At 43.1% G+C, this 144,179-nt stretch overlaps 1 protein-coding gene and 1 pseudogene across 2 annotated transcripts; both read right to left on the bottom strand.

The window, feature by feature from the left end:
• Positions 1-26,551: 26,551 nt before the first annotated feature.
• On the bottom strand, positions 26,552-50,549 carry LOC149450466 (uncharacterized; annotated as a pseudogene). Its single transcript, XR_016315257.1, has 5 exons — positions 50,388-50,549; positions 40,092-40,433; positions 38,218-38,349; positions 32,506-32,540; positions 26,552-26,728 (listed from the first exon to the last, which is right to left on the bottom strand). The product of XR_016315257.1 is annotated as an uncharacterized LOC149450466 (transcript).
• Positions 50,550-60,257: 9,708 nt separating this feature from the next.
• LOC149450465 (cell surface glycoprotein CD200 receptor 1-A-like) lies at positions 60,258-130,076 on the bottom strand. The gene is made up of 6 exons (XM_089691875.1): positions 129,976-130,076; positions 86,844-87,176; positions 77,841-78,116; positions 74,696-74,802; positions 68,055-68,168; positions 60,258-61,990 (listed from the first exon to the last, which is right to left on the bottom strand). The coding sequence occupies exons 1-6, from the start codon at positions 130,040-130,042 to the stop codon at positions 61,943-61,945; spliced, it is 945 nt and encodes a 314-aa protein (XP_089548001.1). The 5' UTR covers positions 130,043-130,076; the 3' UTR covers positions 60,258-61,942.
• Between the last annotated feature and the right edge of the window lie 14,103 nt (positions 130,077-144,179).

The following is a 144,179-nucleotide window of genomic DNA, read 5'->3' as shown; positions in this document are numbered from 1 at the left end:
GTTGAGCGTGGAATATTTAGCAGCAAAGAAATTTCACAGATGGACTTATTGCACAGGTGACAACCTATCACAGGACCACGCTTGAATTCACTGAGCTCCTTAGAGTGACCCATTCTTTCACAAATGTTTCTAGTCTTCATGCCTAGGTGCTTGATTGTATACACCTGTGACCATGGAGGTGATTGGAACTCCTGAATCCAATGATTTGGAGGGGTGTCCCAATACTTTTGGCAATATAGTGTATCTTTATGGTTCCAGGAAAGAGTCAAAGAGAATTTGATTCCTCTTCCTGTTACATATGGTCCTTCAGAACTTGATATTTAAGCTCTCCCACTGCCAACCAGGCCCTTCAAGCAGCCTGTCAGCGCATCTTACTAATGCATCTTTTAATCTCTACCGTCTCTGGTTCTTCCTGTCAGTCATTATAGTTTCCGGGTATCTTTCAATATGGCTCCTCTCTGCTCTGTCACCTCCCATTTCTGTTGCCTTTATCGCCAAGGGGCATGTATGGAAATGAGTCCCACTAATTCTCCAATTGAACCTATCTCTTTGTTAAAGTGTATCTAAATTATTGTAATGTATTGTAGCTTACCAGCCCTAAGATGTGGTAGTTGCGTTAGTCACCTTTCATGCTCTTTCTTTTCTTTTTGTTTTTCTGATCCTGCTAGCAACACATTTTTCTATCCTTGGTTGGCTACAATCACTCACTGTACTTGTGGGGAAGTGCAGCGTGGGGGTTGTACAAATAGAACTTGCATTAGTGTTCAAACAAGCCTGGCAGGGAAGGCACCCAACTGGGAACACTCACAAGATGTAACAAAGATGTGTAGCAGAGCAGGTCTCAGAAGTGCAGACGGTGTCTGTCTTGAGGGGGGGAATGTGGTCTGGCTGGTGCGTACCTAAATGGGGAAGATTCTAGGAGGGATGGCAAGTCCCTATACTTTCCCTATTCATCTGGAACCTCTCCCTACCACTATACACTGTCCCTGGCAGATGGGTAACCTGTCCCTACACTACCCACATGCGAAGTGCGCAGCAAGCCCGGGAGGTAAGTCTCAAAAAGACTCTGCCTGACCCAAGATGGCTGCTAGAGTCACATGGAATGGCAGCATCCAACTAGAAATCTTCCCCAGTGACCCAGAAAACCATAGAGGAACCGTGCTCCTCTTGACTTCCTCTCCCTCTGCAATGTTACTGAGTTTGAGCACTACCTGCAGTAGAGAAAGTAGACTGCACCTGCCTACATACTAAACAAAATGTAGTTTTCCCAATACACATATTCCTACAAGTGGCTGTAAATGGTATTTGGGTGCTCTAGTGGCCACAGGCTGGGAACCACAAAAAATCCAGAAAGAAAAATGTCATCAGCACACCGAGGAATCCTCAAAAGGGTCTGAAGCTTTATTTAGTGGTCACCTGATATTAACAGCGGCAACATTTTGGAGCCACGCGGGGCCCTTTTCGTCACTTGCCAGCCCCTCTCAACCTTTTTAACAGAGGAATTTTTGAACTAACTATCTGGTCTTAAGGAACCCCTGCTAATAAATACTGTATCTACAGCTCATAGTACATTAGTGCTATGGTAATTAGGAGGAATGTTCCTTACATTGGTGATCAGTGAGAAGAATGCTCCTTACATTGGTGGTCAGTGAGAAGAATGCTCCTTACATTGGGGGTCAGTGGGACGAATGTCCCTTACATTGGTGGTCAATAGGAAGAATGCTCCTTACATTGGTGGTTAGTGGGAAGAATGCTCCTTACATTGGGGGTCAGTGGGAAGAATGCTCCTTACATTGGTGGTCAATAGGAAGAATGCTCCTTACATTTGTTGTGCTATCCTACTAATGGTTAGCTGACAGCTAGCTAACATAACAGATAGAAGCAGCGTTGTGTTTCATTCCAAAACTGAATTTACTTCTGTGAATAGTTCTGTAAAACTGTAATACAATCACATAACCTGAAGTTACAATATGCTTGTAAATATGTCTCTCACAAATGCTTACAATGAACACATTTCTTGCAAACAGCTACCTACAAATCACATTAAATACATAAATGCAATCTGGACATTTATGACTTTAACAAACACAACAAATGAACTTACAGGCAATTGTGTATCAAAGGGAGAATAAAGGAAACCTTCACTTGTGTTCTTCAGATAGCTAACATTACTTTGCATTGACAGATGGGAAATCTTTATTACAGTGGAACTGTACTGCAACTGGATACCACAAACAAAAAATGCTATATAATTCATTTTTCATATTTAAAAAAAACTCATCCATCCATATCTCCATGATTTATTTTTCTGAGAAATCATTTGGAAAAACACCTCCTGGCATTTCTGACAGTTGCCATTTTGAGTAAGGGCAGATTATTCATGTAGCAGTTACTTTCTGGAATCCATCTGTCCATAGCCTAGGCATTCACTGAGCTGAGAACCCTCCCTTCTCTCCTGGGATGCATGACATAATTTGCCTAGGCATGGAAACTAGGAAGTAAATGAAGGAATGAAAACAAAAGGTTAAAATAAGGAACTATGATATGCTTTCCTATCTATTTACTAATGCTAGAAACATAAGGATTAGAAATCCATGTTGATTGAGAGAGTGAAGTTCTGCTTTAACAAGACACTTCCTATTCTTGTTGAAAGGAATAATAAAAACAATTACAGTAAACAACCAATAAGTGCTTAACACAATGATGATATCAGGAAAAATGTGTGGTTATCAGGAAGCTAAAATTACTTTGCAGTGGCAGATGGGAAATCTTTATTAAAAAGACACTCCCTATTGCTGAAAGGAATAATAAAAACAGGTGTCGTTTCAGTGAACACTCAACAGATGGCTCCCTGCTCAACAAAATGATGATGTATAGAACATTTGTGATTTGTGGGAAGAATCCCTATCTTACTGATAGTCAAAAAGATTATTGGTGTTAGTAGGAACTTAGCTGAGAGACAGAAATTGCTCCTTGCTCGAGGAACCCATAGCAACTTTTGGAGGAACTTTAGGGTTCCACAGAACCTGGGTTGAGATAGGCTGCATTAGAGAATGTAAGATCCAACCACTGACATAGTGAAAAGTATACCTTAAGGTGCTGCTCCAAGCTATGGATGGAAAAGGATCACCCCAGCGGCAAGTGAGAAGAGGGGAGAATGAGTCAGAGCGATTCCAGTGTCATCCAATACAAGTGAAGGGATGGATGCCACTTAACCAATCCCAGGAGTCCAATGTTGAGGAATGGCCTCATCCGCCATTCTGGCCAAACCCTCTAATGTGTTTTGCCCAGCCCACCAGGGCTTGGTCACAGAGGTCTCTAGTGACCAAGCCCCGGTGGGCAGGCCAAAACACGTCAGCAGCACGGTCAGAATGGTGGCTGTGGCCATTCCTCAACATTGGACTCCTGGGGTCGTTTGAGCAACGTCCATCCCTTCATTGGCAGGGGACGCCATACTCCTGAAGGCCTTTCCTGATAACTGAGGCAGGGTGGAATGGGGCTCTCAGTAAATCAACCCCATTTTGTTTTGTAAAGTGTCAGAGATAAAAACCAGTGGCCAAATATAAACATGACCTCTGAGCATTTTTCATTCCCCTTGGTGAGAATAGATGATTTCCTACTATTGAAATCCCGTAGCCAGAATCTAATTTGTTGATATTTTCTCAGTGCTGTTTGTATTGGAAATGGGTTTTGGAAGATTCAGCCATGAAATGAGGATATTTTAGGACTTTAGAAAAATTCCCATCAAGCTATTTAAGAGAGAGGATTAACTGGGGAATCCACAGTCCAAGCGGAATGTAAATAAGATTAGAAAATGGTTTTATTTGTTTTATAATAGCCTTCCCTAGAGACAGCGCATAAATACAAAGCGACAAACAAGCACACACTATAACACTTCTTTTTTTAAACTGAAATATAATTAAAGTGTTACTAAACCCACAACAGTACAATCAGTCTGTATATGCAGTAAAGAATGCTTGTTATACTCACTGTGGAACCTAAGGGGTTTATCCTCTGTACTGTGTAAAAAGGCTGTTTGATCCTTTCTTCTCAGTTCCTCCCCTTTTTCAAGCGACCACCTCTTATCTCCTGATAAGACAGACTGAATAAGACATGCACATGCTCAGTTGGGTTTGTATTGCTAGAGAGGTTTTTTTTTTTTTTTCTTGGGAGAGTGCATGTGATCAGCACAAGGCCAATCAGCACTGGTCAGACAGAGGTCAGGGGTTTTGCATCCTTCTAGAGCAGAAAGAAAAGTCCTTCTACGAACTTTAACCAGTGCTCTGCTGGACACTGATAGAAGTCACAAGACTGCTCTAACTGCTGATGAGAAAAGGAATTTAGCAGTTTATATTTACTAAAATAATTGCATTTCCGCTCCTTTTTGAATACCATTTTTCCCTCACCTCCCTCGTATAGACAGAAATGGGAGGTTGATTGAGGTATTACATTCTCAGATGAGGACTGGGATTCTATGGTGGATAATATACGTAGGGGCTCTAGATCTCACTCAGTCCATGAGACGGCCCTTAAGGTTTTAACCCATTGGTACTATACCCCCTCCAGACTACATGTCATGTTTCCGGGAACGTTGCACCTCTGTTTTAGGAGCTGTGGCCTTGTGTATGTGTTTTGGGCTTGTCCTGGTCTTTCCTTGATCTGGCGTAGGATTTCAGAGTTGGCTTCTGCCCTGGTGGGTTCTCCAGTGGATTTGTCTCTGCAAATTTGCTTATTGGGTGCATCCATTTCGGGGATCCCAGTCTACCTAATGAGGCTAATTCACACTATCTGCGTCTTTACCCTATGGGCCATTGCCCTTCATTGGAAGTCACCAGTGGTCTCTTTGGCCTCTGTTTTGCGGAGAATTGATATGGTTATGCTCATGGAACGTATTCAGTATACATTGTTGGATAGGATGCCTTTTTTCAACAGAAACGCCTTAGGTCTAGTTCACACTGGCAGTGCAAGCAGGTGTATAGCAGGCCATACATGAGTTGAATTTCGAACTATTTTTCGATCGAAAACGTTGTTTGATCTGTAATCGGATGGTGCCATCAATGATTTAGAAAATCAGTCGTTTTTCACAAATTTTCCAACATGCCCGATAAACGAAATAGGTAGGAACCATGAAAATCGGCCGGTGCCATTGCCCCACTAACAGAGCAAACTTCAGTCGATTATTCTTAGGTCCAATTTTCAAATGAAAAATTTGTTCGGAAATTGACCCATGTATGGCCAGCATTTTTAACCACTTCAATACCGGGCAATTTTATCCCCTTCCTGTCCAAGCCAATTTTCAGGTTTCAGCGCTCTCACACTTTGAATGACAACTGCGCGATCATGCAACACTGTACCCAAACTATATTTTTATCCTTTTGTTCACACAAATAAGGCTTTCTTTTGGTGGTATTTAATCACCGCCGGGGTTTTTATTTTTTGCTAAATAAACAAAAAAAGACCGAACATTTTGAAAAAAAAAACATGTTTTTCTTTGTTTCTGTTATAAAAGTTTGCAAATAAATAATTGTTCTTCATAAATTTAGGCCGAGGTGTATTCTGCTACATGTCTTTGGTGAAAATAACCCAAATTAGTATTTATTATTTAGTCTGTAGGAAAGTTATAGAGTTCACAAATTATGGGATAGATCTGAAAATTGATCAATCCTGAAGTACTGACAGCCAATCTAATTTCTTGAGGCCAAAAATGTCAGAACAGTACAGATATCCCCCAAATGACCCCTTTTTGCAACGTAGACAGTCCCATGTATTTCATAAGAGGCATGGTGAGTTTTTTGAAGTTATAATTTTGTTAGTCATAATTTTTTGGAAAATGAAGAAATTAAAAAAATGTTCATAAATGTTTTTTTACATACTGTCACCAGTGCAGTACAGCATCATAATATAACTGGTGTGGCGGTGATCAGGGACACTGACTGGTGACCGTACAAAAAAAATTGATAATTTTTTTAAATAATTTTTTACATTTTATTATTTTATAAATTATTTTATTAATTTTTTTCTCTTTTTTAAGATTCTCTTTTCATATAACACTATGACCAAAGTAGTATAATGTTACCTTAGTAACATTGTACTAGTTTCGGGAAGTGATCTTTTTTTTTTTTTTTTTTTTTTTGCCTATAGCAAATAATTTATTTGTATAAGCAAGCATTTAACTGAATGAAATTGATTAATTCATGTTTTTTTGTTGTGATTAGCTGTGATTAGCCATGGGTAATCACATAACACAGATAGGCTGTGATTGGCCCAGTCTGTGCATGTGATCACTGTGACCATTCACAGCTAGACACACTTGTATACACACTTGATGGCATGAAAGGAAGCCATCCATTGTATACAACTGTCATGTGACCTGCTGTGATTGGTCACAGCAGGTCACATGGTACTGGAAATGGGGTCAGTGCACAGATCTGTCATCAGCCGTGTCCGAGGTACACAGCCGGTGACAGATTTGGTACTGCGCAACTTTAACTAACAATTGTGCTGTCATACAACACTGTACCCAAATGAAATTTCTATAAATTATTTTCACACAAATAGAGCTTTCTAATACAGTGATCGGTGCTAATAAAAAGCACTGACACTGTACTAATGGCACTGGGCAGGAAGCGGTTAACATCTGGGGCGATCAAAGGGTTAACTGTGTGCTGTGAGAGTTTTAGAAACATGCTGTGCAGAGAAATACACAGCAGCATGTTACTGCTTGCATGAGAGATACCTCTGTTGTTTACACGCTGGACTCTCCCCTCTCAGTGATACTCAGCGATCACCGGGTGCTGGAGGGGAATCTCCAGCCAGGACCCGCCAATCCTGTAGCTGCCAATGATGGCACAGGTAGAGCGCGTGCCCCCTACCTGGGAGTGCAAACCACACATATATATATAGCCCTGCTGCCCTGTAGCAGTAGTTCTGTCGGGAAATGGTTAACATGTTACCTATTTCTATTAAAATGTGTATTTGCCATAAGTATAGAGATAAGAGTGGCAGGGAGGAAATGCCATCATATTTTATTACAACAGCTCACCACTTCTTCTTTTTTGTAATTAAAATGTCATATATTCTTCTTTTTTATTACTATTTAACATACAATATTAACCCCTTAATGGCCAGCCAGTGCAGCTGTACACCCATATTTGTATTTACGTATCTACAAAAGCATAGATAAATGCAAATTTCATTGTTCACAGTACATGTACATACTATATAGGTTATATAAACACCCCTCCAAATTCTGAGTTCAGCCGTCTCCTTGGAAGGGTAATGTTAGTCGAGCCAAGCCAAGACTTGTTAAACCAACCATTCTCATCTAGGGTTCCTCCAGAGGTGCTGTGGCTGTTTGACGTCCAGTTGGATGTTGCCTGCATAGTTCTGGGACCAGTGCCACTTGGTGCTCCCAGAGCTCCCAATGAACTTTCTAGCTATCTGTAAGGGGACATTCTGACCATCACTATAAGGGGGCTTTCTTTCCATTGGCCTCCAATATAAAAGGCATTTTTCACACAGACCCTGTGTGAGTTAGTTTTAGCAGGGCTACCTGAGACCTAAAATTACTTCAAGGGTTCTTCTGGGGAAGAAATTGAAAGTTGTAGAACCCTATTAGGTAGCTAACGGGAGCTAGAGTTCTAATTTTTAGTTAGAAGGGCTGAGTAGCAGCCCAGGTGTAATAGTCAGGGGGTGAAATGTCAGTCTGAAGCTGAGAGGCTGTGCAGATCAGCTCTCTGGGACTTCCCCGCTCTAGAGTTTTGGAGAAAATTCTAGAAGCAGTGGGAGGGAGGGAGGAGTGGCTGGTTTGCACCCTCAAGAGACCCTGGCCGGTCCCCAACTAGAGGCTTGGCTTGGGGCCAGGACAGCCCTTAAGATTGAGAGAGCCTGCTCAGTGGAGGGAAGAGAGTTCGGGTGGAAGATGGGGAAGTGAGAGGCTGGAGAGCAGGAGCCTGGGAGAGGGCCCAGATGGGATGGGCTCACCTACAGGCAGGGAAGCTTGGAAGAAGGAAAGCTCAGGACCTCATCAGCCCCCAAAGTGAGGGCCATCTGTGCAGCAGGAAAGGAGCTGCCCAGAAGAAGGCCTGAGAGCAGCCACTGACCCATCAACTCACAGACAGAGGACTGAGTGAGTAAACTTGCTTGAATTACATGAATTATTTATACATTAATTATTTATACAATTGTTGGAGATCTGACATGCAGTGACAAAGGGAAGTCTGCCCCTAAGCTGTGGATGTGACCGTGGGAGAACCCTCCCTTGACCCTGCACATAAATGAGCCAGATGCAGGATTTGTATATGAAAGAGCCACTATAGCGGGTTCATATGCAAACTGTGCCATCAGATCATGCATGTGCAAATTACAAGATGATCATATTCCTACACAAAGTGTGTGTGATTGGCATACTAATACACTGTGGATACAATGTATAGAGAAGGAGTATTCTGCACTCTGTAAACTGTGCTGTACCCATGACTCAAACATTATGCTATGTTGTACATTCTCCTGACCAAGGTATTAATTGTCTCAACAGTTGCTTGTTGCTATCTAGTCCTTACCTTCTTGACATCCCCCAATACCCCATTCCGTCACCAGGAGTTATTCTAGGGCAGGGGTGTCAAACTGGTGGCCCTCCAACTGTTGCAAAACTACAAGTCCCATCATGCCTCTGCCTTTAGTAGTCATGCTTGTAACTGTCATTCTTGCAATGCCTCATGGGACTTGTAGTTTGGCAACAGCTGGAGGGCCGCCAGTTTGACACCCGTGTTCTAGGGCAACAGTCTCCAATCTTTCCAAACAAAGGGCCAGTTTACTGTCCTTCAGACTTTAGGAGGGCTGGACTTTGCCCATTGGGAGTAGAAAATAGCCTGGTGTCAGTGAATGTAACCAATGCCCCATTATTGGTATCAGTAGGAGGAATAGTGGCCCATTATTGGTATCAGTAGGAGGAATAGTGGCCCATCTTTGGCATCAATGGGAAGAATATAGCCCCTTTGCTGGTACCTGTGGGAGGAAGAATTCAAACTGCTGGTTTCAGTTTGAGGAATAGTTCTCCTGTATCAGTGTGAGAAATAGTGCCCCATTGTTGGTGTCAGTGAAGAATGCCCCATCGTTGGTGTCAGTGGGAGAAATAGTTCCCCATTGTTGGTGTCAGTGGGAGAAATAGTGCCCCATCGTTGGTGTCAGTGGGAGAAATAGTGCCCCATCGTTGGTGTCAGTGGGAGAAATAGTGCCCCATTGTTGGTGTCAGTGGAAGAAATATTGCCCCATTGTTGTTGTCAGTGAAAGAATGCCCCATCGTTGGTGTCAGTGGGAGAAATAGTGCCCTATCGTTGGTGTCAGTGGGAGAAATATTGCCCCATTGTTGTTGTCAGTGGAAGAATTCCCCATCGTTGGTGTCAGTGGGAGAAATAGTGCCCTATCGTTGGTGTCAGTGGAAGGAAGAATGCCCTATCGTTGGTGTCAGTGGAAGGAAGAATGCCCTATCATTGGTGTCAGTGGAAGAAATAGTGCCCCGAGGCCAGATATTGACAAGCAAAAGGCCACATTAGACCCTTGGGCCGTAGTTTGGAGACCACTGTTCTTTGGGAACAGGTACAGGAAGCAAGACAAAATCTTCCCATTGGGGTCACAGACAGAAGTAAAAAAAAAAAATAGACATTTTGGCTATTTCACACTCTCTCCAAAACTACTGAAACAGGCGTTTGCTGGACTTAGCCTTTAATAGCTACAGTGAGAGGTTTGCTTCAAAGCAATAAAGGATATCCTGCAGCTGTGTGTCTTGGACCGTTGATGTGTCTATGGTGGAATATCTGGATCTTAGTCAAGGTCTTTGGTTATGGTTAAATGCAATAACTAATGGCAAACTTTTTTATGCTTTCTGATTTTGGTTTCTCAATGGGCCTTTGTCTCTTTCTTGAGCTTGAAAAGCACTGAGAACAAAAAGAACAGAACTCATTTGTGGTTTGTTAGGTGATTTTTTTCCGCATCAAAGTCAAAAATAAAGTTTTTTCGGGTGTAACCAGAAGAGGAAGGTAAACGAACACGTCACTCAGCTGATGCAGAGGTGCTATGCGTAGGAAGGTTGTGACCACTTCATCTTTCAGTGTAAATTGTTTTCTTGTATACATGCAGAGAGACCCACAAAATACAGACAAACAGAGATCCACAAACCATCCTAGAATTAAAGTGGTATTAACCTCCCTGGCGGTATGATTCTTTCCGATTTTTTGTGCTGAAAGCGGTACCATTATTTTGCATGGAAATATGTAGTTTTTTATTGTAGGCTGTAATTTTTAGGAATAACTCACTGAAATCTGTCCGAACAAGAGTCTAGTAAACATCCCGGGTATGATAAAACTTGAAACACGAAATCATAAATTATAATTTAATAAATAATCATAAAAAATAATAATATAATAATAATAAATTTAATTCAATAATATAATCAAACCAAAAACACTGAAATTTGAAATACAGAGGCAAATTCGCACATCGCTGAGCAAAGTCGCAAAATCGTTTTCAGTGTCTGATGACGAATTTCCCCCACGAATCATTATCACTCAATTCTGCAAGTGGTTCTGATTTACTATCGCTGTTCTCTAGCCGGTCTAAACCCGCTTTGGACATAAAGGGACGCTTTTTGGACACCATGGACGTTTCTCAGTTTCAAGGCAGAAAGAACAGTAAAAATGCAGGCAGGGCGCCGGACAAAGCACTCGGGACAAAATGTATGTGAAATGCATTGAAACAGCAATGTTTTACTATGTAATAATCGTTTTTAAAAAAATGACATTTTTTAAAAATTTCAAATTTGCCGCCGGTTCCGGCGCCTGTACGTCCCAACGTCACAGGGACCGGAACATGGAAGCCGGATGCCGGCATCGGCCAGAAGAGATGGCCGGGGATGCTGCAGGGGACACATCGTGGGAGCGAAGGACAAGGTAAGTGCTGCAGGGACTCCCTGAGCAACGCCGCATAGTAAGCCCGAGTGTAGATCGGGGATACCGCTTGTGGTGCTGAAATTTTACCCCGAGCTACACTCGGGAATACCGCTAAGGAGGTTAAACCCAAAACCAAAAATGTAATATATCACATCTTACCATTCCTCAGATGTGGTGGCTGCATTCGTTTTCTTTATTTTTCTCTCCCTCTGTTTTCAACTGGTGATCTGGCCAGTAACAAACCTCTTGTAGTAGAGCACCCCAACTCTGGATGAAGGAGCACAGGAGGCACATTTGGCCAGCAGCAGCATCTGGAGAGTGTTAGATGGACTAGCAGAATTAAAGCGGGCTCCACCCAAAAGGGGAAGTTCTGCTATAAGGACCATGGCGAATTGACACCTTTAAGAAGTGTATGTGTGTGTGTGTGTGGGGGGGGGGGTACCCGATTTTGACAGGTACCCACTCCCACTTCTGCTCCAATCGCCTAGTAGATTGGAAGCAGAAGTTGTCCTCCCCCCTCCCTCTTGGACATGTGACAGGTCCTAGAAGACTGCGGGACCATTGACATATGCGCTGGGCATCCGACTGCGAAGCCGCAATTTGTCACAACCGGGTGTCCACAGTTAAGATGCTGGCTCCGGGGACAGAGGACAGCCGGAGAACCCGGCTGGGGTGAGTACACTTCTGGATCGAGGAACATAAATAAAAACTGATCATTGTAAATACCCCTGTCAGTGTTAAATGGTTTGTCTCTTTGATGTGACTGCTACGTCTGTAGAACAGCTTGTTCTGTTGAAAAACAACAGACTTACTGGCCAGATCACCAGATGAAATTAAAGGAAAGAAAGTCTAAAAAAGAAAACTAACGCAGCCATCACATCTAAGAATTGGTAAGCCACAATATAAGAAATGTTTGCTTTTAGGTTTAATACTGCTTTATAGGGATACATATTGGATTGAGTCTAGAGAAGAGGGAATACAAGACTGCATTGAAGCATTAAAGCCCAATTCCTGAGTCATTGTTTTATATTGTACTCACCAGTGAAAAAAAAGAAAACAACTCTCGCTACTTAGGTCTTGGGTCACGGGCTTTTGTTCAAGTCAGAACTGCTTCTCTTCCCATAGAAGTCAATGGTAATACAAAGGCAGCTGAAAGCAGGTCAGAAGAAGAAGAGATCCCTTTGACAACGTGCATGCGCACAAAACGCGTCAGAAAGGAGCCTTGCCATATTGACGTCACGCCGCAAAGGCTGCATGCAAGGCCAGCAGCCATCTTTTTCTCTGTACGTTTGTGCTGACAGCTGTTTGTGGATTGATCCTTTTTCATACCAATAAAATACTACACTATCAGCACTTTATTGTTTCTGGTTTGTGTTTAATGAGCCTTTTAAGGTGGAAACATCATTTTTTGAGCTATTATTGTCCGGTGGTGAAGAAGTATTGAGGATCTGTTCCTGTATACTAAGAGGGTCCTGTGAGTGAGGTCTGGAGTTATGCCTTATATGCTGTCTATGTTCCAGATGATTCCTGTTCCTTACCTGAACCCAGATGGCCACAGAGGATAATATATACACATGCGCAGGGGTGGACTGGCAATTCATGGGGTCCCCGGGCAATAGGGGATCATGGGGCCCCTGTGTCCTTGCCCAAACTCAAAAATCCTATGAAAAAGGTACCAGGGGCATCTCATGGGGCCCCCTACTGACCCCAGGCCCTCGGGCAGTGCCCGAGTTTCCAAATGGTCAGTCCGCCCCTGCACATGCGCAATAATATTGAACTTCTGGTGAGTGCAATCACACTACTGATCCTTATCACGGAAGTCACGCGCACGGATTTCACGGAAAAATTAGACTGTTACATGTTTTTTACAGATTTTATTGATTATATTTCATAATTTCAGTAATTATACACTGAAGTCCCGATGGTTTTATAAGTCGCTATTTATTACGTCAGTTCATGACAGTACACTTGATTTATATTGTTATCACTTTAGCGTAATATAGCGTTCACACTTGATGCATTAATCACTTTATGAATTTTCAGCGCTGCATTATTTATTTATCAAGGTCAGAAGAAATGTCGAGGGCAGGCCAAATGCACCTGTCAGTGAATGCTAAATGATTTCAAAAGCATCTCAAACAGATATCATCGACACAGCCCACAACCTTCAACAATGGCCCTTACCAATTTTTCTTCATTAACCTCCCTAGCGGTATGATTCTTTCCGATTTTTTGTGCTGAAAGCGGTACCATTTTTTTGCATGGAAATATGTAGTTTTTTATTGTAGGCTGTAATTTTTAGGAATAACTCACTGAAATCTGTCCGAACAAGAGTCTAGTAAACATTCCAGATATGATAAAGTTTGAAACACGAAATCATAAATTATAATTTAATAAATAATCATAAAAAATAATAATATAATAATAATAAATTTAATTCAATAATATAATCAAACCAAAAACACTGAAATTTGAAATACAGAGGCAAATTCGCACATCGCTGAGCAAAGTCGCAAAATTGTTTTCAGTGTCTGATGAGGAATTTCCCCCACGAATCATTATCACTCAATTCTGCAAGTGGTTCTGATTTACTATCGCTGCTCTAAAACCGCTTTTGACGTAAAGGGACGCTTTTTGGACGCCGTGGACTTTTCTAAGTTTCCAGGCAGAAAGAACATTCAAAATGCAGGCAGGGCGCCGGACAAAGCACTCGGGACAAAATATATGTGAAATGCATTGAAATAGCAATGACAGCAAAAATGACATTTTTTTAAAAATTCAAATTTCCCGCTGGTTCCAGCGCCCGTACGTCCTGGCGTCACAGGGACCGGAACACGGAGGCCAGATGCCGGCATCGGCCGGAGGAGATGGACGGGGACACTGCAGGGGACACATCGCGGGAGCGAAGGACAAGGTAAGTGCTGCAGGGAATCCCTGAGCAACGCCGCATGGTAAGCCCGAGTGTAGCTCGGGGTTACCACTTTTGGTATAGAAATTTTACCCCGAGCTACACTCGGGAATACCGCTAAGGAGGTTAAAAGTCTTGCAATCAAACATACAATACATATACAGAATATACATAAATAAATAATGATATACATCAGGGCGGACTGACCATTTGGAAACTCAGGCACTGCTTGAGGGCCCGGGGTCAGTAGGGGGCCCCGTGAGATGCCCCTGGTACCTTTTTTATAGGCTTTTTGAAATTGGGCAAGGACACAGGGGCCCCATGATCCCCTATTGCCCGGGGGCCCCATGAGTTGTCAGTCCGCCCCGATATACATATTTACACAAAAAAGAAAAATGTAGCAAAATTTGCTGTCGGTACCAGGGGAATTAAATCTTACTAAGGCTCCATGTACACAAGCCTACCCTGACCTCCGTCCACGGAGGTCAGGGTAGCGTTTGACACCTTTTGGTTTGCGTTTTTTGCCTAAAGCTTCATGTACATGAGCAGCTCCTAAACTCGAGTTTAGGAGCTTTTGGCTGCCGCGTTTTAGGCGAGGTTAAAACTCCCTCTCCTGAAAGCGGAAGAATCCTGTTCAGGATAGGAAAGTTTTGACCACCAAAAACACAAAACGAGGCAAAATCACAGTACTGTGGTTGCCACGTTTTGCGTTTTCCCACGGGCGGTGGTCAGGGTAGGCTCCTGTACATGGAGCCTAAGACTCACATCACTGCAGGAGACATCAAACCTGGGAGGTGAAGAAACAACCCCACACCCGTTATGCATGCAGCCTTTCAAAAATAAGGTTTTAACCAACAAAAACAAAGGGAATGAAAAGAAAAGCATAACAAAAGAGCCCCTCACCCAGAGATAGACAGTTCACCAAAGGCAGGTCTGATATTCCTCCACGCCCTTATCCAGGCCACCCGAGGCTCCCTGCCCTTCTCAAGACCCCAAAACAATGGCCCTTACCACCAACCCCCAAAAGACTCATCCTTCTGAGGTCCAGCTCTGCTCTTCTTCTTGAATGAGAAATAGGCATAGGGATTTGTTTTTTTTTAAAAATCAGTTTTGCCTTCTCATTTGTGTATTCTGTTTGTTTTAAGTTTAGATGGTTGTAATTTGATGTTTTTTAGACAACATGAAAAATGGAGTTAAAAACAGCAATTGAAAGGACAATTGCTTCTTTTTGTTTCTTATTTTCTGGTGTATTTATTTTGCTGTTTTTGCATTAAGAAAAAAAAATCAAATAGCAGGAAAATATGCAAAATATAAAAAACAGCAAAAACAGTGGACTATCGCTTTATGTATCTTTATGTATTTCATCTTTTTACACCTATTGTCTAAAGTTTATTTACTAATTTCAAGGTTCTAGTTTCACACCAAGTGCTGCAACCACGTGTTTTACTGGAAACATTCACCATGCACAGTATGTGCTGTAACACTTCTGTAATATATGTAATAGAAGCTATCATGCCAGACAGGGATATAACAGTGGTTAAAATATGATAATGTTCCTCAAAGAGTAATGATTCTTTTAGTTCGTATTTAGAGCATTTAGAGATAAGACTTAATGAATAAAAAACATTGTTTTATGAAGGAAAAATGGTACAAGCAAAATATTTACAGAAAAACATATTACAAAACAGACAATAATAGCAACAGTAAAATAAATGGGAATATAAGTGAGAAGTACTTAATACAAAACTTTACCCAAAAGGGGAAGTTCTGCTTTTACTTCTCCCCTCTCCCTCCTCTCCCATATTTAGAATGTTTTTTTGGGAGAGGGGGAAGCAGACAACAGCCTGTCTGGCAGCCCTCTAAAAGGTCAAAAATGGTCCATTCAGACTTTAATGCAATTTGAATATCAATTGGAAAAATCTAATTGAATTTGAACTCTGAAATCTGAATTTAACCCAAATTCAAGTCACTAAAAGGAAGTAATTATCACCAAATGTTCCTAATTTATTTTTTCCATTGTATATTACATCAATACATTTACAAAAACATTAATAGATTTCTCAAATTAAAGAAAATGTCTGAAATACAATCTTTTTAAAGAAAAATAATGCATCAAGTCCTTCAAAATGGCCTTAGAATTACATATATACTGTAAGACACAAATTAAGTTTGGTTTGATACACTGAATGGAGTAAAGGAAGAGAGATGTCTTATCCTTGTTAAAACCTAAATATAAAGACTTTGTTATGAAACCAATTAATAAGATGATGATGATGATGACGATTATTATTGTTTTTTAATGTAACACCCTCCAGGTTTGCTAGCTAGGGTTTTTTGTTAGATAGAGGTAGCAGCCTGAGTAGCAGCCTGGGATGAGTCAGCCTAGGAGTGAGGTAGTGAGGTCACCTCAGGACAGGCTGGGAGGTTCTACAGGTCAGGGCTTCTGAACCCCTCCCTCCCTTCCAGAAACACTGCGAAATTTCTGGAACAGAGGAGGAGGAGAGGAGGAGGCCCTGATCTGCATGTTTGAGGCACCATGGCCAATCCCCTGGCAGGAGGCTAAGCATGGTGACCAGGACAACCCTCAAATATCACGGAGCTTGGGGAGCAAGGTGCAGTGTTGGGTGGAGATATACTATGAGGAAAGCTAAAATAAAAATGTAATTGGCGCAAGAGAATTTGTAGTGGATATAATGTTCACTCAGTAAATCTTAAGCAAAATAATCTTAAACAAAATAATCCAATAAACAGAAATTGAGGTATATAATTATATATGCTAGTAATAAAAGTACAACAAGTAAATAATGCAGCTTTAGTGGTGAGGAAAGGGAAGTGGGGGGGGGGAAGGGAAAGGAGGGGAAAAAGACTTGTAATGCAAACAGTACTGGATTGAGATAGATGGTATATATATATATACAGTGGGGCAAAAAAGTATTTAGTCACCACCAATTGTGCAAGTTCTCCCACTTAAAAAGATGAGAGAGGCCTGTAATTGGCATCATAGGTAGACCTCAACTATGAGAGACAAAATGAGAAAACAAATCCAGACAATCACATTGGCTGATTTGGAAAGAATTTATTTGCAAATTATGGTGGAAAATAAGTATTTGGTCAATATGAAAAGTTCATCTCAATACTTTATTATATTTCCTTTGTTGGCAATGACAGAGGTCAGACGTTTCCTGTAAGTCTTCACAAGGTTGGCACACACTGTTGGCGGTATGTTGGCCCATTCCTCCATGCAGATCTCCTCTAGAGCAGTGATGTTTTGGGGATGTCACTGGGCAACACGGACTTTCAACTGCCTCCAAAGGTTTTCTATGGGGTTGAGATCTGGAGACTGGCTAGGCCACTCCAGAACCTTGAAATGCTTCTTACGAAGCCACTCCTTGTATGGTATGTTTGGGATCATTGTCATGTTGGAAGACCCAGCCACGTTTCATCTTCAATTCCCTTGCTGATGGAAGGAGGTTTGCACTCAATATCTCACGATACATGGCCCTATTCATTCTGTCCTGTACATGGATCAGTCATCCTGGTCCCTTTGCGGAGAAACAGCCCCAAATCATGATGTTGCCACCCCCATGCTTCACAGTAGGTATGGTGTTCTTTGGATGCAACTCAGCATTCTCTCTCCTCCAAACACGATGAGTTGTGTTTCTACCAAACAGTTCTATTTTGGTTTCATCTGACCATATGACATTCTCCCAATCCTCTTTTGGATCATCCAAAAGCTCTCTAGCAAACTTCAGATGGGCCCGGACATGTACTGGCTTAAGCAGGGGGACACGTCTGACACTGCAGGATCTGAGTCCCTGGCGGCGTAGTGTGTTACTGATGGTAGCCTTTGTTACGTTGGTCCCAGCTCTCTGCAGGTCATTCACTAGGTCCCCCGTGTGGTCCTGGGATTTTTGCTCACCGTTCTTGTGATCATTTTGACCCCACGGGGTGAGATCTTATGTGGAGCCCCAGATCGAGGGAGATTATCAGTGGTCTTGTATGTCTTCCATTTTCTAATTATTGCTCCCACAGTTGATTTGTTCACACCAAGCTGCTTGCCTATTGCAGATTCAGTCTTCCCAGCCTGGTGCAGATCTACAATTTTGTTTCTGGTGTCCTTCGACAGCTCTTTGGTCTTCACCATAGTGGAGTTTGGAGTGTGACTGTTTGAGGTTGTGGACAGGTGTCTTTTATACTGATAACAAGTTCAAACAGGTGCCATTGATACAGGTAATGAGTGCAGGACAGAGGAGCCTCTTAAAGAAGAAGGTACAGGTCTGTGAGAGCCAGAAATCTTGCTTGTTTGTAGGTGACCAAATACTTATTTTCCACCATAATTTGCAAATAAATTCTTTCCAAATCAGCCAATGTGATTGTCTGGATTTTTTTTCTCATTTTGTCTCTCATAGTTGAGGTCTACCTATGATGCCAATTACAGGCCTCTCTCATCTTTTTAAGTGGGAGAACTTGCACAATTGGTGGCTGAATAAATACTTTTTTGCCCCACTGTATATGTATGCATATATATACAAAGCTGCAATGTAGACACCGTCGTGAGGCTTGCACTTTCTAGAGTAAACCGGACTCTGTGGTAAATAAATAGAGAAAAAAGAGAAGTGTGCCAGACTAAGTGCAGTAGGAATATAACAGTTTATTGCACACAAGATTATAAAAACTCACAAGAAGTGGGTAGATATCAGGCATCAATATATGAGGAGGAGGATGTCATCTGTGCAGCACCTCACAAATGGATGCTGAATGCCAAGGTGTTGCGCGGCTGGTGCTCTAGGCGGGTCCCACAGGAGGAAGCCAGGGTGGCAGGTGCAGTAACCGGGAGTCGCGGCGCAGATAAGAACCGGGATCCAGGGCGGGCACTGCCGATCTCTCACATCAGCGTGGGTACAGGAGCCAGCTTGAGGCACATCCAAGATGGCCGCCGGGCAGGAAATGACATCAGGACGTTGCTGGGAATTCTCCAAGGGGGCGGTGACGCGTTTCTAGGCAACCTGCCTTTTCATCAGACCTGATTGGCTAGTGGGATGAGCCAATAAATAAGGAGAGGAGGAAGGGGTGGGGCAACTGAGGGGCAGGGTAGTGAATTCATAAAAAAAAAAATGTATAATGCATACGGGCTTAACAAGCAGTGGTGGAAAACATAAGAAATGAACAGTGAGCAGCTGCTTTCTGTAGACCATGTGAAAAATAAAAGTAAAGAAGAAGAAGAAAGGAAGGAGATGGACTAAAAAAAAACAATGTTGGGCAAGATAAATAAATACTTGGGCAAATTAATATGTATGAATAAAAGTATATATGATGTACATAAATACATAGACAGTGAAAGGAAATAATTGTAAATATATAATAAATAATTGGAAGGAATTTATTATACATTTACAATTATTTCCTTTCACTGTCTATGTATTTATGTACATCATGTATACTTTTATTCATACATATTAATTTGCCCAAGTATTTATTTATCTTGCCCAACATTGTTTTTTTTTTTTTTAGTCCATCTCCTTCCTTTCTTCTCCTTCTTTTCCTTTTATTTTTCACATGTTCACAGATGACATCCTCCTCCTTACCTACAGACAGGATGCTGGACGACAGAATCTCTACTGCCTCAATGTTTCCTTGGAAGGACAACCTGTTAGCAGGGTAGGAGACAGCCCACCATAAGGCCTGAAGGCAGCCACCAAACCCACCACTCTAGCAGGTGAGGACAATGTGAGTACTCCTACACCCCCTGGGCCGGATAAGGGGAGAGGGCGGTCTGGTGAAATGCCGAACTAGTCTTCATCCAGGACTGCTTAAGTGCAAGCTCTTGGGACCCCCTTACTCAGGGATACTCTCAGTACAACTGGTTGGAGAGGAGGATTCATCTGTGGTCTGAGGAGGTACACCAAAAAGGACTACAGCATTCCTTAACAAGGACTATTGCTATTGTTGCTAGTCCATGCTTTGTACAAAGTTGCTATTAAGTTCATCCTCAAGTTTCACAGTTCCTTGGGCATCCCATATACCCCTTGACCCCAAAATAAAAACAATGAAAACAAGCTCATGGACTGTTTACTGACTCTGAACGTACAAGTGTGGAAAATGCATGTTGCCTGGCTGTGCAGAGCCTAGGGGGACCCAATCAAATCCAGCGGCCCTTATGAGGTTAGTGCTCCATTATTATTATAGCATCATCATATCACATTGTGCTTTACAATTTAGTACAACAGTAAAGAGCAGTAAAAACAAAGAACAAGGTACAAAAAGTATAGGGTCTTGTTCATGTTTTCTGGTGATCTCTAGAAATTCATGTCTGTAGGTCTGTCTATCTTATCAGAAGTTATTTTCTGCCAATAACACATCTATAGTTTAGGACTGATCTTCAGTTCCCTCCTTGCTGGTCTGCAATGTGCCATCGGTCAATGTTTCTTCTTTGTCAGATAACACAGCATTCGGGGCGGAGCCTGAGTATGGCGGCGGAGGAGAGCTTAATGTAGGAGCTCTCGGACGGAGCTCCGTGTCCTGACCTCCCTAGGTCCCCTGTGATCCCCCCGAGACATGTGGATAGTCTGGTGACTTGCCTCTTACCCTGGCCTGGCGGCTCCCCGGGACGGAAAGTGGAGGTGTGCGGGGGGAGTGAGGAGAGTGGCTGGTGAATAGCGGTGAGAGAGCGGTTGGATGCTGGGAAGTCGGCGCGAGCACGTGACCGGCCGCAAAGCACTCCTGGGAGTTCGGGAAGCCGGCCGGCGTTCTGCGGTGAGAGAGCAGAACGGATCTGTCGGCTGGGGATCGGTGCATTCTCCCTCTATTCCCCTGAGACCCCCAGGGCATAAAGCAAGCTAAGAAGATATCCACTGAGCCCTGGTCAATAGAAGATTAAAGAGATTCTGAAGGGTCCCCCCCCCCCCCCTCCCTCCTTGAACAAAGACCCTATGTGACCTGAAGGAGAGAGCACTCAGCGGGGCCACTGGATGAAATAAACGAGGAGGGTGAGTGACTTTAAGTTGAAACCTTCTATACCCTAACTGTGATGCATTACATGGCTCCCTAAAGGGTAGCAGGGGGTAAGTGAAAGGGGGGACCCCCGGCGACTGCAAAAAAGGTGGAAAAGATTTGAGGACAGAACAGCCCAAAAAGATCAGCCGGGGAATAGTGCAGAGACTAGTATACAAGAACTTTGATTCTCTCCCCCCCAAATCCATGAACTTTATAATAGAAGAACAAAGAATAAAAGTTACAGAGAAAATGAAAAATAAAAGTGTAAAAGGAAGTGGGCTTAAAGGGTCCCAGACTGGTACAATTAAAAAATATACCTCCCAAGGAAACGTAACCCCAGAAAGATCCCAGAATAGGTCTGAAAGAGGAGAAGTTAATCTCAGCATGGAAAATAGCCCAAGAGTATCACTAGGCCTGGACACCAGCAATCAGCAAGCATTAGGAAATACAGAGACGGAAAAAGATTTACAAATACCTAATAAAAAAGAAATGGCAGAAATGTTTAAAGAACTGGAGAAAACAATAAAACAAGAAATGGTAAATATCCGAAGTGACCTGGGACACCTGCTGGTGAGAGTTGAGGAAACGGAGGAGAAAGTTAAAAATCAGACCCAGGCTATCTCTGAGCTTGAAAAAGTAATAATTAGCATAGGGAAAGCCCAAGAAAAATTGAAATATAAAGCTGAGATACAAGAAAATAGAGACAGGAGGAGAAACGTCATGATACGTGGGGTCCCAGAGAACTCTAAGGGAGAAAACCTGCAAGAAGTGGTTTGTAAAATATTAAATATTATAACAGACAGCACTGAAATGGAAAAGACTAAAATAGAAGGAATTTTCAGAAAAGGAAACATCCAGAGATATCTGGGGAAAGAAAGCCCGAGAGACATCATAGTTAAATTTTATGAGTTTCGAGATAAAGAAAAAATTTGGAAGAAGATAAAAGGGAAACCAGCTATTAAGTATGAAGGTGGCGATATACAGATATATGCGGACTTGGCCCCAGAGACTCTGTGGAGAAGGAGAACTTTGAGGCCCCTATTGGAAAGGTTAAAAGAATATAATGTGCAATACAGATGGGGGTCTCCTGAATGTTTAATAGGATGGAAAAATGGGGTTACGGCGCACCTCAGGTTCCCAGAAGATCTGAAACATTTTTGTGACAGTTTAAAAATACAAAGAATGGAGATTCCAGGCTGGGAAGAAGATCAATGGGAATTTAGAATGAAGAGAAAAGAGGATTGGCAACTTGTGGGGGGGAGGGGGCGGGGGGAGAGGGGGAGGGGGAGAGAGGTGGTGGAGGAAAGATAAGGCTGTTTTTTTTTTTTTGTTTTTTTTTTTTTTTTGCTCTTTCCTCTACACTGGTCAGCCCTCACCCTACTGCCCCTGCCTTATGGTGCTGGAGATGAACTTAGGAGGGACCAGGGGAGCTATGAGGAGGCCGGACAAGGGGAAGGTCGTCCATGCCCAGAGTTTTTAGCCCAAGGACTAGATCAAAAGTGGAAGTTTCTTCCATAAATGATCAATAGGCAAAAGATGGGCCTAAAAAGAGGGGGGGGGGGGTGGGGGGGAGGGGGAAAGCTGGGGGGGGTGGGCAAGTGGGGAGGGGGGGTATTTTTCCTGCAAAAAAAAAAAAAAAAAAAAGATACAAAAGCAAGTGAGAAGGGAGAAGAAGGGGAAGAGAAGATTTATGGAAGATGGAGGAGATTCAGTTTATAACATATAACGTAAATGGGTTGAACTCCCCTGGGAAAAGATTTAGACTGTTTAAAGAATTACATCATAGAGCAGCCTCAGTAGTATTCCTACAGGAGACACATCTTGAGATAGAATCGAACGTTAGGCTGAGATCCAGAAATCACCCAACATGGTATTATGCTGATTCCCCGGTTAAGAGAGCGAAGGGTGTTGCAATAGGTATGGCAAAGAATACTAGGTTTGAGCTGGAAGATAGAATGACAGACCCAGAGGGGAGATTCTTGTTCTTAAAGGGAAAACTACAGGAGATCGAATGTACACTGGCCAATATTTATTGTCCTAATAAAAGTCCAGAGATATATCTGAAAAAAGTGCTGAGGAAGTTGATGGACTTTAAAAAAGGCTGTTTGATTCTCGCAGGGGATTTTAATTTTTGTATGGACCCACAAAAAGATGCTACCTCCCATGTACAGAGAGAAGGAAGTAGGGCTCTGAAACTCTTGAAGAAAGAACTACATATAAGTCAATTAGTAGATGCCTGGAGAATTACACACATGCAAGATAGAGATTATACCTTTTTTTCAAACATGCATAAGAGGTATTCAAGATTAGACCACATATTAATAGAACATCAATTAATTGACCACCTAGTTCAAATTGAAATAGAGACAATCTCTTTATCGGATCACGCCCCAGTTAGAATGAAATTGGAATGGGGGAAGGGGAAAACAGGAGGGCTGGGTTGGAAACTGAATGAGACACTATTAGTAGAAAACGAAATAGCCCAGAAAATAGGGGAAGAGATTGAACGGTATTTCCAGGAAAACGAGACAGGTGATGTGTCCATAGCTACAGTGTGGGAATCTCATAAGGCATACATAAGAGGAATATTGATAGCGATTGGGGCAAGAAAGAAAAAAGAAAGAAGAGAGAAAATGAGCAGACTCTTAGAAGAAATAAGTATGCTAGAACAACAACATAAGAATAGAATAATAAAGGAAATAGAGTTGAAGTTAAAAAAAAAGAAAGAAGAATTGGAAGGTGTAATAGAAGAGGAGAGGAGAAAAGCATATAATAGGGTTTTGAGTGAGAGATATAGATGGGGAGAAAGACCGGGAAAATACTTTATGAGGGCCCTAAGGAAAAAGAAAAATAGAAATTATATAGAAAAAATAAAAGATGTTAAGGGGAACCTGAAACACTCAAATAGAGAAATCACCAAAGTTTTTATGGAATATTATAGAGATCTGTATAATATAAATCCCCTGCGGGAATCTGAAAACATAGAAAGTGAGAAGAATCAAAAGAGAAAGAAATATCTAGAGAAGGCTGGGTTACTAAAATTAAGCGAAGCCCAAATGAACTCCCTGGATGCAGATATCTCACAAGAGGAAATAAAATTAGCTCTGAAGGGTACAGTGTCTGGGAAAAGTCCAGGACCAGATGGTTATACTGTGAGATATTATAAAAAATATAGTGAAATCTTAGTACCAAAACTTAGAAAATATATGAATGCATTAGGTGGAGAGATGGAAATAAGAAAAGAATCGCTACAAGCTCAAATGGTGCTTATCCAAAAAGAGGGAAAAGATGCTACACAGTGTTCGAACTATAGACCTATTTCATTATTAAACACTGACACTAAGCTATATGCAAAGGTCTTGGCAAATAGATTGAAAGAGCTAATGCCGGAATGGATACATCAGGACCAGGTGGGCTTCGTTCCCGGGAGGGAGGGTAGAGATAATGGGTTACGATCATTGATGCTGACCCAAAAAAGTAAAAAGGGAAAAGAACCGGTGATTCTACTCTCTATAGACGCTGAAAAAGCGTTTGATAGAGTGAACTGGAGATTCATGATGGATACGTTGGAAGTCATGGGAATCGGGCCCAGGATGAGAGAGTGGATAGGAAAGTTGTATAGATACCCCTCTGCAGTTGTTGTGGTGAACGGTGAGAGGTCAGAACCCATTGAGATGTCAAACGGTACAAGACAGGGATGTCCACTGTCCCCATTGTTGTATGTTGTATTACTAGAACCACTTCTGTCAACACTACGGCTAAATAGAGATATAAAGGGAATTCAGATAGGGGACACGGAACATAAAGTCGCCGCTTTTGCTGACGACTTGCTGTTCTATGTGAGAAACCCCAGGATGACACTGCCAAACCTAATGAAGCTATTGAAGGAATATGGAGAATTGTCAAATTTGAAGATTAATCCAACAAAAACGGAGATTCTAAATATAAATATTTCAAAAAATGAAAAAGAAAAAATACAAAAGGAATTTCCCTTTAAATGGAAAGATAGAGATATAAAATACTTAGGAGTAAATCTCACAGCTTCATATAAACACCTTTACAAATTAAACTATATTTCACTGATTAATGAGATTAGAGAGGAGCTAAAAATATTGCAAGAGGGAACCCCGACATTGATAGGTCGTATTAACCTAGTAAAAATGATAATAGTACCAAAAATCATGTATAGATATCAAATGATACCAATTAAACTCCCAGAGACCTTTTTTAAGTTAATTAAGAAACTGATAACAAAATACATATGGAGGAATAAAAAACCAAGATTGTCATATGAGTTGTTGAGTAGGAGGAAAGAAAGAGGTGGTTTAGGGCTTCCAGACTTTAAAAGATACTACAAAGCTGTAATATTGGCAAGAACTATAGATTGGACACAGAACTATAAAAAAAGTTGGGTGAGGATAGAGAATGAACTTAGTGGAACAGATTTGGGTAAGGCGATATGGATACCAACACAGTATAGGGGCTTAAATGATAATGTAAATACATACACATTGAATGTTTTAAAAATTTGGGATAATTTACACAAAAGTTTGAAATGGTCTTTTAATTCAACACTGATTTCACTAAAAAACACGGAGTTTTTCCCCCCTGGTAAAGAAGAAATAGGAGGTAGGTGGTTTAAAAAGGAAGAGGTTCAATTAAGAGATATTTTGGTGGGGGATAAAATAGGATCATTTGTGGAATTGAAAAAAAAAGAAGGTGAGATTTTCACTAAATTAGATAAGTGGCGGTATTTTCAATTGAGGAGTTTTGTTGGAAGTTTGCCAAAACCTTTAAGGACAAGAGACAACTGGAACTTGTTTGAAAAGGTTTTGGGTACACAAGGTGATGGGAAACACGGGATTGCTAAGGTATATAAAATACTCACAGAACTAGATATAAATATAAAGCCAACATATATAATAAAATGGGAAACTGACATGGGAAGTGTGATAGATGAGGAGAAGCAGAGGAGAATATATAGATTAACCCACGAAAACGTTTCTATGGGAGATGTGGAGATGAACTATAGGTGTTTGACGGGATGGCACATTGCACCAACTGTTGAAAATAAGATGTGTAAAGAGAGTTCACCGTGGTGTTGGAGGGGATGTGGTGAAATAGGTACAACATGTCACGTATGGTGGGGCTGCCCAAAAATTCAGGTATTCTGGAAAACAATAACCCAATTGATAAGAAAAATAACAGAAATAGATATTGGATTAGACCCAGAAGTGTGTATTTTGCATAACATGGACATATCAGTCAATAAATATAAAAAATCAGGGATATGGTGCTACATTAACGCTGCAAAAGCTCTGATACCCAGGTTTTGGAAGCAAATAGAAGTTCCGAGGGTAGAAGACTGGATAGAAGGGGTTGAGCAGATTAAAAAGATGGAAAGGTTGTGCCATGTCCAGGAAGATAGGATGGAGATTTATAATAGGAAATGGGAGAATTGGGAAAAAGCTAAGTTATACATGAAATATAGGAAAGATTAAAGAAAATAATAGGAAAACTGCACTTGCTGAGATAAAATGATGTAGAGAATAGGAAAAGCAGGAAGACGGGATTTGGGTGAGGGTGGAGGAGGGGGGGGGAAATTTGGAATAAAGTAAATAAAGTAGAAATGTTGGATACTATGGTGTATAGATATATATATAAGTTTGTATATCATGATGTTGAAAAGTATTTAAAATGAAAATCAATAAATATTTAAATTATAAAAAAAAAAAAAAAAAGATAACACAGCATTCACTTCATCTTCACAAGTGTCCGGATCATCACAAATTATCTCAAAAGATTCTGTAGGTGGATCTATGTCCAGATTATTTTTCTTAGAGGTCCTACGAGTGGTCGTTGAAGAAGGTTCATATTTAATCTGAAAAACAAATATTTTGTTTAGTTTTAGCAATTATTAGTCCCTGAAATTACTGACCATCACAACATGTGTCCATTTGTGTTCAACTTTCTCATGAATGTAATATTCTAAAGGATAACTGTATTTCTACATAATATAGCCCATATGACATCACAGGACATTGGTTTGTGTAAACCCAGCCTGCAGGCATCAATTCTGTACCTGCAGACAAGGACTAAAGCCCCGTACACACGGGCCGAATATTGGCCTACTCAATAGAAACCGTCCGACATTCGGCCCGTGTGTACACCTATGTGTACTACAGGAGCCAAACTCCTGAGCTCTTCAGTTTTTTGTCGTTCAGCCACTTGTTTGAACGGAAAAAAAACTGATGGTGTGTACCCAGCTTTAGAAAAAAAGGAAGGCAATGCTTTCCTATACCTGTTTAATTCTGTTCCAGGAGGTGTCCATAATGATTCTGTGCTGCACTGCCCTCATGTAATCACTGGAGTTCACAAACTGCTAGAAGCAGGCAGCCAACGCATTTGTGAGGTCAGGCACTGATGTTGGACAAGAAGGCCTGGCTTGCAGTCTCTGCTCTAATTCATCCCAAAGGTGTTCTGTCGGGTTGAGGTGCAGGCCAGTCAAGTTCCTCCACCCCAAACTCGCTCATTTATGTCTTTATGGACCTTGCTTTGTGCACTGGTGCGCAGTCATGTTGGAACAGGAAGGGGCCATCCCCAAACTCTTCCCACAAAGTTGGGAGCATGAAATTGTCCAAAATGTTTTGGTGTGCTGACGCCTTAAAAGTTCCCTTCACTGGAACTAGGGGGCCAAGCCCATCCCCTGAAAAGCAAGCCCACACCATAATCCCACCTCCACCAAACTTTACACTTGGCACAATGCAGTCAGGCAAGTACCGTTCTACTGGCACCAGCCGAACCCAGACACGTCCATCAGACTGCCAGACAGAGAAGTGTGATTCGTCACTCCAGAGAACACATATCCACTGCTCCAGAGTCCAGTGGTGGCGTGCTTTACACCACTGCATCTGACGCTTTGCATTGCACTTGGTGATGTAAGGCTTGGATGCAGATGCTCGGCCATGGAAACCCATTCCGTGAAGCTCTCTACGCACTATTGTGCTAATCTGAAGGCCACATGAAGTTTGGAGGTCTTTGACTCTGCAGACAGTTGGTGACTTCTGCACACTGTGGGCTTCAGCATGCGTTGACCCCGCTCTGTCATGTGACGTGGCCTACCACTTGGTGGCTGAGTTGCTGTTGTTCCCAGTTGCTTCCACTTTGTTATAATACCACTAACAGTTGAGCGTGGAATATTTAGTAGCCAGGAAATGTCATGGATGGACTTATTGCACAGGTGACCATCTATCACAGGACCACGCTTGGAGTCACTGAGCTCCTGAGAGCGACCCATTCCTTCACCAATGTTTGTAGAAGCAGTCTGCATGCCTAGGGGCTTGATTGTATACACCTGTGGCCATGGAGGGGATTGGAACACCTGAATCCAATGAGTTGGATGGCTGGCCCAATACTTTCGGCAATATAGTGTATGTTTTGCTAAGCCATGTGATGCCAGGCAGCCAACTGCAGAGAGTGGAATGGGCATCTACAGTTCAGATCTGGAGACTTGTGAACTGTAGCATTGTAGCTAAATTTAGCTTAACTGAAGCCCACCATTCATAAATATAGAAAAAATAATAAACTAAGCTAACAAATAAACCAAATTGTTGAATGAGTTGAATAGAAATATGTGGCTTCCTAAGAAATAATAAAAAGAGCAAATAAAAAAAACACATCTAGAGCAGAGTAAGGCTCCATTCACACTTGTGCAACTTCAAAATTGTGCGATTCTCATTGGACTTGATGCATCTTTGACGCGAAGCAGACACAACTTTGATGCAACTTTGGAGGGTTTACATTGAAGTCTATGGCCCTCAAGTCACATGAAAATCAGACCAAAGCAGTGCAGGAACTACTTTCAAGTTGCTTCGACTTGAAGTTGCACAGATATGAATGGTACTCTTTGGGAAACATGGGTTGAGACTTGTGATGTGACTTTGGACCACAAAGTCGCATGACAAGTCGCACAAGTGTGAATGGGCTGTTAAGGAGGGGACAGTGGCTACCCACAAAGTAAAAATAAAAGACAGAACTACTAAGCATTTCATTTTTATCCACCAAATAAAACTAGATCATGTGTAGTCGATGTTATGTGTGCGTTCTTCCACTTAGAGTACCTGTGTGCATCTCATGAGTTCTGAGTGTTACATCTAATGATGATAGGCTTGCATAGTACTCCCATTCTGCTGTAGTGATGAAGAGGTTAGCAGGAGGAATACGGCACCCAACAGGGAACACGATATCTGACACACCCAGAAGTGTCAATGTAATGGTGCCCACCCACTAGAAATGGGTGTAGCCTTTTCCTCTTTTGCAGGAGACTTCCAGTTTCATTAAGTTAGTAACGAGGTAACTTTAGGACAGCAAAATGTACATTAATCTGTTCACTCTAAATAGTCCATGTTCTTATACGTAGGGTTTTTTCAGCAGAAACGTGGGGGGATGCATTTCCTGCACCTCCAGCACAGAATGTATATAATGGCAAGGGGTGCTGGGGGGCGCTGAAGGGCCTGTTGATGCTGACTGCTTGGAGATTTGTTTTCACTTGGGGATCTAATGTTGCTGAGAGGGTCTTATGGTGCTGGAGTTAATTGTCGCTGCTAGGGATCTACTGTTGAGGAAGGAGTCTATGTTGCTGGCTGCTGGGAGATCTATTTTTGCTGGATGGGGTTGATTGTTCCTGCGGTGGATCTGTTGTTGCTGGGGGATATTTTGTTGCAGGAGGTCTATTATTTCTGGGGGGATCTGTTGTTGTTGGGGGTCTATTATTGCTGAGGGGATCTGTTGTTTTGGGGGTCTACTGTTGCTGGAGGGTCTGTTGTTGCTGGCTGCGGGAGATCTATTTTTGCTGGCAGGGGTTGATTGTTCCTGCGGTGGATCTGTTGTTGCTGGGGGATATTTTGTTGCAGGAGGTCTATTATTGCTGGGGGGATCTGTTGTTGTTGGGGGTCTATTGTTGCTGAGGGGATCTGTTGTTGTTGGGGGTCTATTGTTGCTGGAGGGTCTGTTGTTGCTGGCTGCAGGAGATCTATTTTTGCTGGCAGGGGTTGATTGTTCCTGCGGTGGATCTGTTGTTGCTGGGGGATATTTTGTTGCAGGAGGTCTATTATTGCTGGGGGACCTGTTGTTGTTGGAGGTCTATTATTGCTGGGGGGATCTGTTGTTGTTGGGGGTCTATTGTTGCTGGAGGGTCTATTGTTGCTGGCTGCAGATCTATTTTTCTTCTTTTTTGGTTATCAGTAACATATTCTCTACAATCTACTTAAGCCTAGTACACACAATGAGAAAATCGGATGAAAAATACCGCTTTCCAAGCATTCTTCTGAGAATCTGATTGTTAGTACACAGCTTTCGAGAGCCGATCACGACAGCTCATGTGAAATTATCCGAAGGGACAAGCATGAAAATGTTTCTTGTACGATACCAGAACTAACGATTTTTGTTTAATCAGTAAAGTTTTTTCCGTAAAAAATTCAGCGACCAAGGCCGCGCATGCTCAGAAAGAAAAGAATACATTACAATACAATACAATTGTAATACAATACCCATCAGTGTGTCCCTTAATATAAAATGTGTACATCAGTGTGTCCCTTAACATGACATGTGCACATCAGTGTGTCCCTTAACAGGAAATGTGTACATCCGTGTGTCCCTTAACATGACATGTGCACATCAGTGTGTCCCTTAACATGACATGTGCCCATCAGAGTGTCCCTTAACATGACATGTGCACATCAGTGTGTCCCTTAACATGAAATGTGCTCATCAGTGCGTCCCTTAACATGAAATGTGCTCATCAGTGCGTCCCTTAACATGAAATGTGTACATCCGTGTGTCCCTTAACATGACATGTGCCCATCAGTGCGTCCCTTAACATGAAATGTGCCCATCAGTGCGTCCCTTAACATGAAATGTGCCCATCAGTGCGTCCCTTAACATGAAATGTGCTCATCAGTGCGTCCCTTAACATGAAATGTGCCCATCAGTGCGTCCCTTAACATGAAATGTGCCCATCAGTGCGTCCCTTAACATGAAATGTGCTCATCAGTGCGTCCCTTAACATGAAATGTGCTCATCAGTGCGTCCCTTAACATGAAATGTGCCCATCAGTGCGTCCCTTAACATGAAATGTGCCCATCAGTGCATCCCTTAACATGAAATGTGCCCATCAGTGCGTCCCTTAACATGAAATGTGCTCATCAGTGCGTCCCTTAACATGAAATGTGCCCATCAGTGCGTCCCTTAACATGAAATGTGCCCATCAGTGCGTCCCTTAACATGAAATGTGTACATCAGTGCGTCCCTTAACATGAAATGTGCATATTAGGGTGCCTTTTAACATTGTATATTAAGGGACACACTGATGTGCACATATGTTAAGGGGTACTCTTATGGGCACATACAAGTGAAAGGGGCACTCTGATGGGGAAATATGATGGAAAGGGGCATTTTGATGGGGACAACTGAGCAAAGGGTCACTCTGATGGAGACAACTGATGCAAAGGGGCACTCTGCTGGGCACACCTGATGTGATGGGGACACCTGATGTAGGGAGGCACTGTGATGGGGACACCCTTTGTAAGGGGTCACTGTGATGGGGGAACCTTACGTAATGGGACACTCTGTTGGGGACAACTGATGTAAGGGGGCAGTCTGCTGCAGAAACCTGACGTAAGTGGCGGTCTGATGGGGACACTTGATGTAAATGGCCGTTCTGATGAGGACACCTGATGTAAGTGGGCGCTCTGGTGGGGACACCTAATGTAAGTAGGCGCTCTGATGGGGACACCTGATGTAAGTGGGTGCTCTGATGGGGACACCTGATGTAAGGGGCACTGTGATGGGGACACCTGATGTAAGTGGGCACTCTGACAGGGACACCTGATGTAAGGGGGCACTCTGATGGGGACACCTGATGTAAGTGGGTGCTCTGATGGGGACACCTGATGTAAGGGGCACTCTGATGGGAACACCTGATGTGAGTGGGCACTCTAATAGGGACACCTGATGTAAAGGGCACTCTGATGGGGACACCTGATGTAAGTGGGCGCTCTGACAGGGACACCTGATGTAAGGGGGCACTCTAACAGGGACACCTAATGTAAGTGGGCGCTCTGATGGGGACACCTGATGTAAGGGGGAATCTGATGGGAACACCTGATATAAGTGGACACTCTGATAGGGACACCTGATGTAAGTGGGCGCTCTGATGGGGACACCTGGTGTAAGTGGGCACTCTGATAGGGACACCTGATGTAAGAGGGCACTCTGATGGGGACACCTGATGTAAGGGGGCACTCTGATGGGGACACCTGATGTAAGGGGGAATCTGATGGGAACACCTGATATAAGTGGACACTCTGATAGGGACACCTGATGTAAGAGGGCACTCTGATGGGGACACCTGATGTAAGTGGCCGCTCTGATGGGGACACCTGATGTAAGGGGGCACTCTGATGGGGACACCTGATGTAAGTGGCCGCTCTGATGGGGACACCTGATTTAAAGGGGGCACTCTGATGTCATAGCACAAGCTTGAGATATGGACCTAGGCCGGAAAAATTTTTTTAGTGACCGGACTTTCTTGAATTTTAATTCAATACCCCTGCTATAGTGTATGACCCAACCAGCAGGTGCTAAATAATTACCACTTACCTTTTTAAATGTCCTCTTGAATAGTCTGTGATTTTCTGCAAAATAATAGAATACGCAGGGATCAGCATCAATAAGAGAGCCTTCAAAGAAGTCAGTCAGCTTATTAAAGCATTGTTTGGGGCTTCCTGACCACTTTTATTAGTCTGCAAAGCAGAATAAACACTAAAGTACGCTCTTGCTGTGGTTATTTCAAATGGATCTAAGATTTAGAGACTCCTAGCTACCTTACCTTACTGCCTGGTGTAGTCTCACTCCCAGCATTGTTCCAAACTAAAATGTCAGGCTTAGGTACCTGTCTGCCTAGAACAGACCTGAACACCACCTCTCTGAATAGGGCCACCATTATCATAGGGCCCCGTACAGTCTACCTGACAGCTGTGCCCCCCACCCTTCTCTGTATGTCCATCAATTTTGTAACATTTTTTTTTCATCCAAGAATTCTTTTTTTAACCTTTATTAGACACAGGGCAGTGGAGCATTTTGTGTAGTATGCACCCCTTGAATCTCCTTTTAGTCCAATGTTCTCATAGTTTAGTGCAGGGGCGGACTGACAACTCATGGGGCCCCCGGGCAATAAGGGATCATAGGGCCCCTGTGTCCTTGCCCAAACTCAAAAAAACCTATGAAAAAGGTACCGGGGCATCTCATGGGGCCCCCTACTGACCCAGGGCCCTCGGGCAGTGCCTGAGTTTTCAAATGGTCAGTCCACCCCTGGTTTAGTGATTACTTTAGAAGCAAAAGAACTTTCTACATTTTTCTTGTCATCTGCCTGGACTCTTGGTGGACATACAGTATTCCTCTTAGAGATATGCTGTCAGGCTATAGATAATGCCCTTTAATAGCCCAGCAGTGGACCACCTAGGTGCAAGGTCACAACACTGGGATGCTCTGGGAATGATGATGAGAATGGGGCTACCAGCAGACTACCCAATGGAGCACCTATGCAGAATTTTGCCACCCCCTTCTTTTGCCTGCATCCCTTCCCCATGACCCATCAGCTATCACTGGAGTCTCTCCACCCTGCTCTCACTCAAATGGCTCTTTCTCACCTTCCTGTACTGCTCTCCTCTCTCTGTGTGGTCCAAATAGGAGAGGAGCTCCCACTGTGCATGCAACGGGGACCACACAGACTGCCCAGGTTGGGAGTGCAGTGCACATGTGCAGGGACTCTGAGCAGAGGATCGGTTGGTTGCAAGGATGCTTGGACTAACATCAACAGCAGGAGAGTCACCAAGGCCATGCTTGGCTCAAGCAAAGTGCCAACTGGCAAGGAGAGTTGGAGGAGTACATGGGAGTCTGCTTAAAAGTACAGCCTACATGTAGTCCTTTTAGGCTTGCTGCCCCTTGCTGACATGATGGGGCCTGGGCGTAGCATGGAAGTATTTAATTTACCCTCTTCCCCTATCAGTGGCCCTGTCCTGGCATATCTGCCTTCATAGGAGCCCTGACTGATTGAAAACTCTTCCGATTTGTGAGCAGAAACCAATCTATCTCTCATCAGTCACCTCTTTTGGGATACTTGTTGATTATTCAGGTACCCTTTCAGTGCCCAAACTGGCTCTCCCCAATACCCCTACCTGCATTTTGTCAGACTTATGTCACAAACATTTTATTAGATACTTTACAATATTATTTCATGACTCAAGGCACTCTGGTGCATAAAGAGCACCTGTAATGACAGCAGATCTCACTGTAATACCTTGGTGATTTTTTTGGGCTAGTGCTTGGTGCTGTCAGCATACCCACAGAATATTATCCTGGGAAACATTTTTTTCCAAGGTAAACTCTGCCCTATGCCAGAACTCTTTGATTACCTGCTATTCAGGTCTATTCGTAGCATAGACTATCCAGACTGTTCAAACACACAATACTAAAGTGGAATTGGCAAAATAAAAAAACAACATACAGTGAGGAACAGAAGTATTTGAACACCCTGCGATTTTGCAAGTTCTCCCACTTAGAAATCATGGAGGGGTCTGAAATTCACATTGTAGGTACATTCCCACTCTGAGAGACAGAATTTAAAAAAAAATTCAGGAAATCACATTGTATGATTTTTAAAGAACTTATTTGTCTTGCACTGCTGAACATAAGTATTTGAACACCTAAGAAACAGCAAGAATTCTGGCTCTCAAAGACCTGTTACTGTGCCTTTAAAAAGTCCACCTCTACTCCACTCATTAATCTAACTTAGTAGCACCTGTCTGAGCTCTTTAAAGACACCTGTCCACCCCACAGTCAGTCAGACACCAACTACTACCATGGGCAAGATCAAAGAGCTGTCAAAAGACACCAGAGACAAAATTGTGGACCTCCACAAGGCTGGAAAGGGCTACGGGGCAATTGCCAAGCAGCTTGGTGAAAATAGATCAACTGTTGGAGCAATTGTTAGAAAATGGAAGAGGCTAAAGACGACTGTCAGTCTCCCTCGGACTGGGGCTCCATGGAAGATCTCACCTCGAGGGGTATCACTGATGATAAGAAAGGTGAGGAATCAGCCCAGAACTACAAGGGAGGAGCTGGTCAATGACATGAAGAGAGCTGGGACCACAGTTTCAAAGGTCACTGTCGGTAGAACACTACGCCGTCATGGTTTCAAATCATGCATTGCACGGAAGGTTCCCCTGCTCAAGTCATCACATGTCCAGGCCCGTCTGAAGTTTGCCAATGACCATCTGGATGATCCAGAGGAGGCATGGGAGAAAGTCATGTGGTCAGATGAGACCAAAGTAGAACTTTTTGGTCTAAACTTCACTCGTCATGTTTGGAGGAAAAAGAAGGACTAGTTGCATCCCAAGAACACCATCCCTACTGTGAAGCATGGGGGTGGTAACATCATGCTTTGGGGGTGCTTTTTTGCGAAGGGGACAGGACGACTGCACTGTATTAAGGAGAGGATGAATGGGGCCATTTATTGTGAGATTTTGAGCAGCAACCTCCTTCCCTCAGTCAGAGCATTGAAGATGGGTCGTGGCTGGGTCTTCCAACATGACAACGACCCGAAGTACACAGCCAGGATAACCAAGGAGTGGCTCCGTAAGAAGCATATCAAGGTTCTGGAGTGGCCTAGCCAGTCTCCAGACCTAAATCCAATAGAACATCTTTGGAGGGAGCTGAAACTCCGTGTTGCTCAGCGACAGTCCCGAAACCTGACAGATCTAGAGGAGATCGGTGTGGAGGAGTCGGCCAAAATCCCTGTTGCAGTGCAAACCTGGTCAAGAACTACAGGAACGTCTGACCTCTGTAATTGCAAACAAAGGCTTCTGTACCAAATAGTAACACTGATTTTCTCAGGTGTTCAAATACTTATGTTCAGCAGTGCAAGACAAATAAATTCTTTAAAAATCATACAATGTGATTTCCTGAATTTTTTTTTTAAATCCTGTCTCTCAGAGTGGGAATGCACCTACAATGTGAATTTCAGACCCCTCCATGATTTCTAAGTGGGAGAACTTGCAAAATCGCAGGGTGTTCAAATACTTCTGTTCCTCACTGTATATGATGTATTCTGTCACTAGCATTAAAAAGAGTAGTTTTCATTTTCTTAGTCCCTCTGTAACATAGTTTTACTTGTTGATTCTTCCAGTGGATTCAGTATACTTCCACTTCCTTTAACGTGGTGACAACACCCATTGTTCTGCAGCAGAGTTGTCACCCTGGACAAGTTTGTCTTTGATGAAAATGTAGTTTCTAATGGTCTTTTGGTAGGTGACAAAGAAGTTAAAACTAAAACAAAAAAATGGGCCCCTGCAGGATAATGCCATAGTGTACTAGTATGCATCGCATACTAGCACATTATCACAGACTTACCTTAAAACAAAGCCCTCTAACCGCTGACAGGGCTTTTATCTTCACCCGGTCTTCCTTCCAGGTTCTTGGGCTGCAGGCATTTAAATGGCCAAGCCATAATGACGTCGTGGCCAAGAGACAGCTCTCTCAATGGATGGCATGCCATCCATTCAGAGTGAAGTGCGCATGCGCCAGTGATGTCACCAGTTGCTACTAAAGTAAATATCTCTTAAACGGTGTACATTTAGGAGATATGTACTGTACCTACAGGCAGTGAGCAACAACACCCCTGCCCCCCCACACCCACCCGAGAGACTTTCACTAACACCCCCCACCCCCTTCCTCCCGCAACAGAGAGAAAGACACTCACCCTCACAGCTACGGATATCCCTGGGAACGAGAGCCAGGCTCTGCATACACCAAAAGGCATCCTGCATCCTCTTTCAGATCCCACCTGGTCCCTATGATGAATATGTCTCTTCTTCCTTGGGGGGTGCTGCCCCCATGAAAAATGCCGCCCTAGGCAAATGCCTTGTTTGCCTTGCGGTAAATACACCCCTGCCTACGGGTAAGCCTTATTATAGTCTTTCCTATATGTATAAATAAAAAAGTGGACTTTACTACCATTTTAAAGCCTAACTTCAAAATACAATAAATAATAAGTGCAACGCTACAATATAATAAATGACAAAACTGTAAATCACAAAAATGCAAATGTGTGAAAAAGTTTATAAATCTTCATTGAAATGCTTCCAGCCTTTTTTCCGTAAGTAAACACCCAGTGCTCCAAACCATGAACGGCCATATACTCCGCCTCCGGATGTCTGCTCACCTCCAGCCATGTGACCTCACATAATAATATGTTTGGTCTAATTGTGCTTTTGGTTCCAGTATGGACACTGACGATCAACTTGATGGACCCCAAGTATCAATCACAACATCTACAGAATTTACCTTCATCCATTATTTCACTTCATAAATAAAAAACTCCCCGCCCAACTATGAATGATGTCAGGACGCTCCACGAAGCCAGTGGTAGTAGCGGTGTTTTGGTTATGCATTTAATATAACTCTGGGGTGATTTAATAGATAGTGTCGGTGTTATCTATAGGAGCGCACAAGATTATTTTTGATTTAAAGCCTAACTTCAGCTAATTTTTTTAAGTAAAAAAAATGGTATAAACTATATACAGGCGTACCTCGGTTTATGAATTTAATACGTTCTGCGGGACTTTTCATATTGCGAAAAATTTGAAAACCGAAAAGCGGTTTCCCAAAGGTATGCATTGAAAACCAATTAATCCGTTCCAGAGGTCAGAAAAAAATACAAAAAAGACTTTTATTTGTTCAAAAAACTTTTTATAAAGTGCACTTTAAAGACATCAATACTGTACAGGGACATGATTAAAAATTAATTCGTAAATGCATTGAAAACCAATTAATCCAGGTCAGAAAAAAGTAAAAAAAGGCTTATCTGTTCAAAACTCTTTATTAAGGCATAGTACTGTACAGGGACATGATAAAAAAAAAATTTGTAAATGCATTGAAAGCCAATTAATCCATTCCAGAGGTCTTATCTGTTCAAAACTCTTTATAAAGTGCACTTTAAAGGCATAAATACTGTACAGGGACTTGATTGAAAAAACAAAATTGTAAATGCATTGAAAACCAATTAATCTGTTCATATTGCAAAAAAAAATTGTAAACCGAGGCATTATTTTCAATGGATTTTCATTTGTAAACTGAAAATCACGTTAACCGAGGCATTTGTAAACCGAGGTACGCCTGTATAAATAAAACCAGACCATTTTCAGCACCCATGGAAAACATTTATCTTTCGTGCACCCCCATTTACTCCTATTATGCAAGTTTTATTGAATTTTCTTTGTATTATTTGCCCAGAGATTAGGTTCTGCATCTTACCTTTGACTTCCTGCAGGTAGCGGTATAATAAAGCATAAATTACTATGACAATGATAATCCGCACTGCTATGAAAAAGTATGTAGTCCATGTTTTACCGGTATCTAGAATAAAGCGCTTTGGCCTGGGACCATCTAGAGAGAGGAAAGAAAAATTTAGCAAGAATATTATGTAACATAATCATTTCTCTTGATTCATGTTATAATTCATGGATTTATAGGCAATGATATAGGCAAGAGTCCTTGATATGCAATAGTCCTCTAGTTAAATAGATTGCTCCCACTGTGACTACCTATGTCCACAATTATTTTACTACATAATAACATTTCACTCTTGTGACAGGAGTGACTTTTGGGGGTGGGGGGACCCCTGTTGTTCCTCTTATGTGTAACCCACCCTGTGCCTGTTAGGGGTCTGTCCTGATATTGTGTATTGGTGTTGGGGTTGTTCATTGTTCACTGCCATGTGCTATTGTGTCTTGCTTGCCAGCAAACTATTATGGGATGTATGTGTCCCTGTATTGTCTGTATTGCTGCCACCTGGTGTATCCCTTTGTTCTATTGTGTGTCTTGGTTTGGTGGGGGGTGTTTCCGGTAGCCCTTCCCCCTGAGGGGTCGGCCTGCTGATGTGTTTCCTGGTCCTGGTTGTATTTCCCCACCCTGTGTATATATCTTGTGTTTGTGTTAAAATAAAGCAGTTGACTTCCTGTCTTAAGAGAAGTCTGGTGTGTCTCGTCCTGTATGATCAGCGGTGAGGTCCGTGGATGATGTTCGGACAGGGAAGCGGAAATACCCTAGCGCAGTCAGTGTCTGGCTCCGTTACAACTCTAAGGTAATTTTAAATGATTATCGGCAGTGTCCCGACCAGGGCTGCTGTTAGAAACCACGGGGCCCCATATAGCCAAGCTGACACCCCCCCCCCACAAAAAAAAAACACTGTTTACTATAGTTCAGTTATGAATGAATACAGTGAATGATTGATACTGATTTCTCATTGTGTTCATTCAGGAAAAGAAGGGGCTGGTAAATGTGACATATTTAAAGAACAGAGGTATACCGCTCAGGCAAACAATCCAGATCGATCCACAACAGTTGGAGGCTCTGGCCGCCACCGCACACGATGCAATAGGAAGAAGGGTCAGCCGCACACCGGAGGATAGATGAATATAGTGTGTATTTATTGATCCATAGGACACACAAAACACCAGGACATGAATACAGGACTTGTTAACATGTTTCACACGATCTCCCTTCTTCCTATTGAAAATGTGACATATTTACTGGAACCTTCCCCCACTCTGCATCCTGAATGATCCTATTGTCCCATTGCCTGTAGCTGCCAGTGGGAAGGAAGAAAAGGAGGGTAGCCAGCAGCACTGTGGGGGTTAGAGCACACAGGGGAGTCTGGGCAGCCGGGGTAAAAATATGGTGCACAAGGAGGGTGATATGGGGCAATTACTGAAACTGATCCCCTGTTTGGCTCTCCCTGCAGCAGCTGAAAGCTGATGCGAGGGAGAAGAGAAAAAGCCAGCTTTCAGCTGCTGCAGAAAGAGCCATACAGGGGATCGGTTCCAGTAATCACCCCTCCGCTGTTCCGATCACCCTCCCTGCCTACTTCCGATTCACCCAGCTGCCTGGGCCCAACTGCTGGCCTGAGCCCCCTACAGGAGGACTGGTGGTACCCCCTTAGCCTTGGTCCTGGCTCAAACCAAAGTCCAGAGCTATTGACTCCACTGTCATGCACTTTGCACTCCCTGCCACTATCTTTATTAATCCCTTTCAATGAACGGCCACATTTTTTGCTGATGTATATGAAAAAACAAATTGGAAAATACTGTAAATTCCAGAACCTTTGTTGAAACATTTTGTTAACTTACCGAATACCCTGACCTTGATCACTCTCACAGTCTGTTGCTTCTGATCAATCACCAAACATTTGTACAATCCCGAGTCATCTATCTGTGCAGAGTGAAATTTCAGAATGTGAACAGTGTAGTTTTTCCTTTTCCCGCTGTTCCTGGTCTGGGGAGATCCTTGGCCCCGGTGTCACAGGGTCACAGATGTCTTCATCAGCGACTTTACACCAGGAGATATTGGGGGGTGTCTGGGTGCAAAGCCGTATTGGACATCTCAGCATAAATGGCTGTGCAGCTGTAGTATCATATACAGTAATACTGGTGTTGAGCTGTTTACAGCAGACATACAAAAAGTTCCATTGCCTGGAATTAAAAGCAGTGCATAGAGATTTAGAGAAGCTGAGCAAACAGGCATTGTAAGACTGATGGATTATGCAAACAGATCCAACTATAAATGCACATCTAGGGCCACCATACAATGTCAGGCTGCCTTGATAAAGCAAGACCTTAGATGAGGCATGTCCAAAGTCCGGCCCGCGGGCCATTTACGGCCCGGGGGTCGGTTTAATACGGCCCTCCAACAGCTCTCCCTGCTCTGTGTAATGTGGCCCTCCCACGGCCCTCCCTTCTATGGCAGACAGTCTTCTGCTTGAGAGCAGAGGGCAGTGCGCATGCCTGACTGCGGCACGTCCTCCCTGCTCTGTGTAAATGCGGCTGTCGCACGGCCCTCCCTTCTGTGGCAGACAGTCTTCTGCTTGAGAGCAGTGCGCATGCGTGACTGCGCCGCGCTGGGAGCGACAGAGGGCGGTGACATCAGGGCCGGGCTTCCAGCGTGAAGTGTGTTTCTCTTCCCCTCCCGGCTGCCGAGCTGAGACTTCAGCTCCAGCTACCTTTTTCACCCTTCACATTAGTGCAGGTAAGTTTTTTTTAAATTTATTTTCAATACATTGTGAAAACTCAGCTGTCAGTTGATCTTAATGTTATGAAATGAAAAGTATGTCGTTTGCAATTAACTTGGCATAAAATAATTTATTTGCATTTAATTGTAATGGTTCAAAAAATGTTCGGAAAAATGTTCGGCCCTCCACCATGTTCACTTCATCCAATCTGGCCCTCTTTGAAAAAAGTTTGGACACCCCTGCCTTAGATTGTACGCCCCTTGAGGGTTAGGGACTGATGTGAATGTACAATATATATGTAAAGTGCTGCGTAAATTGACGAGACTATATAAGTATCTGAAATAAATAATAAATAAAATAAATAAGACCCTACTCACTGATATTCACTTTTACTGCACTTCCCCAATACTCTGTTACTCTATCTCAGGTAAAACAGGACATTGAAAATCTCTCCAAAGTCAAAGAAATCCTCTCTTGGATATTTGTTACTGGAACAAGTGTTCCCCCATTGAAAGATGTTCCCTCTATTTTTGTTCCAGTAAAAACTCATCATTTTGGAATGTTTATCACTTTCCGTCCCGGCGTCAATGGTCATCAAGATGAACAGAGGACACGTGACAGAGCTCAGGTTCAGGCATGAGCACTGCATTCTAGGAGGGAAGGGGGGGAAGCTCACGCTCACATGCCCCTTAACCATTTCCATACCGGGCAATTTTACACCTTCCTGCCCAGGCCAGTTTTCAGGTTTCAGCTCTCTCACACTTTGTCTCTCACACTTTGAATGACAATTGCGCGGTCATACAACATTGTACCCAAACTAAAATTTTATCATTTTCTTCACACAACTAGAGCTTTCTTTTGGTGGTATTTAATCACTGCCGGGTTTTTATTTTTTGCTAAATTAACGAAAAAAGACCAAAAATTTTGAAAAAAGACACGTTTTTCTTTGTTTCTGTTATAAAAGTTTACAAATAAATAATTGTTCTTCATAAATTTAGGCCGAGATGTATTCTGCTACATGTCTTTGGTGAAAATAACCCAAATTAGGATGTATTTTTTAGTTTGTAGGAAAGTTATAGAGTTCACAAACTATGGTATAGATCTGAAAATTGATCAATCCTGAAGTACTGACAGCCAATCTAATTTCTTGAGGTCCAAGAATGTCAGAATAGTACAGATATCCCCAAATGACCCCTTTTTGTAGACAGTCCGACGTACTTCATAAGAGGCATGGCGAGTTTTTTGAACTTGTATTTTTTTTGTCATAATTTTTCGGAAAATTAAAAAATTAAAAAAATTGTTTTCACATTTTTGTTTTTACATACTGTCACCAGTGCAGTACAGCATCATCATATAACTGGCATGGCGGTGATCAGGGACACTGACTGGTGACAGTATGAAAAAAAAATATATATATATATATATATATTTTAATTATTTTTAATTTTTTATTACATTTTTTTTTTTTAGATTTTTTTTTCATATTTTACTATGACCAAAGTAGTACAATGTTACCATAGTAACATTGTACTACTTTAAGGAAGTGATCAGTATTTTTTTTTTTTTTACACAATTTGCTTATAGCAAAGAATTACTTTGCTATAAGCAAGCTTTTACCTGAATGACATCGATTCATTCAGGGGTTTTTTTTTTTTTGTGCTTAGCTGTGATTTGGCCACCGCTAATCACATGACATGTGCATGTGACCTGCTGTGACCATTCACAGCTAGGCACTAGTATACAATGGATGGCATGAATGAAGCCATCCATTGTATACAACTGTCATGTGACCTGCTGTGATTGGTCACAGCAGGTCACATGGTACCGGCAACAGGGTCCGGTACTCAGATCTGTTATCGGCCATGTCCGAGGTACACGGCTGGTGATATATTGCGCCGCTGCGCGGCTCTGCAACCGTGCGAACTGCGCATGTGCGGGAGGATGCCAAATGGCGTATACCCCGGAAATCTAATGCATTTTTGCGGCCGCCAAACGGCTATAGGCCAGGCGGCTAATGGTTAATTGGCTATTTCCCAAAGGTTCAAATAGACCAGGGGTGTCAAACTGGCAGCCCTCCAGCTGTTGCCAAACTACAATTCCCATGAGGCATTGCAAGATTGACAGTTACAAGCATGACGATGGGACTTGTAGTTTCACAACAGCTGGAGGGCCGCCAGTTTGACACCCCTGCTCTATTTGAACCTTTTTGGAAATAGCCAATGAAGGGGCATGTGAGCGTGAGCCTCCCCCCTTCCCTCCTAGAATGCAGTGCTCATGCCTGAACCTGTGCTCTGTCATTGTCCTCTGTTCATCTTGATCACCATTGACGTCGAGACTGAAAGTGATAAACATTCCAAAATTATGAGTTTTTACTGGAACAGAAAGAGCGGGAAAATCTTTCAATGGGGGAACACTTGTTCCAGTAACAAATGTCCAAGAGAGGATTTCTTTGACTTTGGAGAGATTTCCAATGTCCTGTTTTAACTGCCAACAGGAAATGAAGGGAAGCTTTCTCAATGGGATGCATGACAGAGGTTTTAACAGTTCTACGCTCCTGTACCCCTACGTAACTTTCTAAAATGAGTTCCATAACCCAAATTTGTTGCCCATTATGTGGTGAAGTAACTGCAAACCTAATACACATATTATGGACTTGTCCACGTATTTTGACCTTTTATTCTGACTTCCACGCGCTACCGGTATCTGAACTTATCTGTACCAAGAACTGCAGAAGTATGCCTCCTCTGAATTTTTGACAACTTGTTCCTGTACATACAGCCGATCCTTTTTTTGTTCATTTTTCTTCTATGCCTGGAAACCCATTTTATTGTACTGGAGGAAGTCAATAGGTTTGTCCATGGGACACAGCCGGTGACATATCACTACACCAGCCCGTTGCCAGTGTCATGTGACCGCTGTGACCAATCAAAAAAAAAATCATGAGTAGTTCAATGTTACTATGATAACATTGTATTGCTTTGTTCACAGTATGTTGAAAAAAAAATGGTAAAAAAGAAAAAATAATGTAAAAAAAAAGAGAAATTTGATAAAAAAAATAAATTACTATTATTTATTTATTTAAATTTATTATTTATTTATTTTTACATACTGTTACTAGTCAGTGTCCCTGATCACCACCACACTAGTTGTATAATGGACTGGTGACAATATGTAAAAAAAAAATACATTTTTTTTTTAATTTCTACATTTTCCAAAAAAATACAACCTCCAAAAACCTCACCATACCTCTTACTAAATTTATACTGTCTATTTTCCAAAAATTGGTAATTTGGGTGATATATTTACTAGCCTGGTGTTTTCGGGCCTCAAGAAATGAGATGGGCCGGCAGTATGTACTCTATAACTTTCCTACAGAATAAATAATATACACTGATTTGGGGTATTTTCACTAAAGAAATGTAGCAGAATACATTTTGACCTAAATTTATGAAGAAAGGTTATTTATTTGCAAAATTTTATAACAGAAACTAAGACAAACACATTTTTTTTTCAAAAGTTTTGGGGGTTTTTTTGTTTAGCAAAAATTAAAAACAAATTAAATACCACCAAAAGAAAGCTCCATTTGTGTGAAAAAAATGCTATTATTATTATTATACAGGATTTATATAGCGCCAACAGTTTGCTCAGCGCTTTACAATATAAAAGGAGACGATACAGCAACAATACAGTTCAATACAAGAGGGATAGGATAAAAATTCATATGGGTACAGTGTTGCATGACCACACAATTGTCATTCAAAGTGCGACAACACTGAAAGCTGAAATTGGCCTGGGCAGGAAGGGGGTAAAAGTGCCCGGTATTGAAGTGGTTAATATAATAGAATTGGCAGTTGACCCATGTGGGCTCTGTGTAGACATTTGGACTGTTATCGCATACCTGCACTTCACATAGTAATATGTTTTGTATATAACGTTTTCAATTAAAATTTTAAATAAACACCATTAAAAATTGTTCCATGGTTTGTCCGAAACAAAAAAAAAATTGGGCTTTAGGATATGCAATAGGCACATAGAACTTGCATGTTCCTTTTTGATTTGTACCGTTTCATTGATACATTATCCTGCCGGTAAGTGCAGAGTACATCAGACTATGATAGACCTCAATTCTGCTTTGTGCTTGTGGTCACGTCACTACTTGTCAATGTAGGTTGCTTACAATAATGTGAAATGCTCATATGTATTTCTTAACAGGAACACCTTTCATATGTGGCCTAGTTGGGGCATTACTCCTTGTCATGTAGGTGTTTTTCACTACTTGCAATGCTACTCACATCACCCACAGTGCAAATCTTCCCATCTCTTACAATAATCTGACCAGGGAAAGTTGTTTACAGCTAATGAAAATAGAACATGCACTCAATTTAAAGAGTACCTGTCACCAAAATGCACACTGGAATACCCTCTTTTGGTGCAAAAGGTTAACTGTCTTCCCCCCAGCCCGGACACCACCCCCCACTGACTTCTCCGTCACATCCAACAACGCCACCATCAAACCTGCCCTGCAGGCCAGAGTACTTGGTGTCATTCTGGACTCCAACCTATCCTTCCAGCCCCAAGTCCAATCTTTAACAAACTCGTGCAGACTCCACCTCCGCAACATCGCCAAAATACACACGTTCCTAACCCCAGAAACCACTAAACAGCTCATCCACTCCCTCATCATATCACGACTCGACTACTGCAACTCCCTCCTCACTGGCCTGCCTCGCCGCTGGCTATCCCCGCTTCAGTCCATCCTGAATACGGCTGCCAGACTCCTTCACCTTTCCAACCGCTCCATCTCCGCCACCCCCCTCTGCCAATCCCTCCACTGGCTTCCGATTGCACAACGGATCAAATTCAAAATCCTAACACTAACGTACAAACCCGTCCACCATACTGCCCCGAACTACATCACTGACCTAATATCCAAGTACCACCCAGCACGCACACTCCGCTCCTCACAAGACCTCCTTCTCTCTAGTTCCCTGGTCTCCTCCTCCCATGCCCGCCTCCAGGACTTCTCCAGGGTGTCACCCATCCTCTGGAACTCCCTGCCCCAACCCATCAGATTATCACCTACTCTACTCTCCTTTAGGCGCACCCTGAAAACCCATCTCTTCAGGGAAGCTTACCCCACCCCCTGCTAACCTGCCGACCTCCTCCACTCTTCCTACCACTCCATCCCCCACAGCTATCTCCTCCTGTACCACCATCCCCTCCCTCCTAGATTGTAAGCTCGAAAGAGCAGGGCCCTCGATCCCCTCATGTTTTGCATTGTATTGTTGTTCTGTCACATGTTCTGTCCCCCTTTGTAATGTACAGCGCTGAGCGAACCATTGGCGCTTTATAAATACTGCATAATAATAATAATAATAATAACTGTGTCCCTAACTATGTGTAATGTGTGCAATATGTGCTTTGCAGGGAGACAAAAACCAGCACATCCCCGCTGTCCGTAGAGAGATCTGTGTTGTACACAGATCTCTCTCCTGACACTTGCTCCGACGATCGACAGATCCTGCATGTGAATCATTGACCGGGACCCACTGATGGCGTGTAAAGGAGCTAGCAACATTGTGAGTAGGCGGGTGTGCACACCCTCTACCCGTAAGAGCAGAATCACATATAAACACGTGATTCTGCGCAACTGGCCTGCATTGTAGCAGTAAAGCCACAGTGCGTAGCTGGCAAGTGTTTACTTTTGGAATAATAGTATGACTCTTGGGCAGGGGTGGACTGACCATTTGGGAACTCGGGCACTGCCCGAGGGCCGGGGTCAGTAGGGGGCCCCATGAGATGCCCCTGGTACCTTTCATAGGCTTTTTTTGGTGTGGGCGAGGACACAGGGGCCCCATGATCCCCTATTGCCCGGGGGCCCCATGAGTTGTCAGTCCGCCCCTGCTCTTGGGTGAAAGTCAGGTGAAAACATTGATGAATATATACCCTAAAGTGGAAGTATAGTCAAATTCTAACTAAGCCTAAACCTACTCCCACCCCCATTTTAAGCCTATTCTAACTACCCTGCAAAGGAAAGAAGTCTATACTTACCAATGCTGAGGGCGATCTGTCCCGGTAACATGAACTCCCAGGCAGTGGGCTTCAGTGTGAAGGAGAGATCACCGACAACAGCTACAGAGCCTGTGTGATGGCATCACTCCTAGACTTACTATGGGCATTCGTTGTTGGCTGTCCCTCCTCCACATTGAAGCCAGTGCTAGATCCTGATCGTATGACCAGACCAGAGCAGCCTCAGAATATGTAAGTATACAGATCTTTCCTTTCACAGAGTAGATAGAATAGACTTAGAATGAAGGTGGGAGCAGGTTTAGTCTTAGTTTTTGACTGGTGTTCTGTATATTGTATATCATCATTGTATTGAGTAGGGAGCCATCTATTGAGTGTTCACTGCAACTACACCTGTTTTTAGTATTCTCCTTGATCAAGAAAGGGAAGTGCTCATTAAAATAAAGATTTCCCATATCCCACTGCAGTTTCAGTTTAGCTTCCAGATGAATACCAGTGAAGGCCTCCTTCCTCCATTTGATACACATATGCCTGTAAGTTCTTTCATTACGTTTGTTAAAGTTACATACATAGCTAGATCACATTTAAATGTATTCACTGTGATTTGTAGGCAGCTGTTTGCAAAAAATGTATTAATTGTATGCATTTGTGAAAGACATGTGTACAAACATATTTTAATTTCAGTTTATGTGATAAATGAGAAATGAGAATGCTCACCGACCAAACACATGCGGCTATCACAAGCCTAATACACCTTATAAATAGACCCAGAAGAGGTGAGATGAATCCAGTATCTCCATACACTTCAAGTATCAATTCTCTCTCAGTGGCGATGAACATAACAAGCCCAATAAAATGATATATTCATAGTATGTTTATTAAAAGCAGGTTATACAAAAAGGTAACAAAACATTGCATCCACATTTATTGGTGCCTATAAAAGACACCAACATAAACAGTTTAGACTCAAAAGCAGAGCCGCTCACAGAGCCGGCGTGCGTTCCACCAAATTAAGTTGTAGTAAAGTATCCCGGAGATTATGTCAGTGGCACAGCCTCAATGCGTTTTGCACCTCCGTGCGTCCTCAGGAAGCTCTGTGAGCGGCTGTGCTTTTGAGTCCAAGCTGTTTATGTCGGTGTCTTTTATAGGCACCAAAATATGTGAGTGCAATATTTTATTACCTTTTTATATATCCTGCTTTTTATTAACTAAGCTGTGAATATATTATTTTATTGGGCTTATTATGTTCATTGCCACTGAGAGGGAATCAGTACCAGGGGCGGACTGACCATTTGGAAACTCGGGCACTGCCCAAGGGCCCGGGGTCAGTAGGGGGCCCCATGAGATGCCCCTGGTACCTTTTTCATAGGCTTTTTTGAGTTTGGGCAAGGACACGGCCCCATGATCCCCTATTGCCCGGGGGCCCCATGAGTTGTCAGTTCGCCTCTGATCAGTACATGAAGTACTTGAAGTAAAGGAGTAGTGTCTATCTTTATTAGTTTTATATATATATATATATATATATATATATATATCAAGATGGTATTTGGTCCCTACTCTCCTATCCAGAATGTATCCCACAGCAACAGCAGAGTGTTTCAGGGGTTGTTCCTTGCATGGCACTGTGCTCCACGTTGGGTCAGAGTGCCCCAGTATCCTCAGCTATTGGGACAGGGTCTTCTCCATACTCCGCAAGTTAACAGGAGTCACAATACCACAGCATGCTCATATTGATTGCTTAATGTCTCCCTGCCAGGACAATCACGCCCTATGTGGCGTTTGGTCTATTTTATCTTGCTGGCGGCCAAGAACACCATTGCGGGGGTCGTGGATGACACCCTCGGTTTCCATCAGTTGTCTGAAACATAAAATATCGTGGATCATGATCCACGAAAAGGGAGAAAACTGCTACTGTGATAATTGATAAACAAGCAATGTATGAACCAACTTGGGAACCATGGGCAACTTACATTACCCTTCTCCCAAATCTAACTATATGACCACCTGGGATCCCTAGGTCTCTTTCTTCTCCACAGTTTTCTTTGCTGTCTTTCTTTTTCTCTGGCCTCCTCTTAGAGACTTTCTCCTTTCTATTCTCTTGACCTCTTGGGAAAATCTTTTTCTACATGTACCTCATTATCAGCCTTTTATATAAACAAGATGCTATCTTATGAGAGAACCATGACAACTTGTGTTGGGGGATTCTTTCTTAAAACTTGATTCTAGGCTTTTCCCCTCATAGCCTTGTGTCACCTACCGGCTGTCAATTGAGATGTTTATAGTTTTTTCATATCATGTACCTGGAGATTGGGGGTTATTCCGTTTTTTTTTTATTTTTTATTCCTTGCTATTTCTTTTGTACCCGGTATTGTAATAAACATATTGTATGGCTGACTACATGTTATCCTTTTTCAATCTCTGATATTATAAAAAGAAACAAAAACTAATGGGAGTTTACTGGTGCATTAAGAGGACAACCTCATGTTGTACATTAAACATATTTATTGAAATGCATCTGCCAAACACATTATGTAAAAACAGTACTTGGCTAGTAAGCCCAAGAAATCACAGCATCATGTTCTATGGCATCGATGTGCTCCAGAGGTTGACCCATTTTGCTTGTTAGTTTCTTCAGGACCCTATGTGGGTGCTGTTGCCCCGCATTACCATTTATTTTGGCAAGATCAACTGTTCTATGTTTTTTTTGCAATTGCAGAGTAAATCTAACAAAACACTTTCAAAGGTATTTTTGGCAAACCAAAAAGGAATATGTAGCAGAAGTTCATCATTAGGATTTCCATACCCTTTAAAGTCCTAATTATTTTTTTAAATATTCACCTGACCACCATCTTAAGATGTTCCATTCTCTAATCTAGTCCCTGTTAGTGGCATCCAATCAAAACTCTGTTTCTACTTTCAAATTATTAATATCCAGGACTTCTCCAGAGCCTCTCCCATCCTCTGGAACTCCCTACCACAGCATGTCCAGTCAGCCCCCACCCTGTCTGCCTTTAGGCGATCTTTGAAAACTCACTTATTCAGGGAAGCCTACCCCACCTCCACCTAAGAACTGTACTTGAATCACCTCCACCAGATCATCCCCCGCAGCTATCACCTTTTGTATCACCTCCCCCTTCCTTTAGATTGTAAGCTCCACGAGCCGGGCCCTCCTATTCCTTCTGTACTGAAATGTATTGTAATTGTATTGTCTCCCTTATATTGTAAAGCGCTGAGCAAACTGTTGGCGCTATATAAATCCTGTATAATAATAATAATAATAAAAAATAATAATCTTTCACTTGCCTGGTGAATTTTTTCTCTAGCCCACCAACATAGTTTACTGGTCTTTTAAAAGTGACAGTGAACACAAGGCTTACAAATGTATACGTACCGATCGCATGGCTTATAGCGAAGGTCAAAGGTGCAAAAAAAAAAATGAAGAAAGATTCTTTCAGGTTCATGGCTGATGCGCAACAAGTGTCCTTTATGTTTAAATTGCTTATCCGAGGTGTTGTTTATGGGGTGTCGTGACAGACTTTGAGGCTTTTACAAAGATAATTAACCTATAGAAATAAGTTCTCTTTTCACTTCTGTAAGTTAAAAATATGTATAACTTAAAATGTACTTCTGCTTCTACTGACAACAGGAGACCGTCATCTGTCTGCAGCTTATAAGGGTTATTTAAGTACCTTACCAACCGTTAGTAATCTACGCCAAGAAAACAAACACTTATGTTCCTGGTAGGGTATTCTGATGGGTGCAACCAAGTTTGAACCCAAAGGTTCTGATGAGACTGTGATTTGAATGCTGGAATTATATAGGAAGGCTCAGGGGTCAATCAGTATAGGAAAAAAAAAAATCAGTGTAAGGAGTCAACATTGACCACCAAAGTACGAGTATTCATGTCTACATTACCACCAGTGTAAGGAGTCGCATCTACATTGATCACCAATGTAAGGGGGCACATCTACGATAACCACCAATGTAGGGGTTGTGTCTGTATTGACCACCAATGTAAGGGGTCACTTCTACACTGGCCAAAAATGTAAGGGGTCACTTCTACAATGACCACCAATCTAAGGGGTCACCTCTACAATGACCACCATTTTCCCCCAATGTAAGGAGTTATTTCTACATTGACCATCATTGTAAGGGGGCACTTCTACAAAGGCCACCAATGTAAGGGGTTCACGTCTTCATTGACCACTAATGTAAGGGGTCACTTTTACAATGACCACTAATCTACAGGTTTATTTCTACATTGACCACCAATTGAAGAGGGCACTTCTGTGACCACCAATGTAAGGGATTCACGTCTACATTACTACCAATGTAAGGCGTCGCATCTACATTGATCACCAATGTAAGGGGGCACGTCTATGATGACCACCAATGTAAGGGGCATGTCTATATTGACCACCAATGTACGGGGTCACTTCTACACTGGCCAACAATGTAAGGGGTCACTTCTACAATGACCACCAAACTAAGGGGTCGCCTCTACAATGACCACCAGTGACCACCATTGTAAAGAGATATTTCTACATTGACCACCATTGTAAGGGGTTCATATCTACATTGACCACCAATGTAAGGGATCACCTCTAAAATGACCACTAATGTACGGGGTTCACTTCTACAGTGACCACCAATGTAAGGGGTCACTTCTGCAATGACCACCAAACTAAGGGGTCACCTCTACAATGACCACGAGTGACTACCATTGGAAGGAGTTATTTCTACATTGACCCCCAAAGTAAGGGGTCACATATAAAACTACCAACAATGTAAGGGCTCACTTCTACATTGAGCACCAATGTAAAGGGTCACTCTATAGCAGGGGTAGGCAACCTTTGAGAGGTGGAGATCTACTTGAACAGTATGGAAGAGATCAGAGATTTTTTTTTCTTTTCCCTCAGGGTTCTGAGGAAGAGGGATTCCCTCGAAATGCGTCAGCCTTGCCCTGATGCTAAACGGCTCCCTTTAGGCGTCACAGGTCCATTGGGTCTCAGCAAATTTACATCATGTGGTGATATTTGTTTTGTGACCTATGTTTGTGAGTATAATTTTATCCCGTTTTTAATAAATTGATCCTTGGATAATGCACTAGGTTGGTGCGCTTTCTGTTTGTTTGTTTGTTCACAGTTGCCTTTTGAAGTACCCCAGTCATCTATGAGAGCAGCAAGGCCTATTACAGTGGGGCAAAAAAGTATGTAGTCAGCCACCAATTGTGCAAGTTCTCCCACTTAAAAAGATGAGAGAGGCCTGTAATTGGCATCATAGGTAGACCTCAACTATGAGAGACAAAATGAGAAAAAAAATCCAGACAATCACATTGGCTGATTTGGAAAGAATTTATTTGCAAATTATGGTGGAAAATAAGTATTTGGTCAATATTTGAAGCAGAGCCCTCTGGAAACATGGTAAAGGTGCTGGCAATTCAGGGGTTAATGTGAGCCACCCACTTGGCTCCCTTCCTCAGCAGCTGTGGGGTTCACTCTGTGTGTAGCCACTCGGTTCCTCTCTCCTCATACAGACTGCCCATAAAATCCCGTGTCCCCCTTGTGTATACCCAGCGGACTGCCTCTGTAAATAGTGAGGACCGATATGTCTGTGTGCCCGCTCGGCTGTCACAATGGCCGTGGTTCTCAATGCCACCCATGAAATTCTGTAGCCTCTGCTTTTGCACAGCATAAATACTTTCACATCATTCTTCTGCTGGAGCTCGGCTTATATCTCATCGCTTCTCTGTGTCTTCTTGGGAGCCGGCGCATGCGCACAGGGTGCAGAATTTCACAGGAGGCAGAGGAGCGGTTCAGACTGGGGGTCGGCAAGGCAAGGACGTGGTCAATCACCTGCCAGCGATTGAGGGGTAGTTCGCAATCGATGGGTTGCCAACCCCCGATTCATAGTGACCACCAATGTATGGAATCACTTCTACAATGACCACCAATGTAAAGGGTCACCTCTACAAATGACCACTAATGTAAGGGTCACTTCTACAAAAGACCACCCACCTAAGGGGTCACTTCTGCAAATGGCCACCTATATAAGGGGTCACTTCTTCAAATGACCACCAATGTAAGTAGTCACCTCTAAAATGACCACCAATGTAAGGGGTCACGTTTAAAAATGACCACCAATATAAGAGTTCACTTCTACAATGACCACCAATATAAGTGGGTCACTTCTACAATGACCACCAATGTAAGGGGTCACCTCTGCAATGACCACCCATGTAAGGGGTCACTTCTACAAATGACCACCAATGTAAGGGTCACTGCTACAATGACCACCAATGTAAGGGGTCACCTCTACAAATGACCACCAATGTAAGGATCACTTCTACACATGACCACCAATGTAAGGGGTCACTTCTACAAATGGCCACCAATATAAGTGGGTCACTTCTACAATGACCACCAATGTAAGAGGTCACCTCTGCAATGACCACCCATGTAAGGAGTCACTTCTACAAATGACCACCAATGTAAGGGTCACTGCTACAATACCACCAATGTAAGGGGTCAGATCTACAAATGACCACCAATGTAAGGATCACTTCTACAAATGACCACCAATGTAAGGGGTCACTTCTACAAATCACCACCAATGTAAGGGCTCACTTCTACAAATCACCACCAATGTAAGCAGTCACTTCTACAACGACCACCAATGTGAGGGATCACTTCTACAAATGACCACCAATACAAAGGTTCAATTCTACAATGACCACCAATATAAGGGGGTCACTTCTATAATGACCACCAATGTAAGAGGTCACCTCTGCAATGACAACACATGTAAGAGGTAACTTCTACAATGACCACCAATGTAAGGGGTCACCTCTACAAATAACCACCAATGTAGGGCCACTTCTACAATGACCACAACGTAAGGGGTCACTTTTGCAATGACCACCAACGTAAGGGGTCACTTCTGCAAAAGATAATTATTTATTCATTTAAAACTCTCTACATCCTACTGATCACACTAATGTAACTAGTACCATGAGCTGTAGGTCTAATGATTTTAATAGGGATCACCGAGATCTGTAAATTATCTCAAAGATTTCTCCGTGGTAGAAAAAGAATGAGAAAAGCTGCTCTTGGCAGGGGATGCCATATTTACCAATCATGCCAGGATATATTTCCAAACGATAGTACCAAAGAACAGGGGTGGTTTATTACTGACATCTGCTGGTCACTAGTGGAAATGAAAAATCTAATTTTCTATTAAAACCCAGTTTATCATCAGTTTCTCAATGAATTTAATTCCATTATCATATAGAGGTGTCCCAAAGCTGAACTGCTTGTATCCCCATCACAGCAAGCAAACACATTCTTTTCATTTGTAATAAAAATGGCAGCATAGTAGAACAACTTTTCAGAAAAAAACAGAATCCTTTCTACTAAAGCTGAGAACGGTTCTCTGCTGTTATGTTCCTGTCAGGATAGACGTATTGGAGTTCCCATTGCTGACTCGTCACATTCACACCTTTCCAGTGATGTACATTGGCGCCTTGCTGTGCCATTCATTGTCAATAGATCCCCATCTCAATAAACCACTTGATCGCTGGCCCGAGAACCTGAGAATGACATCTTTGGGAGCCAATGACAGCGCGGCTAGGGCAGCACGCACACGCCTGCACGAACCCCCTACCCAGAAATGCAAAATCACGCTTATTTACGTGATTTTGCACAGCGCGGCTGTTCTGTAGCAGTACATCTGCTATGGGGCGGTTCTAAAGTGTTACTAAACCCCGGATCCTGCATTTACTATATCTGCTCTCCCAGGACCCTGCATTCACTATACCTGGTCTCCCAGGACCCTGCATTCACTATATCTGGTCTCCCCGGACCCTGCATTCACTATACCTGGTCTCCCAGGACCCTGCATTCACTATATCTGGTCTCCCAGGACCCTGCATTCACTATATATGGTCTCCCAGGACCCTGCATTCACTATATCCGGTCTCCCCGGACCCTGCATTCACTATATCCGGTCTCCCCAGACCCTGCATTCACTATATCTGGTCTCCCCGGACCCAGCATTCACTATATCTAGTCTCCCAGGACCCTGCATTCACTATATCCGGTCTCCCCGGACCTTGCATTCACTATTTCTGGTCTCCCCGGACCCTGCATTCACTGTATCTGGTCTCCACGGACCCTGCATTCACTATATCCGCTCTCCACGGACCCTGCATTTACTATATCTGCTCCCCCCGGACCCTGCATTCACTATATCTGGTCTCCCAGGACTCTGCATTCACTATATCTGGTCTCCTTGGACCCTGCATTCACTATATCTGGTCTCCCAGGACCCTGCATTCACTATATCTGGTCTCCCAGGACCCTGAATTCACTATATCTGGTCTCCCCAGACCCTGCATTCACTATATCTGGTCTCCCGGACCCTGCATTCACTATATCTGGTCTCCCCCGGACCCTGCATTCACTATATCTGGTCTCCCCGGACTCTGCATTCACTATATTTGGTCTTCCAGGACCCTGCATTCACTATATCTGGTCTCCCCGGACCCTGCATTCACTATATCTGGTCTCCCTGGACCTTGCATTCCCTATATCTGGTCTCCCCAAACCCTGCATTCACTATATCTGGTCTCCCTGGACCCTGCATTCACTATATCTGCTCTCCCCGGACCCTGCATTCACTATATCTGGTCTCCCCGGACTCTGCATTCACTATATTTGGTCTTCCAGGAGGCTGCATTCACTATATCTGGTCTCCCCGGACCCTGCATTCACTATATCTGGTCTCCCCAAACCCTGCATTCACTATATCTGGTCTTCCAGGACCCTGCATTCACTATATCTGGACTCCCTGGACCCTGCATTCACTATATCCGGTCTCCCCGGACCCTGCATTCACTATATCTGATCTCCCACAATACACACAACATGGAAATGCAATTATTTTAGTAAATATAAACTGCTAAACACCTTTTCTCATCAGCAGTTAGAGCAGTCTTGTGACTTCTATCAGTGTCCAGCAGAGCACTGGTTAAAGCTTGTAGGGGGAGTTTTCATTCTTCCCTGATTGTCTTATGAGACTGCATGACCCCTGACCCTCTGTTTGGACAGTGCTGATTGGCCCTGTGCTGATCACATGCACTCTCCCAAAGAAAAAAAAAGAACTCTCTAGCAATACACATCAAACTGAGCATGTGCAGCTTGCCCCCAGGGCTCTGTTCTATCAGCAGGTGGATTGGGGACAGTAGAAGAAGGGGAGGATCAGAGAAGACAGGATCAAACAGCCTGATCAGCATCAGCACAGTGCTGATTGGCCCTGTGCTGATCACATGCACTCTCCAAAAGCAAAAAAAAACCTCTCTAACAATACACACCAAACTGAGCATGTGCAGCTTGCCCCCAGGGCTCTGTTCTATCAGCAGATGGATTGGGGACAGTAGAAGAAGGGTAGGATCAGAGAAGACAGGATCAAACATCCTTTTTACACAATGCAGAGGATTAACCCCTTAGGTTTCACAGTGAGTATTACCAGCATGCTTTACTGCATATACAGGATTTTCCTTTTGTGGGTTTAGTAACACTATAAAGTGGTTAACCAGGGTGCTGTGTGAGTTACCCCAGGGTGCCTCCACCACAGGACCCAGTTTGGCCTTGATCAGCATCATAAATTGCCATGGTGTGGGCGGGGAGGTCACAGTCCCCAAACAACCAATGACCCTCTGGGGTCAGGGTGGATGGTGTCATTCATTGGTGATGAATATTGTGATGGCAACTGGAATGCATGCACCATGGCAACGCATGAATGATAGGAAATCTCTTCTGGGGGAACATCCTTCTTGACCATTGTCACTGGAACTGGTGTCCCCAATGGAGGATTTTCCTATACTCATTATGGACTCCATAGGGACACTTCACCAGGCATGCGTCATCACATGATGAGCGGTCCTTGCGAGGTCCTGAAATGTTACTTATGTATGTGATCATGCTATAAAGTTTAGCTTTTCTTTTTGAACCACGCTTGTTGGTGTGTTGGGAACATATCTGATCCGGTTAATGCACAATGAGCAGCAAGCAAGGAGTAGCCATTATATCACACTTATGTCAAGGTGTGCTTGACTTCATTAAGTCAGATCATCGATCTACCAGAGGTATCCAGCAAAGATCTCATTTATATAGCAGCTATTTATGTGGTTTTTTTCCAATTACAGCACTCTATGTAACAACTTCATAAACATGAACTACTGGATAATGACTTCCAGCTCCTAGGCCAATGCTTCTCAAGTAGGGATCCACAGTACCCTGGGGTATCATTTGGGTTTTCTCAGGGTGCTGCCAACACAGGATCTAGTTTGCCCTGGATCAGCGTCATAACTTGCCATGGTGCGGGCAGACCGGCCATCAGCACCATAACAAACAATAATGAGCCAAGGCCAGGACGCACCACATCATGCACTGTTATGGTGATGGCCACCGGCTTACCCGCACCATGGCATAAGTCTGATCCATGATAGGCGGCATGCAGAACATGCAGGAGACAGAAGTCCATCTCCTCCAGACCTCCTCCACTCTCCACCCCCTGCCGTATTGCTGGAGTCAAAAGGTTTCTATTATGAAGGACTGTGTTATTGGAGGTTCTGTGATGGGGGAGTCTGTGATGGGGGAGTCTGTGTGCTCGGGGGCTCTGTGATGGTGGAGTGTTTGTGAATGGAGGCTCTGTGATGGGGGACTGTGTGATTGGGGTTTGTGTGATCCGGGACTCTGTGATGGGAGTCTCTGTAATGGGGGACTGTGTGATTGGGAGCTCTGTGATGGGGGTCTCTGTGATGGGGGAGTCTTTGTGAACAGAGGCTCTGTGATGGGGGTCTCTGTGAAGGAGGACTGTGTGATCAGGGGCTCTGTGATGGGGGTCTCTGTGATTGGGGACTGTGTGATCAGGGGCTCTGTGATGGTGGAGTCTTTGTGAACGGAGGCTCTGTGATGGGGGACTGTGTGATTGTGGGCTCTTAGATGGGGGTCTCTATGATGAGGGACTGTGTGATTGGGGGTTCTGTGATGGGGGTCTCTGTAATGGGGGACTATGTGATTGGGGGTTCTATGATGGGGTCTCTGTGATGGGGGAGTCTTTGTGAATGGACGCTCTGTGATTGGGGTCTCTGTGATGGAGGACTGTGTGACTGGGGGCTCTGTGATAGGGGACTGTGCGATCGGGCGCTCTGTGATGGGGGTCTCTGTGATGGGGAGTTTTTGTAATCGAGGCTCTGTGATGGGGGTCTCTGTGATGGGGGAATGTGTGATTGGGGTCTCTGTGGTGGGGGTCTCTGTGAGATGGGGAAACAGCTTTCATAGTTTGAACACTGTTTGTGTGCAGTAAATTATTGTGTGGAGCAAATTAATGTTTTGACTGACATTCTGCGGTTTAGCCACAAGATGTCACTGCTTTTCTAACACAGGCTCAGACTGCATAGATATTTGTATATTCATGAAGATGTGGGGTTTTCACACAGAGTTGGAGTTTAGTGAACAGGAAGAGGAGACTGCAGCCATGTTTTGAAGTTGAATGAAGGGGCTGTGTGAGCTGAGAATCCGATGACATCCAGGAGTGAATGCATTCCTCACTAACCAGAGATTGCTGCCAGGAAGCTGATGAGATTGCTGCCAGGAAAGCTGATGAGAGCAGAGGAACTAAGCAACATTTGTTCTATTCAGAGTCACCAGTGGATGCAAAGCAGACCCGGGTCGGTAAGATTGTGCACGCACCTCATTTCAGTGTTGGCGCCTTGAGACTGAGTCCAGGCCGATAGTTAGTTAGGGTCTCTGTGTCAGGCCACAAGTGTTATTACTGATCACTGGAAGAACTCCATAACTTAAAGTGACATTTCACATTGGAGAGCTGATAAAATCCTACAAACTCAAGCCAGACTGGCGTTTTGCTCAGAAGGAATACTCAGGCATGTGCTACAGGACCAGTTATGGGAGGGGGAATACTGTAGATTTGTGTAAGATTGTAAGCTGTTGTGCTGCACCGCAGGCTAGCCCATACCGTACACCCATACACTGATTCTTCCTCTTTTAGGGTAATAACAGGTAAGGTGTGGCAGCTTAGTTGTGCCCCCCAGTAGGTAAATTACTTCACTTTCTACCTTCATCCATCAGGAGGCGCCGTGCTGTGCAGCACAAGGGTCTCAGCCTTTGGGCTGGGTGTATGTAAATGTATTGTATGTTTCCAGCATTTGTGGTTGTGTTTATTTGCCACATCTAAGTAAAATTCTGTTGTGCTGTTGGGGTTGCTTTCCTCGTTCGTGACTTCACTGTATCCTGGGGAGCCCACCCCGGTACACGGCTTACAACTGTATGAATGGGGTCTCCGTGATGGGGGACTGTGTGATCGGGGACTCTTTGATGGGGGTCTCTGTGATGGGGGAGTCTTTGTAATCAAAGGCTCTGTGATGTGGGAATGTGTGATCAGGGTCTCTGTGCTGGGGGTCTCTGTGATGTGGGACTGTATGAATGGGGTCTCTGTGATGGGGGACTGGGTGATCAGGGGCTCTGTAAAGAAACAAATCTGATGTAATGGGGAAGCTCTGACGTGTTAGGGGGACTCTCGTGTATAGGGGGACTCTGATGTGATGGGGGCCTTTGATGTGAAGAGGTGACTCTGACTCGAGGGGGGGCACTGATGTGGAAGCTTTGATGATTTGGGGGGATAATGATGTATATGGGGCCTCTGATTTATAGGGAGGACTGTTTTCATGGGGCCTTTGATGTGAAGGGGTCACTCTGACCTGAAGGGGGAAATCTGACGTAATAGAGAAGCTCTGATTGATGTGTTGGGGGAACTCTGATGCAATGGAGTCTCTCAGGTATAGTGGGCCTCTGATGTATAGAGGGGACTCTGATGTGTTAGGGGGCCTTTTATGTGAAGGGGTGGTTCTATCCTAAAGAAGGGACTGTGATCTGATGGGGGACAAAATCAAACAAAAAGGGTGCAAACACAGTCCACAATCCACAGTACGTTATTAAAAAGAGTAAATACGCACAAGAGCACATGTAGTATCAGCTTTGTACGTAAACCACAAAACCAAGGGTTTGGCACAGGATACCATTCTTCTGGTTCAAAGTATATCAAACTATTATTTAATAATGTAGCACTACCCTCTTGAGGGCCACTGGATTTGGTTGGGTCCCCCCCAAGCTCTGCACAGCTAGGCACCACGCATTTTCCACATCTTCACATTCACACAGAGTCAGTAATACAGTCCTTGAGCTCGTTTTTTAGTTGTTTTATTTAGGAGGTAACAGCTTGGATGGGGTCTAGGAACTGCAAAACTTGAAGGCAAACTTCTTAGCAACCTGTACACTGTACAAAAAAGATGTGATGCCAAAAAAAATATAAACAGTCTCTGTTAAGGAGCACTAATGTAACCTTGGCGTACCTCCTCAGACCCCATATGAATCCTTCCTCTTCACCCAGCTGTGCTGAGGGTATCCCTGGGCAAGGGATTCCAAAAGCTTGCAATTAAGTAGTCCTGAATGAGAACTAGTTGGGTCATGCACCTGACCACCCTCTCCCCTTGTCTGGTCCAGGGGTGTGGTGTGTAGGAGCACTCACATTGTCCTGTCAGTGTGGTGGCTTGGTAGCTGCTTTAAGGCCTTTCGCTGGGCTGGCTCCTTCCCTGCTGCACAGGATGTCCTCCCTAAAAGACTTGGCACAGTAGAGGTCCTCCTTTCCAGTATCCTGCCTGTAGGTAGGCTCCCCTCCCTGGGGCCAACCTCTCAGACGCCACACTCTAGCCTTCTCTCAATCTATCTTCCACCTGACACTCAGGCTCTGCCAAATTTAAGGGTTGTCCTTTGGTCATTATGCCCAGCCCCCTGCCTGGGGATTGGCCAGGTTCCCTCAAACAAGCAGACCGGGGCCTCTTCACCTCCTCCACCCCTCTTCCAGGAAGTTCTCTAAGTTTCTGGAAGGGTAGGAGAGCTCCAGAAGCCCTGACCTGTAGAGCCTCCCAGCCTGTACTGAGGTGAACTAACTACATCACTCCCAGGCTGACTCATCCCAACAAAGTCGTATCATGCGCCAGATCCTTGGTTTTGTGGTTTGTGTACAAAGCTGATACTACATGTGATCTTGTGAGTATTTACTCTTTTAATCCTTTAATAAAGTGCTTTGGATAATGTGCTAGGCATTTGCGCCCTTTTAGTTTGATTTGGTTTATAGAGTTGCAATATTCCCTGATTTTAAGAAGGCAGCATTGGAATTATAATCCAGTTCAGATTACTACCATTGTGTACATTTGAAGCTGTTTGTATGGTTTTTCTGCAATCGTTTAGCGCTACGGGTCAAGATACTATCTTTTAGCGAGAATTTAATGGGGGACCTCTGACACGATGGAGGACCTCTGATGTTATGGAGGGACCTCTGGTGTAATGGGGGCAAGATGGTAGGGTGCATAATCCTAGGCCCAGGTTTCCCATTCATAAGCAACATTTAAGTTTTCAAAATTTTAAACTGGAGTGGTACAAGGTTTTGCTTACTTTTAAAGGTTGCCAACACTAAAAAAAAAAGTTGAGAAGCGCTACCCTAGGCTATGCTCCTTAAAAAATTATAGGTTCAAACACAGTTTATTACATTTTTAAATCTGCAAATTGGCTTGGTCCAGCGCAAACTCTGGCTTGATTGGTTTGCTCATCCCTAAAATTAGATTTTCTGTCTAATGAATATTGCAGAACAGCCATTGATATGAGGATGCGTTGGGATTCTTCTAGTTTGCTGCAGCACAAAATGCTCCTAAGGTCCAGATACGTTTGAAGGTCCGGCCAAACTGTGTGAGAAGTAATTGGCCCACAATACTGATAGGTATGTACAAAATTCTGAAACGTATAACAACTTTCGCACTGAATGAAGAGTTTGTATTCTAAAGAACTAATGCGGTCCTTCCATGAAGCAGAGCTATTCAGGTTCTATTGAAACAGATGTGCAGGTCTTATCATCTTCTTCCTATAAGAGAACATACAAAAGTTCATGACAGCAAGGCATTTCTAGAAGGAGAACAAGTATGAGGGTTACAAAATTTGATTCCACTCACTTTCAGCATAGCTAATCTGCAAAACAAAAATGTAATATGTTGCAGCTTACCAGTCTAATGCAGTTCCTGCATTATTATTTTTTGTTATTTCCAATTTGGTGATCCTACCAGTAACACACTTCCTGTCCTAGGGTGACAACACTCACTGTATTTGATCTATGGGAGACTATCATTGTCACCCTGTGAGATGTTAAACATATATGCTGGACCACTCTATGTTACATATGACTGGCTGGGCGGTTCACTGATGGAGTTCCTTGTGTGAGGATTGGGTGTCCTTGGGCCCTTCATCATTCTTCTGTGATCCCCTTTTGGAAACGATGATTCATATTACTGTTGTCCGAGCAGATGAATACATCATTGGTCCTAAAAGACTGGGTTCTGGGATCTCATTCACCTGGGCTCCTGAAGAAGATGTACGAGCATTCGAAAGGGGGCTAGAGCCAAAAGGTCTCTGATGTGAAGGAGGAGCAGCTCAGACTTGTGACCACGTCACCATGTATACTAAGTCCACCGCCTTAGGCTATCCATCACCAAGTCACAGGACCCACAGCTGAGGGTCAGGTGCACAAGGTGCTTCCTTTAGTACCAGTCTTTTTCTAATGTCCCTTTTATAGCTATGCCCAGCTGGACACACTCCCAGGTGACACCTATTCCCAGGGTTCACTGTCACTCACATTTAGGAGACGTTCAGGCCCCCAAGGCCTTAGGCTGTATGCTACAGAACCTGCAGAAGAAGGTCAGGTGTAGTAGACAAGGAGACTAAAGCTAGTCCTCACATGATCTGTGCCACTTCTCTTGGAAATGCAGCCCTGCACCAGGCTCTTTAGATCAACTTGGTGTAGGATTAGATCTTTGCAGGTCTGGGGTGTCCTGCTCCTGTATCCCGACTACATTGGGCCCCACCCATGGCTGGTATATATGGGCACTAACTCTACCTAATACATCACCACAGGAGGGATTACTCTGAAAGGGGAGCTAGCACCTACCTACAATGTCCCTCTAGATCAGTGGTTCTCAACCTTCCTGATGCCGCGACCCTTTAATACAGTTCCTCATGTTGTGGTGACCCCCAACCATAAAATTATTTTCGTTGCTACTTCGTAATGTAAATATCTGATATGCAGGATGTATTTTCATTGTTACAAATTGAACATAATTAAAGCATAGTGATTAATCACAAAACCAATTATAATTATAATTCATGAAGTGTCGTTTTACCTCCAATACTGCTGCTTTCAACACAGCAGCTGCTTTCTACACAGTAGCTGCTCTTTACACGTGTGTGACTGGTCCACATAAGTACATTATGGCGCCAATCCTGTCACATACACCTGTATTTGTATGGGGTGTTTGTGATGGGGTTGGCGCGATGATGTCATCATGCTGGGTACTCGTATGTGGGCGTATCTGCATGTGGGCGGACCCGCCTGGAGACAGATAGAGGAGCGGTGTCTCGGTTCCTAAGACCATCGGAAATATGTGTTTTCCGATGGTCTTAGGCGACCCCTGTGAAAGGGTTGTTCGACCCCCCCAAAGGGGTCATGATTCACAGGTTGAGAACCGCTGCTCTAGAATGTCAAAATAGCAACAGAACCATCTAGCGTGCAAGCAAGCTAACCGTACCTGCCAACATTCTTTTTAAATTTAGACTTCATGTACACAAGCAGCTCCTAAACTCGAGTTTAGGAGCTTTGAGCATTTGTTTTGCCAAATCTCCTAAACTCAACTCCATAAAAGCCTGCGTGTCCATGTACACATAGGTTTTTAACAGAGTTTAGAAGCTGCTGCGTTTAGGTTAAACCTCCCTCTCCTGAAGGTGGAAGAATCGCATTCAGGATAGGAACGTTTTGACCGCCGAACGCGTGAAAACGCAAAACTTGGCAAAACTGCAGCAAAGCTATGATAACTGTGGTACCACGTTTTTGCCGCTATTTATGTTTTCCCGCAGCTGGCGGTCAGGGTTGGCTCGTGTACATGAAGCCTCAGGCAGTCAGGCATGTCGTTACATTTCATTATTTAGCTTGAAAGGTTAATTAATTAAAAAACGATTGAAAAATCATCCACTTAAAAAATCATATAAGTTTCATAACTATCTGATCAGAATTGACTGAAAAGCATTCACCAATGTACAATATGTTGACAATAAAACTTTGAAGATCAATCAAAATTAATCAGTCATCAACCTTTACACCCCGGTCACACCAATCCCGACTTTGAAATCGTGCGACTTACAGTGAAGTCGCACAATTTCAAAGTCCAGTGACATGCCGATAGACACAGATGTCTGTACAAATCGCACCAAAAGTGGTGCATGCACTACTTTAGAAATCGGTACGGCTCTGACCAAATCAGAACCGCACCAATATGACAGCTGTAATTGCAGACAATAGGCTGCGACTTGGCATGCGATTTGCAAGTCGTATGGCATGCCGAGCCGCACACAATGTGATCGGGGACTTACCCGTTGAGAGTACAGCCTGCAAAACTGTCTTTGGGAGGCTTATACAGTTGCAAGAAAAAGTATGTGAACCCCTTGGGATTACGTGGAGTTTTGCATGAATTGGGCATAAAATGTGCTCTGAACGTCATCTAAGTCACAACAATAGAAGAACACAGTCTGCTGAACATAATACTACACAAACATTAGATGTTGCCATGGTTTAATTGCACATAACATGTAAACATTCACAGTGCAGGGAGGAAAAAGTATGTGAACCTTTGGACTTAATAACTGGTTGACCCTCCTTTGGCAGCAATAACCTCAACCAAACGTTTCCTGTAGTTGCAGATCAGACCTGCACAACGATCTGGAGTCATTTTGGACCACTCCTCTTCACAAAACTGTTTCAGTGTAGCAATATTCTTGGGATGTCTGGTGTGAATCGCTCTCTTAAGGTCATGCCACAGCATTTCAATCGGGTTGAGGTCAGGACTCTGACTGGGCCACTCCAGAAGGCGTATTCTGTGCTGTTGCAGCCATTGTTTTGTTGAATTACTTGTATGCTTTGGGTCATTGTCCTGTTGCATCACCCATCCTCTGCGGAGCTTCAGTTGGCAGACAGATGGTCGCACGTTTTCGTGCAAAATGTCTTGATAAACTCTGGAATTCATTTTCCCATCAATGACAACAATCTGTCCAGGCCCTGAGGCAGCAAAGCAGCCCCAAACCATGATGCTCCCTCCGCCATGTTTTACAGTGGGGATGAGGTTTTGATATTGGTGTGCTGTGCCTTTTTTTCTCCACACATAGTGTTGTGTGTTCTTCCCAAACAACTCAATCTTGGTTTCATCTGTCCACAGTATATTTTGCCAGTAGTGCTGTGGAACATCCAGGTGCTCTTTTGCAAACTTCAAACGTGCTGCAATCTTCTTTTTGGACAGCAATGGCTTCCTCTGTGGTGTTCTCCCATGTGCTCCATTCTTGTTTAATATTTTCCTTATTGTAGATGTGTCAACAAAAATGTTAGCATGTGCCAGAGATTTCTGTAGGTCTTTAGCTGACACTCTGGGATTCTTCTTTACCTCATGCAGCATTCTGCGCTGTGCTCTTGCAGTCATTTTTACAGGACGACCGCGCCTAGTGAGAGTAGCAACAGTGCTAAACTTTCTCCATTTGTAGACAGTCTGTCTTACCGTGGACACATGAACATCAAGGCTTTTGGAGATACTTTTGTAACCCTTTCCAGCTTCATGCAAGTCAACAATTCTTGAGCGTAGGTCTTCTGAGAGCTCTTTTCTGCGAGGCATGGTTCACATCAGACAGTGCTTCTTGAAACCAGTAAACCCAAAACAGGTGTGTGTTTTTTAAGGGCAGGACAGCTGTCAGCAACACATCCAATATCATCACACTGATTGGAGTCAAGGTTGGCTCACTCCTGGCTCCAATTAGCTCTGGGAGAAGTCATTAAGCTAGGGCCTCACATACTTTTTCCTCCCTGCACTGTGAATGTTTACATGTTATGTGCAATTAAACCATGGCAACATCTAATGTTTGTGTAGTATTATGTTCAGCAGACTGTGTTCTTCTATTGTTATGACGTTCAGAGCACATTTTATGCCCAATTCATGCAAAACTCCACGTAATCCCAAGGGGTTCACATACTTTTTCTTGCAACTGTATTTGCAGCAGAATGTCTATTTGTCTGTATTAATATGCCACACTTAAATTGGGGCTTATTTACACAGTCATTGGTCTTTGAAAAGCGATTAGCAGTGGATCGTTTTGCACATAATAGCACAAGCGCAGCTTACAGGAGGCAATACTGCTGTCTCTGAGTTACTGGTTTTTTTTTTGAGGGGGGGGGGGGGTTGACAGCTGAATGAGGATACTGTGCCACAACGGCAAACCTAGGTGTACATGTGTACAACCCCATCCAGCTGCCTTGGCAGTTTAAAGTGGCACTTTATTCAGAAAATGAAGTCCTTGTTAGATCACTTCATGCTGGCCCCTTTTTGTAGGTATAATGTAAAACATGAAAAATACTGTAAGTGCCTATACTGTTTAAAATCCAGCAAAACACTGTCTCGCCCTGCACATGCTCAGTTGCTCTCTATTTTTTGGCATTGTGCCTAAAACCAGAGCCATTAGAGGCTGATCTGCTGAAAGCTTAAAGATTTACTGCTGCTCAGGAGCTCTGGGCTTCAGCAAAATGGCAACCTTCAGCAAGAAGAAGCAGGAGGAATGCTGGAGGCAATTTGCAGCACACTCTAATTTTGGTAGCAGAATTATTAATGTGGAATGTATGTTCCTTGCTAAAGAACATAATTTTTTTATCAAGTTGGTATGGGTAAAGCTCCACTTTAACCATTTCCCGTCCGGCCCATGTATATAAATGGGAACAGTGCAGGGGCGAGTGGCCGTTTATAAACGTCCTCCCGGCCTCCCTGCTTGTGCGAGCTCCCTGGGAGCGCGCAGCACCGCGATTAGGTGCTTGCTGTGTGAGGTCCCAATCATGTGATCACTGATTGGCCAATCAGTGATCACATGAAGAGTAGATTTCACTTACTACGTGTGAAATCTGTGAATGATCACAGAGGTCACATGGTACAAGGCTATTCACAACAGCCTTGTACCATGTGACAAGCTATGACCAATCACAGCTCACACAGTATTTCTCAATGGCTGCAAGAATGCAGCCAGAGAGAAGGAGAAATAATTGCTTTTACAGCCTTTATGGGTGTAAAAGCAATCAGTGTATAAAAAAAAAAAAAATCTTCATCACCCCCCAAAAGTAGTACAGTGTCACTATGGTGACATTGTACTGCTAGGGTGATGGTATGTAAAAAAATATAAATAAATAAATAATAATATAAAAAAAATAAAAATAAAAATAAAAAACAAATTTTGAAAAATTATAATTTTTGGTTATAAACTAATTTGGGTTAATTTTTGTTTTACTAAAAAGATAACTGAATAAATTTTGGCCAAGATTTATGAAGAAAGATTAACACTTTTTTTAAATAATTTTAACTATTCATTTATACAGCAAAAAAAATAAAAATCCCAGTGGTGAATAAATACCACCAAAATAAAGTTTTATCTGCCGCAAAAAACTTCTAAAAAATTCATATGGGTACAGTGTTGCATGACCGCGCAATTGTCACTCAAAATGTGATAGCGCTGAAAGCTGGAAATTGGCCTGGACAGGAAGGGGGTGAAAGTGTCCGGACCAGGGGCGGACTGACCATTTGGAAACTCGGGCACTGCCCGAGGGCCCGGGGTCAGTAGGGGGCCCCATGAGATGCCCCTGGTACCTTTTTCATAGGCTTTTTTGAGTTTGGGCAAGGACACAGGGGCCCCATGATCCCCTATTGCCCGGGGGCCCCATGAGTTGTCAGTCCACCCTTGGTCCAGACCTGAAGTGGTTAAAGTAGAACTGAACTCCCCTACACAACAATGTCATAGTGCTGTCCCCTTCTTCCACAAATGCTAAACGTTTCTATTCTATTATAATTATTTAACATGGTGCTTACCCCCGCAGGAGCCGCTGATTTTGATGGGTCCTCTGTTCTGCCACGACTCTTAATCTCACTCGACCCAAACTGACACACCCGGTAAGAGGTAGGGAACCATTTGTACCTGGTTAACTTAAGAGTTAAAAATTCAAAACAATGTTATAATGCACAGAAAAGTAGAATCAAACCACCTGATAGCAGGTTAAAGCGTAACTTCACTCTCTCAATCAACATGGACTATTGCTGATTCTTATGCTTCTAGCATTAGTAAATAGGAAAGTATATCATATTTACTTATTTTACCCTTTTTTTTTACATTCCTTCAGTTACTTCCTGGTCTCCACGCCTAAGCAAATGATGTCATACATCCCAGCAGTCTTCGGGAGAGGAGGGAGGGTTCTCAGCTCAGCCAATGCCTGAGCTAAAGAGAGACAGATTCCAGTAAGTAACTGCTACGTGAATCATCTGCCCTTGCTCAAGATGGCCACGGCCAGAAATGCCAGGAGGTGTTTTTCAAAGTGATTTCTCAGCAAAATAAAGCATGGAGACATGAATGGATGGAGACGTTTGTTTGGGACATTAAAAATTAATTTTATAGCATTTTTGGTTCGTGGTATCCAGATAATGTGCACTTCCACTTTAACCACTTGCCGTCCGCCTGCTGTTTATAAATGGCAGGACGGTGGCAGTCCAGGGGCGAGTTGCCGTTCATAAACGGCACACGCCTTTTCTAGCTGTGCGTGCTCCTTGGGAGCGCGCAGCACCACGATCCGGTGCCCGCTGTGTCCTCCGGACACAGTAAAACACCGATCGTCGGACAGGACCTCTGTACGAGGTCCCAATCATGTGATCACTGATAGGCCAATCAGTGATCACATGCAAAGTAGTAAGCAAGATGTCACTTGTGACATCATTGCTTACTACGTGTGAAATCTGTGAAGGATCACAGAGGTCACATGGTACAAGGCTATTCACAACAGCCTTGTACCATGTGACAAGCTGTGACCAATCCCAGCTCACACAGTATTTCTCAATAGCTGCAAGAATGCAGACAGAGAGAAAGAGAAATTATTTCTTTTACATCCTATATGGGTGTAAAAGCAATCACTGTAAAAAAAAAAAAAAAATCTTCATCACCCCCCACAAGTAGTACAGTGTCACCATGGTGACACTGTACTGCTAGGGTGACAGTATGTAAAAAAAAAAAAAAAAACATAAATAATAATATAAAAAAATAAAATAAAAATGTAAAAAAAATGTTTAAAAATTATAGTTTTTGGTTATAAACTAATTTGGCTTATTTTTATTTTTACTAAAAATATAACAGAATAAATTTTGGTCAAGATTTATGATGAAAGATTATTTATTTGCAAAATTTTTTTTAAAAAAATGTTTGGACTTTTTCATTTACATAGCAAAAAAAATAAAAATCCCAGTGGTGAATAAATACCACCAAAATAAAGCTTTATCTGTCTCAAAAAAATGGTAAAAAATTCATATGGGTACAGTGTTGCATGACCGCGCAATTGTCAATCAAAGTGTGATAGCGCTGAAAGCTGAAAATTGGCCTGGACAGGAAGGGGGTAAAAGTGTCCGGACAGGAAGTGGTTAAGTGAATATATTGTCTGAACGCAGGTGACAATACAATATGTGATATGTAGCAACTAAACACTTCAAAGTTTCAGAATGGAAGAACATGCACACCAGCCTATAACTGGAAGATCTAACTGTGTTATGACCGTAAGAAACTACATTTTAACCAGACTAACCATTATTTAACTGAATTAGACCCAACTGACTCAATATTAATGCTCCTGAATGCGCTCCATTTACATACCCCAGCTATGGTATGGTGGTGGCAAAGTTCCTAGCGCCTTGCTGCTAACATTGGCCGGCTTGTGATGGGGCCCTTCTAACAAAAGTGCTTGAGTGTCTGTTCCTTTAAGAGTGAGTGGATGCGTAGCTGCCGGCTATTATGTAGAGGGCAGTCTAAGCAGAGCAGAGTGTAGTACGGGGGGATAAATGTATGTTCTCCTCTCACCATTCCTGGCAGGTGACAGGTCCCAGTCCACCCACTTGTCCTGGACCGGGGGGAAGGGTTTTTTGGTACTCAACTGCCCAGGGGCGGACTGACAACTCATGGGACCCCGGGCAATAAGGGATCATGGGGCCCCTGTGTCCTTGCCCAAACTCAAAAAAGCCTATGAAAAAGGTACCAGGGGCATCTCATGGGGCCCCCTACTGACCCCGGGCCCTCGGGCAGCGCCCGAGTTTCCAAATGGTCAGTCCGCCCCTGCAACTGCCCTAACACTTCGCATTGGCTAAATAGTTAGCACTTCTGCCTAGCAGCACTAGGGTCATTGGCTCGAATCCCAACCACGGCACCACCTGCCTGGAGTTTGCATGTTCTCCTTGTGCCTGTGTGGGTTTCCTCTGGGTACTCTGGTTTGCTCTCACTCTCTCCAAAGACATACTGGTAGGTCAATTGGCTCCCGTCTAAGTTGGACCTAGTACCTGTAATAAATAATAATACATTTACCATGTTACTGTGCTGCAAGACAGCACTTCTGGGTTTCTAGCCTAGGCAGGGCCCCACTGCCCCTTAGGATTGTTATGTCTGTCACAGCTATCCCATGAGGCAGTGTGTTACTAAGTTGCATGCGTGGATGTCAGCACATGTGCACAAATACCGTGGGGCACTGCCATGCCCATCCACCAGATGCTGGCATCATTTGTGAGCATACATAGAAATCCACCGTGGGTGAAAAGATGCACTGCTGGACTCTGCAGGCCTGGAGGAGATCAGCGGCACACCTACACACACGCCATTTGTTTTGAAATATGGTGTAGCCCTTCCCCCCTAGGAGCCGCTGGTTAGGATGGGTCCTCTGTTCTTTGCCTCAACCTCTTTAAAGGGCATTTTTACAGCGGCTGTTTTTGGTTTCTGCCATTTTTTTTCTACAGCCAGTAAACTCCCCAGCATGTTATCCTATGCATCTGTGCACACATAGGCTTTAACCCCTTGCCTACAGGGCACTTATACCCCCTTCCTGCCCAGGCTAATTTTCAGCTTTCAGCGCTGTCACACTTTGAATGACAATTGCGCAGTCATGCAACACTGTACTGTACTCATATGAAATTTTTATTATTTTTAGACAGATAGAGCTTTCTGTTGGTAGTATTTAATCACCTCGGGGTTTTTTATTTTTTGCTAAACAAACCAAAAACAACTGAAAATTTAAAAAAAAAATAATTTTTTTCTTAATTTTTGTTATAAAAGTTTGTAGATTTGTGGCACTGACTGGCATTGATAGGTGGCGCTGACTGGCACTGAAAGGCAGCTCAGATGGGCACTGATATGTGACTTTGATGTGCACTGGTAGGCACTGATATGTGTCATTGATGTGGCATTGATGAGCACTGACAGCAGGCATTGATGGACACTGACAGTTGGTACTGCTGGGGCTACACTGATCATCAGGGCACACTGATGATCAGTGTAGATGTCCCCTCCGAGGAAAGCCGATTACCGACTCTCCTCGCCTCTGTCAGCGTGACAGATCGTGAGGAGAGAAATGCTGATAACCGGCATTTCCATATTTACATGCAATCAGCTGTGATTGGTAACAACTGATCACATGACCGAGCCGACATCTTCGGCTCTTTCCATTGATCGGTGATCCGATGTACCCAAGGGACACAGCGCACCACCGATCGCCATACTGCACGCCCCCGGTGCCACGCACGGTCAGAGTGACAGGACGTCATATGAGTGGGAGGACGTCCCAGAACGAGAGAACCTCCTTGCGCCTGGCATTTCTTTATATGGTGGTCTGGAGGTGGTTAAAGGCAGATTGTTTTTTTTTATATATAACAAACATGTCATAATTACCTGCTCTGTGCAATGGTCCTGCACAAAGTAGCCCCAATCCTCCTTTTCTCAGGTTCTCCACCGGCTTTTCTGGCCCCTCCCTCCTGCCAAGTGCCCTCATAGCAAGAAGCTTGCTATGGGGGCACCCAAGAAGGCTCACTCCCAAGCTACTGTTCTGTGTGTCTTTTCACACATGGAGTGTGGCTCGGCCCCACCCCACCCCCTGTGCATTCCTAATTGGCACACTGGCTGTGATTGATAGTAGCAGGAGCCTGCTGTCTCAACCAATGAGGAGGAGCCGGAGAGACGCTGCTATTGTGCACATTGCTGGATTAAGATGGAGCTCAGTTAAGTATTTGGGGGGGGGAGGCTGATGCGCTACATGGCATCCTTATGTGCTCTCTCAGTTTCCATACATACAGATGAGCTTGCTTAACTTCTTTTAAATGTGAGTGGCCCTATACTGGGTATTTAATAAAAGAACAAAAATGTACTGGAGGAGACAAATAAAGTCCCCTTCAACTCCTATTAAGCAGAATTTATAGGCACATCACAAGACAATAGTACATAAAACAAAGTTACATTTTTTTGTAGATACATCCTATTATTTAAAAACAATATACACAACATTAACTTAAAAACAGGTTCTTTACAACTACCCTCTACTGGACTAGTACATCAGCTAGCCTGTATCTGTTTTACAGATAATCCATAGAGATGAAGGAAAAGGGAGAAGGTAACAAAGGGGACTTGCAGGATGATATTACATGAGGGGCAGGCCTTTATGTTGTTCTTCTGCTGGCTATCATTGGGGCCCTTTGAGAAGTGTTGCTGCACTTAAACCAGCAGGCACTATAGGTGTAAAGGAGCAGTAAAAGTGTGGTATAGGTGTAATATAGGTGCAGTATACTTAATGCCCTGCCTCCAGTAACTCAGTGCCTGATAGCAGTGTGAACAATGGGCAGTGCCATCTCACCAGTTCCTGTGGTGCGGCTGTGAACTCTCACTGTAAAAAGGGGAGCCCCTTTAGTCTCTCCACAGAATACCTCTAGAGATCCAGCAGTGGGAAGTAGAGGGTGAGAGGATGCTCTAGTCTCCCTCCAGCACTGACGCAAATGCAGTTGCTGTGGTCTGTGCTGTGCTGTCTCGGGTGTCTCCACTAGTCTGGCCTGGCAGCAGATGTGCTCTCAATGGTTCCCTCAGACCCAAAAAGGAAGAACCTAGCTGGACAGTCTCAGAAAAGCAGTTCCCCTGCTCCTTCTTGCCCTGGTGTCTCTTGGGAATTAAAGTGCAAAGGCTGCACAAGTTCCACAATATGGCTTACCTCCTGGACTTCAGTCCCATCATCCCCTGTGTTCTGCATAGGAACCCATAGGCTTTTCTGGCTATAGTGTTGACTGGAGGAGGTAGTGCAACACAACATTCAGCACAACAGCAGAAAGTAAAAGTAAACTGATTGTGAAGAGGGAAATGTCTCCTTCTTAATGTTTCTGTAGTCCAACACCTGGCTCCAATAGTGTTGTGTGATTAGGTCATTTAGGAGCAGTTAAGTTTGTATTTTAATGGGGTGGTAAAACCACAGCTCAATAACCAATTGTAGCGTTTATCCCCGCAAGGGCCACTGATTTTTGTCCCAGTTTCTTTTTCATACTAGCAAACATCAACATTCGCTCTTCTGTTTCAGTAAACAGTCAATGGGTTGCCTTTTTAAAGTTTATTGCAGATTAACTTGGATGGGGCTTAGGGAAGCTGTGGGATACTCTAGAACAGTGGTTCTCAACCTTCCTAATGCCGTGACCCTTTAATACAGTTCCTCATGTTGTGGTGACCCCCAACCATAAAATTATTTACCCAGAAATTATAATTCATGAGTGTCGTTTTACCTCCAATACTGCTGCTTTCAACACAGTAGCTGCGTTTAACAGAGTAGCTGCTTTCAACACAGCAGCTGCTTTTTACACAGTAGCTGCTTTTTACACATCGGAAATATGTGTTTTCTGATGGTCTTAGGGGACCCCTGTGAAAGGGTCATTCGACCCCCAAAGGGGTAGCGACCCACAAATTGAGAACCACTGCTCTAGAACAATGAACAAGAATATGAAGACACTCTTCCCTTTGCAGCTACTCCTCGAAATAGTCCCTTCAGCAGTAGGACATAAAGTGGACAGCACTGGGACACCATCAGCAATGTCCCAGGCAAGGCAAGTCTTAGTATTGGTGCACCAGGGCTCACAGTGTCATTGGGACTTGGATGCTCCCATCCAGACTCAGGCAGACAATCTCCTCAGTGGAATCTCCAGACCGGATCCTCCATGAAACCCCTCTTTAAGCTTTTAAAGAATTTGCAGCAGAATAGGCTCCCAGGTTAGGACAACTATGACCTCAATGAGCTCTTGGTAAATGCCAGCTGGGCCACCCAAGAAGGCAGCAGCCCTCCAGGCTGGGATCTTCTCCTACAAGACAAGAACAAGGCAGATCCAGACTTCAGACTATTTATGCTCACTCCCAGCCACCATCTGGGGACCCTTCCTGAGGGAATGGCTGAGACAACATAAATATTGAGCTGTTGACTTACAGGGGGAAGCACACAGCCTTTGAAGCTCAGAGTAGACCAGAGCAATCAGAAACAGGTCCATTGATTACAGGAGAGCTAAAATGTAACTAAAAACTAAATATACCTAACCTGGCGCCTATCTAGGAGGGCACTACACTATTTTTACTAGCCCCTGTCTGCAATCATAAATTAAGCCACAAAAAAAAAAATCTTTTTTTTTAGAACAGTAAATACCTCAATTTTGACTCTCGTGTAGACAAACAATCCAACAATGCTCACAACAAAGACAACAAATCCAGCTATGATCCAGAAAAAACCCACCGATTTCCTGCACTTCTCACCTAAAGGAAGACAAATTGAATATTTATCACATTCCTTTAAAAAATATATATTCCTCACATAGGCTAAAACATTTTACTCAGAGGCATGATTTATTCACATTACATCTTATGCGTCCATATTTTTAAATGATGTATACTATATTAGATAACAGCATTTTTATTTCTACTGGCAGGTGTGTAGGTAGGTGTGGTTTGTTTTTTCCACTGAAGATGGCGCTCAAATCGAGAGGCACCTCAGCCAGGAGACGGAATCCAAGAGAAATAATGTTTCTCTGTGGTTTCTTGGGTCAATGGAACATTGTTGGTTACGCTGCACCCATGGGACTCCTGGCAGCCATCTTGGATCTGCAGTCCCTGACCCCAGGTTTTGGCACACTTCTTGTGTGTGGCTAGTGTAAGGAGAGAGACCCCGCTTGTTAGGGAAAGTATCTAGTGGTAGGGAAGGGTTTCTGATGAGGAGGGAAAGATTAGGGACTTGACATCCTGGAAAGGAGCTTTCCTCTTGGGGCCAGACCAGTAAGGCCGCCTCTGAAACAGACATTGTCGGCACCTCTCCTCCTTTTTTTTCTGCATTAAAATTGAAGTGTATTTTTACCCAACAAAATTGCACCCCTGCGCAAATATTATGTGACATTAAAAAAATTGCAACACTCACCATTTTCGTCTTCAGGGTGTCTGATTAAATATATATATAATGTTTGGGGGTTCTAATTTCCTAGCAAAAAAATACTGATTATTACATGAAGGAGAGAAGTGTCAGAATAGGCTTGGTCCAAGTGGTTCAATTCCAGTCTGCTAATGCAACGCAAATGGTCCGTTACAGTTGGTTTTCTTTAGAAACAGCTACAGACTGAGTAGAAAAGCCTTTCCTGTGCCATGTATGCAGGAGTATTACTCTCTGTGGGGAAGCAGTGGTCCCTCTACAGAGGTCAAAACAGAGTCAAACCTACAGCTTCACAATCAGCAAAGCTTATGCTTCCTAGCTCTTAATTGGGGCTGTACTTGAATATTAACCTCTTGCCGTCCGCCTGCTGTTTATAAACGGCCGGACGGTGGCACTCCAGGGGCGGGTTGCAATTCATAAATGGCACCCGTCATTTCTAGCTGTGCACGCTCCCTGGGAGCGCGCAGCACCACAATCCGGTGCCCGCTGTGTCCTCCGGACACAGTGAAACACCAATCGTCGGACGGGACCTCTGTACGAGGTCCCGATCATGTGATCGCTGATTGGCCAATCAGTGATCACATGCAAAGTAGTAAGCAAGATGTCACTTGTGACATCATTGCTTACTACGTGTGAAATCTGTGAATGATCACAGAGTTTACATGGTACAAGGCTATTCACAACAGCCTTGTACCATGTGACAAGCTGTGACCAATCACAGCTCACTCAGTAGTTCTCAATGGCTGCAAGAATGCAGACAGAGAGAAAGAGAAATGATTGCTTTTACATCCTATATGGGTGTAAAAGCAATCACTGTAAAAAAAAAAAAAAAATCTTCATCACCCCCCACAAGTAGTACAGTGTCACCATGTTGACTTTGTACTGCTAGGGTGAAAGTATGTAAAAAAAACGCAAAAAACAAATAATAATATAAAAAAATAAAATACAAATGTTAAAAAAATGTTTAAAAATTATAATTTTTGGTTATAAACTAATTTGGCTTGTTTCTTTTTACTAAAAAGATAACAGAATACATTTTGGCCAAGATTTATGATGAAAAATTATTTATTTGCAAAATTTTATAATTTTATCATTTACATAGCAAAAAATTTAAATCCCAGCAGTGAATAAATACCCCCAAAATAAAGCTTTATCTGTCTCAAAAAAAAGGTAAACAATTCATATGGGTACAGTGTTGCATGACCGCGCAATTGTCATTCAACGTGTGATAGCGCTGATAGCTGAAAATTGGCCTGGACAGGAAGGGGGTGAAAGTGTCCGGACAGGAAGTGGTTAAAGGCACTACACTAGGGATAAAGTCCCATTCAAGTCTCTGGGAAGTCATTGCAGGAACACCAAAATCGCCCAAGTGGACATGAGCAGAGTTGGGAATTATGGCCGGGAGATCCAAGGAACACAAGTAACTATGGGCGTCATTTCACTAGACGCTGTTTATAACTAAACTAATACTTTTGGATGAATTGTCATGCAGTTGGGAAGTCCAACACAAAGTGATGGTCACCTTTATGGCTTCATGGAAGGAGTGAAGCTGTTTGCCCACCCAAATCTGAAACAATTTGTTTTCTGTGGATATGTCCTGTTATGGCAATACCTCAAAATCCAACCAAAATGTATTACGTTGATAATTACCAGGGCTTGTATATAATTGGAAACGCAGGGGAACACAGTCCTGGCACCTCCAGCTCTAAATGTATTTAATGGCAAGGGGTGCTGGGTTGTGCTGGAAGGTCTATTGATGCTCGTTGGTGCTGGATCTATTGTTGCTGGAGACAATCCATTTTTGCATGGTGATCTATTTTGCTGGGAGGTGTATTGTTGCTGGAAGGAGATCTATTGTTGCTAGGGGTTACATTTTTACTGGAAGGGACACGGGCGGACTGATAACTCATGGGGCCCCCGGGCAATAGGGGATCATGGGGCCCCTGTGTCCTTGCCCAAACTCAAAAAGCCTATGAAAAAGGTACCAGGGGCATCTCATGGGGCCCCCTACTGACCCTGGGCCCTGGCAGTGCCCGAGTTTCCAAATGGTCAGTCCGCCCCTGGGAAGGGATCTACTGCTGAGGGAGGGGTCTGTTGTTGCTAGCTACAGGAGAGTCTGTTGATGCTGGCTTCTGCAGGATCTGTTGTTGCTGCTGGGGGTCTATTGTTGCTGGCTGCAGGGAAATCACTTTACTGCTTTTCTTTTTATCATTACCAAACTCTATACAAATTAAGAGACAGTGCTTGGAAGTGAGTAGGGGGTGCAGAGACAAGAAGCGACTTAGAAGGAGGGAGGGGCGGGGAGGGAGTTCCTGAAAAAGAAAGCCCCGATAAGAACCATCTAGTATCTACCATAAGGTTACCAAATACTCACATTTATTGGATTTTATCAGTGAAATTGGCCATATCCAGGGCTCTTTAAATGTAGAGTGAGAAACCAGACAGAGGACAGCGGTAGCATTGATATTATCATTCCCATATGTGCTGATCACCGTCCAGCTGTTATCTGAATGTTCGATGGTTGTGGCGTTTGTATCATCAGAAAGTGGAAACCATGAGATATTTGCTGGTAAACCACGACCACTGGCTCTACACTCCGGAAATCCATCCTCATTTAACTCCAAAGACACAGACGGCTCTTTGATACTTTCTAGAAAACAAAAATATGGCCACATGACAATTCTGGAATTTACGAAAAACTACTTTGCAATAATAAAATAAAGCTGCAGTGTCATATTTCACATGACTGTCATATGCCTTTAAGTGTTCCTTGTATTTTGTCTCTGCTCCTCCCTTTCCTTTGGTTTAGTTCATGCTGTATAGATAGCCCACCCTTTTCCCAGTAATGCATTTCAGCTTCAAACCTCGTGTCATGAAGCAGATCGCATTATGATCTTTTGACCTATCTGATGTTCATTGTTGTAAGATTCTCTCAGTTTATGGAATAAACTTCACAAGTTCTACAAGGTGTCATCCGATCGAGTCACTGCCTGTGTTATTCAACTAAGATTGGAGATCGCTATCTCATCACAACTGTAAGTTACAGAAATCACACTTCCAATGCTGAGATTGAAGAGACAGAACATGCAGCTTCAATATCTTTAGTAAAGGGACTGTACACCAAACTGATAATTCAATTATTGTTAGATGCTGGAGAATTAAAGCTCACACCTTCACGTTCTGGAGTTTTTGGGAATATGTCAGGAGTTAAGTATGTTGGGGGTTTCTTTAAGCAGGAGGACCCAAGAAGAGGAGGTTCAGGGCTGCTCAGGTGATGAAACAAATCCTCCACAAGTTGTACCTATTTATTTGCAGCCCTCCTCTACGGTCTTTCAAAGTGCCTAGTTTACACAGCATTTCTGAGCTTCAAGAGGTAGGGGGAATGGATCTGATGTCAAGCACTTCACAGCATAGCAAGAGGAGCTGAATGTAATCTAAGGACTGAACAGAGGCAATGGACCCCCTCCCACACACACACATACACACACACATGCGCTCTCATAAGAAAACATGCACAGATGAGGCTGCCAATCACCTGCTGTGTGCTGGAGGAAGGCCAGGTCATCTCCCCCAGGATTTCTCGGTGTCAGGATAAATGATCAGAAGTGTCTCATGCAGATAGTGGCAGAAGGAAAGAGAAGCTATAAATCCAACTCAGGGCTCTGAATACACGCCATAGAAGGACTCTGACTTCCCTTGGAAGACATCCCGTAGAGTGGAATGCATAGGGTAGCGCTTAGTGGTTACATCATCGCGCCAGCTCGGATGAGCGGTGGTTGTTTGCGATCTGAATTTTTTTGTTTTTGCTTATGAGTTTATGACATTATTTTTTCAATAAATTGCATGGGAATTGCTGTCATAGAGTTCTCTCTGATCTTTTTCTACATTTGAGGACATATTGTATTGTGTGCTGGTATTGACATTCCAAGCAGAGGAGAGAATCATCCATCAACCTGGGGTCAGAGTTTTGTTCACAAAGCACTGTAAGCCTTGCTGTGTATTGAGATCTGAGTCTCTGGTAAGCAGACCCCTGTGCTGGTGGCTGGAACCCTGGAGCTGTTGGCGGTTTTGAAGAAGTGATTTTATTTGCATTGGCTTTTCCTTCATTTAGCACAGTTTAGGAACTTTTCATTAATGTTTACACATTCGTTATTTTATTTTAAGATAGAACACTCTAAAGCAGAGGCGGACTGACAACTCATGGGGCCCCCGGGCAATAGGGGATCATGGGGCCCCTGTGTTCTTGCCCAAACTCAAAAAAGCCTATGAAAAAGGTACCAGGGGCATCTCATGGGGCCCCCTACTGACCCCGGGCCCTCGGGCAGTGTCCGAGTTTCCAAATAGTCAGTCCGCCCCTGCTCTAAAGTTGATCTCCTTTCTGTCAATCATTTGCCTGCAATCCCCCCCCCCTTTCAATTTCAAAGAGGAACTGAACATGTGAAAACTTCCTCTCTTAGTCCTCATGCACACCGGACGTTTTTAGAGCAGCTGCTTTTGGCTTTTGACTGTTTTTCTAGATAGTAAACCCCCCAGCATGTTATCTTATGTGTCCCTGCACACATAGACTGTAATCAATATTTTTTGGTTGGAAAAAAACCCAGGACTAATGAGTTTCTAGAGGAGTTTTTTAGCTGTAAGAACGCTCCAATGCTGAAAAACATGGCAAAACATGGTAAAACGCCGCAAACCGGCATTTGTGGACTTTTTTTGACTGAAAATTGTTTTTTTGCTAAAAAAAAACCTTAAAAATGCATACGTGGAAAAACATGGGAAAACCCCACTAAACACAGCAAAACACCACTAAATGCTAATGCGAAAATTCTAAAAAAGCTGAAAAATTAATTTTTTTAACATGGCTTTACACAGCTAACGTTACCAGCTTTATCAAAACACCCTGTGTGCATGGAGCCTTATAGGGACCAATTAATAACTTTAACCTCCCTAGCGGTCTGATTATGTCAGTATTTCTGTGCTCAAAGCGGTACATTTTTTTTCATGGAAATATGTAGATTTTTTTATTGTAGGCCTGTAATTTTTAGGAATAACTCACCGAAATCTGTCCGAACAAGAGTCTAGTAAACATCCCGGGTATGATAAAATTTGAAACACAAAATTATAAATTATAATTTAATAAATAATCATAAAAAATAATAATATAATAATACATTTAATTCAATAATATAATCAAACCAAAAACACTGAAATTTGAAATATAGCGCCAAGTTCGCACATCGCTGAGCAAAGTTGCAGAATCGTTTTCAGTGTCTGATGACGAATTTCCCCCACGAATCATTATCACTCAATTCTGCAAGTGGTTCTGATTTACTATCGCTGTTCTCTAGACGATCTAAAACCACTTTTGACCTAAAGGGACGCTTTTTGGACGCCATGGACGTTTCTCAGTTTCCAGGCAGAAAGAACAGTAAAAATGCAGGCAGGGCGCCGGACAAAGCACTCGGGACAAAATGTATGTGAAATGGTTTGATACAGGAATGTTTTACTATGTGATTTTAGTGTATTTAGTGAATGTCACTTTTTCACATTTTTAAATTTCCTGCCGTTCCGTTCCCCGTACGTCCTGACGCTCGCAGGGAACGGAACGCAGAAGACGGATGCCAGCATCGGCCTGAGGACATTACAGGGGACATTGCAGGGGGGACATCGCAGGAACGCAGGACAAGGTAAGTGCAGAAGAGATCCCGGAGCAGCGCTGCAGTGTATTCCCGAGTGTAGCTCGGGGTTACCGCTTGTGGTGCTGAAACTTTACCCCGAGCTACACTTGGGAATACCGCCAGGGGGGTTAAATGAGAGTAAGCAGCAGGCCATAAAACCCACCATTTACATTAAAGGTATACAAAGAAACAGCAGTACACGTTATAGTGTCAGTGAGTGCCTACGCACTCCTGTATATGTGAGCACATCTTGTCCACAGATGCCTTTGACTGCTAGTCTTGCATAGGTGGGATTACAACAATGAGCCATCCGGAGGAATCTTTGCTTCTGATCCATGGTGGCAACTGATGTTACAGATCTGCTTCTCAGAGTGTTGGCAAACTGCTACCAAGTTTACAAAACAAGGCATGCCTTGGCATGTTGATTCATGAACTAGGAGCTGGAGTTGGAAAAATCCTTCCTCCCATTGGTCTGGAAGGTTCTCACAATGGATGCCAGCCCATATGGCTAGGGCAGAATCCTGGATACCCTCCATTCTCCCTTTAATACACATATGCCTGCAAGTTCTTTCATTGTGTTTGTTAAAGTCACGTACATCGCTAGATCGCATTTAAATGTATTCAATGTGATTTGTAGGTAGCTGTTAGCAAGAAATGTGTTCTTTGTAGGCATTTGTGAGAGACATGTTTACAAGCTTATTATAACTTCAGTTTATGTAATTATATTTTTTACATAACTATTCACAGAAGTAAATTCAGTTTTGGAATGAAACACAACGCTGCTTCTGTCAGTTTTGTTAGCTAGTTGTTGGCTAACCATTAGCAGGACAGCATAATGGGTTTAACTGAGTGATTTCTACATATTAACTATTCATAAGTGGGGCGGTGTCCTATGTCTACTTACAGTACCTTGTGCTGTAAGGTTTCCCTCTTTCCCATCTAAGAAGGATGGAAGGTATGTGTGTTATTGAATTAGTTCTCCAAATTGTAAAGGGCAACAAAGCAATAATATAGCTATCCATGCAATATGATTCATATAAAAACAGATTTAACTGAGTGAGCACATTTGCACCAACACAAACGTGCTGCATCAGCTTTAAAGTGACTGTTAACTCATGCATATACCCAGCTAAGTGACCAGCTTCAGGTGATACACAGAGATGAAACAAATCTTCCTACATACATTGTACCTGTTTATCTGCAGTGTCCTCTTCTCTACATCTATTCAGAATTTAGAAAGCTTGAATGAGCTTTCAGAAAGAAGGGGATGGGGAGCAGAAGTTACATGCTGCAGAGCTCAGTAAGAAGAACTCTGAGAGCTGATTGGAGGGAAGGGACACAGCCCTACTTCACACAGCTCACAGGAACAGAGCTGAGCCTGTCAGTATGCTGGGGGTACCTCCCCTATCACCATTTTTCTCTTGATGTCAAGAAAACTTGTCAGAAGTGATTCATGCAGATAGCAAAGTGGTGGGGCAGCACAGTGGCTAAATGGTTAGCACTTCCACCTGGCAGTACTAGAGTCATTGGTTTGTATCCCAACCACAGCACCACCTGCCTGGAGTTTGCATGTTCTCCCTGTGCCTGTGTGGATTTCCTCCAGGTATTCCAGTTTCCTCCCACACTCCAAAGACATGCTGGTAGGTTAATCGGATCTTTTCTAAATTGGCCCTAGTATGTGTATGTATGAATGTGAGGTAGGGACCTTACACTGTACACCCCTTAAGGGTTAGGGACTGATGTGAATGTACAATGTACTGTATGTAAAGCGCTTTGTAAATTGATGGCGCTATATGAGAACCTGTAATAATAATCAGAATAATAAAAGCAAAGGAACAAAGCAGCATAGACAAATGACCTTAGTGCTCTGGATTGAGACAAGTACACACTATAGAGGGATATGCTTTGTTCATATTTCATGCCTGAGGTTTACAATCACTTTAAAGCAGGGGTCTACAAACTTTCTAAGCAAAGGGACAGTTTACTGTCCTTCAAGTTTTAGGGGGGCCGGACTGGACTGTGGGGCTGGACTGTGGCCAGTGGGAGTAGAAAATTCCCCAGCATCAGTGGGCATTATCAATGCCCCATCATTGGTTTTGATTTTTGATTAGTTTTGGTTTTGATTAGGGAAATAAGGCCCCATTGTGGATATCAGTGGGAAGAATAGCGCCATTAATGGTGTCAAATGGGAGAAATGGTGCCCCATCATTGGAGTCATTTGGTGGAATAGTGCCTCAAAGGCCAGATGAAGACAAGTAAAGGGCCACATCCAGCCCCTGGGCCGCAATTTGGAGACCACTGCTTTAAAGTATTGCTAATAGAATGATAACCTCTGTCAAATATGTATTGCTGTCTGAAATCTTCCAATGGTGACATTAATTCTGTGAAAACATGGAATTTCCTCCTTTTGGAGGGATTTCCTCTTTTGGCTATGGGACAGACAGTGAATGGGCTATAAATCTATCCAAAACGAAAAATAAAGTTTTGTTTTTAGTTCTACTTGAAAGTTTATCTAAACCCATGAACCTAAAAGTATTACAGCTTACTGGTCTTTAGGTGGCTGCATTAGATATTCAAATTTACATTTTATGCAAGTAGAGAAAATTACCTGCTGACCCTGAAAGAAATCCATTGACCTTGTAATTTCCTATGTACCCAACTGTAATCTCAAAAAATGTCAGCTTTTCCAGCTATCTTCTGTAAATTACACAACCCCTCCTCCATATTACATGAAAGTGTGTGGAGGTCTTTGTAGTTCAAAACAGAAGATCAGCCTAGGGTGACAACACTGCCCCTCCATAGATACAATACGGTGAGTGAGCGTTGTCACCCTAGGACAGGAATTATGTAACTGGCAGGATCACCAGATGGAATAAAGAAAAAAAATGTAAATGCAGCCACAACATCTCAGGACTGGCAAGCTGCAACACATACATTTTAGTTTGAGGATTTAAATACACTTTGAACTTTTACCTCTTATTATTCCATAATATATATTTGTAGCGATAATCTGCAGACATGGAAGCAATAGATACGCATTAAATATCTAATTACTAAAAGCCTTATTTTTGATGAATTTGTACATTTTCTGATAAAGCTACAAGTATTTGTGAAAACATGTATGATATTTTTCTGAACTGATTTACAGAATTCCATAATTATAACAAGCAGTTGGTTCATCTGATCCCTCCAATAAATACTTTAGTGAATAGAATACATCATTGAATAAGGTCACTAAATTGACCTTATATTAAATGTGCAAAACAATGAATAAACAGGTGCTTGCTCAATGTACCGTATTTTGCGCTCCATAAGACGCACTTTTTTCCCCCCCAAAAAAGGGGGGAAAATGTCAGTGCGTCTTATGGAGCGAATATAAAGCGGCCGGTCCGGTATTTCTGACGCTACCATGTCAGAATTCCCGGGCCGGCCGCTCAGCTATTCTCTCCTGTAGGGCCTTACCTGTTCCTCGCTCCAGCGCTGCACAGTCTTCCCGCGCCGGCTTCTGTGACAGCCGGGTGCCCACTGCGCATGCGCTGCGCTTTGTGAATGGTCCAGTGTTTTCTGGGACACATGCAGGTCCCAGAAGGCGCCGGGCCATTCACAAAGCGCAGCGCTTCTCGCTCATGCGCAGTGGGCACCCGGCTGTCACAGAAGCCGGCGCAGGAAGAAGAGGGAAAGACAACTCCGCGGAAGTGGGAGCGGGTACCTGTCAAATTCAGGTACCCGCTCCCCCTCCCTCCCCAAAGGTCAGCAGTCTCTGGTCATCCCCTGCACTGTCTGCAGTCTCTGGTCATCCCCTGTACTGTCTGCAGTCTCTGGTCATCCCCTGCACTGTCTGCAGTCTCTGGTTATTCCCTGCACTGTCTGCAGTCTCTGGTCATCTGTACTGTGTCCCTGGTATTTTCCCTGTACTATGTCCGCAGTCTCTGGTCATCTCCTGTACTGTGTCCGCAGTCTCTGGTCATCTCCTGTACTGTGTTCGCAGTCTTTGGTCATCTCCTGTACTGTGTCCGCAGTCTCTGGTCATCTCCTGTACTGTGTCCGCAGTCTCTGGTCATCTCCTGTACTGTGTCCGCAGTCTCTGGTCATCTCCTGTACTGTGTCCGCAGTCTCTGGTCATCTCCTGTACTGTGTCCGCAGTCTCTGGTCATCTCCTGTACTATGTCTGCAGTCCATTGGTTCAGAATATTTTTTTTCTTGTTTTTCGCCTCTAAAACCTAGGCGCGTCTTATGGAGCGAAAAATACGGTAACTCCAACATTAAACATATAAATAAAAAAAAATAAGAAGCCAATATATATGTGTATCAATAAAGTGCTTTCCCAACACCACATTAAGTAATGGGTGTCTAGGAGGAGCCTCTGCACGCCTTCACGTCACGCCACCGGATCAGGAGGTCCGGTGGCCATCATATTTATCCACTGGTCAGTGTATTCAAGAGCTCATGATTATTTGTATTGGTTACAATCACCCTGTACGCTCATTTTTATACCATAATATTCATAATAAATTTTACATTACTACACTATGAGCGTTTTCATCTCTATTACCTGGCACTTAGCCTTCACATCTCAGCCCATCATTCCAGGAGTCCCCCCAGGCTGGAGGATTTGGGAAATAGGTCCAGACCATCATCCCTGGCAGCTGTCACCTCAACAACCACCAGAGGATACCTTTATCATCAGGCTGTACCTTCACGGGACCTCCGGCTACATGGAATTTCTATGTGCACATTAAAATTGCACTTCCGGTGAGTGGGCAATTTTCCTACACCTTCATGTCAGGATGCTGGAATATACCCATTCGGATTGAAGTCATATATACTGCATTACTGGAATATACCCATTTGGATTGAAATCATATATATTACCTCGGACTGTTTACCATTCAGTTTACAGGACTTCTTCCTTTTTTGCCATATCTATGATAGTGTGTTTATCTGTATAGCGCTGCACACCCCATTTTTAGGTTGTATTCGTAGAAAGGCTTTGTGGTTCCTTTTTGTGCATTAGCAGCTTTATATGGTGCGCTCGCTAACTCACACATTTATATAAAAGGGTGTCGCATAAATCTAGAATGGTAAATAGATGAGAGTCCTATCAAAGGGTGTCACATTGATCCAGATAGGTCTTCTCCACCACTTGTGAGTAATATACGAATTTCCCACTCACCAGAACGTGTTGACCCCCAATATGAATGGTCAAATATGGATTGGATGGTCAAATAACATGCAAGCTGTAAGCTCTCATATGGTGGGTCTGCAGGCTCCCCATCTCTCAATAGTGGTTCTCAGAAGATCTCAAAATAAAGAGCGAATATCCATGAAATATATTCTAAATGTAGTATTTATTGAGGACCATGGTTCCAGATAAAATAGATAAAAAAACACACTCACATTGTGTGGTACCTAAACCCTGGCACCAGTCTGTACAGCCAATGTGGAGATATCATGTCTCTAAGGATCGTCGGCGTGCGTTCCAAGCCTCGTGTTAACGGGCCGGGTGTGACGTCATGCAGGACCCGGAAGTGACGGGATTGCGCTACTACATACATTTCACCTGGTGGTGTCTTCAGGAATATATTTTATGGATATTCCCTTTTTATTTTGAGTTCCTTTGAGAGCCACTATGAGAGTCACCAATACAAGTTTTTCAATAGGTGTCACGATAATGGTTTTTGGATTTATGTTTATATTAAACGTACCTATGACAACTTCCAGCAGTCTTCCCACTACTTGCTCCACCATAAAGGTTGCTGTACATCTATACAATCCACTGTCATGTATCTGTACAGGGTAAAGCCTCATAACTTGAATTGCTTCATTTTCGTTCTTGTATTCCCATGAAGAAGAGATTCGATGATCAGGTTCGACATTTTCACATTGTTCCTTGCCTAATCTGCACCAGGTCACATTGGGCAGATGGTCCTGGGAGCACAGATAGACTGGACATCTCAAGGAAAGTGTCATGCCTTCGGTCTGAGTGACCCTTGTACTTCTCTGGATATCTATTGATGGGATACAAGGTAACGAGAGCCCTGCAAAGAAAAGAGCACACAGATCAAACAGTTGTACATGTGTTAGTCTAATGCAGCCTTTTTCAAAAAGGGTACCTAGGTCCCATGGGGGGGGGGGCCTTCTCAGTATTTCAGGGGTGCCTTGGCAAAATGCCTAAAAATTGCCCCAAATTGCATACAAGCCAACAGGTGAATCAAGGCTGCTATTTTTTACTATAGGCTTTCATTGTGCAACATTACAATCTTATTTATTACAGGCAGGGCTTTTTTCCCAGAGAATAGGTGCAGGAACTCCCCCCTTCCGAGTCACCTCTTATTTTTACCCCCCACCCACCTCTGAGCGCTGTTCCTTGGTCCAATCCCCTCCCCACCTCCCAGTACTGCCCCTTTTATAGAATACAGACCCAAGTAAGTAATTTGTATGGAATTTGGTAATGGTAGCAAGAAAAGCAGTAAAAATAATTCCCTTGCAGCCGGTGACAATAGATCCCAACAGCAACAGTAGACCTTCCTACCAACAATAAACATCCTCCCCCACAGAAACACTCGACTATCCAGCAACATAAGACCCATCCCCACCAACAATAGATCCCCCACCAGCAACATAGACCTCCTCAGCAACAATAGACCCATCTCCGCAAAAATAGATCTTCTCCAGCAACAACAGATCCCTCAGCAGCCAACATCGATAGACTCTCCAGCACAGCCCAGCACCCCTTGCTATTACATACATCCAGCGCTGGAGTTGCTAGAACTGCGTTCCCTGCATTCCCGCTGAAAAAAAGCGCTTTACGTATACAGCGGTTAAAATAAGTATTGAACACGTTACCATTTTTCTCAGTAAATATATTTCTAAAGGTACTATTGACATAAAATTTTCAGCACATGTCAATAACAACCCATGGAATCCATACATACAAAGAAGCCAAAACAAATCAGTTCAGAAATTAAGTTATGTGTAATAAAATGGAATGACACAGGGAAAAATGATTGAACACGCAAACTGAAATTTATTTCCTACAAAATCCTATGTTGGTAATGACAGCTTTAAGGTACCTCCTGTATGGAGAAACTAGTCACATGCATTGCTCAGGTGTGATTTTGGCCCATTCTTCCACACAAACAGTCTTCAAATCTTGAAGATTCTGTGGGCCTCTATGAACTCCCCCTCACTCCCCCTCTCTGTTGGGGTCCCCCAAGGCTCCATCCTCGGGCCCCTTCTCTTCTCCATCTACACCTCCTCCTTTGGCCAACTCATACACTCTCACGGCTTCAACTACCACCTCTATGCCGACGACACACAAATCTATCTCTCAACCCCCCACCTCTCACCCTCAGTCTCCGCCCGAATCACACACCTACTGAGCGACACATCAGACTGGATGTCGCTCCACTTCCATAAACTGAACCTCTCCAAGACCGAGTTTCTTGTCTTCCCCCCCAGCCCGCACACCACCCCCGACTGACTGCTCCATCACGTCCAACAACACCACCATCAAACCTGCCCTGCAGGCCAGAGTACTTCTGGTGTCATTCTGGACTCCAACCTATCCTTCTAGCCCCAAGTCCAATCATTAACTAACTCATGCAGACTCCACCTCCGCAACATCACCAAAATCTGCACGTTCCTAACCCCAGAAACCACTAAACAGCTCATCCACTCCCTCATCGTATCACGACTCGACTACTGCAACTCCCTCCTCACTGGCCTGCCTCGCCGGTGGCTATCCCCGCTTCAGTCGATCCTGAATACGGCTGCCAGACTCATTCACCTTACCAACTGCTCCGTTTCCTCCACCCCCCTCTGCCACTCCCTCAACTGGCTTCCGATTGCACAACGGATCAAATTCAAAATCCTAACACTGACGTACAAAGCTGTCCACCACATAGCCCCAAACTACATCACTGACCTAATATCCAAGTACCACCCAAGACGCACACTCCGCTCCTCACAAGACCTCCTTCTCTCTAGTTCCCTGGTCTCCTCCTCCCATGCCCGCCTCCAGGACTTCTCCAGGGTGTCACCCATCCTCTGGAACTCCCTGCCCCAACCCATCAGATTATCACCTACTCTCCTCTCCTTTAGGCGCACCCTGAAAACCCACCTCTTCAGGGAAGCCTACTCCACCCCCTGCTAACTTGCCGATCTCCTCCACTCTTCCTACCACTCCATCCCCCACAGCTATCTCCTCCTGTACCACCATCCCTTCCCTCCTAGATTGTAAGCTCGAAAGAGCAGGGCCCTCGATCCCCTCATGTTTTGCATTGTATTGTTATTGTTCTGTCACATGTTCTGTCCCCCTTTGTAATGTACAGCGCTGAGCGAACTGTTGGCGCTTTATAAATACTGTATAATAATAATAATAACTCTGATCTTTAGTTCTTTCCATAGATTTTTTATTGGATCTAATTCTGGTGATTGGCTGGGCCATTCTATCAGCATTATTTTCTTTCTTTGAAACCAATCGAGAATTTCCTTGGCTCTGTGTTTGGGATCACCGTCTTGCTGAGCTGTCCACCCTCAATTCATCTTCATCATCCTGGTAGATGGTAGCAGATTTTTATTGAAAATATCTTGGTACTTTTTTCCATTCATCCTTACTTCAATGACATGAAGTTTGCCAATACCGTATGCTGAAAAACAGTCCCACACCATGATCCAAACAGTTCCCACCTCCAAACTTCACTGTTAGTACAGTGTTTTTAGGGTGATGTGCAGTGCCATGTGACCTCCAAACATGGTGTGTGTTATGGCATCCAAAGAGTTAAATTTTGGTCTCATCTGACCAGACTATATTCTCCCAGTATTTCACAGGATTGTCTAAATGTTGTGCAGCAAACTTTAAACCAGCTTCAACATACTTTTTCTTCAGCGATGGAGTCATGCATGGTGAGCATGCATACAGGCAGTGGCGGTTCAGTGCGTTACTTATTGTTTTCTTTGAAACAATTGTACCTGCTAAGTCCAGGTCTTTCTGAAGCTCTCCACAAGTGATCATTGAGTCTTGGACAACTCTTCTGATAATTCTTTTTACTCCTCTGTCAGAAATCTTGTGGGGAGTACCTCCTCATGACCAATTTATGATGAAATGATCTTCTTTCCACTTCCAGATTATGGCCCCAACAGTGCTCACTGTAACATTCAGAAGTTTAGAAATCCTTCTGTAACCAATGCCATCAGTATGTTTTGCAACAATAAGGTTGTGGGTTACATAGTCACATTGGCCAATCAGTGATCACATGATCGGGACCTCACACATAGATCCCGTCAGGGGCGGACTGACAACTCATGGGGCCCCCGGGCAATAGGGGATCATGGGGCCCCTGTGTCCTTACCCAAACTCAAAAAAGCCTATGAAAAAGGTACCAGGGGCATCTCATGGGGCCCCTCAATGACCCCGGGCCCTCGGGCAGTGCCCGAGTTTCCAAATGGTCAGTCCGGCCCTGGATCCTGTAAAGCGATCGGTGTTCCGCTGTGTTCTCCGGACACACTGGGCATTGGATCATGGTGCCGCGCGCTCGCAGGGAGCGTGCACAGGCAGGGAATTTATAAACGACCACCCGCTTCAGCACTGCACCGTCCAGCTGTTTATGTTAAGTGGTTAACCAGCAATATTTTGCATATTAATTATTTGTGGTCCCTCTTTCCCTTCTCAGAAGGGTGGAAAGTATGGCTGCACGTACTCAAGACCAGAGAAGTACTTCCGAGATAAATAACTCTGGGACACGTGTGAACATGTTTCCCTTCATCAACTTTTTTTTCACAGCATCTCTCCCCACAAGCATTTGCCTGGCTACCCCAGCGACCCTTCAGACAGGCTCAGGCCACATACTAAACTCTCTGTGGTTGCATGCAGCCCACGGGACAGTGCAAGGGCCTGCTTGATTGGATAAAGTGTGATTGGATAGATGGTGATTCTCCTATGATATAGTTTTGGCAAATCTAAAGGAGATTGTACAGAGATTTAACAATCAGATTATATAGTGTATGTCCACCTTTATACACATAAAATTGCCTAGTTGCTCTTTCAGTGTCATTAATTGTTAATGGCACACCAAACACAGAAACAAGCACACATTTTGCCACAGGAAAAAACGAGTTACAAATGCAGCAAAACGTGCATTAAAAAACGTGCAACTCGCACCACGCTAAAAATGTCCCATTAACTACTTTGCCACGTGTAGCACAGCACATTGCAATCAACAGGCTGCCGTATGTTTGTCACTGGAAAATGAGCCAAAAAACATGCATTCTCGCTACTCTTGGTGTGAATGGGGCCTGAAAGGGAAATTGGTTTGTTTACACAAGGACAATGAGGCTCCATTCACATCTGTGTGTTTCCGAATGCATGGTAATCTGCCCAGAAAATGCACACTTTGCACATGCGTTTCAGAAACACACTTCATATGAGCATTGTGGTTGTGTTGTCATTTCATGTTAACCCCCCTGGCGGTATTCCCGAGTGTAGCTCGGGGTAAAGTTTTAGCATCAAAAGCGGTAACCCCGTCCTACACTCGGGAATACACTGCAGTGTTGCTCTGGGATCCCTCCAGCACTTACCTTGTCCTGCGCTCCCGCGATGTCCCTCTTGCAGTGTCCCCGGCCATCTCCTCCGGCTGATGCCGGCATCTGTTTTCTGGGTTCCATTCCCTGCGACGTCGGGACGTAAGGGGCCGGAACTGGCAGGAAATTTTAAAATGTTAAAACATGACATTCACCAAATTCACTAAAATCACATAGTATAACATTCCTGTATCAAACCATTTCACATACATTGTGTCCCGAGTGCTTTGTCCGGCGCCCTGCCTGCATTTTTACTGTTCTTTCTGCCTGGAAACTGAGAAACGTCCATGGCGTCCAAAAAGCGTCCCTTTAGGTCAAAAGCGGTTTTAGACCGGCTAAAGAACAGTAAATCAGAACCACTTGCAGAATTGAGTGATAATGATTCGTGGGGGAAATTCCTCATCAGACACTGAAAACGATTTTGCGACTTTGCTCAGCGATGTGCGAACTTGGCGCTCTATTACACATTTCAGTGTTTTTGGTTTGATTATATTATTGAACTAAATTTGTTATTATATTATTATTTTTTATGATTATTTATTAAATTAGAATTTAGGATTTCATGTTTCAGATTGTAACATACCCGGGATGTTTACTAGACTCTTGTTTGGACAGATTTCAGTGAGTTATTACTAAAAATTACAGGCCTACAATAAAAAAACTACATATTTCCGTGTAAAAAAATGTACCGCTTTGAGCACAAAAATACTGACATAATCATACCGCTAGGGAGGTTAAAGACACCCCAAGTGCGGCAAACGTATTAAAAACTGCGGTAACGCACCGTGCTCCACTCCAAAAAAAGTTCTGGTGCTTCTCTGGAGCGATTGTTGTGTATATGGCAGCCTATTCAAGTGAATGGGCTGCGCTATGTGTGTCGAGTGAAAACACTCCAAAACACCCAAACAAATGCATGCGGGAATTTGAGTCTTCACTACGTGGAGATGTTAATGGGCCCTGACAACTGAGTCTCCATCCGCTCCCTCCTATGTACTTGATGGTCATACACTATGCAATCTGTACAATCTCTGTACATTTTCCTTTAGATTTGCCAGAACTAGAATAGGAGGACACACCTGAACAATCTATTCAATTTGTATCAAATCAGACAGGCCCTTGCACTACATAGCTGATGGGAGATCTAAAGGAGATTGTACAGGAAGTGGGTGAAAGGTGTATTGTAATGAGGGAGGTGTGGTTCAGAGTGGTGAGCACACCCTACCACGCCCTTGTGATGCAACAAGGAAGTGAAGGCTTCTGGGAGATGGCCTACAGGAAGTGAATGCTGAGCAACTATCTACAGGAAGTGATGGAATCTGGAAATAAGTTTAAAATTTTAAATAAATTGAAAGAAATGAAACCTCTCGTGGATGAGGTAAGTTAGAGAAAAGCACATTGGGATGGCTGGGCCAGAAATGGTACTGGAAAACATTTCAATTATTATGAAAAGTGGAATTCTGCCCAAAAAAGTGAACTTATCCTTTAAACTAAAGTGATTGTTAATAAAAACAAATCCAAACTTTATTGGTATATGCAATTCTTTGCTTAATATATAAAAGAAGGTCTTGGTCCATATGGACTTTGAATACGAATGTTTCCTAACATTAAGAATGTTACTCATACATTCATACAAGTTTGGAAAGCTAATTTGGCAAAATATTCCCAAGGATAGAGTCATTGATGACACAATAAGAATGAAATTGAGGCGATTGATATGGAAATCAGACAACTGTATACAAAAAATGCTAATTTATTTTATCTATTAAGTCTCCAAATTCAAGAAAGGGGACTGAAAAATTTTCTGGAGAAAGTTGATGTAGAACCCTCCTAATGAAGTGTAAGCTGACAAGCAAATTTGGTTAACTCCACTGTAATCAGAGGAGCAAGGGTTGAATAATAAAGCCGGCCATAGTCGGTTAGAATCACGGCCAGTTCAGCAGGGACCATCCGAGATTCGAACCATGTATGGGCAGGCCGAATCATTGATTGCTGAACTTGGGTACAACCAATTTTACATGCAATTATTGCTAGCAGCTATTATACCCGTTTGCAGTAATCATTGTGTTCTCCTGGTGGGGTTGGTTCCACCTGCCAAGAGAACACAATGGCTCTGCGGGAGGGATTCCCCCCATCGACACTGCCTGTGTTGATGGGGGAACAGAGCAATTTTCTTTCCTGTAACCACCATCTATGGCCAGCTTTAGGACAGCTCAGTGTCTCACAGGCTGCTGCTATGATTGCTTCCCCTCGTCTTCTAGAGGACTGTAGAATCATAGTGGGAGGAAGATTAGGGCACGCAGCCTGAATATTTATGGAACTGTAGGAAATTACTTAGGAGGTATGCCAAGTATGTGGTGAGAGAACCCATAAATAGTCTGAGGCCTGACCAGCAGGGTGCAGAATTCCTGTGTCCAGATCCTGCAGGAGGAGACCCCTGTGCTGGGGGACTCTGCCCTTGGGGCAGAAGTCTGAAGGTGCCATTAGGAAGACAAAGAGGTCCCAGCTAGACTTACAGTAGCTGGGGGGGCCTATTCAAAAGCTTGAGTCCAGGGATGAAGTTGGGTCTGGAGAAGCTCACTGGAGAAGTTGGGTATAGAGATAGCCAGAATGAAGATGGTGGGAAAGGGTCCAGCTGTCCTGTGGTGGTGTGAGTCTACATCTCCCTCCCTAGGAAGAGCCTGGTGGACATCAGCAGGAGGCAACCAATGATCCTGTGGCTATGTGAGTACACGACCCCAGTGCTGACGAGTAGTGCCTGTGTGTAGCTTTTAAACACTAGAAGAAGTACAGGTCACCAACAGCATTGAGATCCTATTCGACATTCGTAGTTTGCACAGTGCAGCCAGAAAGTGGAGAGGTCCTCAGGTTATTCAGTTTTACAGTTTATCAGTTTCCCATGCTCCCTTTCCCCATCCAAGTTCATAGTTTCCAAAAAAACCCAAAAAGAAACCCCTAGACTGATTTTGGAGCCAGGGGGAGAATTAAGAAGATGCTATATGCCTGGCTGTGCATGCTCTAAGTGGAGAGATAGGACCAAGTTCACATGGGGGCGTGCTAGACTAATAGAAGTGCACTATACTAAATAAATAATAATTCAAAAAGACTGCCAATAATGAAGGAGTCGTGTACAAGTGGTTCAATAACCATCGACAAGGCATATCTGGCTTTGGCAAAACTAATGTTAGGGAAGATAAGCACGAAGAAACTGAAACTGACTCTGATTCCTCTGCTTCTTCTTTTCATATACAGATGACATAGAAATCTAGGCAAAATGGAAGTACACCAAAATAGATGTCATGCAAAAGAGGTTTCGATAGTGGTGAGTATAATGCACAAGGTGCCATATCTAAGAGACGTATGGTCTCACCTAAAGAGAGAGACACAAAAATGGTGGCTATAGGGAGGTTGGTTTTGAGTTGGCTCTGCTTCTGTTCATGTCTGGTCTGAATCTAAATTACAGCCCTTGTGACAACAGTGGAGCATTCCTGAGCAATGTGCATTGGCACTGCCACTTGTAGTCTCCATTGAGTGAGTGAGTGACAATGTAAGAGAACAATTGGGAGACAGGGACCAGGAGTGTTGTCCTCTTGTGGCTTGGACCTAGGAGACTTTGTCAAACTCTGGATGACTTTGGTACTCCTGGGGAATGGGAACCAGTGTGGAGGACCTCTTGATAAATTGACAAACTTGACAGATCTGCCACCAATGGAGATCAGAAAAAGAAAGTTATGAGCTATTCCTAAGGGGTTCTTTGCTTGGGATAAATTGCAAGGTGCATTAGCCTCCAGGAACACTGTCAAAGCTCAAGACTAGCACTGCTGTCTGGCATCATGATCTATCATTGCTCACTGCTTTGCAGAAGGAGCTGCTATTCTGTCTTGCAGTTGTTCACAGGAAGGTTGTGGCTTGTGGTCTATATCACAAATATATCAAGTATCTCATTAGCGGTTTTCAGCCTCTACTGCTATGCGATACATTTTTTATAAAGGCAATGCTGTTATTTTTAGTTATTCTCATCGACACTTTAGTTCCTTTTGACCTACTTACCCTGGCATTGGTTTTAATAGTCTCTGATTTACAGCAAAAGTTTCAGACAGTGGCAGTTAAAGCTGAGTTCCACTCAAAAGTGGAAGCTCCACTTATTTGCCTCCCCCCCCCCCCCCCACTGTCATATTTGGCACCTTTGAGAGGGGAGCGGGTACCTGGTTTTTACAGGTACCCGCTCCCACTTCCAGCTCAGTTCACCGCGGTGAAGTGAGCCGGAAGCTCGGCCCCCTTCTCCCCCCCGTAGTCTCCTGGGAACTTTCACAGGTTCCAGGATACTGCCAGACCAATTAGGAGGCGCAGTGTGACTTGCGCATGCGCAGTGGGCACCAGGCTGTGAAGTCGCACGCTGTCACAGCCTGGTGCCCACAGTTGAGGTGCCGGCACCGTGGAGGAGAGAAGGAGAGAAGGGACGGCGCAGGTGAGAACATCGCTGGACTCTGGGACAGGTAAGTGTCTGTTTAAGTTTTTGTAGCTGCTGACTTTTAATGAACACAAAAACGGCTGGAACTCCACTTTAAGTCTAAAGAAGAAATAAAAAAAGGTCCACCTGCAAGTAATTGTTATAATGTGCACCCCATACAAGAACATTATGGCATTCTTACCCTAAAATGAAGCCCTCCAGCGGTGCGCTGTCACCACTGACAGGACTTCCATCTTCCCGGGCTCCAGTTGTATGAATGTTTGAGCCGTGATGACGTCACTCCCACGCATATGCGCAGAAGTCATAGCCGCAGCACGGAACTCTGAAGGTACAGCACAGTTATGCAGTCCCCTCAGAGTGCATGTGCCGTTGACGTCACCGGCTGCATCTCATGTGAATATCTCCTAAACAGTGCAAGTTTAGGAGATACTGTACCTACAGGTAAGTCTTACCTACAGATACAACTTACAAATTGGACTTCACTACCACTTTTAAGTGACTATGTTGCTGGTTTAAAAAATTGAAAAAAGGAAAAACCTGCAGTAGAAGAGTTTATACTCACCTGTCTATCTGCTCATTCTTGGAATCTTCACTCTCTTGCAAAGCTATGGCTTATAGTAGAATTCTCAGCAGGCATCTGACACACTCAGGAGTGTTGGATGATAAACATTCTAATGCAGCTTTTCTCAACCTTTTCAACACAGAGGAACCCTTGAAATAGATATAAATATATATAGCGCTGCATTGTTTTTCTGCTCTCTGGGAACCACTGCAAAAAAATGACTATACAGCTGTGCTCAAAGGTTTGCATACCCCGACAGAAATTGTGAAATGTTGGCATTGATATTGAAAATATGACCGAGCTCTTGGTGCCGGCCGAATGCAAATGTGCGGCCACCCGGCGTCTGGGCCTAAATGCCAATCGGCTGCACATTTGCCTTCTATTAAAAAAAACATATGTGCTGAGAGCGCGCGCTCTGCACACCTGTTTGGTACTCACGGAAAGGTCCTGATCTCTTCTTTCAATCGGGACTTTTCCCAGTCATGTGAGTGCCGTGACAGCGAATCACGGCGGTCACATGACCCAAAAACCCCGCCCTGCCTCCCGGATTCTGGAACCCGTAGCCTTCTTATTCTTTAGGAATAACTCACTGAAATCTCTCCGAACAAGAGTCTAGTAAACATCCCGGGTATGATAAAATTTGAAACACGAAATCATAAATTATAATTTAATAAATAATCATAAAAAATAATATAATAATAAATTTAATTCAATAATATAATAAAACCAAAAACACTGAAATGTGAAATATAGCGCCAAGTTCGCATATCGCTGAGCAAAGTCGCAAAATCGTTTTCAGTGTCTGATGAGGAATTTCCCCCACGAATCATTATCACTCAATTCTGCAAGTGGTTCTAATTTACTATCGTTGTTCTCTAGCCGGTCTAAAACCGCTTTTGACCTAAAGGGACGCTTTTTGGACGCCGTGGACGTTTCTCAGTTTCCAGGCAGAAAGAACGGTAAAAATGCAGGCAGGGCGCCGGACAAAGCACTCGGGACAAAATGTATGTGAAATGGTTTGATACAGGAATGTTTTACTATGTGATTTTAGTGAATTTAGTGAATGTCACTTTTACAACTTTCAAATTGCCCGCCGGTTCCGTCCCCTGTATGTCCTGACGTCGCAGGGAACGGAACCCAGAAGACAGATGCCGGCATCGGCCAGAGGACATTGCCGAGGACACTGCAGGGGGGACATCGCGTGAGCGCAGGATAAGGTAAGTGAAGCAGAGATCCTGGAGCAACGCTACAAGGTATCTCCGAGTGTAGCTCGGGGTTACCGCTTGTGGTGCTGAAACTTTACCCCGAGCTACACTCGGGAATACCGCCAGGGGGGTTAAAGGGCCGGGAGGCGCCAGCGCCAAGGGGTTAAGGATAATGATCATATGAAACCATTTATTATCACATCAAATATCCCCTGGAATGTTTGGCTTTGGTACAGACATACAAGGTGACACACACCGGTTAAAATGGCAATTAAAGGATAATTTCCCACATCTGTGGCAAGTTTGTGATGCACCTGTAATTTGTAATTAAACTTAGTTGTATCAGTGAACAATACAGAAATAACACCGACAACCAGTTAAAATAGTGAAAAATTGACCCAACCTTTCTGTTGTGTGTCTCTGTGTGCCACATGGAGCATGGAGAAGAGAAAGAGCAGCAAAGAATTGTCTGAGAATCTGAGAACAAAAATTGCATGGACAATCTCAAGGTCCACTGTGCGCAACATTGTCAACAAGTTTACAGCCCATGGCACTGTAGCTAATCTCCCTGGAAGTGGATTAAAGAGAAAAAATGATCAGAGATTGCAACCAAGGATTGTTCGAGTGATGGTTAAAGAACCTCGATCAACTGCCATACAAATTCAAGCTGACCTTCAGGCAGAGGGTACAGCTTTGTCAGCTCGCACTATGCATCACCATCTGAATTTAAAGGGATACTAGGGTAGGAGTCCTAGGAGGACCCCATTGCTGATACAGAAACCTAAAAAAAACAGATTGGAGTTTGCCAAAAGTTACCTGAGGCAGCCAAAATCCTTTTGGGAGAATGTGCTGTGGACAGATGAAACAAAATCACAGCTTTTTGGTGAAACCCATCATTCTACTTTTATTGTTTGTTTTTTGTTTTTTTAATGAAGCCTTTAACCGCTTGCCGCCCTGCCACTGTGTATATACGTGTGCAGGGCGGCAGTGGAGCGCAAAACCACGTTTAAAAACGGGTTCCGCGCTCCCGACACTTTCGCCGGCAGGGGGCGCGCACGCGCGCTCCCGCCGACCTGCGGGTGACACGATTTGATCCAGGAGGGATCAATCATTAGATTTCAGCCAGTGATTTCTGGCTGAAATCACATGATCGGTCCCTGTCCTATCCTGTCCTGTGTTGACATACACACAGGGCAGGATATGATGTCATTCTTCTCTGCCTGGACACATTCCGTTCCAGACAGAGAAGAAGACATCCAAAAAGTGAGTACACAAGCACTACACTACAGTTAGAACACACCTAGGACACATTTAACCCCCTGATCGCCCCCCCCCCCCAGTTAACCCTTCACTGCCCTGTCACCAGTGTCACTGATCAGTGAAGCGATTTTTACTGATCAGTGTCGCTGGCGACTTCCGATAGAGTTAGCGCCCCTCCCAGATAGCGCCAGATTGCCCTCCAGTACACCAGTAATCCCGTTTAACCCCTTGATCACCCCCCCCCCTCTCCAGTTAACCCCTTCACTGCCCTGTCACCCAGTGTCACTGATCAGTGAACCAATTTTTACTGATCACTGCATCAGTGTCGCTGGCGACTTCCGATAGAGTTAGCGCCCCTCCCAGATAGCGCCAGTTTGCCCGCCAGTACACCAGTAATCCTGTTTAACCCCTTGATCGCCCCCCCAGTTAACCCCTGCACTGCCCTGTCACCAGTGTCACTGATCAGTGAACCAATTTTTACTGATCACTGTATCAGTGTCGCTGGCGACTTCCGATAGAGTTAGCGCCCCTCCCAGATAGCGCCAGATTGCCCGCCAGTACACCAGTAATCCCATTTAACCCCTTGATCGCCCCCCCCCTCCAGTTAAACCCTTCACTGCCCTGTCACCCAGTGTCACTGATCAGTGAACCAATTTTTACTGATCACTGTATCAGTGTCGCTGGCGACTTCCGATAGAGTTAGCGCCCCTCCCAGATAGCGCCAGTTTGCCCGCCAGTACACCAGTAATCCCGTTTAACCCCTTGATCGCCCCCCCAGTTAACCCCTTCACTCCCCTGTCACCAGTGTCACTGATCAGTGAACCAATTTTTACTGATCACTGTATCAGTGTCGCTGGCGACTTCCGATAGAGTTAGCGCCCCTCCCAGATAGCGCCAGTTTGCCTGCTAGTGCACCAGAAATCCCATTTAACCCCTTGATCGCCCCCCTCCCCCCCCCAGTTAACCCCTTCACTGCCCTGTCACCAGTGTCATTGATTACAGTGAACAGATTTTTACTGATCACTGTATTAGTGTCACTGGTGACTTCCGATAGTGTTAGCGCCCCTCCTAGATAGCGCCAGTTTGCCCGCTAATGCACGGGATTTTTTTTACCAAAAACATGTAGCAGAATACATTTTGGCTTAAATTTATGACTAACTTTGAGTTTACTATATATTTTTTATAGCTGAAAGTAGAAATAATGTTTTTTTTCAAAATTTTTGTGGTTTTTTTGTTTATAGCGCAAAAAATAAAAAGCGCACAGGTGATCAAATACCACCAAAAGAAAGCTCTATTTGTGTGAAAAAAAGGACGTAATTTTCGTTTGGGTGCAGCATTGCATGACCGCGCAATTATCATTTGAGTTAGTGCAGCGCTGTATAGCAAAAAAAGGCATAAATTACAGTATCTATACCATAGTTTGTAGACGCTATAACTTTCACACAAAGCAATCAATATACACTTATTGGAATTTTTTTTACCAAAAACATGTAGCAGAATACATTTTGGCTTAAATTTATGACTAACTTTGAGTTTACGATATATTTTTTATAGCTGAAAGTAGAAAATATTGTTTTTTTTCAAAATTTTCGTGGTTTTTTTGTTTATAGCGCAAAAAATAAAAAGCGCACAGGTGATCAAATACCACCAAAAGAAAGCTCTATTTATGTGAAAAAAAGGACGTAAATTTTGTTTGGGTACAGCATTGCATGACCGCGCAATTATCATTTGAATTAGTGCAGCGCCAAACAGCAAAAAAAGGCCTGGTCATTAAGGGGGGTAAATCTTCTGGGGCTCAAGTGGTTAAAGAAAAGAATCCAGTCCCTACAGTCACACATGGTGGAGATTCACTGATGTTTTGGGGTTGCTTTGCTGCTTCAGGCACTTGATGTCTTGACCGTGTGCATTGCATTATGAAATCTGAAGGCTACCAAAGAATTCTGGGGTGCAATGTAAGGCCCAGTGTCAGAAAGTGGGGTCTCCATCAGAGGTCATGGGTCTTACAGCAGGACACTGACCCAAGGCACATGTCAAAAAGCATGCAGAAATTGTTTAAGACAAGGCGCTGGAGAGAACTGAACTGGCCAGCAATGAGTCCAGATCTCAATCCCATAGAGCTCCTGTGAAGAAACATGAGAATGCCGAAACATTTGTAATTGCAACAATTTTCTGGGCGAAGTGGTGCATTATCTCACAGAAATGCAGGGGTGCCAATATTTTTGGCCATGACTTTATAAATAATGCAATGCAACCTCATACATATTACCAATCGGGAAACATCCAACGTCCCAAAATGAAACAAGTCCCTCTATGTTCCTTAACACGTCACATTTGGGTTTATTTACTAAAGCTGTATAGTTCAAAACCATGCTCACTTCTGCATTGAAACCAATCAGCTTCTAACCTCAGCTTGTTCAATGAAATGTTGGCAATAAAACCTGGAAGCTGATTGGTTTCTATGCAGAAGTGAGCCTCATTTGCACTCTCCAGCTTTCTTAAAACCCCACTGCTTATGCTTCCAATATCATTGTAGTGCTCAAGTCCACTTTCCATCACCTTTGTGCTCAACACCAGAAGTGTTCCCACCTTCTCTCCATGACCCATATATTATATTAGGTTATAAATCATGTTTCCCCTTTTATGGGGTCCTCTGATTTCCATTTCCAGCAGCTTCTAACTTCAGTATGTTCAGTTAAGCTTTGCCAATAAAACCTGGAAGCTGATTGGTTTCTATACAGAGCTTCACCAGATTCTGCATTTTCCAGCTTTAGTGAATAACCCCCAGTGGGTCATCAGCGGCTTGTATATATACACAATGCTCCAGTTGCTTCCTGATTCATGTGTGCATGATGATGTCACCCAAGCTCCATCGAATATGTTTCGTCACAACCACGTGACTTCCTTAGTGAATCCCCCTGAGGAAGCCACGTGGTTGTGACAAAATGCTTAGAATGCTTAGAATATTTCTTCTGGGACACTCACGGAAAGGTTTCTTCACAGTGAGAGCTGTGAAAATGTGGAATAGACTCCTTCAAGAGTTGGTTCTGGCCAGCTCAGTGGATTGCTTCAAAAAAGTCCTGGATTCTTTCTTAGATACACAGAATATAACTGGATATAACATTTATAGGTAAAGTTGATGCAGGGAATATCCGATTGCCTCTCGGGGGATCAGGGAGGAATTTTTTTCCCAGCAGGAGCAAATTGGATCGTGCTTTGCTGGTTTTTTTCCTTCCCCTGGATCAACTGTGGGTGTAGGATTATAACTTTTTTTTTTTCTATGGTTGAACTGGATGGACTTTTGTCTTTTTTCAGCCAGACTAACTATGTAACTCACATGCCAAGTTGCATAGAAGATGACTAGTTATTATACTGAGAAGAAATGAAAAAAAAAAGGCATAGGATTGCCCTTTCTCTCCCTTTTTATGCCAGAGGAACCCTTGAACTAATTTTGAGGTGTCAGTGATTTCCTGCTAGGAATGATTACACCTACAGGTCGTGGTACATTAGCATGACCAGTATATTATAGAATGTTTTAAAATAAAAGAAAATGGTATGAATAGAGTATTTGACACCCAGAGCAGAATAGTTCCCAATATTTCCCTGCCCTATACGGAAATAATAATTAAAGCTGAAGGTATGGCAGTTTTGACATAGCTACATTGGTCTAGCTTGGACAAATGTACTGGAAGTATGTATGTGCTACACCTGTGGATCCCCGTAGAAGCTGGAAATCAGTGTAGTGGGCTCCATTACTACACTGAGTGCCACTGACTTCCGAGTTCTGTGCCAAACAGTAAAAATGCTATACCTGAAATTTGGCTTTAATGAAACAAATAATAATGGCTAGAGATGAAACACAAACTATTGTGTGTTGCAGTGTCCCCTCAGATCTCATTCACATGGGCATACCTAACCACTTGAGCTCCTGAGGATTTACCCCCCTTAATGACCAGGCCTTTTTTTGCTGTTTGGCGCTGCACTAATTCAAATGATAATTGCGCGGTGATGCAATGCTGTACCCAATCCTTTTTTTCACACAAATAGAGCTTTCTTTTGGTGGTATTTGATCACCTGTGCGCTTTTTATTTTTTGCGCTATAAACAAAAAAACACGAAAATTTTGAAAAAAAACAATATTTTCTACTTTCAGCTATAAAAAATATATCGTAAACTCAAAGTTAGTCATAAATTTAAGCCAAAATGTATTCTGCTCCATGTTTTTGGTAAAAAAAAATCCCAATAAGTGTATATTGATTATTTTGTGTGAAAGTTATAGCATCTACAAACTATGGTGTAGATACTGTAATTTATGCCTTTTTTTACTATACAGCGCTGCACTAATTCAAATGATAATTGTGCGGTCATGCAATGCTGTACCCAAACGAAATTTACATCCTCGATCGATCAAGGGGTTAATTGGGATTACTGGTGTACTGGCGGGCAAACTGGCGCTATCTGGGAGGGGCGCTAACACTATTGGAAGTCGCCAGCGACACTGATACAGTGATCAGTAAAAATTGGTTCACTGATCAGTGACACTGGTGACAGGGCAGTGAAGGGGTTAACTGGGGGGGGCGATCAAGGGGTTAAACAGGATTACTGGTGTACTGGTGGGCAATCTGGCGCTATCTGGAAGGGGCGCTAACATCGGAAGTCGCGAGCGATACTGATACAGTGATCAGTAAAAATCGATTCACTGATCAATGACACTGGTGACAGGGCAGTGAAGGGGTTAACTGGGGGGAGGGGCGATCAGGGGGTTAAATGTGACCTAGGTGTGTTCTAACTGTAAATGTGTAGTGTTTTACTCACGTTTACTGTGTCTTCTTCTCTGTCTGGAACGGAATGTGTCCAGGCAGAGAAGAATGACATCATATCCTGTCCTGTGCAACTGTCAACACAGGACAGGATAGGACAGGGACCGATCATCTGATTTCAGCCAGACATCACTGGCTAAAATCGAATAATTGATCCCTCCAGGATCAAATGGTGTCACCCGCGGGTCGGCGGGAGCGCGCACGCGCGCCCCCTCCCCCTGCCGGCAAAAACAGTGGGAGCGCGGAGCCCGTTTTAAAACGTGCTTTTGCGCCCCAGTGTGCCGCCCTGCACACGTATATATGCAGTGGCAGGGCGGCAAGTGGTTAAGTGTAAACCCACGTGAGGGCTGCATGGGATGCAAAAGTTTCCCTTTCATTCATGTGCCAGCAGACCCACTGCCACACGGCCCTCAAATCAGGGCCGGATTTAGGGGGGTGCTGGGGTGGGCTGTGCACCCCTAGATTTTACTGATCTATGAGCCAGTCTGATACAGACAGTTAAAGAAAGGACGCACACTGCTGGGAATACCTGATGTAAGGGGGCACTCTGATGGAGAAAACTGATCAAATGTAAGAGGCGCTCTTATGCGGACAGTTGATGCAAGGGGGAACTCCAATAGGGACACTGATGTAAGGGGGTGCTCTCATGGAGACCCTGATGTCAGAGGGCGCTCTGATTTGCAGACATGATGTAAGAGGGAAATCTTATCAGAACATCTGATGTAAGGGGGTACACTGATGGGTACTTTGATGTAATGGGGTACATTGATGGAGACCCTGATGTAAGAGGGCGCTCTGATTGGCAGACATGATGTAAGGGGGTAATCTTATCAGGACATCTGATGGGGACTTTGATGTAATGGGGTACATTGATGGGGAACTTGATGTAAGGGGGCACTCTGATGGGGATAATTGATCAAATGTAAGGGGGCACTCTGATGGGGACAATTGATGCAAGGAGGAACTCTGATAGGGACACTGATGTAAGGGGATGCTCTGATGGGGACCATGTTATAAAGGGGAGCTCTGATTGGGAGACATGATGGAAGGGGGCACGCTTATCAGGACATCTGATGTAACGGGGTACCCTAATGGGGACCTTGACGTAAGGGGGCACTCTGATGTAAAGTTGTACTCTGATGAGGGCTCCTGATGTAAATGTGGACATTTGATATAAGGGGGCACAGGCTCTGCTTAATCACCCTAATTTAATGACAGACTAATACATACTAGTGTTTCCCAGGTTGTGACACTGGGGGGTTGATTTACTAAAGCACCTTATCTGAAAATGGTTGCAGTTCCTTGCATGACCGACTACTTTTAGATGGAGAAGAGATTTACTAAAGCACTCAGTCAACAAATATAAACGGCCACCCAACCCTGCACTGCCACCTTCCGGCCGTTTATATACAATGGCCAGACGGGAGGTGGTTAAAAGGAATACAAATGTTGCGCTGTTACTAAATTTGATGTGTGTTGGTTATATGTATCCCACTACAAAGGGTCATAATGGTATTCCAAAAAATGTGATATGTGTCCCAACATCATAAATACACATAGTCTGTGTATTGAGCACATTCATGAAGAAACAGATTGAATAGGCGTGTCCTTCATTGGGCGTGCTAACAATACAACCGATGTTACATAAAGGACTGCAGTAGTCGGGTTTACTTGGCCTGAGAGGATTAATATTATTATACAGGATTTATATAGCGCCAACAGTTTGCTCAGTGTTCTGTCTTGGCATCGGTTGTACTTGTGGCGAGATTCGTTTAGACCCAGTCTGTCAGAATGTGTGCAGCAAGTTGAATGATCGCCTTAACAGATAGTTTACTCAATGAATAACAACTTCAGAGGTATTTTCCAATGCTTCTTTATGCTTCAAGGTAACAAAGGTATGAACATAAAGGTGTTTTCATAGGTAAATTTCCAGTGCTGTCACATAGCCTCCTCACTCTACAGCATCTTGATAACCACTAAACTAAAATGGTGTTACAACAGGAAATGAAGGTGGAAGCAACCAACTAGTCAGAAACAGCAGGGGTGTGTGGATGATACCAAATAACATTATAACATAACATGTAAATAACAACTGCTAAACAGTAAAGCTGCGTGGCAGCACACTCCCCGTCTGGTATCGAGAGATACCACTACACAATTATTTTCTTCCTTATAAAATACTATTAACATTGCATACAGTAAAATACTATCTAACCTTCTCAAATCTGCAAGTTAGCTATATTAGAGGTCTTAAGTGACTCCCTCACATAACACTGAATCAGAATTACTAGAAGCAGGCATAATTAGGACAATCTCAGTGACTGGTCTGAGGAAGGTTTTTGAGTCTCCGTCCTTAACGATCCTGACTTCCACACTTCGGACTCTTCCATCATCACTGGCAATTGCTTTTGTAATAAGTCCAACTGGCCACTGGATCCGATTAGTTTGCTGGTCTTTTAGCAGGACCAGGTCCCCTTCCTTTAAGTTGGGCTTCTGGGTTTGCCACTTTTTACGTCCTTGGAGAAGAGTGAGGTATTCCTTCCTCCATCTGTCCCAGAAACGATCTGCAAGGTATTGTGCGTATCTCCACTGACGTTTATATACGTCCTTTTCATCGAAAATACCTTTTGGCGCTGGAATCTGTCCAATCTTCTGGCTCAATAATGTAGCTGGAGTTAAGATAGTCGGAAATTCTGGGTCTGTAGATACGGCAGTCAATGGTCTTGAGTTGATTACTGCTGCAACCTCAGCAAGGAATGTGGTGAGCACCTCATGAGTAAGGCGTGAAGAACTCACGTCAAGCAACATTGAGTCCAGTATGCGCCTTGCCATCCCAATCATGCGTTCCCATGCTCCGCCCATGTGCGAAGAGTGTGGTGGGTTGAATTTCCATACGCAGCCTTGATCACTCAAATAATTTCCAACTTGTTGTTAGTCTATCTGTAACTCTCTGCAAGCACCAATGAAATTAGTTCCACAATCTGATCTCAACAACTTCACAGGACCTCTTAGAGCAATAAATCTCCTTAGAGCGTTGATAAAACTTGAAGTGTCCATTGACTCAATCACTTCGATATGTACAGCTCTTACACTTAAGCAAGTGAACATTACAGCCCATCTTTTGCTGTTGACTTCACCACCACGAGTTCTTCTAGCCGTTACTATCCATGGTCCAAACACATCAATCCCAACATATGCAAAGGGTGCATCTTCACTCAGTCTGTCTGCAGGTAGGTCAGCCATCTGTTGACACTGCTGTCTACCTCTTAACTTCTGACATTTGACACAGTTATAAATAATCGTGGCTATTTGTCTTTTCACTCCAATTATCCAGAACCCTGCAACTCTGATGGCACCTTCGGTATAGTGTCTTCCTTGATGTCTGACTCTCTCATGGTAATGCCGGATAATCAAGGTTGCCAAATGGTGGTTTCTTGGTACTATCAAAGGGTTCTGTTCCCTTCTTAGCAGGCTTGACTTATTCAGTCGTCCCCCAACTCTAAGCATACCTTCATTGTCGATTATTGGGTTCAGTTTGAATAGTGGGCTACCCTTTGAGACTGGTCTATTGCCTCTCAAACACTTAATCTCTTCTGCAAAGACTTCTTCTTGCACACGACGTATGATGAATAACTCTGCCTTCTCATACTCTAACGGATTGGGTGACTCCTTGCAGGTGTGCCATCCATGACAAGATGATGTCTGGTTGGACTTGCGGAAAATCTGTGCAATATGACTCAGTCTTGCTATAGTCTTCACCAATCTTTTCCAAGAAGAGAAACGTTCAAAACGTCTTACCTCCAAGTTTCTTCTTGAGCAGATGTTAGAACTCAATGTTATAACTTCAGGGCGGATTTCTTGATCAGTGTCTGGATCCACCAGGTAGAAATCGATATCTTCTTCTGAGTTTGTAGAAGACTGGTCTGTTAAAAACTTGGGTCCTGTAAACCAAATGGTTTGCGTGAGGACGACTGCTGGCACTGACCTCATGGCACTGTCAGCAGGATTCAAACCAGTCGGGACATAGTTCCATTGTTCAGGTCTACTGATTTTCCTTATTCGTTCTACCCTGTTAGCCACATATACATAGAACCTTCTTACACTGTTGCATATGTAGCCAAGTACGACCTTGCTGTCAGTGTAGTACTTAACCTGATCAATTTCAGTGTCCATTTCGTTTTGCAGGAATTCTGCAACTTCAACAGCTAGGGTTGCTCCACACAATTCTAATCTTGGAATAGTGTGAGCCGGTTTTGGAGCTAACTTGGCTCTTCCTAGAAGAAACATGGGATCTCCCGGAGGGATCTATGATCTTGAGATAAGCCACAGCCGCTATAGCCTCAGTGGACGCATCACAAAAGATATGAATCTCTTTCCTCTGACTTCTTGAAGTTGAAGTAGGTGAATAGCAGCGTTGGATATTAAGTTCTTCCAGTACTTTCAAGGAGTCTCTCCATTTTTCCCATTTAGGTAGTAGGTCTGCTGGCAGAGGGGCATCCCAATCTGTCACTCTCTCAGTAAGCTGACGAAGTATGGATCTCCCTTGGATGGTAACTGGAGTCACGAAGCCTAGGGGATCGTAAAGGCTATTGACAGTTGACAGGATTCCTCGTCTGGTGAATGGCTTCTTGGTGTCAGAGACCTGAAAGGTGAATGCATCTGAAGTTACATTCCAGAGAAGACCGAGACTCCTTTGCGTGGGTAGGGCATCTACTCCCAAATCCAAATCCTTCAAATCTTTAGCATGATCTTCTGGATTAAAAGCCTTCATTACTTCACTGCTATTAGATGCGATCTTATGAAGCCTTAAGTTAGCAGTCAACAGTAGCTGTTGAGTTCCTTTTATCAGATTGATGGCTTCTTCAGGTGTTGGGAAGGATTTCAGACCATCATCTACATAGAAATCTCTCTCAATGAATTGCCTGGTGGCAAATCCAAATTCCTTTTCACCTTCCTGTGCTGTTCTTCTCAGTCCATAAATTGCCACGGCAGGAGATGGACTATTGCCAAAGACATGGACTCTCATGCGATAATCTATCACCTGATCATTAATGTCATTGTTGCGGTGCCACAAGAATCTGAGATAATTTCTGTGGTCTTCTTTGACTACGAAACAGTGGAACATCTGTTGGATGTCAGCTGTCACGGCAATGGGTTCCTTCCTGAACCGTATCAACACTCCTACAAGGTTGTTTGTTAGATTTGGACCTGTTAGAAGAACGTTGTTTAAAGAAGTTCCCTTGAACTGAGCGCTTGAGTCGAAGACGATTCTGATTTGCTCCGGTTTACGAGGATGGTAGACTCCAAAGGATGGAAGGTACCAGCATTCTTCGCCTTCTACAAGGTCTGGTGCTGGCTCGGCATGATGGCTATCTAGAATCTTCTGCATGAATGCTAGAAAGTGATCTTGCATCTCAGGTTTGTTGCGTAGAGTTCTCTTAAGTGCAGCAAATCTGGCTAAAGCTTGTTCTCGATTGTTAGGGAGAGTAAGCCTTGGTACACGAAAGGGTAATGGAGCTACCCAACTGTTGGAGTTGTCCTTGAAGAACTCTTCATTCATAATCTTGATGAACTCCTTGTCTTCGACCGAAGGAGCAATCTTGTTGTCATCACAAGTAGTCTGGTACACTGCATCACCAAGATCCTTGTGAGAAGTGAGCTTGCAAGTAATGCCTTGGAGTGCTTGATATGGAACTTCAGGATTGAAATCAAGTCTTTCCTTCACATAATAGTGCAATGGACATTTCATCGATCGATAGGTGTATGATCCCTCCACATTAGTTTTGTAAGAAGCTACATCCAAGAGCTTGTGAGATCGATCTAAACAAACTTCTCCTATTATCACCCATCCAAGATCAAGTTTCTGGGCATAAGGAGCATCATCTGGACCGTTACATAACTCTCTTATTTTATGAACTCTAGGAATGTCTCTCCCTAGAAGAATCAAGATCTTCGCATCCTTGCTAAGTGTAGGAATGCATTTAGCAATGTGGCTCAAATGAGGGTGATGACGTGCAACCTCAGGTGTGGGGATCTCTTCTCTGTTGTTCGGTAATTGATCACATTCGATTAGAGTAGGAAGAGGAAACTCTATGTTCTCATATTCTGATGCTACTATGAAGCCATGGGCTCTTCTTCCAGAAGTATTGACCCTTCCTGCGCATGTCTGCAGGGTATAGGACCAGGCCTCTCCACGAATGTTGAATAAGTCGAAGAATTCTGTACTTGCCAACGAGTGATTGCTCTGATCGTCGAGTATGGCATACATTTTTATGGCATTTTGTGGACATCCTTCAGGAAAAACCCTTACAAGACATATCTTGCTGCAAGACTTGCTATGAAGCCCTTCTCCACACACCTCTGTACATCTTGTGGTTACGGGGTTGGCATGTTGCTCAGTTCTCTCCCCGCCATCATCTGAGGTGGTCTTGGGGTTGCTGCCGGGTGAAGGTTTCCTTTTGAACAGGTCTGCATGGAGTGCGTCCACATGCCTCGCACTGTTGCACAGGGAACATCTGATGGCGATCTTACAGTCTCTAGCAAAATGATCAGAAGATGCACAACACTTGAAACAGATATTATGTTCTTTGAGAAATGTCTTGCGTTCTTCAATAGGCTTGTCCTTAAATGCACGACATTTGGAGAGAGAATGTGGCGCATTATGAATGGGACACTGTTGATCAAGATTGCTTGCCTTGGTATCTTGTAATTTAGTGCCTGTAGACAAGACGTTGGATGTGATAGCGGTCTTCCTCACGGCAATAGGATGCCTTAAGTCCCTGAATTTACTGTTGGTGGCAATACCCTTTGAAGTAGTTGAAGGAAAGATGGTTGTATCTGGATATAGGAAGCTTGGGTCATTCTTGGTTCTTGCGATCTTCCTGACGAACTCTGCAAAATAGGAAAAGGGGGGAAAAGAAACATGGTGTTCATATTTATACCTTGATCCTACGCTAGTCCACTTTCCCTGGAGATGACTAGGCAACTTTGCTACAATAGGATTTACGCCCTGAGCAGTGTCTAAATAGCTGAGAGCTGGCAAACTAGGATCTGACTTAGCAATTTCAAGTTCATGAAGGAGGTCACCTAACTCTCTAAGCCTATGATTGTCCTTAACAGAAATCTTAGGAAAGTCTTTTAGTCTCTGGAATAAGGCAGATTCAATGACTTCAGGGCTCCCATAGTCTTGTTCCAGACGTTCCCAGGCAGCGTTGAGGCCTGCTTCAAAGTTATAAATGTAGACGGATTTAAGTCTCTTTACTTGTTCTGAAGATTGACGCCCCAACCACCTTATTAGTAAGTCAAGTTCTGCTTGAGGTTCAATGTCCAAGTTCTTGGTTACCGCCTTAAATGTAGATCTCCAACTCCTATAGTTCTCTGGGTGATCGTCGAATCTAGACAGTCCAGTAGTAATTAACTCTCGCCGAATCATGTACTTGCTGAACTCTGCAATATCAACCCTTTCAGTTTTTACATCCACAGGTGATACTGATGGTGCACCATCTTGAATCATGGTTGGTATCTGATGATGGCTGATAGGTGGAGAGAAAGGTATTGCAGATGGGTTCAATCCAGGTAAGGGTCTGGTGTCTGAAGATCTCTGTGCGTTTGAGGTTGAAGTTAACTGTATTACAGGAGGTATAGAGTTCACTCTGTAGTCTTCTGTTGTGCCCTTGTAATCTCTGTTCACATATGGTTGTGGTGGCACATGAGCTGGATAGGTTGGTACACTTAATTTTGTGGCACACGGTAGTTGTGGAGTGTCTCTGTTGGAAGGTGCGTCTGGTTGGTCAGCTTGCTTTGATGACATGTTGCCTTCTGATTGACTTGCTGGATGATTATGGGAAGAATCTCCAACTGTAGGTGGAACTGTATCATCGTGGTTCTGGGTTAAGACAAACTGTAGGGTCCTTTCAACAGGGTCTTGACAAGCAGCCAAGCTGGGACAATATGCTCCTTCTTCTTCTAAAAGGGCTTGTTCCAAACGGATAATTCTGCTAAGGCTACTTCCTTTTCTCTATTCTTCTGAAGGATTTCTAGCTGGGCCTCTGATTCTGCTTGTATTCGTTTAGCTTCTGCCTTGAAGGCTGCTTCCTTGCTTTTAGCTTCTGCTTCGAAGGCTGCTACCTTGCATTTAGCTTCTGCTTCGAAGGCTGCTTCCTTGCATTTAGCTTCTGCTTCCTTGCATTTAGCTTCTGCCTTGAAGGCTGCTTCTCTTTCAGAACAGGTGGCTTGAACCTGGGCTACTGCAACCTTTTGGCGAGCTTTGAGTATTTGGTCGCTCAATGTTGACCTTACAGAGCAGGACCGCAATGACTTAGAAGATGATTTATGATATGAGCGGGCAGATCTATTTGATTTTCCTGAGTGTCTGGAAGAAGCAGATATACAGGATGTAGTTTCATGTAGTTGTGCTAATCTACCCTCTATCTGTGTCTTTGCTTCAATATAAGTGATATGTCTCTGCTTGTCAGTAGCAATAAAGTTCTTTAATTCTAATGAAGCTTCCTCTACATTGGAATGTGACAAAAGGGAAGAGTACTTTTCAGAAAGTCTTTTATAATTCTCAAATGCCTTCTTAACCCTTGAGAGGGCAGTGTTCAATTGCTCAGAATTGTTGCTAGTTTCATTACTGGCTGTTATACAACTTAAAGTTTTCTCCCATAATGCAGTCAGGTTACTGTATGTCTCTTCCTTACTTGCATCATAAGCCTCCCTTGCCTTCAAAGATGGATGAGGGGCTCTAACAGGACGGGCAGAATGCAGCATGGTGTCTGTTTTATCTTGATTACATGCAGGTGACTCATCAGTGGGATCTCTGACAGACATAATGACAAGTGCTGTAGTTTTAATGTCTTGTTGGAAATCTGCAGAAGCTCAGTTCTGTAGGTAGTTGCTTTTATTTGCAAGCAGGCTGAGCTGGGGTGCTGAATATTTGTATCAATGAGGCAGCTAGAGCAGCAGCCTGGCTCACACTGGATGCTTCACTCAGTGCACAGACAAGATTACTGTTCTTCATACAGGAGAATGGTTACTCACAGTTCTGAAGCTGCAGAGATGGCTGTGTGATGAATTCTCATGGAGATTTACTTGGAAATTTACTGTTCTGTCTTGGCATCGGTTGTACTTGTGGCGAGATTCGTTTAGACCCAGTCTGTCAGAATGTGTGCAGCAAGTTGAATGATCGCCTTAACAGATAGTTTACTCAATGAATAACAACTTCAGAGGTATTTTCCAATGCTTCTTTATGCTTCAAGGTAACAAAGGTATGAACATAAAGGTGTTTTCATAGGTAAATTTCCAGTGCTGTCACATAGCCTCCTCACTCTACAGCATCTTGATAACCACTAAACTAAAATGGTGTTACAACAGGAAATGAAGGTGGAAGCAACCAACTAGTCAGAAACAGCAGGGGTGTGTGGATGATACCAAATAACATTATAACATAACATGTAAATAACAACTGCTAAACAGTAAAGCTGTGTGGCAGCACACTCAGCGCTTTACAATATAACAGGAGACAATACAGCAAAAATACAGTTCAATACAAGAGGGATAGGAGGCCCTGATCCTGGGAGCTTACAATCTAAAAGGAGAGGAGGCTGGATTATTTGCTGTCAGTCCTTGGTGGCTTTTTTTTTTTGCACAGAGGGATATTGTGCATGATGACATCCCATGTTTGATGTGTGTGTTTGTTGCATTTGTCTCTCAAAAGTGGGTTTTTGTGGGCATGGCTTCAATTTTGTGCATTTTTCAGTCTGACCATGCATTTATGGTTTGTGAGCATCTGCTAACCTTTGTTGTTACTAACAAATGTCAATTCTTCTACAACTCCTAACTTTGATATAGCTTGCTTAATCCTGTAGACCGCAATGCAGCTTCCTGCTTACCATAATCAGGAATGTATGTGTGTGGGAACGGGGGGGCGTTGGTGCTATGTTGTGGTGTTTTGTTTTTTTTTTATACCGTTTTGTTTTTGAGAATCTTGCACTTGGCAGATTGGTGGGGTGGGTAATATTAGCCTCATATTGTTCCCAGCTGTACACTGTATAAGTTAAGTTGTGATCCCTTTTAGACTGTAATGCAGGCCATAGACGGTTCATTTATCGGCCGAATTTCCGTTCGAAAGAATAATATTATTGGGTACATTTATTTACTTGTGTAAAAGGAAACGGTATTTATGGTGCTTTACAATAGGGTTAGAAGGGCCCTGCAGGCCATAGACGGTTCGTTTATCGGCCGAATTTCTCGGACGGAAAAAGGAAACATCGGTCGTTGTGTTGCCACCAATGATTACGAAAATCATCAGTTTTTCGTAAATTTTCCAGCATGACCGATAAAAGAAATGAGGAGGAACCGCGAAAATCGGCCGGTGACATTGCCCCACTAATTAGCTCGCAAGATACCTGTAATGTGATCCACATCCACCAGAGGGAGGGAGCCCTGTATCCAGGCTGAGCACCCATCCAACCTTAAGGGGACCTCTGGACCTAGCAGCTTTACCATATATCTTCCAAGGCAGGATGACCTACCCATAGATGGAAGCTCACCCACTCCGTCTACCATAGAGATTCTGGTGGATATTGATTATATGCGCATTATAGAAGTGGATCATCATAATTACAACCTATGAACTATTTACCCCTTCACTTTTATTCATATATATCTTGGAGAATATTTTAACATTTTTATTTATCTTAGCGCTGCACTTTATTTATTTGGTCACTTTATACGTTTTTCTGCGATTACCTTTAGTGTTTTAGTCACTAACATAGGAGCGCTCACTTTTTATATATTATATTATATTTTAGAATTGTTGAACTATGCTATGCAACATAACTACTTCTGGTCCGACAACAATTTTTATTTACAGATTACAGGAGCTGCTATGGGAGCGAAATTTGCTCCCAGCCTTGCGAATTTGTTCATATCTAGGTGGGAGGAGGATTTGATTTACTCTAGAGAGTGGCCAGAATTGATTTTCTATCGCCGATACATTGACGATATTTTCCTTTTATGGCAAGGCAGCGAATTCTCTTTAATCAATTTTTTTAACACTCTTAATTTTAATGATCTTAACATCAAATTGACATATCAATATGACTATGGGGAAATAAATTTTTTAGATCTTATTTTAATTAATGATGGCACTAGAATTGTTAATAAAACATTTTTTAAGAGCACGGATAGGAATAGCTACATACCCACTGATAGCTGTCACCAGCCATCATGGTTAAAGAATATACCGAATGGGCAATTTTTACATATTCGGAGGAACTGTGACAGCCTGAATGATTTTTATTCACAGGCTGAGATACTAAAGGATAGATTTATAGAGAAAGCCTATGATGTGACATTATTGAACCAAAATATAAAGGAGGTTGCTGAGTTGGAACAGATTGGAGCTATTTTCTTCTAAGAGCAGAGACAAAGCTACACGATTCTGTCCATTTCTTACTAACTTCTCAGTGCATCATAAGGATGTGACTAAAATCCTTAAAAGAAACTGGGCAGTCCTTAAAAATGACCCCATTTTGGGTAATAGCCTAACAGACCAACCAGTAGTTACCTTCCGTAGAGTCCCATTCCTTAGACATCGGATAGCGCCTAATATCATAGATCCACCCACCAACGTTTCTTTCTCTTTTGGAATTAAAGGGTTCTATCCCTGCAATAAATGCATGATATGCAAATATAACGGCATACGCAAAAAAAATGATTAATGAATTCAAATCCAATGTGACAGGGAAATCATATAATGTAGAGTCCCTTATTACTTGCAACAGTACACATGTGGTTTATTTACTAGAGTGTTCGTGTAAGAAGCAATACGTTGGTAGAACGACTAGAAAATTAAGAGGCAGACTGAGGGAGCATGTCTACAATATTAAAAGAGGGTTAAAAAAGCATTTCCTTTCAAATCATTTTAGGTATTGTCACCAAAGAGACCCCACACAGTTGAAATTCATAGGCATAGATCTCATTAGACAACATTGAAGGGGGGGTCATAAACGACAGGCAGTGTCTATGAAATGCAAACCCTGTCACCAAATGAACTGAATATAGACATAGACATTAACTGCTTTATAGACAATAGTTGATTTTCGGTTACATGCATGATTCACATGCATCGTTTTTTATCCTGTTTTGATACGTGAGATGCATTTTGATGGTCTCATGGATTTTTAATTTATCTGGTAATATTACATCTATAAATGCACATAGGTTATTGACCCTTTGATACTATTGTATCGTATGTAGCTATTCCCCATACCACAGAGATAACGCATTTTAACCCCATGTTTTAAAGAGTTGTGGTATATTATTATTAATTTCATTTTAATAAGATATTTTATCAATGCCTTCAGGATAGTTTATTCTTATTTCACATTTTAGAGCAGGCATGTCCAAAGTCCGGCCCGCGGGCCATTTACGGCCCTCCAACAGCCCTCCCTGCTCTGTGTAATGTGGCCCTCCCACGGCCCTCCCTTCTATGGCAGACAGTCTTCTGCTTGAGAGCAGAGGGCAGTGCGCATGCCTGACTGCGGCGCGTTCTCCCTGGTCTGTGTAAATGCGGCTGTCGCACGGCCCTCCCTTCTGTGGCAGACAGTCTTCTGCTTGAGAGCAGTGCGCATGCGTGACTGCGCCGCGCTGGGAGCGACAGAGAGCGGTGACATCAGGGCCGGGCTTCCAGCGTGAAGTGTGTTTCTCTTCCCCTCCCGGCTGCCGAGCAGAGACTTCAGCTCCAGCTACCTTTTTCACCCTTCACATTAGTGCAGGTAAGTTTTTTTTTAATTTATTTTCAATACATTGTGAAAACTCAGCTGTCAGTTGATCTTAATGTTATGAAATGAAAAGTATGTCGTTTGCAATTAACTTGGCATAAAATAATTTATTTGCATTTAATTGTAATGGTTCAAAGAATGTTCGGAAAAATGTTCGGCCCTCCACCATGTTCACTTCATCCAATCTGGCCCTCTTTGAAAAAAGTTTGGACACCCCTGTTTTAGAGTAATATTCTTAGTGTTTATCAATTTTTTTGGATCTATATGTATATGTAATTTTAATATTCCTATATTTATTTGGTACTATTATATAAGAATTTGTGTTTTTAATTTTAATTTATATAGCCACAATTTGTAACGGCTGACCACCCAATATTGCAGGGACCTATACATTTTTTCAATTTTGTTTATATTAAAGACTCTTTTTTATTGTGATTTTAGGCCATAGATTATATTATATATAATCTTCTCTCATATCTTTTTACTTGTGATAATTATTAAGAAGGACACAGTTATCTTAAATTAAAAATTTTTAAGAATGTTTTATGCATTGCTGTCATTTGTAGTCCACTAGGACCATAACAAATGGACAATTACGTCTATCCGTTTTGTCAATTTTTCCAAGATTTTATAAAAAACATCCTGAGTTCTGAAGAAATGTATTTTATATTTGAATGTTTGAAAATGCTTTGTAATTTGCGTGCCAAGCTCCGCTGACAGTTTTAGTCCCTCAGGGCCATGACAAAATGGCGACCGTCAGCTGTGCGGACTTTTGTCACATAAATCCCATTTTTTGTCCTTCTCTATGATCATTTTGATATAGATGATAACCCAAGACCTACTTTCAGTATATTTAAAATTATATTTAGGTAATCTGTTTGTTTGATAATGAGGACTCGTCGACCGCAATATTGATGTGAGATGCTGGTCTGCTTTGTAATGGCGCCCAATCGCACACGCTCTCAAGGCTAAAATGGCGCCCGTTCAGGCATGCGTACAGGGCTATATAAGGCTTAAGACATCAGCAGAAGGCAGATCCCTTTAACAACGTGCATGTGCACGAAACGCCTCAGCGATGAGCCTTGCCGTGTTGACGTCACGCCGCAGAGGCCACATGGAAGGCCGGCAGCCATCTTTGTCCCTGTAAGTTTGTGCTGACAGCTGTCTGTGGCTTCATCCTTTTCATACCAATAAATACTACACAATCAGCACTTTATTGTTTTGTGGATTGTGTTTAACGAGCCTTTTAAGGTGGAAACATCCTGTTTTGAGCTATTTTATCCAGTAGTGAAGAAGTATTGAGGATCTGTTCCTGTATACTGAGAGAGTCCTGTGAGTGAGGTCTGGAGTTATGCCTTGTATGCGGTCTGTGTGCCAGATGATTCCTGTTCCTTACCTGAACCCAGGTGACCACAGAGGATAATTTATACACATGCGCAATAATATTGCGCTTCTGGTGAGTGCCATCCCACTACTGATCCTTATCACGGAAGTCACGTGCACGGATTTCACGGAAAAATTAGACTGTTATATGTTTTTTCTATATTTTATTTATATGTCAATAATTTCAGTAATTATGCACTGAAGTCACAATGGTTTTATAAGTCGCTATTTATTACTTCAGTTCATGACGGTACACTTGATTTATATTGTGATCACTTTAGCGCAATTTAGCGTTCACACTTGATCCATCAGTCACTTTATGAATTTTCTGCGCTGCATTATTTATTTATCAAGCAATTAATTTACACGTATTGGGATTTTTTTTTTAGTAAAAACATGTAGCAGATTACATTTTGGCCTAAATTTATACTGAAATTTGATTTTTAAATTTTTTTACTGGACATGTTTAATAACAAAAAGTAAAAAATTTTGTTTTTTTTTTCTCAAAATTGTCCGCTTTTTTTTTATAGCGCAAAAAATAAAAGATGAACAGGTGATCAAATACCACCAAAAGAAAGCTTAATTCGTGGGAAAAAAAGGATGTAAATTTCATTTGGGAGCAGCGTTGCATGACCGCACAACTGTCAGTTAAAGTGACGCAGCGTCATAACGCAATAAATGGCCTGGTCAGGAAGGGGAAGTGGTTAACATTCATACAAATCTACAAAATAAACAGTATATTATGCACATATGCAAAGTGTTAAATACCACCCCCCCCCCCAAAAAAAAAAAACACCAAAAAACCTTAAACACCTTTTCCAGGGAAAATTGAATTCAGCTGGTGGATAGGTAGAGTATTTAACTAACCTGGGCCTTTGTTTTTTTTAATTCACTAGTTGCAATCTGAGGAACTAAAGTCAAATAGTTTTCATAAAAAATATATTGCACATAAAAGAAAATCTATTTGCATAGGTGGGAGCCATGATCGTGCATAAAAATTAGTTATCGCACACAAATGGTCTCAGGATCAGCTCCCAGACAGGAATTGCATCATCACATTTGCGGAAGGACATTCGCATGCTCCAGAGACATAAGAACAAAAGTCCAGTTCCTTGGCTAAACACAGCAGCTGGAGGCAAGTGACACCAAACTCAAAAACACTGAACGGAGGTCTCAATTGCGCATATTTATTCACGCCACCGACCATGTCTGCAGAGGAGGAGGCACCGTGCTGCTGGCTATGTTTGCCAGAGCCTTCTGCAAAGCAGGGAGGAGGGATGCCCATGGCATGGCTTTTTTGAACCATGTGCAAACTTGCAGGATGTCCATTGCAGGTTTTCACTTAGGGCAAGAAGAAATTATACACCTCTATGAGCTCATCCCTACCCTCAAGGAGCTCACATTCATACTAGTGCCAATTAACCTATCAACATGTCATTGGAAACCCACACAGGAACAGAGAGAACATGCAAACTCTGAGAACATGGTACCATGGGTGGGATTTGAACCAATGACCACTGTGTTGCTAGGCAGAAGTTCTAACCACTAAGCCACTATGCTGCCGATAGCATTTTTTAGAATATATAGCAGTACCATGATTCAAAAAGTCACATATATAATCATAAGTAGATATTATAAGAAAATAAGAAAATTATTTGTGATATGACAGTTATGATATAACCGTCATGGATTTTAAGGGGAACCCCTTAACCCAAAAAAAAGTGTGGCTCCCCCCCAAAATCACTAACACACCCTTATCAGAGCATACAGTCCTGCAGGCAAGAAAAGGGGGGTAGATGAGCAAGCCCCGTAACCCCTCCACATACACACTTTTTACTTGTAATGTCAGCTCTTTTTTCTAAATTATGTGAAACTTTTTAAAATGTACCAGATTGCAAAAAGCACATATATGAACATGCATTTTTATTAGTTCAAGTACTAATATAGCGCCGTCAATATACACAGAGCTTTACATATATATTGTACATTCACATCAGGCCCTGCCTTCAAGGAGCGTACAATCTAAGGTCCCTAACTCACATTTATATACTAGAGACATTTTAGACAGGAGCCAAAACAAATACAGGCGTACCTCGGTTTACAAACGCCTTGATTAACGTAATTTTAGGTTTACGAATGAAAATCCATTGAAAATAATGCCTCAATTTACAATTTTTTTTCACAATATGAACGGAATAATTGGTTTTCAGTGCATTTACAATTTTTTTTTAATCATGTCCCTGTACAGTACTATGCCTTTAAAGTGCACTTCATAAAGAGTTTTAAACAGAAAAGTTTCTTTTTACTTTTTTCTGACCTCTGGAACGGATTAATTAGTTTTCAATTCATTTACGAATTAATTTGTAATCATGTTCCTGCACAGTATTTATGCCTTTAAAGTGCACTTTATAAAGAGATAAGACTTTTTTTTTACTTTCTTCTGACCTCCGGAACGGATTAATTGGTTTTCAATGCATTTAGTATTTTTTTTTAATCATGTCCCTGTACAGTACTATGCCTTTATCCACTTGCCTACCGGGCACTTTCACCCCCTTCCTGTTCAGGCCAATTTACAGCTTTCAGCGCTGCCGCACTTTGAATGACAATTGCGCGGTCATGCAACACTGTACCCATTTGAAATTTTTATAATTTTTTTGGAGATGGACAGATCTTTTTTTGGTATTTAATCACCTCTGTGTTTTTTTTTTTTTGATAAACAACTGAAAATTTGGAAAAAAAAAACGTTTTTCAATGCATTTACGAATTAATTTTTAATCATGTCCCTGTACAGTATTTAAGATTTTTTTTAATTTTGATCAGATAAAAGGCTTTTTTTTTTCTGACCTCCAGAACGGATGAATTGGTTTTTAATGCATTCCTATGGGAAACCACGTTTTGGTTTACAAATTTCTCGCAATACAGAAAAGTCCCGCATAACGCATTAAATTCGTAAACCAAGGTACCAGCATATCTATGAAGCATGAGAGGAAACCCATACAGGCAGAACATGCAAACTCCATGCGTTTAGTGCTGTGGTTGAGATTCAAAGCGGCACCCCTAGCACTGCTAGGCTGAAGTGCTAACTACTAAGCCACAATGCTGACCATAGCAGTGTCTAGAATTTATAGTAGTACCATGATTCAAGAATTAAGAGATATTATTATAAGTAGATATAAGAAAATTTGAATTACACATTAAAAATTATTAGTCATATAACAAGATATAACTGTAATTATTTATTATTAGTTATTTATTTCAGTTACTTATATGGCGCGTTCATTTACGCAGCGCTTTACGTATATATATATATATATATATATACAGTTGCAAGAAAAAGTATGTGAACCCCTTGGGATTACGTGGAGTTTTACATGAATTGGGCATAAAATGTGCTCTGAACGTCATCTAAGTCACAACAATAGAAGAACACAGTCTGCTGAACATAATACTACACAAACATTAGATGTTGCCATGGTTTAATTGCACATAACATGTAAACATTCACAGTGTAGGGAGGAAAAAGTAAGTGAACCTTTGGACTTAATAACTGCTTGACCCTCCTTTGGCAGCAATAACCTCAACCAAACGTTTCCTGTAGTTGCAGATCAGACCTGCACCACGATCTGGAGTCATTTTGGACCACTCCTCTTCACAAAACTGTTTCAGTGTAGCAATATTCTTGGGATGTCTGGTGTGAATCGCTCTCTTAAGGTCATGCCACAGCATTTCAATAGGGTTGAGGTCAGGACTCTGACTGGGCCACTCCAGAAGGCGTATTCTGTGCTGTTGCAGCCATTGTTTTGTTGAATTACTTGTATGCTTTGGGTCATTGTCCTGCTGCATCACCCATCCTCTGCGGAGCTTCAGTTGGCGGACAGATGGTCGTACGTTTTCCTGCAAAATGTCTTTATAAACTCTGGAATTCATTTTCCCATCAATGACAACAATCCGTCCAGGCCCTGAGGCAGCAAAGCAGCCCCAAACCATGATGCTCCCTCCGCCATTTTTTACAGTGGGGATGAGGTTTTGATGTTGGTGTGCTGGGCCTTTTTTTCTGCACACATAGTGTTGTGTGTTCTTCCCAAACAACTCAATCTTGGTTTCATCTGTCCACAGTATATTTTGCCAGTAGTGCTGTGGAACATCCAGTTGCTCTTTTGCAAACTTCAAACGTGCTGCAATGTTCTTTTTGGACAGCAATGGCTTCCTCCGTGGTGTCCTCCCATGAACTCCATTCTTGTTTAATGTTTTCCTTATTGTAGATGTGTCAACAAAAATGTTAGCATGTGCCAGAGATTTCTGTAGCTCTTTAGCTGACACTCTGGGATTCTTCTTTACCTCATGCAGCATTCTGCGTTGTGCTCTTGCAGTCATTTTTACAGGATGACCACGCCTAGGGAGAGTAGCAACAGTGCTAAACTTTCTCCATTTGTAGACAGTCTGTCTTACCGTGGACACATGAACATCAAGGCTTTTGGAGATACTTTTGTAACCCTTTCCAGCTTCATGCAAGTCAACAATTCTTGATCGTAGGTCTTCTGAGAGCTCTTTTCTGCGAGGCATGGTTCACATCAGACAGTGCTTCTTGAAACCAGTAAACCCAAAACAGGTGTGTGTTTTTTAAGGGCAGGACAGCTGTCAGCAACACATCCAATATCATCACACTGATTGGAGTCAAGGTTGGCTCACTCCTGGCTCCAATTATCTCTGGGAGAAGTCATTAAGTTAGGGCCTCACATACTTTTTCCTCCCTGCACTGTGAATGTTTACATGTTATGTGCAATTAAACCATGGCAACATCTAATGTTTGTGTAGTATTATGTTCAGCAGACTGTGTTCTTTTATTGTTGTGAATTAGATGACGTTCAAAGCACATTTTATGCCCAATTCATGCAAAACTCCACGTAATCCCAAGGGGTTCACATACTTTTTCTTGCAACTGTATATTGTACATTCACATCAGTTCATAACCCTCAAGGGGTGTACAATCTAAGGTCCCTAACTTACATTCATACATACACATACTAGACAGGAGCCTATTAACCTACCAGCATGTCTTTGGAGTATTATAGTAAAATTATATTTTAAAAAATTATAGTAATTATAGTAAAATTTAAATTATATAAATGGCTGGTCCTTCTCCATCGTGAGCATGATTCATGGCTCCCTGTTAGATTGTAAATTGTACCAAGTTTACATGTTGTATCCTGTGCTGTATATTATTACCAATGTGTACAAGCAGTATATACTATACCTACCCTATTATAATACGCAATGAAATATGATGGTTGTATGAAATAACAACGATAAATGATTTAACAAGAGAATGCAATCACACATTTGCCCAAGTGGGCAATGGCCTTGTTCAGTACAGAAGAGCAAATTTTTTAACCCTTTCACTGTCAAAGCCATTTATGTGTTTTTTTTGAACAGGTTAAAAAATAATTTTAGATTAGGTAGAACCCCTAAACATGTTATATTTTCCTGAAACAGAGACCCTGGAGAATAAAACTGTGGTTGTTCAAATTCTTTAAGCCATGCCCTATTTGCACAATGTTATTTTAAGTGCAAAATAAAACTTTAGGGAACACAAATGTAATATATTATCCTCTTTTTTTTGGTAAATAAATACAGTCAGGTCCATAAATATTGGGACATCGACACAATTCTAACATTTTTGGCTCTATACACCACCACCATGGATTTGAAATGAAACAAACAATATGCGCTTTAACTGCAGACTGTCAGCTTTAATTTGAAGGTATTTACATCCAAATCAGGTGAACGGTGTAGGAATTACAACAGTTTGCATATGTGCCTCCCACTTGTCCCAATATTTATGGATTTATGGACCTGACTGTACATGCCAAATATGTTGAGCTTTAAATTTGCACTCGCCCGCAAAATGATGACAAATTTTCGTACCCTATATTTTCCATTGGTGATGATTTGAAAAGTCCCTGCAGGGCCGGTGTTGCCACCTCATCTCTTTAACACCAAACACATATTATGGGACTGTAGGCAGTATGCTTTTTCCCTTCAACCAATAAAAGACATACAACTTTTACTTTGGGTAATAACTTGGCCACGGCTGTTTTATTATTGGTATATATGTATATATTTTTAATAACTCTTTATTTGTACATATTAACCATATCCCCCCCCCCCCTTCCTGACCAGGCCACTTTTTTCATTACAGCGCTGCGTTACTTTAACTGACAATTGCACGGTCATGCAACGCTGCACCCAAATGAATTTTTTCAGCTATTTTTTCCCACGAATTGAGCTTTCATGCAATGGTATTTGTTCGCCTGTATGTTTTTTATTTTTTGCACTATGAAAAAAAAGGCCGACAATTTTGAGAAAAAACTATATTTTTGACTTTTTGCTATTAAAAATGTCCAGTAAAAAAATAAAAAAAAACAAATTTCATCATAAATTTAGGCCAAAATGTATTCTGCTACATGTCTTTGCGAAAACAAAAGCCCAATACATGTAAATGAATTGGTTTACATGAAAGTTATAGCATTACAAATGGTGGTATATGTCTATCTATCCATTCAGTCGTATCCGACCCTTGGCGATTGCACGGACTGTCACTTGCAAGTGACTTCTTCCATGAATTCTCTTAGCAATTATTTTACAGGGTAGGTTGCCAGGTCTTCCCCCAAATCCTACCATGCAGGAGATCCTGCATGGCCAGGGATGAAACTAGGACAATTTAGACAGGAGCCAATTAACCTACCAGCATGTCTTTGGCGTGTGGAAGGAAACCCACACAAACACAGGGAGAACATGCAAACTCCATGCAGGAGTCACCGTGGTTGGGAATTGAACCCATGACCCAATTACTGCAAGGCAGAACCACTAAGCCACTGTGCTGTCCAGTGGTATATATACTGAACTTTTTATTTACTAGTAATGGCAGCAATCAGCGACTTATAGCGGGACTGTGGTGAGCATTCTGACACTGGGAGGAATTGACTTGGTGTCACTGACATCCCCAGTGACACCAATACAGTGATCAGTGCTAAAAAAAAGCACTGACACTGTACTAATGGCACTGGGCAGGAAGGGGTTAACATGAGGGACGATCAAAGGGTTAACTGTGTGATGGGAGTGTTTTACTGGGGGGCCGTGTCTGTGTGCTTCACTGTAAGCACACTGCTCTGGGTGGTTGTGCTGTGCACAGCCATCCAGAGCAGTGTGCCTGAGCCTATAGGGAGGACTGTTAGTAAACAAAGCAGCCCTCCTCCCCGTCAGAGATCCTCGGTAATCAGTGGGTGCCGGCGGGTAATCACCGGGTGGGACCCGGTGATTGACAGCCCTGGCCGCGAATGGCGGTGTGGGTAGGGCACGCAAGCCCCCTACCTGAAAATACAAAATCACATGTATATATGTGATTTTGTGCACCCCTGCCAGTATATCTGCTATAGGGTGGTCAGGATGTGCTTAAAGCAATATGAATATTTAAAAAAAAATTTCTTAAAGTATCACTACACAACCACAGCTTAATCACTACGACTAAAGCTGTATGTATTAAAACAACTTATTAACCATACCTAAATATTGATCCAATCTCACTATAACTCAATAGACGCACTGACTCGTCTTCCTTTAAATAAAGGTGACCTCACCAATAATAATTGGTCGTTACAAAAAAAGGGGCGGGTGGGAGGGGAGCACCACAGAGATGCCTCCTAGGTATCTGCTCCCCTATGATTGGAACTCCCCTTTTGATAGCCCTCTCATCTCTCCTAGTCCTCCTTTGATTGGCTTGTTTGCCTTCCAGGTTTTCCCCACAAACCCTAGGTGCAGTGGGGGCTTAAAACTCCCAATTTTCTAGAGACTTCCCCATTTTATTAATAGTGGGGGGCTTGAAATTTTAACTTTTCTTCAACCTCTTACCACAAAGGGGGGACTAAAAACCTGCTGACCTCCTGGAAGTTTCTCCACTTTATATATACATTGGGGAGACTTGAAACTTGCCCCTGTCACAGTCTCATAGGAATAGGGGGGCCGTATATTTAATTCCCCCTTTTTTTCCTAATTATGCAGGATCTGAGGATAATTTATTGCAGATAAGGCACTAAGTGAGTTCAATGACCACCTTAATCAGCCACAGAACCTGTGCAATTCATATGTGTTCGGTTTTAAAGGGATGAGGTGGAAACCCTAGTACTCGGCAGTATGTATCGTGTACTGCAAGCAATGTTTTGATACATAGGCACCCCCAATGGGTGCATTTACATTCATATGTGTGTGTACATATGTGTGCGTACATGGGGGTGTGACAGACTAACAAATTTGGGGGGGATTTGGGTGCTTTGGTATAATGTTATTTCTTACTTTTGTGTTGGATGTTGGAGAGATATACTTCCTAAAAATGTCTTCTATCTCTCAGGGATTTTGTAAATGAGATCTCTGTTCTGAGTTCATGGGTCAGCACATTTGCGGTGTGTCTCCCACCATTTGTGCCAAAATATTTATATTTTATAAATCATGGAGAACGCAACAGGAGTAGCTGTAGTATTAAAAAAAAGGTTGGAGAAATCACCCAAATCTCACAGGTAGGCAGGAAGAGTAGGACAAAAAGTTGTAGAGTTCCTGCTGTTGGAGCAATCACTGTTGGGTGGCCTGAACCATTAAATAGAATGTACAAGACAAGAAGGGATTGATTTACTAGAACCCGAGAGTGCTAAATCTGGTGTAGCTCCCCATAGAAACCAATCAGCTTCCAGATGTGATTGACAAAGCTTAATTGAACAAGCTGAAGTTAGAAGGTGATTGGCCACCATGAACAGCTGCACTAGAGTTTGCGCTCTTCAGTTTTAGTAAATCAATCCCAATGAGTCATTCTGCTGAAGTGAAACTATTAGCACTTAGGAATAACTGTTGATTGACTAAATTAGGGATCTCCAATCTTTATAAACAAAGGTCCAGTATACTGTCCTTCAGACCTTAGGAAAGGGGGAAGGGGAGGTGGGACTTGTGTCTAGTGAAAGAAGAAAATGTCCCGGCATCAGTATCATAAACAATGGCCTCTCATTGGTATAAGATGGGATAATAGCGGCCCATCATTGGTATCAGTGGGAGGAATAGTGCCCCATCATTGGTGTCAGTGGGAGGAATAGTGCCCCATCATTGGTATCAGTGGGAGGAATAGTGCCCCATCATTGGTATCAGTGGGAGGAATAGTGCCCCATCATTGGTATCAGTGGGAGGAATAGTGCCCCATCATTGGTGCCAGTGTACAATCCAAACGCACATGGGTGCTGCAGCGACTGTCGGCTTGAACTGAACAGAATCAGCAAAGGAGAATGTCACCAGCACACTGAGGATCACCAGTATGGGTCCAAAAGTTTTAATGAACGATCACATGTGACACATGCCTGCTGAAGGGGTCTTGCGAGACTCCAAAATGTTGCCTTGCTGTAACTATGTGATCGTTCATTAAAACCTGTGGACCCATATTGGTGATCCTCGGTGTGCTGGTGACATTCTCCCTTCCATCATTGGTGCCAGTCAGAGAATAGTGTCTCATAGTTAATATCAGTTGGAGGAATAGTACCCCATCGTTGGTATCAGTGGGAGGAATAGTGCCCCATCATTGGTATCAGTGGGAGGAATAGTGCCCCATCATTGGTGCCAGTGTACAATCCAAACGCACATCTTCCTGCGTTAAAAATAACTGTGTGTATTAATGGGTGCTGCAGCGACTGTCAGCTTGAACCGAACAGAATCAGCAAGGGAGAATGTCACCAGCACACCGAGGATCACCAGTATGGGTCCAAAAGTTTTAATGAACGATCACATGTGACACATGCCTGCTGAAGGGGTCCTGCGAGACTCCAAAATGTTGCCTTGCTGTAACTATGTGATCTTTCATTAAAACTTTTGGACCCATATTGGTGAACCTAGGTGTGCTGGTGACATTTCTCCTTTCCATCATCGGTGCCAGTCGCGGAATAGTGTCCCATCGTTGGTATCAGTTGGAGGAATAGTACCCCATCTTTGGTGTCAGTGGGAGGAATAGTGCCCCATCATTGTTATAAGAGAGAATAATAGTGTCCCATCGTTGGTACCAATGGGAGGAATAGTGCCCCATCATTGGTGCCAGTCGGGGAATAGTTGGAGGAATAGTACCCCATCTTTGGTGTCAGTGAGAGGAATGGTGCCCCATCATTGGCATAAGAGGGAATAATAGTGGCCCATCATTGGTATCAATGGGAGGAAGAGTGCCCCGTCATTGGTGCCAGTCTGGAAACAGTGTCCCATCATTGGTGTCATTTGGAGGAATAGTGCCCCATCATTGTTGTCAGTAGGAGAAATACTGTCCCACCATTAGTGTGTGTGGGAGGTGTTAGGAATATCAATTTAGGGCCCTCTTCTCCATACAACAAACATACAGTTCAATGTACTTTGGGAACAATGCGACACAAATACCTAGATTTGTGATGCAGAATTCAACTTCTTTATTATTGATCAGGCCTTAAGTAATAAATGATAACACTGCGTATTTCAAGCGGTTTCCATAAAGCACCAATCAGAATACAGTAAAGAGATTTCAGTAAACTACTCTATGGCTAGTCATAACAAAAATGCAACAGAGTAGTAACTTCTGCAATTTCCCAGAAAAAAAGTGTGTGCATAGAAAACAGCATTTCAATCCCAAGGGAACATCTTGTATGTAAAATAAACCAGTTATTAGGCACAAAGCAAAAGTGAGTGAACTATTAACGCTTTCAGAAGGAATAGTGCCCCATCATTGGTGTCAGTGGGAGGAATAGTGCCACATCATTGGTATCAGTGGGAGGAATAGTGCCCCATCATTGGTGTCAGTGGGAGGAATAGTGCCCCATCATTGGTATCAGTGGGAGGAATAGTGCCCCATCATTGGTGTCAGTGGGAGGAATAGTGCCCCATCATTGGTATCAGTGGGAGGAATAGTGCCCCATCATTGGTGTCAGTGGGAGGAATAGTGCCCCATCATTGGTATCAGTGGGAGGAATAGTGCCCCATCATTGGTGTCAGTGGGAGGAATAGTGCCCCATCATTGGTATCAGTGGGAGGAATAGTGCCCCATCATTGGTGTCAGTGGGAGGAATAGTGCCCCATCATTGGTATCAGTGGGAGGAATAGTGCCCCATCATTGGTGTCAGTGGGAGGAATAGTGCCCCATCATTGGTGTCAGTGGGAGGAATAGTGCCCCATCATTGGTGTCAGTGGGAGGAATAATGCCCCATCATTGGTATCAGTGGGAGGAATAGTGCCCCATCATTGGTGTCAGTGGGAGGAATAGTGCCCCATCATTGGTGTCAGTGGGAGTAATAGTGCCCCATCATTGGTGTCAGTGGGAGTAATAGTGCCCCATCATTGGTGTCAGTGGGAGTAATAGTGCCCCATCATTGGTGTCAGTGGGAGTAATAGTGCCCCATCATTGGTGTCAGTGGGAGTAATAGTGCCCCATCATTGGTGTCAGTGGGAGTAATAGTGCCCCATCATTGGTATCAGTGGGAGGAATAGTGCCCCATCATTGGTGTCAGTGGGAGGAATAGTGCCCCATCATTGGTGTCAGTGGGAGTAATAGTGCCCCATCATTGATGTCACTGTCATTGGCAGGAAATATATGCCACTGTTGCTGACACTTGCCCATTAATGTCCCAAAGGTCGGATAAAAACAAGCAAAGGACTGCATCCAGGCTTCAGGCTGCAGTTTGGAGACCACTGGACTAAATCTAAAATATGTTAGAGCGTAGGTAAAACATTTAACTTACCAACAACATGATCAGATATTACAAAAAAAGCTACACAGGCCTTCCATATGGCAATGAAAGAAGTCATGAAGGGATGGTCTCCTGGCAGCAAGCAGGTGAGGTCCGGGTAATGGCTCGGTGATTAATGACTGTTGGTGGTCTGCACACTGCAATACAATAGAGAACAAAAATATCATCTGGGTAGGACTTGCCACTTCCTGCTTTTGTGCAAAAAATATTTCTTGTATTCAGTGACCACATTTAGAGGCTTTTTCTTCTGCTATGATTCTTCTTATAGAAAAGAAAGAGCTTTCTTCTTGAGCCCCCAGATCTGCTCTTCATCCCCGAATGGAGTTTCTTGTATTAGTTTTATCATAAAGTAGAAGCCCAGGTGCAGGAATGTTCCATCGTAAAATCCTAAGGGAAATGAAGGAATGAATTCACCTGTCTAAAGTTTAATATATGAATATTACAGTGGAATTAAACTGTATCTGAGCACCACAAACTGAAAACTCTATTTATTCTGCTATATTTATTTATTTCAGGTACTTATATAGCGCCGTCAATTTACGCAGCGCTTTACACATATATTGTACATTCACATCAGTCCCTAACCCTCAAGGGGCGTACAATCTAAGGTCCCTATCTCACATTCATACATACACATACTAGGGACAATTTAGACAGGAACCAATTCACCTACCAGCATGTCTTTGGAGGGTGGGAGGAAACTGGAGTACCTGGAGGAAACCCATGCAGGCACAGGGAGAACATGCAAACTCCAGGCAGGTGGTGCCGTGGTGGGGATTTGAACCAACAACCCTAGTACTGCCAGGCGGAAGTGCTAACCATTTAGCCACTGTGCTGCCCATTTATACATGTTGGACTCCAAAGTTGTGTGACTTTGGAGTTCAACTTTGATGCAACTTTGGACGGGTGCGACTTGGATGTGACTTGTCCCTCTGCAAAGTCAGACTCATTGTTGCACCATTGTTGCATGTAAAACATTCAGGGAGGACTTTCATGCAACTTTTGAGCGTTACTATGACAGTCTATGGCCCTGAAGTTGCATGAAAGTTAGATCTAAATAGTGCATGAACTACTTTGAAGTCACTACAACTTTAAGTCGCACAGATATGAACGGTTATCATTGGAAAACATGGGGTACAACCAGGGGCGGACTGACAACTCATGGGGCCCCCGGACAATAGGGGATCATGGGGCCCCTGTGTCCTTGCTCAAACTCAAAAAAGCCTATGAAAAAGGTATAAGGGGCATCTCAAGGGGCCCCCTACTGACCCCGGGCCCTCGGGCAGTGCCCGAGTTTCTAAATGGTCAGTCCACCCCTGGGTACAACTTGTCATGTAACTTTGATGTCATGAGTGAGAATGGGGTCTAAATTTAGTTTTAGGTTTCATTTACACCTGTGCAACTTGTCATACGACTTTGGACACTAAAGTTGCATAACAAGTCGTACCTCATTTTTTTTCAGTGATAAATGTTACAGTTAAAGTTGCAGCAACTTCAAAGTAGTTCATGCACTACTTTGGTATGACTTTCATGCAACTTGAGTGCCATAGACTGCAATGTAAACCATCAAAAGTTGTCGTATGAAAGTTACATTTGAATGTTATACATGCAACCGTTGTCCATTATCATTAATTTAATGTGGTAGTAAACTCTTATCTTGTACTTTTACCTACAGGTAAGTTTATAATAAAGCTGTAGGTAAAATGAATATCTCCTAACTATGCACTGTTTAGGAGATATTCACACTTGTTAACCTCCCTGGCGGTATTCCCGAGTGTAGCTCGGGGTAAAGTTTCAGCACCACAAGCGGTAACCCCGAGCTACACTCGGGAATACACTGCAGCGTTGCTCCGGGATCTCTTCTTCTCTTACCTTGTCCTGCGCTCCCGTGATGTCCTTCCTGCAGTGTCCCCGGCAATGTCCTCCGGCGGAGTCCGGCATCTGTCTTCTGGGTTCCGCCCCAAAACCAAATTGGTTTGTTTACACAAGGACAATGAGGCTCCATTCACATCTGTGTGTTTCCGAATGCATGGTAATCTGCACAGAAAATGCACACTTTGCCATGCGTTTCAGAAACACGCTTCAAATGAGCATCGTGGTTGTGTTGTCATTTCATGTTAACCCCCCTGGCGGTATTCCCGAGTGTAGCTCGGGGTAAAGTTTTAGCATCAAAAGCGGTAACCCTGAGCTACACTCGGGAATACCCTGCAGGGTTGCTCCGGGATCCCTGTTTCACTTACCTTGTCCTGCGCTCCCGCGATGTCCCTCCTGCAGCGTCCCCGGCCATCTCCTCCGGCCGATGCCGGCATCTGTCTTCTGGGTTCCGTTCCCTGTGAGCTCGGGACGTAAGGGGGACGGAACGGCGGGAAATTTGAAAATCACAAAAAGTGACATTCACTCAATACACTAAAATCACATAGTATAACATTCCTGTATCAAACCATTTCACATACATTTTGTCCGGAGTGCTTTGTCCGGCGCCCTGCCTGCATTTTTACTGTTCTTTCTGCCTGGAAACTTAGAAAAGTCCATGGCGTCCAAAAAGCGTCCCTTTAGGTCAAAAGCGGTTTTAGACCGGCTAGAGAACAGCGATAGTAAATCAGAACCACTTGCAGAATTGAGTGATAATGATTCGTGGGGGAAATTCCTCATCAGACACTGAAAACGATTCTGCGACTTTGCTCAGCGATGTGCGAACTTGGCGCTATATTTCACATTTCAGTGTTTTTGGTTTGATTATATTATTGAGTTAAATTTATTATTATTATTATATCATTATTTTTTATGATTATTTATTAAATTATAATTTATGATTTTGTGTTTCAAATTTCAACATACCCGGGATGTTTACTAGACTCTTGTTCGGACAGATTTCAGTGAGTTATTCCTAAAAATTACAGCCTACCATAAAAAAATACAGATTTCCATGCAAAAAAATGTACCACTTTGAGCACAGAAATATGGATATAATCATACCGCTAGGGAGGTTAAGAGCCTGGGCATGCGTTCTGAAAGAGCTGCATATCCGTGCCGTTCCTTCAGAGCACTGTGTCGTGGCCCAGGACTCCTGCATGCAGCGTTGGAGTGACGTCATCGCGGCTTGACCGGGTAGACGGCCGGAGCTCGTGAACCCAGAAGGAAGACCGAGTGAAGATGGAAGCCTCTACCGCAGTGACTGCTGCTGGAGGCCTTCTTTTTAAGGTACATCCTTCATAATGAGCTAGTATACGATCCATACTAGTACATACTATTATGACATTACCTTGCAGGGAATTATTTTTTTTCCTAAGCTGCGGTTTACTACCACTTTAAGCCAAAGTCATATCCAAGTTGTACCCATCCCAAGTTGCATCAAAGTTGCGTCAAAGTTGGACTCCAAAGTTCTACAACTTTGGAGTCATACAAGTGTGAATTGAACCTTAATATTCAATGCAAACTCACCCATCCATTCATGTCTCCATGTTTTATGTTGTGAAGAAATCAGTTTAAAAAATACCTCCTAGTATTTCTAACTGCAGCCATCATGAGTAAGGGCTAATGATTCATGCAGCATTTACTTCCTGGAATCCATCTGCCCTTAGTTCAGGTGTGCAGGCAGGGAGGTGTTCTTAGCTGAGAAAGCCCCTCCTCCACATGAAGTCTCCTTGGATGTATGATATCATTTTGGCCTAGGCCAGAAACCAGGAAGCAATTGAAGAAATCCAATCATCAAGTCTCTGCTGAATTGCGAGCTGCAGCCTTACATTTCTAAATCTGTTCATGTCTACCTGGGAGATTTGGGTGTTTCTCCCACCTTTTGTGTTGCTATTACAGCTACTCCTGTTACGTTGTCCATAATTTTATATTGTTGCAATGTCCTTAACCTAATATTCAAAGCAAATTTACTCATCTATCCATGTCTCCATTCTTTTTTTTTTTTTTTGAGAAATCATTTTGAAAAACACCCACCTAGCATTTCTAGCCACAGCCATCTAGAGTAAGGACAGATGATTCATGAAGCATTTACTTCCTGGAATCCATCTGCCCTTAGCTCAGGCATGTAGTCAGTAGTGTGCGCTTAGCTGAGAAAGACCGTCCTCCGATGAAGAACCCTGGGATGTATGATGTCATTTTTACCTAGGCCAGAAACCAGAAAGCAATTGAAGAAATGTAGAAAAAAAAACTTTAAACAGGTAAATATAATGGTATTGGTGCCCCTGATGACGTCATTTATGATGAAAAATGTAGGGCGGAGTCACGCACACACACTACCACGCATGTACGATTGGTTGGCAGCCATCTTGGATGGTGCAAAGATCTGATCCTAGTATTTTTGCATGCTGATTTATGTCCTTTATCATGTGAGTGCATATTACTATTTAATACATTTCGTTATTTGAGGATTTTACACTGTGGAGAAATCTTTTTTACATGTCTAGTACCATGAGCTCTGGTCTCATACAACTTGCTTGGAGTGGTTGAAGCCAGGGGGGGACTGACCATTTGAGTACTTGGGCACTGCCCGAGGGCCCAGGGTCAGTAGGAGGCCCCATAGGCTTTTTTGGGTGTGTTTTGAGTGTGGGCAAGGACACAGGGGCCCCATGATCCCCAATTGCCCGGGGGCCCCATGAGTTGTCAGTCCGCCCCTGGTTGAAGCCATCATATATAGGGAGCGGCTTAGGAGGATTACCAATCTTTCTTTTGGGTGGTCCAGAGGATGATTCCTTCTGTCCATTTCCCCCCGATGTCATGAAATAAAAACGTGATTGACCACTCTTGATAGTGGTCACATATTTTCCGGTAAGCCTTGCATGCAAGTGATTGATGTCACATTGGTTATCCTCGGAAGTTTTCATATCTCATCACAGCGTTCGGGGACTGTTCTGCTTTGATTTCATTATTTCACTTTTCACTCATTTTTAATTACTTTTGAATATTATTTCTATATATTTTGCTTGAAATGTTTGAGCGCTGCACTTTATTTGTACACTAAAGTAAATATAATATTCCTTCTTATCTATTTACTAATGCTAGCAGCATACAGATGAAAAATGAAGAATAACCTCTCCGTAGGTATTTCAATCATTTGTTTTCAAATGCAAGGTATTTTAATGTATGTGTCCAGACATTATCCATATTTATCCCCAAACCTCCCTTCTATTGCTCCCTGGACATTATCACTGGTCTGGTAAAATTCTTGCAGGGGCAGCTGCTGGGGGCTCAGTTCCTATTGATGCAGGAGCTCTCTAGTCCAGCAGGAAGAGCTGACAACGCTGGTCAGAATTTCAGGTAAGCAAAGGCGCTGTGTTGTCAGAGGGAGTTAGGAGCTAACTGGATTTCTATCAATTTAATGGTGTTGATTTACTAAGACCGGAAAATGCAAAATTTGGTGCAGATCTGCAAAGAAACCAATCAGCTTCAAGTTTTTTTTGTCAAAGCCTAAAGTGGTATCTAAGGCTTGTCATACTTACCTGCTCTGTGTAATGGTTTGGTACAGAGCAGCCTCAATGCTCCTCTTGGGTTCCCCTGGCCCCTCCTTCCTGCCAAGTGCCCCCACAGCAAGCAGCTTACTATGGGGGCACCCGAGCAGGCATGCTCCCAAGTGGCTGCTCTGCATGTCCATTCACACACAGAGCCATGGCTCAGTCCCGCCCCCTCTCTCTCCTCATTGGCTGAGCCAATGAAGAAGGAGAGTCACCAGAGAGCCAAGGCTCCCATGCACATCGCTGGATCATGATGGGGCTCAGGTAAGTATTTTTTAATTTCTTTTTTTTGAAAAGTTGCAGCTTACAGGCATATGAATAGGCAACACATAATAAAAAGAACAGAGGGTATCTCACAGTGAAATCAGATACAAAAGTTCATGGTGGACAAAGTATATATAGTAATGCAAAAAAACTGCAATTTGCAAAGTTGTCAGTAAATCACACAAAGTAGCCTTCAGAGAAACCCTCAAAACACACTCATGGGCTATAGAAAATGCAACCAAATAAAATAAATAGTAATGGGTTGCCCAAGACATCCCTAAGGCCAATATGACCCAGGGAGGGGATAAAAAACTAATAGTAAAGAGAGTCCAATAACTGCATGACATAGCAGTCCAAGGCTGGGCCAGGTGTACAGGGTAATGGGAAAGAAAAAGGGAGAAAAGAGGGAAAAAAAGGGGGGGGTAAAGAAGGATGGGAAGAAAAAGGAGTCCATGTGGGTCAACTGAGGGGCACACGCCGAAGAAGTGGGGCACAGATAAGGAGTAGCTTACAAAGAAAGGAAACTATAAGTGAGAAGGAAGTAAGGTCTCTTGCCTGGCGCATGTGAATCAAAGTTCCAGGAGATCAGCCATCTTGCGAAACCTCCTGCAGATAGGTATCAGTATATACAAAATACTGCCAGGGCCTCCAAGTGTCACAGAAGATCTACTCCCTATCATATAGGGTTGCCATGAGGTCTTCCATGTCTCTGAGTTCATTTACTTTTGAAAACCAAAGGGACTTCGAAGGCGGGTTCACAGGCCTCCAGCACAGGGAGCATGCATGCCTTAGCTGCGTTTCGAAGCTGAATTATGCAAGAGGCCTTATACTTCTTAATAGGGTGCTCCAATAGATGCAGTAGGCATGCCCTCTAAACTGGTCAGGTGTTTAACGGTACTGATCACCTCTCACCAAAATGGTCTGATTTTGAGGCTATCCCAGAAGATTTGTAACATTGTGCCTCCTTCAGCACCACATCACCAACAAGTGCTGGGGACTTGGGGAAAGAGATGATGCAGAGTGGTTGGCACCCTGTACCACCTGGATAAAATCTTGTAGCAGGTCTCTTGGACCTTGGTCGCAATGGAGGACTTCTGTAAAGGATTTTCTCCTTCTGTGCACCAGTGAACTGGGTGCCGAGGTCAGATTCCCATTTGGAAAGGAAAGCAGGGACAAATTCGGGAGGCATAGATAATTGAGAGGCAGTGACAAATTGGTTTCCTCCTGTGATGGATGCTCTCTAGCTCCGTAAACCAATGGTAAATACCAGGAGATTGGGAGCATTGTTGTAAAAAAGTGATGGAGCTAAAGATCACTCCAGAAATCCAGAGGAGGGTCAGTAATGGTCACACAGGAGGCGGAAGAGAGCTGGCCATCAGAACCCAGGAAATCGCAAAGATGGAGATGACCACTAAAAATCAGTCGATGGAATTGGGGGTTCTGAAGGCCCGGTTCAAATTCTGGTTGAGACCATAGGAGAATGCAATGGGGAAACAAAAGAGTTTTGAAAAGTGTCTCTGGCAACTATCAATGTGATGCCAAGGGTGGGACAGTCAGTGAACACTCTCGGCAACGGAGAGGTAATCCAGGGATAGTTCTTCACTGTGCCATTGTAGTCTTCCAACTCCATAGCCACCCAATGTTTCGCCTCAGTTTGACAGTGCCAATCAACCAGCCTGGTTAGATGAACCGCCCTATAGTAGGCCTGTACATCTGGGAGGCCAACCCCACTTTGACATTTTGAGAGGTGATGAAGCTGAAGCTTAAAGGGACCATACAAATGCTTGAAACAGGGAGCTCACCTGTTTGAAAAACACTAAGGAAGGCGGATGGAGAGGGCCTGTAACAGATAAAACACCCTGGTCAGCACGGTCACCTTGAGACCGTTGCAACATCCAAACCGGGTTAAAGTGAGTGGGTTAGCGGATTTGGCAGCCAAGATTAGGTTCACCACTCAAATTTAGTTGTATCGGGGCTCACGAGCGCTCAGGTAAGTATTAAGGGGGCTGGGGGGGGGGGATCCTGCACACAGAAGGTTTTTTACGCATGAAGGTAAAAAGGCTTGAGCCTTTAGAACCACTTTAACCACTTCAAGTCCGGACACTTTCACCCCCTTCCTGTCCAGGCCAATTTTCAGCTTTCAGCTCTATCACACTTTGAATGACAATTGCGCGGTCATGCAACACTGTACCCATATGAATTTTTTAGAATTTTTTTGAGACAGATAAAGCTTTATTTTGGTGGTATTTTTTTTTTGCTATATAAATGAAAAAGTCCAAAATTTTTGAAAAAAAGTGTTTTTCTTATAAAATTCTGCAAATAAATATTATTTCATCATAAATCTTGACCAAAAATGTATTTAGTTATCTTATTAGTAAAAAAAAAAAAAAAATACCCTAAATTAGTTTATAACTAAAAATTATAATTTTTAAAACATTTTTTTAAAATTTTTATTTTATTTTTTTATATTATTATTTAGGTTTTTTTTGTTTTTTTTATTTATATACTGTCACCCTAGCAGTACAGTGTCACATGGTGACACTGTACTTCTTGTGTGGGGTGATGAACATTTTTTTTTTTTACACTGATTGCTTTTACACCCATAAAGGCTGTAAAAGCAATAATTTCTCCTTCTCTCTGGCTGCATTGTTGCAGCCATTGAGAAAAACTGTGTGAACTGTGATTGGTCACAGCTTGTCACATGGTACAAGGCTGTTAAAAGCCTTGTACCATGTGACCTCTGTGATCATTCACAGATTTCACACGTAGTAAGCAATGATGTCAGAAGTGACATCTTGCTTACTACTCTGCATGTGATCACTGATTGGACAATCAGTGATCACATGATCGGGACCTCGCACAGAGGTCCCATACGACGGTCGGTGTTCCACTGTGTCCGAGGGACACAGCAGGCACCGGATTGCGGTGCTGCATGCTCCCAGGTAGCGCGCACAAGCAGGGGGTGGGGAGGCCGTTTATAAACAGCCACCCACCCCTGCACTGCTCCCGTCCGGCCGTTTGTATACAATGGCCAGACGGGAAGTGGTTGATTAAACAACTGAAGTTAGAAACTGATTGGCTACCATGTAGCCAGATTTTGCAGTCTCCAGTTTTTGTAAATCTACCCCAATACCTACCTCCACTTTTGTTGATAATACAACAATCCCCTCTGGGTGATCCGTGTACACTGTCTGTATCCATTTAGAAGCATTTAACCCTCTAGGGAGTATCTCATCTAATTTCTATTTCAGTGGGTTCTTATAATCGTACTTGTATCTTCTTGCAAACTTCTGAGGAAATCAGTGAGCCAATCACACAAGCAGAAAATGACATTTCTAGGCAGGGGCGGACTGACAACTCATGGGGCCCCCGGGCAATAGGGGATCATGGGGCCCCTGTGTCCTTGCCCGAACTCAAAAAAGCCTATGAAAAAGGTACCAGGGGTATCTCATGGGGCCCCCTACTGACCCCAGGCCCTCGGGCAGTGCCCAAGTTTCCAAATGGTCAGTCCGCCCCTGTTTCTAGGGAGCGGTCTGCAAACACTGTACAGAATGCCTCCAGGCCGCCGTATTGCATTGATTTTTTTAAAAATGACAGCAGCTACAGATCACATTTTATTATATTTTTAAAGAAAGCGGAGTTCTCCTTTTAGCAGGCATTTTTCTGTACTTGCAGCATTTTTTTAAATGGATAGAACATAAAGGAATGTGCATGTATTGCATAGATGTACTGAATGTTTTTGTTTTTTTTGCCCTGATAGTCATGTTTAAGTTAAACTAAATGTCTTTGTGTCAGTTTCATTTCAGTTTACTCTGGTTGCATAAAGCAGAAGGAGAATTGGCTTTTCTTACCTCTGGACCAAAACGACATGTGTTTACCAAACGTTTAACTCTGTAGGTCTCTTCTGCAATTATTGCTTCCTACCTGCCTGCTACCAAGTTTTGTCAGATTGCACACTGAATTGCACATGCTCAACACAGTGTGCATTCTTAGCGTACTTCAGGTGCTGCAGTGAATTAACACGCAGGAGTTACGCCATATTGGGTTGGACTGTAGGCAGGTGACGTTAGTCTTCCCACCTGATGGTGGCTCTGCGCCATTTCCCAGATAGCAAGGATAACTTGCCAAAATATTGTGGCAGTGTTCAATTGTAAGTCTTGTTAACCTCCTTAGCGGTTTTCCTGAGTGTAGCTCGGGGTAAAATTTCAGTACCAAGAGCGGTAACCCCGAGCTACACTCGGGCTTACCATGCGGCGTTGCTCAGGGAGTCCCTGCAGCACTTACCTTGTCCTTCGCTCCCGCGATGTGTCCCCTGCAGCGTCCCTGGCCATCTCCTCCGGCCGATGCCGGCATCCGGCTTCTGTGTTCCGGTGCCTGTGACGTTGGGACGTACGGGCGCCGGAACCGGTGGCAAATTTTAAATTTTTCAAAAATGTCATTTTTTAAAAAATTATTATTATATAATAAAACATTGCTGTTTGAATGCATTTCACGTATATTTTGTCCCTACTGCTTTGTCCGCTACTGCTTAGACACTGAAAACGATTTTGTGACTTTGCTCAGCGATGTGCGAATTTGCCTCTGTATTTCAAATTTCAGTGTTTTTGGTTTGATTATAGTATTGAATTAAATTTATTATTATTATATTATTATTTTTTATGATTATTAATTAAATTATAATTTATGATTTCGTGTTTCAAATTTTATCATACCCGGGATGTTTACTAGACTCTTGTTCGGACAGATTTCAGTGAGTTATTCCTAAAAATTACAGCCTACAATAAAAAACTACATATTTCCATGCAAAAAAATGGTACCGCTTTCAGCACCAAAAATTGGAAATAATCATACCGCCGAGGAGGTTAACTTGCTGCACATTTTCACTGGCAAGCTATACACTTGCAGAGCACTTGAAGCACAAGTTCTAGTTGACACTTTTCCAATTTGTAGCAAATTTGCATGGCAAGTCTCTAGCAAGACCAAAGTTGCAGTGGTGAGTCTACAGCAAGAGCTCTGCAACTCTACAGCATGAAAATTCAGCTGCAGTGGCCCCTGTGGTTGGATGACTATTGCACAACATAACTGAACCAGGACTTGCTGCAGACTTGCAGAATGTTTGCAAAAAAGGTTGATGTGGAGTCATGCAATGCGGACTTGCTGCAATTGTGCAACAAACTTAGGAAACCTGGCAAGTCTAGAAATAGCTTAGCAAGTCATTTTCAGACTTGCGGCTCAATTGCTTGCTATCTGGGTTGTTGTATGAGAAGAGGAGATATTGTACGGGAATTGGTCCCTTAGAGATTCTCTCCAGTCCCTTGAGAGGAGAAGTTTATCACCAACCATGTTGGGTGAGGAAACCTTTTAAATAAGGGAACTCGCGTCATTTTGGTGCACTTTTGGGGAGTGGTGGGACAGGGAAAGGAACCTGCTTGTGAGGGACAGTGTTTAGCGTAGGGAAGTGTTGCAGTCGAGTAGGGAAAGCTCAGGGAAGGCTTCCTCTGCATTATTTCCCCTCCGTTGGCTGGTCCGGTATTGTGGAGCTAGTACAGTTTGCTGAAATTACTCCTACGGTATTCTGCCAAAAAACACTACTTCCTGGAACTGAAGCCATCATCAGCTGAGACTGAATATTCAATGATTTGTTGTACAAAGAATCCTGCTCAGGATTTACATAAAATACCTCAGTGCATTACATTCTGTGTGTGTTTCCTCCCAAACAATGTACCTAACTTAGGCCCCACCTAAAGGACAATCAAGATGGTTGAAGACAGTATAATCAGAAGAAAAGTGGACAAAGGTTTCAGTGGCAACCAAGTTGGGGTTGATTTACTAAAACTGGAGCGTGCAAAATATGGTTCAGCTGTGCATTGTAGCCAATCAGCTTCTAAGTTCAGCTTGTTCAATTAAACTTTGACAAAAAAATCTGGAAGCTGATTTTTAGGCAGATCTGAACCAGATTTTGCAGTGTCCAATTTTTGTAAATCAACCCAATTGCATTGCTAGAACGAAGGTAACTGCACTTTTAATAGACACATACTTTTCAGCCTTTGTAATTTCTGAACACAGATGGCTTGCTTTTGCTCTACCCCATACTATGTATAATGCTGGTGACCTCTTTTATGTATAGCATAAGGTTTCAAATTTAAAGAGCAAGTCGAAATTGAGGAAGACCAGCTCTCATAAGGCCCAATTCACAAAGTCTTAGGCTTAGTTCACACTAGCTTTCAAAGCAGGTGTTTGAGGGGCGTTTTTAACGCCACTCAGATGCCTATGGAAATGATACTATGGACAGCACACAGTGCTGTTCATATTATTAGCAAAACATGAAGTGTGAGCATCTCCTCGCCTTTCAACGCCTCCCATTCAAGTCTATGGTGATGCTCCTTAAACGCCTGGAAGGTATTTGTGGGGCGTTTGTGAGCCGTTTGCGGGGCGTTAATACCATTAGAGTTTATTATAGGTGTTTGTAGTGCAGTTTTAATGCTTGTAAAATGCCTATAAAACACCTCAACACTGCGCATAGGGCGTTTGGGGAGCGTTTTTAATGCGTGTAGAATGCCCATACTAAAGCTCATTAATGCCTGTCGAAAGCTATAGGGGCGTTTTTGAAGAGTTAGAAATTTAGTCAAGTGTGAACAAGCCCATAAAGCGGAAAAAAAACTGTCCAATTACTCACTCTCCAATGAGGTGTGTTCAACATCATCTCCTCGGCTTCTTCTGAATGCAGTGCCTTCAGCCGACTTGATTGCTCAGCGCAGGATGATGTAGTTCTGGTGCATCTGCAGGAGTTCATTCATCCTGGCCCACGGGCACCATGCTGAGAATGTACCCTAAGCTGCACATATGTACATTTTAAAGAAGACTGCAAGCAGGCTGGTAAAAAGCATGTCTCTTCTACAATAAAGATCCAGCCTGTAGGCAATGTTTTTTTTTTACATAGGTTTAGCTCCGCCTTATCACCATGTAGGCAGCTTGCCTGCCGTACTGTATGTTTAGTTAGTTATTTGGCTGCCCAGGTGAGAGGGAAGGAGTTAATAATTCTTGCTGCCTTTCCTGACCATGTTCGCAGGCTTTTTCTGGGGTCCGGCCTCCCCTCCTTTGTGATATAAAAGGAAAGAGGTTCGGGTCCCAGGGTCGAAAGCAAGCAAGAGAATGGGAACTTTGCAGAAGCTTGCTGAAAGCCGTGTTCCATTGCTGAAACACCGACTCATCGAGATTTCCAGTGACCATAGACACTACTATTCAAGTTCTTCCAGTTATGGACTACACCCAAAAGGACTTTGCCTCTGCAGGTATGCTGGGGCAGCTGCAATTTAAGATAGATGGGGAAAGGACATTTATTCTGGTTGTACATGCTGTGTTGAACTGCCAACAGCCTGGTCTGAAGTTCTTCAAAGGGGTGCATGTTGGGCAGGGGCGGACTGACCATTTGGAAACTCGGGCCCTGCCCGAGGGCCCGGGGACAGTAGGGGGCCCCATGAGATGCCCCTGGTACCTTTTTCATAGGCTTCTTTGAGTTTGGGCAAGGACACAGGGGCCCCATGATCTCCTATTGCCCTGGGGCCCCATGAGTTGTCAGTCCGCCGGGTTTTGGCTTATTCCTAAAGAACCTGGGTCTTTAATAGCATGATGGGATACAAGTAACACTACTACAAAAAAGTTAACTTACAAAGCTAAAAAGAGGAGGTAGTTGCCATAGGTAGCCTAGAGGAAGAACAAGCTGCAAGCAACCAGTTGTTTGGTGTAGTACCTTAGTAATATACCTATACCTATATAGGTAGTACCTATAATAGCAAGGGGGTCAGTGCTCTGACTCCCTCCCTAGCTGTCCATGTCCTTTGATCACTGGGAGTGGGCTAGTGTTACGGAGATCTAAGGACTGATCACTAGGCACAGGAAGGAAAGAGTTATCTTAGGACACGTATGAGACCCGCTCAGCTATGTGTCCAGCGAGGTTTCATTCTGTTACTGGGAGTGAGGTAATGGAAGTACGCTGGATTGGTGGAGTGGGCAAGGGCTCTGCATGTCCCTCTTTATGCAAGATCTACATCCGTCGCAGTGTGTAGTGACATGGAAGGAACATCTTACAGGGAAGCTCTGTACATTATTGCTGCCTACAAGTGGCTCATCTCTGAGTCGGGGACTGCTGTATTTCTTGAGTTTTTACATGACCATAGCCTCCGCCTGTTTTCGGGCATTGGTGAGCACTCCTTTTGGCAAGGCATTACCCTACGTGCACGGGCGCAGTAGACCTTGTCCACAATCAGACAAAGAATATTTATTTTTAGCCATGTGACTAACTTCCAAATGTATTGGCTCTAACATGAAAATAGTTGTCATCATAGATTGTAAGCTCCGAGGAGCAGGGCCCTCCTATCCCTCTTGTAGTGAACTGTATTGTTGCTGTATTGTAAAGCACTGAGCAAACTGTTGCCGCTATATAAATCCTGTATAATAATAATTTTTTGA

Source organism: Staurois parvus, unplaced genomic scaffold (assembly GCF_062004578.1).
Source record: "Staurois parvus isolate SC_StPar_1 unplaced genomic scaffold, SC_StPar_1.0 ptg000574l, whole genome shotgun sequence".
Taxonomy (NCBI): domain Eukaryota; kingdom Metazoa; phylum Chordata; class Amphibia; order Anura; family Ranidae; genus Staurois; species Staurois parvus.
The sequence above is the reverse complement of the archived record's forward strand: the minus strand, read 5'-3'. Positions and strand labels throughout refer to the sequence as shown.

What these genes read in the sequence shown, in the direction of transcription:
- LOC149450465 (XM_089691875.1), bottom strand. Translation starts at nt 130,042, where the DNA reads ATGACTTCTTTCATTGCCATATGGAAGGCCTGTGTAGCTTTTTTTGTA. An exon ending in ACTGCTGGAAGTTGTCATAG is followed by an intron (nt 78,117 to 86,843) that starts GTACGTTTAATA and finishes TTTGTTTTCTAG; the next exon opens with AAAGTATCAAAGAGCCGTCT. An exon ending in AATCAGCGGCTCCTGCGGGG is followed by an intron (nt 61,991 to 68,054) that starts GTAAGCACCATG and finishes GTTCTCTTATAG; the next exon opens with GAAGAAGATGATAAGACCTG.